Genomic DNA, 137,524 nt, shown 5'->3' on the forward strand with positions numbered 1-137,524 from the left:
AAAGGTTTATTTTGGCTCACAGTTCTGTAGGTTTCAGTACATGTTGGTTGGCCCCTTTGCTACTGATCCTGTGATGAGGCAGCCTATCATAGCAAGAGTAAGTGACCAGAGCCAGGAAGCTCTGGAACCAAACTGGCAACAATTGTTGCTATAGTTGAATCTCAGATTGGATGTTGCTATTCAGTTTTGGAGGTTTTAATCCATCACTGATTGGCCCCTGCTTTGGGCCTACAGCAGCACAGAATTCCACCGCCAGAGCTTGTGATGGAGGAGATTGTTCTCTTCATGGTGACCAGGAAAGTGAAAGAAAGAAGGAGGAAAAGGCTGAGGGCCCAGTGTCCCCCAGTGACCTAACTTCCTCCCGCTAAACCCACCTGGTAAAAGTTCCACAGTCTGTCCAGTTCTACTCGGGTTCCCAATATTACCACAGATGGCCACCAAACCTCTCATACATGGGCCTCAGGGGGGGCACTTACCCAAACCATAGCACTTATTAAGTGGGAAATGTTTATTTTACTTTGTGGTCATATGCATTTATTTAGGGTTGAGTAAGGTAAATGTCTTTGGTGTGTGTTGATTATTATTATCTTGTTTTTGGTCTCTTGCCTATTTCATGCTCTCATGTTCTAAAGTCTCTGAATCAAAAGGTTAGCAACGATTTCTCTCCTTAAACATTTTTGAACATGCTAATTCCATTATGTAAGACATAAAATAAAAATTAAGAAAAAAAAACAGTATTAGTTCTTCATTAAGTGCCAGTTTGATTCTAAGGTCTTCACATGGGTTATCTCATTTAACTTTCTTAATAATCCTTTGAAGTAAGAATAGTTGTCATTCCTATTTTATAGATAAGCAAAGAGACACAAAGTTCAAGTGAAAAGAGCCCCAGGAGATTGGCAGACTCTGGGATAACTAGTGATATCTTTTTGTGATCCTTACTCTTGGAGGCTCTCGATAGGCCCTCTGATTTCCAGATTCTTCTTCCAGATTACTTTGGTATGGATACGTGGGTGTAGGGACCTGCATTTGGATCTTTCAAAGCTGCCTGATCAGATATAACAGATAAAGAAACTGACCCAGAATTTAAGAAACTTCTCAGAGGCACAATGGCAAGCTCATCTTCTTTTTTTTGGTACTGGGGATTGAACCCAGGGGCCCATTACCACTGAGCCACATCCCCAGCCCTTTTTCTTTTTATATTTTGAGACAGGATCTCACTAAATTGCTTTTAGGGCCTGTCTAAATTGCTGAGGCTGGGCTGAACGTGTGATCCTATCTCAGCCTCCCAAATCACTGGGATTACAGGCCCAGCTGACAAGATCATGTTTTGAAACTAGATTTGTCTGCGGAGTGCAGTGGCACACACCTTAATCCCAGTGACTCAGGAGGTTAAGGAGGATCACAAGTTCAAGGCCATACTCAGCAACCTTGGGTTCAATCCCCAATATTGAAGAGAGAGAGAGAGAGAGAGAGAGAGAGAGAGAGAGAGAGGGAGGGAGGGAGGGAGGGAGGGAGGGAGGGAGAGAGAGAGAGAGAGAGAGAGAGAGAGAGAGAGAGAGAAAGAAAGAAAGAAAGAAAGAAAGAAAGAAAGAAAGAAAGAAAGAAAGAAAGAAAGAAAGAAAGAAAGAAAGAAAGAAAGAAAGAAACTAGATTCACCTGATTACAAAACCCTGGCTCTTCATCAAACATTTCAGCTCCCCAGGACAGTGCTGAGCCAAGGTATTTGCTCAAAACATACTTGTCAAATTGATTTTACCATTGCCAGGAGCAATAAGGACACACATCACCCATAATTAGGCCACTTTTCCATTGGATAGGAAGGAAAAAAACAGTGGCCATACTGCCCAGGAAGGACTTGACACTAAACCTGGACTAAAGTGACTTGATCCAATCTGCTTTAAGAAGCTCTGACCTGAGTGACATTTGGTGAGAAACCAACTGTAATCAGGCTCTCCATGAAATGGCAGTACCTACCTCAAAATCTTATATACAAGAGAAATCCAGTAAATGGACAAATAGCAGGGAACAAACCTGAGAAGAGTAACATAGCTGAGATTTCAGATTGTAATTATGAAAACAATAGGCTTCAAAAGAAATTTTCCTGCCAGGCACCGTGGCCCATGACTATTCTCCCAGAAAAATGTCAAGTTTAAAGCCAGCCACAGCGACTTAATAAGGCCCTAAGCAACTTAGAGAGATCCTGCCTCAAAAAAATAAAAAATAATAAAAAAAGCTGGAGATATATCTCAGTGCTGAAGCACCCTGGGTTCAATTACCAGTACTGAAAAAAAAAAAAAAAAAGAGAGAAAATAATATCAACTTATCATATAGGTTACAAAGATATCCCTCCACCCTAGTTTTCCTGTTACTTATATTTACAATAGGATTGGTCATCTAAATTTTTATTTTAAAATTTTACATGGTCAAAATTAATAGTTTTTTTTCAGTCAGGCACACTGGTATCCTACAATCCAGTTACTCAGGAGGCTGAGGCAAGAGGATCAATTGAGCCCAAGAGGATCACTGGAGGCCAAGCTGTGCAACATACCAAAAACTTGTTGCCGCATCCGGCCACAGGGACTCAGAACTTGTCTCAGGAAAAAAAAAAAAAAAAACAAGACAAAAAATTGTGGCTTTTTTTCTTCACAATTATATAAGATGTATAATACAATACATCTTTTCTTCCCACATTTTTTTTTACTGCTGCATTATAGTTGTTCATAATGATGGGATTTGTTGTTACTTATTTATAAATGCACACAATATAACAATATACTTTGGCCAATACATCTTATCTCCTTTTTTAAAAAAATGTTTCTTTTTGGTACTGGTGATTGAAATCAAGGGCACTCAGCCCCTGAGCCGCATCCCCAGCCCTTTTTATATTTTATTTAAAGAGAGTCACTTAGGGCCTCACTAAGTTGTGAGCCTGGCTTTGAATTTGTGATTCTCCTGCCTCAGCTTTCCAAAATGCTGTGCCCAGATTTTTTTTGTAAAATTTTGAGACAGGATTTTAATAAATTGCTTGTGATTCTCCTGCCTCAGTCTTCTAAGTTGCTGAATTATAATTCTTTGCTGCCACACTCACCTTATATTGTATTGCCTTAACAACAACTCCTAAAAGACAAGGACTGTGGCTTTCTTCTCTTGGCATATCAGTGGCAACTAGACTCAACAGTAGTAGGTGCTCAATAAATACTAAGGGTATAACTTGGAGAGCTTGCTATGTCATCTAGAACTTCATGTAAAGAATAAATGAAATGGGCTGGGGATGTGGCTCCAGCAGTAGCACGCTCGCCTGGCATGCGTGCGGCCCGGGTTCTATCCTCAGCACCACATACCAACAAAGATGTTGTGTCCACTGAAAACTAAAAATAAATAAATAAATATTAAAATTCTTTCTCTCTTTCCCTCTCTCTTTCTCTTAAAAAAAAAAAAGAATAAATGAAATAACACCTGTAAAAGTTCTCAGAATAGCACTAACACATATTGAGGTACTACTACTATTCTTTTGTTTAGCTTCTTTAAAAAAAAAAAAATGGCAGTGATGCATGCCTGTAATTCCAGCAACTGGAGGCTGCTGCAGGAGGATCACATGTTCAAGGCCAGTCTCAGCAATTTAGTAAAGCCCTAAACAATTTAGGGTGAGGCCTTGTTTCAAAATAAAAAAATAAAAAAGGGCTAGGGATGTGGCTCAGTGGTAAAGCCCCCCTGGGTTCAATACAAGTACCAAAACAAAAACAAAAGTCTAATGTTATTATATTTAGACAATGGCACCCAACAACATGAAATATTTAATATTAACGATATTAAGTGTCAAAGAGAAGAATGATCCCTGACTTTTTGGTCAAGAAATCCCTCCATTCCATCTGGTTTCCAGGCATTAGTCACTCTTTCCCCTCCCCACTGTCCATGTCTTTCAAAAGTCAAACAGTGGCCAACAAGTCACACAGTCTTTGCCACAGCTGACTTGGTATCCCCAGCTGAACTCGAGTTCTTTTTTTCAATTCACATGACTTACCATCAAGGTCTAGATATTCTAGGGAAGGAGAAATTAAACCATAATAAGTCAGACTTTTTTGCATTGTCTTCACTTTTTAAAAAAAAAAAAAAAACTCTAAAACTGAAGTTAAACTTTTTGTTTGTTACTTTCAGTGATAAGCATTGATCTCAGGGATGCTGTACACCCCCAGTCTTTCTTTAAAAATTTCTTATTTTGAGAGAAGTTCTGACTAAATTGCAGAGTATGGCCTCAAACTTTCCATCCTCCTGCCTCAGCTCTAGAGTCATTGGGATTACACGTGTGCGCCACTGGGCCTGACTGATTTTCAACAAGTATAAAATTAAAATGGTCTTAGTCCAGCAAATAGGAGATCCAGTGAGGAGTAGATGCAAAAATGTCTAACAATTATAGAAATCCAGCTTGAAACAACACTGGAAATTTTTTTTCACATGTAATGCATTAATAATTAGTATCTAGTGTTCAGTTATGCCAGGAGGCAATAGTCATCTTTGATGGGAATATAGATTGATAAAATCAATACTAGATAAGAAGGGCCTCCCTGTGCCTTACTTTTACTTTTTAAAAATAGGAATCAAACCCAGAGCCTTGTGCAGTGATCTCCCACTGAACTGTATCTCCAGCTCCTCCCTGTGCTTTAGCACAAAGCATTCTGGCCTCCTTTCACAATAATCCTCCCCATTTGGGAAGGTTTAACAGGACCACCGGGAGCCTTCCCTTCTAAGAACATCGTCCAGATGTCCTGGACCCTGTACTCTCTGCACAAGTGGCCCAATGCCCATGTCAGGAACTACACAGACCTCTTCCCTGCTCCATTTTCTCAAGGCTGGCCATGCTGCTGGTGTGCACCTCTGACCCAGACGGGCTGCAGATGGCAGAGCTGTGGATGGACCTTGGGCACGAGACCTGTGGTGTCCATATGGGAGCCTGAGCTGCTCTTTGCCTTGTGGAATGACGCCAGGGATGGAAAGATGAGGAAAGATCATCCCACATGGTGTGTCTCAGTCTGGACTTCAAAGTGTTCAAGAATTCCAAATCTGAAACTGGCTTTCCAGCCAGACACAGGGGCACACCCCTATAATCCCAGTATCTCTGGAGACTGAGGCAGAAGGATTAAAAATTCAAGGCCGGGCTGGGGATGTGGCTCCAGCGGTAGTGCACTCGCCTAGCATGCTTGTGGCCCGGGTTCGATCCTCAGCACCACATACAAAGATGTTGTGTCCGCCAAAAAAAAACCCTAAAAAATAAATATTAAAAAATTCAAAAAAAAAAAAAATTCAAGGTCAGTTGGGCCCAGTGGCCCATAACTGGAATTCCAGCGGCTCTGAAGGCTGAGGCAGGAAGACTGCAAATTCAACTTCAGCAATTTAGCGATCCCTAAGCAATTCAGTGAGACCCTGTCTCTAAATAAAATATTTAAAAAGGGCTGGGGATGTGGCTCAGTGGTTAAGCCCCCCTGGATTTGATCCCTGGTTTTTAAAAAAAAAAAAAAAAGTTGGGCTGGGGATGTGGCTCAAGTGGTAGTGCACTCGCCTGTGCAGGGTGCTGGGTTCGATCCTCAGCACCACATAAAAATAAAATAAGATGTTGTGTCCACCGAAAACTAAAAAATAAATATTAAAAAAATTCTCTCTCTCTCTCTTAAAAAAAAAATGTTCAAGGCCAGCCTCAGCAATTTCAGGAGACCCTCAGAAACTTAGTGACCCTGTCTCAGAATAATAAAGACTTAGCAGTAAAGCACCCCCTGGGTTCAATCCCCAGTACCAAGGGGGTAAAAAAAAAAAAAGGAAAGAATCTGACCTTCCAGGTAATTTTGAAGGTCTGCTTGGCAGGGTAGAAAGACAAAACATATTAGACGGATCTGTTTACAGCTTGAGTCAGGGCACATAGGGCTGTGGCTTGTGTTAGTGGATTTGGGGGAGAGTTCAAGGAAACAGGGTTTTGCTCTGGATTGGGTCCTGTCAAAAAGCAGGAGTAATTTTATGGTTATCTTAACTAGAAGCAAGGGAAACAATGCAGACAAAGGGAATGTTGGTCGGGTCTGTGGTTTGCACAATGTTCTTGTTTTTGTCTGTTTTTAGGATTAGAGGGCGACCCTGTCTTCTGGCATTCTGTGAAATGGTCTGTGTTCAACAGGAGAGCCCCGTGGTCTGGTCCTTGGAGTCAGGCCAGCTCAGCTGCCAGCAGTGAGGGGCTGCTTTTTTTTTCTTTTTTTAACTTTTCATGATATTCAGTTTTTATACTTCATTTATCTCTCTTAATCTGATATATTCTTCCCACTTAAAAAAAATTGCAATTTGGAAATTAGGTTAGTTGCCTTATAGAAAATTTCATGTTCTGGATTAATCTGATTATTTCTTTGTGATAGCGTTTAGCTTGTTTCAGTAAACTGGAAAATAGGTCTAAGGGCTTAGTAAGATTTAAATCCATTTTTTTTTGCAAGAATACTTTATAAATGCCAAGTATAGTGGCATGTGCCTGTAATCCCAGCTAGCCAGGAAACTGAGGTGGGATCTCTTGAGCTCAGGAGTCTGGGACCAGTCTGGGCAACATAGTAAGACACCTATGTCAAAAATTTACAAAAAGAATACAGGTGATGACGAGGAAGTGGGGGAAAAGGCACACTAATCCATTGCTGGTGGGGCTGCAAAATGGTGCAGCCAATATGGAAAACAGTATGGAGATTCCTTGGAAAACTGAGAATAGAACCACCATTTGACCCAGCTATCCCTCTTCTCGGTCTATACCCAAAGGACTTAAAAACAGCATACTCCAGGGACACACCCACATCAATGTTTATAGCAACACAATTCACAATAGCTAAACTGTGGAGCCAACCTAGATGCCCTTCAGTAGATGAATGGATAGGGAAACTTTGGTATATATACACAATGGAATACTACTCAGCATTAAAAGAGAATAAAATCATGGCATTTGCAGGTAAATGGGTGAAGTTGGAGAATATAATGAATGCTAAGTGAAGCAAGCCAATCCCAAAAACAAAACAAAGGCCAAATGTTTTCTTTGATATGAGGATGCAAATGCATCCTCATATGATGAGGGGGAAGAAGAGAAAAGAGGGAGTAAGAGGGTAGAAATGATGGTGGAATGAGTTAGACATCACTACTCTAAGTACATGTATGAAGACATGAATGGTGTGAAAATACCCTGTGTACAATCAGTGTCTTGAAAAATTGTGCTCTATATGTATAATATGAAATGAATTACATTCTGCCATCATGTATAACAAATCAGAATTTTACAAAAAGAATACTAGTGAGAAATAATGAGGTTAATATACCAGTCAGAAGATATATTAAATATTAAATAGATCACCTCACTATTAGTCTTGTTAAATTTGAGAAGCTAAGCAGGTATTATTTCATATAAGAATGAATAAAACTCAATGCTATTGGAAAAAATTTTTTTTTAAATTTTGAGAAGGTGGTTAAAGTGTAGACAGAAAATGTCTCCATTATAAGGATCATGGAGCCAGGTTTGTTAGTGCACACCTGTAGTCCCACCTACTTGGGATAGCTTGAGTTCAGAAGGTCTAGACCAGCTGGAACTCTATTTCTAAAAATATAAGATAAAACAAAAAATTAAAAAACTAGAAGAGTGTGGATGAGCCAGTCATTCATCTGTGGGATGCTTCACATATGGTACAAATGTCCTCTCCCCAGGGTTCTCATCCAGCAGCTTTGGGTCATTCATACCTGAGTCAGTCACTCCCCAGGGCTACAAAATGGCTGCTTTCTAGTTCTAGGTCCCTTTTTTTTTTTTTTTTTTTTTTTTTTTTTTGGTGGTGGTGCTGGGGATTGAACCCAGGGCCTTGTGCATGCAAGGTTAACAATCTATCAACTGAGCTGTCTCTCTAGTCCTCTAAGAATTTCTTTTATCTGGAGTTCAATTGCTGTTTCTCCTAAAAAAACAAAGGGCTGGCTGGCTTCATCTTCATCATTTCCCCAGTGAATTTCAAGGCAAGAATCTGCCATATTAGTCAACTTATGACAAGTGAATATTGTTTCCTCCCATTTCTAGGATCAGTGAGGATTCATGGACTTCTTTTTTGCAACGTCTTACAACCTCTTTTTATTCTTGATGCTCAAACTGTCACAAATTTGGCTACTGGGAGCTCCTTTAAGTTGGCTACTATGGCTGAGTGTGGTGGTGCACAACTGTAATCCCAGCAACTTGGGAGGCTGAGGCAGGAGGATTGCCAGATTCAAAATCACCCTCAGCAATTTAGGAAGACACTGTCTTAAAATAAAAATTTTAAAAAGGACTAGGGATATAGTTCGGTGATATAGGGCCCCTGGATTCAATTACCAGTACTGCAAAAACCAACCAACAAGAAAGGAAGAAAGAAAAAAAGAAAATTACTAGACAATATTTAAGTATTTCATTTTAGTACTTTTTATCCTAGAATATATTTACTAAAATGACTGTTTCTAAGAATATTTAAGATTGTCCTTTATGTGATCAAAAAAAAAAATTGTTTAAGTACTAAGGGTTGAACCCAGGGCACATTACAGCTGAGTTGCAGAACTGTCACCCCCCCACACCTTTTTTTTTTTAATCATTTGAGAATGTGTCTCACTAAATTGCTGAGGCTGCTCTTGAATCCTCCTGCCTCAGCCACCAGCACTCCAGGATGACAGTCCAGCTGTAATTATGACAAATTTTGGTATGTATCAGGTTTAGCCGGGTACAGTACTGTGCACCTGAAATGTCTGGGCTTGATCCCCAGCACTTTAGAAATCAAAAATCTATCAAACAAACACACTTCCCTATTCCATCTTCTCCTTAATCTCAATGATCTATATTGTCTCCTGTTCAAGAATAATCCCTTCATCTTCTTATGATTATGAGTTGATAGGTTCAAAGGGCAAATGCTACAGCCAAGGTCTTGACTGTAACCTGAAAGGCATTAAGTGGTGCCTTAACTGCAGATGCCCAACACCTTTAGTTATCCGTCTCAGGTGAGAGTCCCAGGTGCATCCTGAGAGCCAGGTGCTTTCTGTTCTGCTCATCAGGAAACATTCCTCAACCCGCCCCTGCAAGCAGCCAACAGAAGGCTCCTTGTTGTTCCCACCAGCCAGCCTGACACTTTCTCCCTCCACAAGTGGAGGCCTGGTAGAGGCTTTGCCTGTACATTTGTACTCAGTGCTGTGACTTCAGTTCTGTTGTCTTCAGGTCAAGTGCCTGGCGTCCACCATTGAATAGACTCTACTTCCTCCTCTACCATTGTCAACTCATGATTAATTGGTAGCCCCAACTCTTTTAACACTCCCTTAACACTATATTTAAAATCTCTCCAACCTCCTTCCTCTTAGCTTATAAAAATTCTCAAGGTGGTCCTTGCTTCAAAATTCCTATGCTTCATTTATGTCCTTCTCCCAGTGGTCAAAAGTCTCCAAAGAATTGTCACATTCACACTCTTAACCCTGTTTCACTTTTCTATCTACTGCCAGTTAAATCTTATTAGAAAATTCTTATTAGACGCAGTGAAAAAAACTCCTAATTTTTTTGGACGTTCTGTAATCTTTCTCTTTTCCCTTTTCACATCTTAATGCTCTAGGTAATCAGTACCTGACATTCCATTCACAGTTCCTCTAGGGCTGCTGGTGTTTTGTGTTGGGAGAGTCTCTGGAAGTACAGGCATGAGTCACCACCTAGGACTAGTATTTTGTTATCCTGGGGCTTGAACCCACAGCCTTGTAGGTGCTAGACAAATGCTGTACCACTGAGTTCCCTCCCCAGGTCTTTAAAATGGATTGTTATTTTGAGACAGGCTCTCACTAAGTTGCTGAGTTTGGTCTTGAACTTTTGATCCTCCTGCTGCAGCCTTGAATAATAGTCTGTTCTCTATACTTTATGTTGCTTCTATTATGACCTTTCTAAAACTGCAAGCTTGGGGCTTCTCATGATTTGTCTGGCCACGGCCACGGCCACGGTGGTAGATGTGGGGTTTCAACGGCTCCCCACTGACTACAGATTAAAACCCCTTGACATGGTATTGATGCCACTCCAAAACAGAGCTCTTTCCTGCATCTCCACCCTTGTCTCCCTCAGTAATAACTTTCTTCCTTGCAGCACATTGAGTTCCACACCTGCTCCTGGCGGTCCACCTGTTCTACTGCTTCTTCACTTCATTCTAGATGTTTTCTGTTAAGAATGAAGATTCTGATTCCATGAGTCTATGGTAGTCCTGAAGGAGTGCATTTCTTAACCTAGGTACTGCTGTGCAGCTATTGGGGATTTTACTTTATATAACAAAACCTAGAACTTCTCCTTAATTAAAACTAATTTATCCCCCCCCCCCTTTGGTCCCTTTTTTTTTTTAAGAGAGAGAGAGAGAATTTTTTTAAATATTTTTTTTTTTTTTTAGTTCTCGGCAGACACAACATCTTTGTTGGTATGTGGTGCTGAGGATCGAACCCAGGCCGCACGCATGCCAGGCGAGCGCGCTACCGCTTGAGCCACATCCCCAGCCCCTAATTTATTTTTTATTTTCTTATTTTTGGTATTGGGGCTAGAACACAGCAGGGCCTCCTGCATATTAGGTAAATACTCTACCACTGAGCTACACTCCCAGTTCCTAAAATGGATTCATCTTTTACTTTCAGGAACTAAAATCTGTTGGCCCAGAAGTTTCTACCACTTAAGTAATTTTGATGGAAAATGTGTGTCTTTGTGAGAAATTTTGGGATGGGGACAGAAGGTGGAGATGGATAGTCTCCAAATGAAACAGAATGATATAATAGGAAGTTAAATCAGTATGTCTCTTCACACCCTTTCATTTTTTTTATTATAAAACAAAATGCATGCCAGGTATGATGGTGCAGGCCTGTAATCCCAATTTGGGAGGCTGAAACAGGAGGATAACAAGTTTGAGGCTAGCCTCCGTAATTTGGCAAGGCCCTCAGCAGCATAGAGATACCCGGACTCAAAATAAAAAAAGGGTGGGAATATAGCTCTGTGATCAAGCGCCCCGGGTCCATGCATCAGTACTAAAAGATAAAACAAAAACTTTATACAAAATAGCAAATACAAGCTGGACATGGTGGCACAAGCCTGTAATCTCAGTGTTAGGTAATAGCTAGTAATGAGAAGTGAAATGCAGGCAAGGTCACAGGTGTTCTTTAAATTATTTTAGGGTTTTCTTTAAACTACTTCTAAAGTAAACAAGAAAGCAAAATGTGATAATTTATAGAAAAGAAACAGAAGCAAAAGGAGCTAATTGGGAAATATGTCAAAAGAAAAGGATTAATGGGACTAACTCTTGATAGTCTATTAATGATAATATGAAGCTAGGAATTATGGATACAAGTATCTCCATTTATCTGGGGAGGAAGATTTCTTTAGTAGTGTAGGTGCACTAAGGTAACTTCTGACCAGCAATTGACCCCATTGACCACATGAACATGGAACTGATTTGAAGATGAAGCCCCCCGCCCCAAAATAGATGGCCATCATGACAGTTCCGGAGAGGATCAACTAAGGTCAAAAACTCGTCTGCTCGACAGGAAGGAGGAATTAAACATCTGATTGGTGAAAGTTGCTGAAGAAGGACTTCAATTTTCAAATTAACCATAGAACAATCGGGGGCAGCATTGTTTCCTTTATTGTTTTCTGATGGAGTCAGCCCACTCTCTCCCTTGAGAGTGCTTTTTGCTTAAACCTACTTTATTTTCACCTCACTGTCACTTCTAATAAAGTCGTCTTGCATGACATTTGGTGTCTCACTTGAAATCTTCCACTGGAACACAAGAGCCAAGGTTTGGAGTTTTAGCTCCCTGCTTTCCTGTGACACCAGCAGCTCAGGAGGCTGAGGCAAGAGGATCACGAGTTCAAAGCCAGCCTCAGCAGAAGCAAGGCACTAAGCAACTCAGTGAGACCCCCATCTCCAAATAAAATACAAAATAGGGCTGGGGATGTGACTCAGTGGTCGAGAGCCCTTGAGTTCAATCCCTAATACCAAAAAAAAAAAAAAAAAGTCAAATACATGTATACTAGAGAATAATTGTTTACCGTGGTGACATGCCTGTAATCCCAGCAACTCCGGAAGCAAAGGTAGGAGGATCACAAGTTCAAGACTAGCCTCAGCAATTCAGTGAGATCCTCAGTAATATATCAAGATATGTCTCAAAATAAAATTTAGAAAAATAAATAAACAAAAATAACCCAGGGATTCCATCCCCAGTACCAAAATAAAATAAAATAAAATAAAATAAACAAATGAAATAAACCACAAAGGAGAAAATAAAATTTCCCCATAATCCCATCACTCAGTATAGTGGTTTCTTCATTCGTCCATTCATTGTGCAGTCACTATGTAGCAGGCATTGCACAGTCTGGGGCACCACTGCAAACAAGATAGACATAGCCTATGATTTGGTAGGGCCTATTTTGTAGAGCAGGGGTCAAAGAAAATTATGGCCCAAGGACCAAGCACAGCTCGAGGCCTGTTCAGTACATGGAGAACGTCATGTTCATTTACATCTTTTCTCTGCTTTTTACACTATAACAACATAATTGAGGAGTTGGAACAGAGACCCATGATCCCCAAATCCTAAAATATTTATTTACTGTTTGGCCTTTTACAGAAAAAGTTTGTCAATCTCTGGTTTAGAAAGAATTGATAACACAATTACCTGTGCAAAAGACTGCATCAAATTAATTTTCTGTGCAAGAGCTTTGTGTCAGTTTACTCAGTTACTCCAAAGTTACTCCAATAGCTCATGATTTAAGTTATTTTAAGATTTTTTTTTTCTAATGGTTGCTTAGAAAGGAATTTGTATTGATCTAAAAATAGCCAACAAATTTCTTTTTTTATTTTTATTTTTACTTATTGGTACTGGGGACTAAATCCAGGAGTATTTTACCACTGAACTACATCCCTAGGCATTTTTCTTTTCTTTCTTTCGTTTTTGAGACAGGGTCTCACTAATTTGCTTAGGGTCTCAATAAATTGCTGAGGCTGGCCTCAAACTTGAGATCCCCCTGCCTCAGCTTCCTGAGTCTCTGGGATTACAGCTGTGTACCACCACACCTGGACCAACTATTAAGTCCTTAAAGATAATTTAACTTTGTAGTTCAGATAGTGCCCAGAACAACCCCTATATACTAAGTGGTTGTGAAAAAATAAGGAAAAAAAAAAAAAGGTGGTTAACTTGTCATAGGCTTGGGAGTTAGCAGAAAACTCCAGCAGGAGATTGGTTAAACACAGTCTAAGCACGTGATGGAATACCCTAGTAGGTATGTAGATGTTTTAGAAGAATAGTATAATATTTCATAACAATTCTTATATTTAGTAAAAAGATTAGGTTACAAAACATACAACATGAAAACAGGTACAGTGGTGCCTGCCTATAATCCCAAAGTCTTGGGAGGCTGAAGTAGGAGGATTGTAAATTCAAGGCCAGTCTCAGGTATCTATCTATTTGTTTGTTTATTTATTTATACCAGAGATTGAACCCAGAAGTGCTTAACCACAGTGCAGTCCTCTTGCCTTAGCCTCCTGAGCCACTGGGAGATTGCAGGCATGCACCCCACCCCACCCCCAACCTCAGCAATTTAGCAGTAGAGACATATCTCAGTGGTGAAGTACCCTGGGTGCAATCCCCCGCCCCTGCCCCCGTACAAAAAAAAGATAGTAGAAGAAGGAGAAGGAGAAGAAGATGGCCCTGGGTTCAACCCCCAGCACTGAAACATATATTCCTTGAATTCCTTGATCACATGATCAAAGGTATTATTCCAGAAAACATTTTCTCTCCCATCAGCGAACAGGGGCAGGTCAGCACAGTCACCCGTTAAAGACTTCAAATAGGAATGGTTTCCGCAGGCCAAAGTTTTTTTTCCTTGATTTTTTTCTCTTTATCTTCTTAAAAAATTTTACTTATTTATTTATTTATCTATCTATCTATCTATTTATTTATTTATTTAGTGCTAGTGATAAAACCCAGGGCCTTGTGCATGTTAAATACCTGCACCCAAACTAAAAATTTTGTATTTCCAAAAAGTTTTCCCTTTAAGATTAAGAAAGAAAGGCTACTGCCGGGCGTGGTAGCACATGCCTATAATCTCAGTTACTCAGGAGGCTGGGGCAGGAGGATCACAGGTTTGAGGTCAGCATCAGCTATTTAGTCACGCCCTAAGCAACTCAGTGAGACCCTGTTTCAAAATAAAAGGGCTGGGGATGTGTCTCAGTGGTTAAGTACCCCTGGATCCAATCCCTAGTACCCCCCCCCAAAAAAAAATAACTTTATAGATTGGTTAGAAGACATTCGTGCACAGGGAAGAGCCTAGACAGAGAAGAAGTACACTGGGCATGTTTTGGAAGAGAAAAGAGCTGGAGAGAACTATATTATGTGCCTGGAGCAGCAGGCAGCGCAGGTCACCAAGGGCTGAAGGCCATGGTATGCATTTGGGGTTTTATTCTGAGAGTAAGAGAAGCAGAACCGTGCCATGATACGAGTTTGCATTTAAAAAATTCCTCTGGATGTGAGCCTGGCACCGTGGCACATGCCTGTAATCCTAGCGGCTTGGGAGGCTGAGGCAGGAGGATCAAGTTCAAAGTCAGCCTCAGCAATGGTGAGGCGCCAAACTACTCAGTGAGATCCCGTCTCTAAATAAAATACAGAATAGGGCTGAGGATAAAATACAAAATAGGGCTCAGTGGTCCAGTGCCCCAAGTTCAATTCTGGTACCTCCACCCCCAAATTCCTCTGGATGGCACATGCCTATAATCCCAGCTACTTGGGAGAACTATTTGAGCCCAGGAGTTTAAGACCAGCCTGGACTATATGTTGAGACCCCCACCCCCCCATCCCCGCTCCCATCTAAAAAATAAATGAGAAAAAAAAAAAATCAAGAATTCTGATTCACTCCTTTTCAGTCTTTATCTTTCTGCAAGGCTTTGCCTCACAACCCTTTAATTGATTTAAGATAATCCCAACAAAATGACCCAGCCCAATAAGACAGACTTCTTTAAATCATGAAAGAAAACATAATAATTTATTGAATGTTTCTTAGGGAGTAAAGGGGGAAAATTAACACTCTACATCACAACAAAAACTCAAAAAAAAAAAAAAAAGATTTGAATATCTCCCTGACCCCCAAAGTTCCACTACATACAGTTGTCCAGTGTTCATCAAAAAATTGAAATCCTCAGCCATGGCATGTACCTGTAATCCCAGCCCCTTGGGAGGCTGAGGCAGAAAGATTGCCAAGATGGAGGCCAGGCTCAGCAACTGAGCAAGACCCTGTGCCCAAGTAAAAAGGGCTGGAGACGTGGCTCAGTGGTAGAGTGCCCCTGGGTGCCATCTTCCATATCAAAAAAATATATATAGAAAGAGAAAGAAAGCTGTTCCCTTTCCCTTACCATCCCCCCCTTCCCTCATTGCCCCCTCCCCTCTCTCATCGCCAGTCTCAATGACTTGGTTTGCTCTGGCCAATATTAAATTAATACTAGGTTTAGCCTTTTGAATTCAACACGTTGTGCTCTTTCACTTTACATTTTGACGATATTTTCACAATAATTTAGAAAGAGAGTTGATTTTGATGGTACCTCGAGGAAACCCAAGAAAGACTTCTCTTCAAATTGAGAAGCATTAACTTGAGTGCCTTTGTCCACTGCTCCTCTGTGTTCAGATGAGTCCTGACAGAATACCATTCCCCGCTGCCTGTGGGGTCCTCTATCAGGCCTTCCTCCAGGAGGATCCTGTAGGGCAGGCAGAGATCCCCCGCCTGTTTCTCAGCCTCTTCCTCGAACTGCTGCAGGCAGTCCAGGAAAGCCAAGATGGCCTGGTCAAAGGTATTATTCCAGAAAACATTTTCTCTCCCATCAGCAAACAGGGGCAGGTCAGCACAGTCACCGGTTAAAGACTTCAAATAGGAATGGTTTCCACAGGCCATGAGTTGATACCTCTGAAACTGCAGCCCGATTGCTTTGGACAGGGTCAGGAGCAGCAAAGCTGCCTGTCCCCAGGCAGCGTTAATCTCATTCCAGCCCACGGGGACGCTGGGGAGGCGGCCCAATCTGAAGTTATTGATGATACCCAAAGTTCCCTCCTCCCTGATCTCAAATGTGGCATCGAAGATGTTGGTCTTCTTCAGCCGGTCCAGCTGGACACTCGCGTACCACAGCTGGTTCTCCACACTTGTCAGCTGGTCGGACAGTTCCTGCTGCTGCCACTTCAGATGACTGAAGTCCCTCAGATGCTGTCTCTCCTGCAGTTGCAGCTCCACCGTCTCTGCCTGGGCTGCCCTGAGATCCGCTGCTATTCTTGCATGGTTCTCATCCACATCCTTCAGCTCCTGGGCCAGCTTGGCCTCCTCCAGCTCCAGGGCCTGCAACTCCATCTGTAGTGTCTCTCTTTGGTCCTCATCCTTCAGCACCTTGGTTTCCAGATAGCGTCTATAGATCTGTTCATCCAGTTCTGTGAGGGCAATTTGGGAATCCAGCTGCTTTAGAAAATTGTCAGTACATTCCTCGCACAGTGGAAGATCCATCTCTTTTTGACCAGAGAGGATGTCAAACATTTCTGCGGTGGTCTTCTGGATGCTACTCAAAGTTCTCAAGGAGGTGATCTTACCAAGCAAGATGAAATTGCTGCTGCTTTGCTCCGACATCCCCACATCATCAGGAAGGGTTCTGGAGGCACTGACTTGTGGCTCCCCACCGTCTGTCTTCTCCATGGAACGGGCACCATCCTCTTGCGCTTCTCCTGGCTCCCCCTGCCCAGAGCTGGGCATCTCCATGGATTCATCACCTTTCAGCGGCCGGTTGCATCGCTGGCACACAAAGCGGAAGGAAGACATCCTGGACATCTTGACTCTACCTCGGGTCGAAGTTTTCCCTGGCTTTCCAGATGTTTACGATTCAGCACCTTTTTAAGCTCTTCCTTGAAGGGTGAGTCTTTATAAATGCATATCTCATTATGTCACTCGGCAACCTCCGGGTGTTACCTGTAGATTTCCTAATAGATAAGTGATCCTCTCTCCCCCACCCCTTTTCCACTCCTGAGTCTTTCTACAAGGAAAATCTGATCATCTCACTGCCCTCTTTAAACATTTTTAAGGCACACCTTAAATCTTTCTAAAACTAAAATCTGATTATGGCTCTTCCCTTCTTAAAATGTTTAATACTCTTATCTCACCTTAAGATAAAGTGTAATCCTTTTTTTTTTTCCTTACTGGGGATTGAACCCAGAGGCACTTTACCATTGAGTCACATCCCAGCCCTTTCTTGTTTTTATTTTGAGTATGGGGTCTCACTTGTTAAGACTAGCCTTATACTTGAGATCTTCCTGCCTCAGCCTCCTGAGCTGCTAGGATTACCGGCATGAGTCACCATTCCTGGCAAGTCCAATCATCTTAATTAATCACACCAAGGCCCCAGCCCATCTTGCCAGCTGCTTCTCTGGATATAGGCTTCTCTGGGTTCCTGCATACTCCCTGCCTTTTATTTCTTCCAATGTATCATATTGTGCTCTCTACCTGAAACACTTCCTTCCCTTCCTTCCCGGCCAATTTCTACTCATCCTTTAGGACTAGGTTAGATGTCATTTCTACCAGAAAGCCTTCCCTTGACCTCCAAATGTAGGTTCTTTACTCTGATGAAATATTTACCAATGTATTTATCACACAGAAATACAATGTGCATATATGGAAATGATGAATCAAAATAGTTTGGGGTTAGCATGTACAAGGCTCTGGGTACCATCCCAGCACTATTAAAAAAAAAATGTTTGGAGGTATGTATTTTGCCATCACCTCAGTCAGAGACTAAAGATATGCTGTTTTATAATTCACAAGATTAACACACTAGTCAAAATAGAAAACAAACACAAATGTTGACAAGTACGTCGAGATTTTCTTCAGTTAACCACCCAGTGAGGCCACGGATGTTAGCCAGAAATACTTGCTCTAAAAACCGTATGAGCTTCTAATCTGCAGTTATTCTATCTGACCCTCAAAACCACTGGAAGGTGGGAAGACAGGGAGTACATTTCTACTTTACAATAAAGAAACTGAAGTGCAGTTGGCAGTGCTGGCCCAGGCCTAGAAATCCCAATTACTTCAGAAGGGGGGCAGGAAATCATAAGTTCCAGGCGAAACTGGACAGCTTAGTGAGATCCTGTCTCAAAATAAAAAGGGCTGAGAGTACAACTCAGTGACAGAGTACTTGCCTAACATGTGGGGCCCTAGGTTTAATCCCTAGTACTTAAATTAAAAAATAAAAAAAGAAAGAAAGAAAAAGAAACGAAACGAAGGTGTAGAGAGATTCCATAATTAGTCAAAAAGACTTCAGCCCTCATGACCTCTCTGAAATCTCCCTGAACCAATCAGTAACATGAGCATTCTTTACAAGTTGAGTGCAGAGCCTCTTACTTGAGTCATTCAGTATTACCCAGAACAAGTGGGTCAAACATGAAAGTCAATCCTGAAATTGATTAGGAGACAGATCAATTATTTAAAATGCTTAGAACAGAGGTTCATTGTTTGCTAGGAGTCTAAGGCCTAGGGTCACAGATGGGTGGGATCTCTACAAAATCTGCATTTCTTCACCCTGACCTTCTCCCAATAGGGTTGGGCAACAGCAGAATGAGATTGGAACTAGTTTCAATGGCCTGGTCAGTTCTAAATCCTGATTCATCCCTGAGGGTAGAATGAAGTAAACTCATTTGTAATAGTTGAGCCTATTTAAATACCCTTTTATTAAAATTAAATGGAAATCCAAGCCAGGCTTGACTTTGAGGTTGAGTTAACCCAGAGAGATGGTGCCTGAAACAGAGGAAGGAAGGTGTGGGAATTCAGACTCAGGGTAATCCAGCTCTATAATGCCTCCAGGGTAGTCCAGAATCCATTTGTGAGCCCTTCTTCTGTGAAGGAGTGGGTGGAGAGATGGAGTGCTGCTCTCTAGGGGGAAGGAAATCCCTTCTCATTTGCAGAGATTTCCCCTCTATTTCCTACCTCCTCATAAGATCTCATTCCTAAGTGTCGGGGAAGGAACAACTGTGAGGGTTCTGTAGATTGAAGGATATTTCAGAACAGAGTTTTGTTTATTACTGTATTGCCAGCACCTAGATTAATGACCTTAAACCTTGCTGTTTCCCTTGGGCTCTTTTGCTGCAAAGCTCTGGAGAAAATTGTCTGAAGCTGTCTCTGTTGTTTCCAACTCTTTTCTTTCTCTTTTTTCTTTTTGTTTTTGAAAGGAAAATTGGAAAGCAGGAGACCAGTGTGTGAGTGAGAAATGAAAGATGGAGAGAGACCAGGACAGAGATACATTCTCGAGTTTATTTGTCAGAGCTGACAAATAAAGGTCATCTCTCCATGGAGGGAGAAAGGCAGGACAGGCTTGGATTGGAGGGCTTTTATGGGCCAGGCTCAGGGATTCCAGCCAGGCAGATCCAATGCTGGCCTTTTAAGGGTGGGGTTGATATAAGGGAGTGGTAATACGCCCTTGGGCAGGAAAGAATGGTTGGGTTGGGGGTGGTGGTGGGCTGTCACTTAAGATGGCAGCCCAAATGCTAAGCAAGGACCTTACAATTGTTTTTGTTGTTACTAGGGATTGAGCCCAGGGGCGCTTTACTGCTGAACTACATCCCCAGTCTTTTTATTTTTTTTACTTTTTGTTTTTGAGATAGGATCTTGTTAAGTTGCTTAGGGCCTTGCTAAATTGCTGAGACCAGCTGTGAACCTGGAATCCTCCTACCCACAGCCTCCCATGTTGCTGGGATTGGCTCCTTTCTCTCTTAAAACCCACCCGTCTTTATTCTCACCACTCCATAAAAACTCCTATTATCAAGGTCACAAATGCTTACCATGTCACTAAATTTAATCCCCATGGAATAGAAAGCTAAATGTGAGGATGGGAACAACATATTATGTGACAGTCCTCTGAGTAGAGTGAGGTGATCCAAGAAGGAGAAGCGGGATGCTTGTTGGTCAGTTCATGGGCAACTGAGAGGTTCATGTGCAATTTTCTGCCAGCGGTGGGTGTCCATCAGTCACCAGCCATAGTCACCTGCGTGTGGTCAAGCAAGCAAGAGTAAATCAGGGAGACAAGGGGGATGTGACAAGTAGAGAAGGTCAGGAGGTGGACAGAAATGCTTGCTGGGAGGAAAGGACAACGTTTGGCAGAGACAGCAGTGAATGTAATGAAAAGGCAGTCCAGTCAATGGACTCCAGTTCTGGTGGGGTCAAAGGAATGTTAAGCACCACGGCATCCAACAGGTAGTGGAGGAAGCCAGATGAGGATGATGGAGGACTTGCTCCCCACAACCTGTAACCTTTCTTCTCCTCCACCCTAAAGCAGCTGCCCTGTGGCTCCTCCAGACATGGGATATAGTATTTTGGAGTCAGACAGTGTTGGGTTCTGATCTGGATAATTAACAGGTTACTTAACCTCTTTGATGCTCAAACTCTTCCTTGAAGAATGAATGAAGCAGCGTGGGTGCCCTGGTGCACATCTGTAATCCCAGTGGTTTAGGAGCCTGAGGTAGGAAGATTGCAAGTTCAAAGCCAGCCTCAGCAATTTAGCAAGACCCTGTCTCAAGATAGAAAGGGCAAAAAAAAAAAAAAAAAAAAAAAAAGGAGGAGGAGAAGGAAAGGAAGCCGACGCCATCTTGGAGAATAGAGGATTAAACAAGAATAAAATATCTTTTCAGTCCTCATCTGCGTTTTCATTTTTTACATTTTACATGTCTTCATTAAAAGGGGGGGAAAAAAAGTCTTCTGGAACCCATAGAAGAGTGGCTTCTGATTCCTAGATCTCTGACCTACCTTTTTAACACCACAGGATCTTCCTCCTTAGCCTTCCAAGAGTCTCCAAAGTCTGTGTTTTCTATAGATAATTGACCTTTTGTAAAACTTGTAAATGTGAATAAAAGCTTCCTTTAAAAATTTTAAAGATCTGTACATCCTTATTCATAGCAGAATTATTCAACATTGTCTAAAGTATGGAGCGAGGCACATGGGTGCATGCCTGAAATCTCAGTGGCTCTGGAGGCTGAGGCAGAAGGATCACAAGTTCAAAGCCAGCCTCAGCAACTTAGCAAGGTCCTAAGCAATTTAGTGAGACACTGTCTCAAAATAAAAAAGGGCTTGATATGTACCTCAGTTATTAAGCACTCCTGGGTTCAATACTTGGTATGTGTGTATACACACACACACACACACACACACACACACACACACACACACAGAAACAACCAAGTATCCATTAATGGATAAATAGATAAACAAAACATGGTCTATACATACAATAGAATATTATTCAGCAGAAAGAAGGAAGGAAATGCTGATACATACTACATCTTGAAGGAACCTGAAGAGCATTTGCTAAGTGAAATGAGCCAGTCAGAAAAACACAGATATTGTATGATTCCACTAATCTGAGGTACCCAGTCAAATTCACAGGGACACAAAGCAGAAGTTTCCAGGGACTGGGGCAAGGAAGAAATGGGGAGTTACTATTTAAAGGGTATGAAGTTTCAGTTTAGGAAGTTAAAAAAGTTATGGGAGATAGATGTTGGTGATGGTAGCAAAAATGATATGATTTTTTTGGGGGGGGGGTACTGAAGATTGAACCTGAGAAACTGATGTGACTCCATTTTTGAGAAACCAGCCTTTACCTCAGAGCAAAGCCTGTCCAAGGAAGGGGGCATGACCCTTGTCCTTGGAAAAACCCACAGAGCACTCCTAAGCACATACCCACCCTGCTGAGTTGTTTGTCTGTAAATAACAAGAGAGGTCTACAATGCCAGGTGTCCCTGACTCAGTTAGGCTAGGTGAGGACCCATAGCAACCCCCTAGCAACCACCAATCAGCATGAGACAGGGAAAATACCTGGAAAGCCAGATGACCCTCCAGTAGTTTATGGTGGTTGATAACATGTTGGGAAACCATGTAGTTTAGCATGTACACCCCTCACGGCTTAAACCAATCAGTTCAAAGGAATCCCCCTCTTGTACTAACCAATCACCCCTACCCAACTTGTTCCCGCCAGTGAATGTGCTATCAATGTTAAGAGTTGTTGTTTGACTTTCCCGCAGTGTGAAATGATTTGCTGTGTGATGTTGTGACACATAGAGTATCCCCCCAAACCTATAAAATCTCACTGGACAAAGGACCGGGACTCATTCCCTGGGATTGATGCATCGGGAACGGTTGTGAGTCCAGGCTCCAGCTTGCAATAAAGACTCTTGTGTGATTGCAACAGATTCGGCTCCTGGAGGTCTATTGGGGTCCCACGAATCTGGCATTACAAACCCAGGGATCTATCACTGAGCTACACATCCAGATATTTTTATTTTTTTATTTTAAGCCAGGTTCTCTGATCTGGCCTTGAACTCAAATCCTCCTGCCTCAGCCTCTGGAGTTGCTGGGAATCCAGGCGTGCACCACCGCGCCTGGCTAGTATGAATGTTTTAAGGTCACAGAACTGTATACTTACAAGTGGTTAAAATGGTCATTTTCATGCTAGATATATCTTATGATAACTGAAAAGCATGAAAAACAAAACCTAACAAAAAATTTTTCCAGGCTGAATTGCCTTATGGGCCTCAGAATGTTCTAGACTCTGACTTCATAGAATCCAGCTTGTGAGGAAGGGCTGCTGCAGTGAAGGCCAGAAACCTTCAGCCTAGATGTGAGTCCCAGAGAGTGGGAAGGCGGTACTCAAGAGGACAGGAGAGCCCAGCTGATGGTTCACATATGCAAATTTAAAAAGGAATTTTGAGCTTGATTTCATTGGGTTTTGCTTCAGGCTAACCAGGTGTCCTCTCAAATTCTCCTTGCCAGCAAGATAGCAGATGAGTTAATTGGATCAATCTGGAACAAGAATTTTTTTTTAAAGACTCAAATTATCAAAAGAGCCAAGATTATGACTTTCTGCTCCAGTTCAACTGCCAGTTTGGGAAGTCGTTTAAACATAGTCTGTTTAATTACTCTCTGTGAAATGGGTTTAGTGCTGGCAATTGCTCACAGTAATAATTATGGGCAATGACATACACACAGTGCCTTCTCTGTGTTCAGTCAGTGTTTACTATGAAGTAACAGTTCAATAAAGGATTGATTGGTTCCACATTTTTTAAGAATACCTTTATTTTGTTTATTTTTTTTATGTGGTGCTGGGGATCGAACCCAGTGCCTCACACCTGCTAGGCAAGCACTCTACCTCTAAGCCACAACCCCAACCCTTGGTTCCATACTTCTAATTTGAGGAAATATTCATCCTAAAAGTCAGGAGCTTCCATTTCCCACCACAGAGGCTTCTAGCTACTAACATGCCATAAAAATAAAGTATAAATTTATAACAAAGCTACACATATAAAACAAGTAGTTTTTATTTGCAAAAGGATTCATAGAATTTCTATGAATGGAAAAATTCACATTGACTAGCATGAGTCACAGATTATTAACTGTTTATAATCAACACTAAGGGTTGGGGGGCCAGCTCAATGATAGAGAACTTGTCTAGAATGCTCAAGGCCATGGGTTTGATCCTCAACACTGTAAAAGGAAAAATAAAATAAAATAAATTTTTTTTGGGGGGGTCATGCTAATTGGAGGACAAAATGTTCTTCCAATAGAACTTACCTGTGAGAGTTGATACTACCTACACCAATGTATTACATATGCATCAATTTAATGTTAGAAGATGGCATTTGATAGATGTATCCATCTGCTGGACTGTGCACCTCTTGGGACATTACTGAAATCTGTCTCAGCATCTATTTTATTCCTTTATTTATTTTTTTCTTCATCCTATGAGAGGATTCCTAGATGCTATGATAACACTTAAATAATTCCACATGGGTATATCTTGCTCCACTAAAAGATACTGGTGATTCTCTTTCCAGGAAAGTTCTCCAATAATAGTTACTCAAATATATATGTATTTAAACTGGAGATTGAATCCAGGACATTTAAGCACTAAACCACATCTCCAGCCCTTTTTATTTTTTATTTTGGGACAAAGTCTTGCTAAATTGGTGCAGTAGGCCTTGAATTTTTGATTCTCCTGCCTCAGCCTCCCATGTGGCTGAGATTACAGGCATGTGCTATTGCGTCCAGTAATAAAACTTTGGACTGATGACGTAGGAGCCACTTTTTAATGCCTGTTTTGGATTGTGATCTCTTGTTGCAAGGAATGCCTTTAGATATTCCTAAAAGATGACATTTTCATTCACTCACTTGGGTATGTGAGAATTATCCGCACCCCAAGCCCTGGGCTATCTGAGCATGGGTAGCAGCAGCATCAATACTCAAGCTCAGGCCTTTATGCTCACCATCCTAACAATCATCAGCAGGGAGAGAAAAGTCTCTGGGAGGCGGCTCAAGTCTCGAGGCCCTGAAATTGTCCCTGTTAAGATGGTTCATGCTCACAGACAGGATTCTATTTATACCTATTTACATTTATTCTATTTATACCTAAGCCACACTGACCCTGAGGACCCTACACAACCTACACACTACCTCCAAACATTTCCCCTCAACCCTCCTCTTTCACGCAGTGGGCTCTGTTTAAGAGGTTCTTCTCCTTTCTCCAAGATGTTAGTTTCACCGCCCTATTGCCTCCTGCTTTTGGAGATCAGGACATTTGATGGCCACTCTGTGCTGATGTGGCAGAAGAGCTCGGACCAGGCTTCAGTAGATGTGGTTTCTGTTCAGAATCAGCTGCAGACAATTTCTGTGGATCTCGGTTTTCACATTATAAAATAGGGACCTTGAAGCCAGTAATATTCAAAGTCCTCTCATCTTCAATTGTTACTTTTCCTGCCTCTTTCAGCCAGGGTTGCCAACTAATTCTTGTGTCTCACCCCAAACTCCTTCCTTCCCACTGTCATAATAACAAAGCTGAGAAATCACTTGAGAATCTTTTTCATTAAAATGAACAGATTTTCCAGGTGCAGTGTTCCATCCCTGTAATCCCAGACTCAGGAGGCTAAGGAAGGAGCATCACAAGTTCAAGGCCAGTGTGAGCAATCTAGGGAGGCCCCAAGCAACTCCGAGAGATCCCGTCTCAAAATAAAAAGGGCTGGGAATGTGGCTCAGTGGTAAAGCACTGAGTTCAATCCCCAGCACAAATGAAATAAAATTAAAAACAGACTTGAATCCAAAGATAACATGTGATGTGACTGTGGACTATGTTTTCAACTATTTTGGTTGGTTGGAATAAGCCATCACATTTGATGTGCTTTTTCAGTGGCAAAAGAGGTGATGTGTTTCTCTGATCTGCAAAGTCTCTGGTCTTAGTAAAATACTGACTGAATATTGCACAGAGATCAGGATGAATCCCAATGACAGGAAGTCTGTGGTCCTGGGGCTTACTGGAGTCAAGGCAAGTGTAGAAAGTGAGGGAATTCCTCTAGGTGTCAGGGCACCTGGCCAAGTAAGGTGCTTCAGAGGGAAGTCAGGCCAACCTCAGGAGCAGTGTTCAGGAATGGAACTGAAAATGGCAAGGAAACTTGGGGGAAAGGAAACAGTATGCAGCAGTAAGACTGTAATGAAGGTCGAGGTGTTGGCCAATGGAGATTGGCCAGCTGGTGGTATTCAAAGTTAGTGTTGGCAACAGAATTGGCTTATTGTACCAGAAAGGATGGAGGCTGACATCTGTTAAGTACCTAAAATGACCCCAGCTTAGTGTGGTGACTAAGCATATATGCATATATCATTAAGCATATATGCACCCTTCCCTCCCTCCACATGGGGGCTTTTTGGACAGTGGACTGGGATGGAGTGACTATATGCTAGTTCCAGCCCAAGTTTCAGCTAGACTTCTTGTAAACTTCATGAGACCAGCATACCCTAGGTAGGAGCTGCTGAAGCCTTGTACCCCAAGTGAGAAGACACCTAGAACTCCCCCTCCCCATTACCCTCTCCCCCCATTGCCAACCTACTAAATTCTGCATGAGAAATAAATGTTTGGATTGAAAGTCATTAAATTAGGGTTATTGCCACATCAAAATCTGATTAACAGTTAACTTCCACGTGTATTCTCTCTCTCTCTCTCTCTCTCTCTCTCTCTCTCTCTCTCTCTCTCTCTCTCTCTCTCTCACTGGGGATTGAACCCAGGAGCATTTTACCACTGCATCCCCAGCCCTTTTTTATTTTTTATTTTGAGGCAAGTTCTCACTAAGTCGCTTAAAGCCTCATTAATTTGCTGATGCTGATTTTGAACTTGTGATCCTCCTACCTCAGCCTCCTGAGTCACAGGGATTACAGGCATGTGCCACCTCACCCAGCTCACTGTCTCTCTTTTCTTCTCCCCACCCCTTCCTTTTCCTCTTCTGTGATAGAGATGGAACTCAAGCCCTCACATATTCCACCTAAATCCTCTACTACTGATCTACAATCTCAGTCCTCATTTTAATCCTTCTAAATAGGCCAATGGATTTTAGAAAGGTGAACCTCAGGATCCATCAGGCCCTGGGATTTGAATCTATGTGTGTGTGTGTGGTGTGTGTGTGTGTGTGTGTGTGTGTGTGTGTGTGTGTGTGGAGAGAGAGAGAGAGAGAGAGAGAGAGAGAGAGAGAGAGATTGATTTTTCAGGCGATTAAACTAGGGACACTTAACCTCTAAGTCATATCCCAGCCCTTTTTATTTTTTTATTTTGTGATAAGGTCTCTCTAAGTTGTTGAGGCTAACCTCAAACTTATGAATTTCCTGCCTCAGCTTCATGAGTCTCTGGGATTATAAGCATGTTTTACCACACTCCACAACAAGCATAACTTTTGATGTCACAGATACTAGGGTCAAGACAGGCATGGTGGCACATGGCTATAATCCCAGAAATTTGGGATGCTAAGACAGGAGGATCACAAGTATGAGGCCAGTCTCTCTCTGCAACTTAGTGAGACCCTGTCTCAAAAAAAAAAAAAAAAAAAAAAAAAAAAAAAAAAGCTTTCCATTAATATATGAAGACTTTTTTTTTTTTAAACGAGTAATGCAAAAGTTTACTTAGAACTCTGGTCTTTGTAAAATACTGAATATTGCTTCAGTAGCCCCAGCTACAAACCCTCCACTCCCCCGCACCATACACACACACTGGAGTACCTAAAACAAGTTCTACATGAACAAAGCAGCTTCGGATGCCCCCAGGATGCTAATGGCCAGCTGCTGACAGCCCCCTGTCTCCCTACATATCTATTTAGTTAGAAATAGACCAGCATCTCAGAGTGAGGATGATCAGGCTGCTTCCAAGAGCTTTAGAGAAAGTAAAACCATTATGACCTTGTCTCCCATTCCCACACCCCTCTGCCAGAAAGCCCTGGCTCCTCTCCTTTCATGAGTCAACCTTGCAGGTGTTTGAGTGTGTCCCTTGGGATGAAAAATGATGCTCTGGCATGCAGAAGCATCACAGAACTTACTAATCCCTTAACACTGGAAAGTGGGAAAGGGAAAAACATCTAACATGGGATGGAAAGGCAGTTTGGAAATTGGCTTGGGAAGAAGAGCAGGGCCTTCATAGAATCAGCCAGAAAATACATATATTTCAAATATATTTTTCAAAGATCCTGAATAATTTTTTTTTTCAAATTTACTACATGAGTGTGAATGTGGGCCTGCAAACAATGGGAACAGCTGAATATTACCCTGGGGCATCATCCTAGTGTTTTTAGTGTTGGTGGAAAATTCGACCTCTGTGAATGCCACGCTACCCTGGTGCATTGAGAATTCATCCAGCCTGACCCAGTCACACAGGATCTGTTTGTTCTTAGTTATGCAAAATGGGGAATTTCTTCTTTTTAGAGAGCTTCTTGAACGGTGTCTGTTTTTTCCTTTTTCTAGAAAGATCTTCAAGCACAGTTGGCTCTTTCTCATCCTTCAGGACTGAACTTAAACTTCATTTGGGCAGGCCTTAACAGGACATTCTGGTATGTTCGTCCTGAGTAACTCTCCATTGTAGCATCTTTACCAAATTTACCACTGTCTGTCCTCAGTTGTTAGCAGTTTATTATGCCTTTTCATTAGGATGCAGCTCCGTCAAGCTCTGTCTTTTCATGGTGGAGGCCCTCATCAACTGCTATGATTCAAAACGGTGTGAGTGCATTTTCCAGGATTTAATGTGTTGAAATTTAACCCACATTTTGAGATGTTAAGAAGGTAGAAACTTCATCCAAACTATGTTTAAGCTGGGCAAAGTGGCACACTCCAGTATCCCAGATACTCAGGAACTTGAGGCAGGAGGATCTGAAGTCAAGGCCAGCCTAAGCAACTGACTCAAAATAAAAGATCAAGGAAGGGCTGGGGGTGTAGTTCAACAGTGGGGTGCTCCTGAATTGAGTCTTCAGTATTATGAAAAGACAAAGTCAAAAACAAACAAAAAAAATAGGGAGTTTGAATGTCATCAGAGTGGTACCCCCGATTGAATCCTGGTGGCTTTATGAAAAGTGGCAGGTGTGGTGGCACATACCTGTAATCCCAGCAACTTGGGGAGCTGAGGCAGGAGAATCACAAGTTTGAGGCCAGCCTGGACTGCTTAGCAAAACCCTGTCTCAAAGTAAAATAATAATAATAATAATAATAATAATAATAATAATAATAATAGTCTGGGGATATGGCTCAGTGGTAGAGCATCCCTGGATTCAGTCCCCAATACCAAGAGAGTGAAGAGACCAGCACTCCTTGTTTCCTGCCATGTGATAATGCTCTATGTTGCCCTGGAATTCTGCCAGCAAGCAGGCCATCTCTAAACCTGGGCCTTTCACCTTGGACCTCTTTTCCTTATAACTTATCCAGTCTGTAATAATGTGCTATTGTTAGCAGAAAATGCAACCAATTATAATGTGATAATAGTGACTTGAATGAATATGAGTGAATAAATATGTGCATCCTTGTATCAACTCTGAAAGGCAAGTATCATTTTGCTATTAATTCTGCTGAACTCTGTGCAGACTTTTAACAGTGTTCTTAATTTTAAGTAACATATGAAGACTTTTCACTGCAGACAATTCTAAAGAAAAAAGCAATAGTCCCCCAGAGGCAACCACTTGCAATATTTCTTGCTCTTTTCTCTAAGCTTTTTATTTTCTCTGCATTTAAACATCTGTGTACATAGAGGTATCCTTTAATGTAAAATTTGGTTTTCCTTAAGAATGACTGGAATCTTAGTCTTACACTGTGCTCATTGCAGATGAAGCATAATTTGTCCCACAGTCCTCTACAGATGGAAAACTAACACAGGAAACTTCCCAGGGTTGGCTTATCTTGTTTTGATCTTTTGCAATTAGTTCTTTCTTTCATCCTAAAATAGAATTTACCAAGAAATTGCTTGGTTCATTAAATAGTGTGGAATGTAAGCTAGTTTGAACTGTTGGGAAACAAGTTAGTTTTATTCTACAAATTATTATTTTGTAAATTATTTTCATTGGAAATTCAATGTGGGTATTGACAAGTATTTAATTATTTTTTAAATATTTATTTATTAGTTGTACACAATATCTTTATTTATTTTTATGTGGTGCTGAGGATCAAACCCAGGGCCTTGCACGTGCTAGGCGATCGTTCTACTGCTGAGCCACAACCCCAGCCCAAGTATTTAATTCTTAAGATGAAGAAAACTCATACTACCCCAAAGTTCACCTTAGGACTTCTATAGTTCTTGTGATTTATAAATGCATCAAACAGTAGTTTCAGGGCTGGGGTCCTTGATCTACTACCAGTGTTTACACAGGTAGAATTGGATTTGAAACACTCAGGTCCTAAGGTTTGTAGAAAACCTTTAATTTTTTTGTACCAGAGATTGAACCTAGAGGTGCTTAACCACCAAGCCCCATCCCAGCCCCCCCCTTTTTTTTTTTTTTTTGAGACAGGCTCTCACTGAGTTGCTTAGGGCCTCACTAAGTTGCTGAGACTGGCTTTGAGTTTGCAATCCTCCTGCTTCAGCCTCCCTAGCAGCTAGGATTATAGTACAGGTATGTGCCACTGCACCTGGCTTCTGGTAGAGATCTTGAGCAGACTCATTACCTGTGCTTTGGGTAACTATAGCTGGACTTGCCAAATCCGACACAAGCCCTTAGAAAAAATGCCCAGAAATGGATGTCAGATCTTTTTCCTTCCTCTGACATATCTTTTTTTTGGAGGGGGTGGGTGGGGAGTACTAGAAATTTAACCTAGGGATTAAATCACTGAGTTACATCCTTAACCATTTTTGAGGCAGAGCCTCACTAAATTGATTAAGGCCTTGCTAAATTGCTGAGGCTGGTCTTGAACTTTCGATCCTCTTGCCTCAGCCTCCTGAGTACCTGGAATTACAGGTGTACACCACCACCTCCTGCACTTCCTCTGCCATTTCTAAATGTATCTTTTGATTCAAATGTATTGTGAAAAGCTGTTCATCTAGTGGTTCTTCCTCTACTCTGAAATCTTGACCAGTTCCAATCTTGGATCCCTTCTAATAAATGTGCCAGGAAGATTTCTATGAGGGACATTAACAAAAATATCTTTTGCATCTCCCATCTAGTCATGGTTACAAGAATTTGGCCACTCCAAAAAGACCACATACAGTGTACTTTTTCCTTTCTCATGAAAAAAAAAAAGTTAACTTTTTTTAAAAAGGAAGTTTTTATTTAATAAACATTTATTGTAGTTTTTATGTCAAAGACCTGATGCTTTGTCAAAAGGAGTTCACTCTGGTACTCTGATATTGCTACATAATTTTACTATTGTAGTGATTTATGCTTTTTTGAGTGTGGGTGTGTGATTTTGGAGATCAAACACAGGGACTTCTGCATGCCAGGCAAGCACTCTACCACTGGCCCACACCCTTGCCCTGTAATGATATTCTTCAATTTAATAAGTATATGATATTTTACATGTTATACTGTTATTAATTTTTAAAATATATTTAGGTATGTATTTGTGTGTTTTTGTGTGTATGTGTGTGTGTTGTGTGTGTGTATATATATATATATATATAATATATATATAACATATATATTACATCTATATATATTTTTATAGGGAAAGTATCCATCCAGAGAGGTTGGATTGAAGTCTATAAATTTTTGGTGGAATGCTTTGTGTTTATAGCTGCTCCCAAAAGTTTATCTAAGTATGACAACAGCAGTACAGGATATACTTAAAATATATAACAATTCAATATTAGTATTAGAATATATGATGAATTTTTATAAATCAAGTAGAAAAGTAAATAATCCAATAGAAAAAAAGAGAAAAAATCATGACTAGTCATTTTCAACTCTGGCTGCACGTTATAATCACTGAGGACTTTCAAAAAATACACGTCCCATTCCCCTACACCACCTCAGCCCAGAGTAGTCTAGCCTAGCTATACTCCTTTAGTTTTATTATTATTATTATTATTATTATTATTATTATTATTATTATTATTATCTTATTTGTTCTTTTTAGAGATATATGACAGTAGAGTATATTTTGACAAAGCTGCTTTAGTTTGAAATGCCAAAACTGCATTTTCTTAAGCTCCTTATGTAATCCAGAGTACATTTAGAGTTGAGAATCACAAAATAGATGTACTTGCATTGGATCTTAATATCAGTAGCATCACAAAAGAAAAAAAGAAGTAACCAATTAAAACAAATAAAAATTTAAAAAAAAAAAGAAGAAAGTGTTCTGGATGGACATGGAAAAAAATATGTTCAAGAGTGATATAACTAAGCAGGTAGAGATGGGAAGTACTCATGCAGAGGCATGAGTATTAACATTACAAGTACAAATACAATCTTGTAATGTTAGAATGGGAAGGAGCCATTGAGACTATCGAGTCTCTCTGCTCACATCTTGATTCCTTTGTTCATCACTCTGCTACTACTAACAAAGTTGTTCATATATATATATAAATATATAATTTATGTTATAATGATGTGTATGAAGATAAATAGAATTTGCACTTTGTAGTTTGTTGAGAACTCTCATCTGTGTTATCATAAATGCCATAATAAGTCTATAAGGTAGAGAAAATCATTAGCCCCACCTTCTAGTTGACAAAATTGAAGGCACTGAACCTGAGTGATTTTGGCAGCTTCTGGTATTAAGATGAACCAGGACACAAAAAAGTGGGAGACAGATCCTGTGAGGGACTTCCACTTCAGGCAAAAGGGGGCCTAGTTTATTCAGATAAGTACTCCTCCTGAGAATAGGTAAAAACACTGTAAAGAGTATGAAAAATGACTTTCAGAATAGAAGAACTAAAATGGAATGAGGAGGAAGTCTAGGAGAAAGCAGGAACACACAGCTTCCTTTCACTTTGTGAGCTTTGCTGATCTGACTCAAAGCTAAACTCAGGTGTGGGGAGAGGCCAATGGGGGTGAGAGGCAACTTACACAGAGAAAAGACTACACATGCCTCCATCAGAACCCAGGAGAACCAGGAGTAAACCATTCTCCTTTATCCATCTTTCTAGAATAGAAGGAAGAATGGTCTTTTTTGCTGAGAGGTGGAGGAGATTTGGAAGAAAAAATGTATCTCTTTAAGTTTATAAACCCAATGCCCACCTCGGCAAGGAATCGTATCCCATTCATATTATCAGAACCAAATGTGAATGTAAAGTGGTGGCAGGGTTAACTGCCCCACAAATTTAGTAAATGAAAATGCAAGACCTTAGTAGAAGAATGATCTACCCTATGCTTCTGGGAACCCCAGCAATTAATTGTTCAAGGGCCATGAGAAACGCACCAAGATGCACACATTTTGAATGAGACCAAAACAGATGACATAAGCTGACATCCAATGACTTTGAAAACTGGGTTATCAGACAGATTATTCCAAAGGATGATTATTATACTTAAAAACAGGACACTCAGAAATATCTGTGAGAAATAGATAATTATACATTGAAATTTTACAAAGAAAAATATTCATAACTGAAATTAAGAATTCAATGTTAATAAGTGAGTTAGGAAACCAATCTAACATGGCTAAAGAGAAAGTCACAGATTTAAAAGAGAGGGTTAAAGGAATTATCTACAATAGTACACAGGCAAAAACACAGGAAATACAGTAGCAAAGATGAGAGATGTAAATGATAAAATAGAATGGTCTAACATGCATGTAATCAAAGTCCCAGCTGTAAAGAAGAAAGAGGCCAGAAGAAAGATATGAAGAAATAATGGCCATAAGTTCTTTAGAGCTACTGAGAGATTCAAGAGGCTTAATCCATAGATTCAAGAGGCTTAATAAATCCCTACTTGAATAAATTTTTAAGAGCTAACTGGGTGTGGTGGTGTATGCCTGTCATTCCAAGAGTCTGGGAGGCAAAAGGCAGGAGGATTACAAATTCAAGGCCAGTCTCAGCAGTTTAGCAAGGCTCTAAGCAACTTAGTGAGAACTTGTCTCAAAATGAAAAAAAAAAAAAAAAAGGTTTGGAGATGTGACTCAGTGGCTAAGCGCCTCTAAGTTCAATCCACAAAATAAAATAAAATAAAATAATAAATTGCTGTAATTTTCAAGAATGAGAGCATGTCAGGTGTGGTGACGCATGCCTGTAATCCCAGCAAGTAAGTAGGCTGAGGCAGAAAGGTTGCAAGTTTGAGGACAGCCTCAGCAATTTAACCAGACCATATCTCAAAATAAAGGAGGGGTGGGGAGACAGAGAGAACAATAAAGCAAAATATATTTTCAGAACAAATTAAAACTAAAAGAATTCTAAAGTAAGTAATCATATATATATATATATATATGATTCAATGATGGATACTTTTTTATTTTTACTTAAACTATTAGAATTGTTTTAAACAGCTTTTTTCACAGCTGTCTCTCTCTCTCACACACACACACACACACACACACACATATATATGATATCTGAACATTTTAATGTCTTCAGACAAAAAAAAGAATGACACATGGAATTTTATATAAAAGGCTTAAACTAAAATACATGAAATGAAAAAATAATAAAGGTGATAAATGCAGTTAAAGTACTCTTAAATTTCTTGTATTATCCAAAGTGAGGGTAAATAAATAAGTTTAGACATTGATAATTAAGATGATGCGTTGTAATTTCTAGAATACTACAGAAGAATAGAAATGGAATACATAACTTTTAAATTAGAAAAGTGAGGAATAGGAATTTGACAAAATATAGAAACAAAAGAAGCTTTTTATTACAAATCATTTATACTAAGTGTAAATGGACTATAACTCAAGGATAACTTATTGAAATTTCCATTTTTATCAAATAGTAAGAAACATTAGGCTGAGAATTAACTATAAGATGTCATATGAATATCAACCTCCCTCATGTCCATATTGCTATATTAATATCTAATGAAATTGGCCTGAAGGCAAGCAGTATTAAAAGACACAAAGGAAGATACACCATTTTGATAAAATAGTCCAAACCACTAGGAGATAGAGCAACATCAGTCTATGAACAAAAGCAAGGCAGAGTGTACAATAATGAATCCTTCCCCACACTCCTTATGAAAACTAATTGCCTTCTCAGTGTCCACCAGGAGCACATCTGTAGTTAAAGTTGGGTTTATTAACTCCTTCTGAGAAACTGATGTGACTCCATTTTTGAGAAACCAGCTTCTACCTCAAGGCCTGTCCGAAGAAGGGGGCGTGACCCTTGTTCTGGGAAAAACCCACAGAGAACTCCTAATCACATACCCACCCTGATGAGTTGTTTGTCTGTAAATAACAGGAGAGGGGGCTGGGGTTGTGGCTCAGTGGTAGAGCCCTTGGCTAGCATGTGCATGAGGCCCTGGGTTTGATCCTCAGCACCACATATAATTGGAGGTATTGTGTGCAACTACAACTAAAAATAAATATATATTTAAAAAAAATAACAGGAGAGATCTGAAGCACCAGGTGTCCCTGACTCAGTCAGGCTAGGTGAGGACCCATAGCAACCCCCTAGCAACCGCCAATCAGCATGAGACAGGGAAAATACCTGGGATGCCAGATGACCCTCCCAGTAGTTTATGGTGGTGGATAACATGTTGGGAAACCATGTAGTTCAGCAGTACTCCCCTCGTGGCTTAAACCAATAGTTCAAAGGAATCCCCCTATTGTACTAACCAGTCACCCCTACCCAACTTGTTCCCGCCAGTGAAAGTGCTAATCAATGTTAAGAGTTGTTGTTTGATTTTCCCGCGGTATGGAATGATTTGCTGTGTGATGCTGTGACGCATAGAGTATCCCCCAAAACCTATAAAATCTCACTGAACAAAGAACTGGGACTCAATCTCTGGGATTGAGCTGAGTTGGGAATGGTTGTGAGTCCAGGCTGGAACTTGCAATAAAGAAGTGTGATTGCATCGGATTAGGCTCCTGGAGGTCTACTGGGGTCCCACAAATCTGGAATTACACTTCCAGCACCTATGCCAATGGGGAACTGTGGGGTGGCCCAGTAAGAGGGGTTAGAAAAGACTTATAGGATCTGAAGAGGATTTAAACAATAGGGTTTTGCCCTGGATTGGCTGCTGTCAGGAAATAGGGAGTGATTCTATGATGGATAACTTTTTATTTTTACTTAAACTATTAGAACTATTTTAGTCAACTTTTTTCACAGCTGTGACCTATGGGTTACCTTATCATCATGATTCTTAGAATACCAAAAGAACAGATTGTAGCTAACTCTATAACTAGTCAAAAGCAGCAGCCACCCATTATCCAGGATAAGAAGATATTTGATCTTTTCTGTGGTTTTGGTGGTATTCTTGCTGTTGTGTGTCCTCAAACATGCTTACACAGTGGTCTTGGTTTGTCTTGATGGTCTCTGGTCACAGTATCATTTCTTTTTTCTTTTTTGGTATTCAGGATGGAACTCAGGGCGCTTTACCACTGACCTACATTCCCAGCTCTTTTTTTTTTAATTTGAAACAAGGTCTCACTAAATTGTGGAGCCTGGCCTTGAACTTGCAATCTTCCTGCCTCAGTCTCCTGAGTTGCTGGGATGACAGGCATATGCCACTTTGCCTGGTGGGTCTCAGAGAGGTCTTGACTGATGTCCATGTTCAATGGATCTGTTTATGTTGGACAGGAGAACACAGACTGGCTGCAGGTCAGCCTCTGGCTCACTGGAGTTGTTTTTCTCACCCTCAGGCCAGAAGCTCTCAAGGACAGTGGTTTGCCTTTGAGGAAACAGAGTTGTTGTCGGGAAAGCAATTTGAGTTATTTGTGGGTTTTCCATGGAACCACGTGACTTCAGCAGCAGGGTGTTTGTGACATGCCTGCTCTACTTGTTCCTGTTTTTGTCCCTCTAGTTAACCATCCCTTAGTAAAACTCCTTAGTTTTACTTCTTTGGTTTTGCTCAACCATGTACTTTTTGAGAGATAATGTTCCTTTTACCTTATTTTATTTTTTTTTTTAATGAGGTTAGAAACAAGTTTGGTAAAATAGGAGGTTTGATTCTGGGGTCTCAAATGAGTGTGCAATTATTTAGTCCCAGGGCCAATTCCCAGCAAATGTCTTTATTCATACATTCCATGTTCCCCATCAGCATGAATCACTGACGTGACAGCCATAAAATGAAGGCAACAAGGTGCTTGGTGTGAGCGAAGTGTTTTAATATCCTTTGATGAAAGACATATGCAAGAACGAAATAAATTTAGTGTCTTTTCCCTTCTTTTTAAGCCAAAAGGTCTGTTCAGAATTTTGTGGCTGTAACTTAACAGCTGTGACTAATTTTATTCTGTTACCAGACATTCCCTCCTTTTCTCTGCCCTGATTTCCATTTCCCTCCTGGTGGTTTGAGTCCTCTCACTCCTGGCCCCTGCTCCCCATAGTTCACCTGGGCCACTCACCACCTTTTGGGTGACCTCATGTGGTCCTTCAGTTGCCATGGCAACACAGGAGTTTGGAGGACTGGGCTTCCTTTCTGCTGTTTTGCTCTTTCCAAGGTCTTGACAATCCTTTCCTCTAAAGTGATTGATTCAGGAACCTTTGGGTTAGTCTTGCATCAAAGAGGCTCATTAACTTTTCCTTGCTATATTCCCCCTACTTCTATACTTACCCCCCATTTTTATGCAAACTTTTCAGAAGATTCAGATACATTAATTAAGAGATTTATAATTGGGCTGAAGATGTAGCTCAATGATAGAGCACTTGCCTAGTGCAAGGCCCTGGTTTTATCCCAGAACCACCAAAAAAAAAAAAATGCTCAAAATTGTTAGGCCTCAAATGTTTATTAGCTAACAATCTATCACTGATCCATTACTAGACCTTCAAAGGCTAGATTGGCGCCACCTGGTGGTAGTGATTCACTCTGGTTTACTATACAGAGAAAAGTCTGGGATCCTGTCTGAAACTTTCCTACTAGTTGCAACTTCAAAAAGAATGCATCTGGAAAACTCTGAGGCCTCTGGGGGCCACCTGCATCTTATTTCTAAGACTGGATGCCTATTCTTTTCCCAATCTGCCATCCCTGTATGTTCTCCTACAGCATGACTGAGATAAGATTTTTTTTTCTATTTTTTGCAATGTAGGAGATGAACCCAGGGCCTCATACATAGTAGACAACTCTACCACTGAGTTACACCAATGTCTTCTTCCATTTCTTGGATTTTTTTTTTTTTTTTTGTTGTTGTTGTTCCAGGGTTATAACCCAGGGCACTTAACTACTAAGCCACATTCCCAGTCTTTCTTTCTTTCTTTCTTTTTTTTTTTTTTTTTTTTTAGACAGGATCTTGCTAAATTGCTCAGGGGCTCCCTAAATTACTGAGGGTGGCTTTGAACTTGAAATCCTCCTGCCTCAGCCTCTCAGACTGCTTCGATTACAGGTATGCACCACTGCACCTGGCTAATTTGGATTTTTATGCTAGCATTTGGCTACAATCCCCACTTGTCCCTGAATTCCAAAAATAACTTAGGCCACACTGTGGCCTGTTTGGGAGGGAGTTACGTGCTTGGGAAGTGTGGGGAGGATGCTTCAAGAGGCAGCCTCAGTGCATAAGGCAATTGAGTTCCATGGTTGATTGCAGTGTGTGTATTTGGGTGATGATGAAGGTGAAGTGAAGGCTCAGTTTCTGGAGGAAGATGCTTCTTCCAAGACTAAATGGAATGAAGAGTTCTCCCTGAGTTCCTCACTCTTAAATCCAGCTGCTTATGTGGCAGGCCCACTTGGATATTACACAGACATTTTATTTGTTTTGTTTATTTTTTTGGTGTTGGGGATGGAGCCCAGGGCCTCGTGCATGCTAAGCAAATGCTCTACCCTGAGTTATACCCCCAGCCCTGAACTGACATTTTAAACATAGGAAATCCAAAAATAGAAACTGTTCCCTTTGAAATTCAGTCTTCACACCATCTGCCCCTGCCGGTCTTTCTGGCTAAGAAAATGGCAGTAGCATCCATTATAGGGGTGTGTGAGCCTGACAATAGGCTTCACCTTGGCTTTCTCTATTCTTCAAATTTATATCTAGTCCCCAGCGAGCCCTGACAGCTTCACCTCCAAATTGAACCCTGACTCTCTCTCTCTCTCTCTCTCTCTCTCTCTCTCTCTCTCTCCCCTACCACTTACCCAAGACACTCACCTCCCTATCTAGCTGGACTTCCTCCTTCCCCTCCTGCCTTCAGTTCTGTTGCTCATTGCACCCCAAGGCTTGCAACTCTAATGGATTGTTGCATTTAGAACAAAATCTGAGCACCATAAAGGCCCTGCCTGACCTCTCAACCACTTTACCTTCCTTCCATGTGCTCCAACCTCCTGGACTTCATGTCATTTCTCTGAACAAGGGCAGCAAATTCAAATATCTGCAGAGTTTGGCAGGGAGGATAATGAGGGGACAGGGAATGTCTCCCTCCCGCAAACCATTGCCATATAAGACAGTGAAATGACGGGTTTTATCACATTTTATAACTTTTTTTTTTTTAAAGAGAGAGAGAGAGAGAATTTTAATATTTATTTTTTAGTTTTCGGCGGACACAACATCTTTGTTGGTATGTGGTGCTGAGGATCGAACCCGGGCCGCACGCGTGCCAGGCGAGCGCGCTACCGCTTGGGCCACATTCCCAGCCCCACATTTTGTAACTCTTAAGGAAGATTTAAGAGAAGTAATTGCAATGTTTCAGTTGCTAAGACAGATTCAAAAATCCTATTCATCTTCCTTTAAAATGGCCTCATAAAGCAGAACCAAATTGTAAAATGTTAATGTGATTACATTAGCTCTCATAAAAGCAGAAAAGGAAGAAGAAAATTCTAGATAATTTTGGAGATAATGGGACAGAGAAATCAAATCTAATCCAGGAAAAGTGGAAGTTAGGACCTGAATCAGTCAGATAATCCCTTCAACTCTTGGAGACCCTTTCGGCTACCCATAAAATCCTGCAAAACTTGTATATAATTCTCTGGTTTCCATGACTGTATTCTTTTTTCTCAGAGTGCATTATAATCCCATTGTGGAAGTGCTAGAACTGGAAAAAAATATGTGGGTTAGTATAGACGACTACTTTTTCCTCTTAGTTTCTTTAAAATACATATAGGCCTTTAAGGCAGAGACTTACAGCTCTGTTTTATAGGGAACAGGATATGTGCCGATATATATGTATTACAACCATATAGTAAAGGAGGGGGTGGGAAATGGCCCTATACAGTTGCAATTTTGTATTTTATATGAAGTCTAAGTTGACTGTGGAAAGTTGAGGATGTATAGTGGGGTACCTTTGGCAACTGCTAAATAATAATAATAATAATAATAATAATAGATGCAAAAGAAATAGCTAAAATAAAAAAAATCAAAAAGTAAGTTAAAATGGAATTCTCACTGGTGTTAAGAAAGGATAAATGGGAGAATAAAAAATCAACCATCTCTAAGTGGGCAGAAGCCTTTGAAGTACAAGAAAGGCAGGGTGAATTCCACCTGGTACACTATCAGCCCCTAGTGTTCTCAAGGTTCCTTGTGGTGCTTTGCAGGTGGTCCTTTATCTCATCACCCATCACTCATTGATGAACTTTTGCCTTTGGAGCTCAAAACTGGCCAATGTCAAAACCCCAACATAACATCACATGTGAATTATAAGCAAGCAATCATCAAGTGTGATCCGAACATTCTCTCCCTACATTTATACATGGAAAAACTCTTACCAAAAATTTACTTGCAAATTATGCAATCAGCACACTTGAGTGACACTCTGGAGAGATCCAGAGTACTTCCTTTACTCTCTGAAATCCTGTGAATAACACTGGAAATCCACTGACCTGTTGCATTCTCCTTTCCCTTTGGGGACCACTATCTGGCTTTCTACCCACCCGCTACCGTGACCCCACCTAACACTTGGTTGTGTATCCCCAGATTTTTCCAAATGGATCTACAAAAAGACATGTACGCATTTCTAGACTTGTTTATTATAGAAATGGGAATATTAATGAACTCTTACACAATCTTACCTCCACTTATTGTATGAGGCGTACATCCCAATATGTACATGTAGATCTCACTTTTTTTGCACCTCCCTAGTATTCCAGGGTACAGGTGGTAACAAGAAAGGGCTCCTGTTCCTTTGTTAATGTTTTTGTTTGTTTCTCTGTCCTTCTTGCTATAGGGCTTCTTTTCACATTTGTTGTCCAGAGGACCCTCCATATGTGGGAGCATTTTCCTCCTTTGGGTCTCTGCTGCAGCACGGCTATGACATTCGTCTTTATCATCTTTTAATTTAATTCATTAATTCTAAATCCATGTCTACCTTATCATCCTTCACTCAAGAGCTGACTTTGTCTTTATATTACAGTAATGTACTGTGTAATAGCATTTGGGCCAGCAGTGGACCATATACCCAACAGTTGTTCCATAGATTATAATGGAGCTGAAATGTTCCTGTTGCCATGTGACATCAGAGCCATTGTGATGTAATAGCTCAATGCATGACTCAGGTTTGTGACAATGCTGAGGTAAATAAACCCTGTGTGCTTATACCATTGTATACTGTATATGATATTTGAGAGTAATAATAAATAACTTATCAGTTTATGTATTTATTATACTTTTGCTTTACTTCCTTTTTTTGGTACTGAGGATTAAAGCCAGGGGTGTTTTACCACTAAGCTACATCCCCAGCCATTTTTAAAATTTTTATTTATTTATTTATTCACTTAGTAGTTAAGTGAACCCTGAGCACTTAACTACTAAGCCACATCCCCATCCTTTTTTTTTCACATTTTATTTTGAGACAAGGTCTCACTAAATTGCTTAGGGGCTTGCTAAATTCCTGAGGCTGGCTTTAAACTTGCAATCCTCCTGTCTCAGCCTCCAGAGTTACTGGGTTTATAGGTGTGTACCATTGTGCCCAGTTACTTATTCTTTTGTTTTTGAAACAGGATCTTCCTGAATTCCTGAGGCTGGCCTCAAACTTGTAATCCTCCTGCCCCAGCTTCCTAAATTGCCTGAATCAGACTGAACTTTTTATAAATAGAAATAGTACAGCCTAAAATAATGATTAAAGGCATAACAAATACAAACCAGGTGTGGGGGGTCACACACATATAATCCCAGCAACTTGGGAGACTGAGGCAGGATCACAAATTCAAGGCCAGCCTAGGGAACTTAGGGTGTCCCTGTCTCAATACAAAAAATAGATAAATGAAGGACTAAGGATATATCTCAGTGGTAGAGGGACCCTAGGTTCAATACCCAGTACTAAAAAAAAAAAAAGAAGAAGAAGAAGAAGAGTTTCAAGATAACAATAAAAGATCATTAGATAAGTGCCGGGCCAGGTATGCCTGCCCAGGTCACATGTTATGAAGCCAGACTTAGACTTTGAGCATTGGGACATGACCCACAGTTCTGAAAGATAAATCAATACAGAGAGGTTAACTCCACCAAGGGCATTGAGACAGGGCCTGTCTTTAAATTCACATCTGTCTGGTGATAAAGTGTGGGTGGGTTCTTTGCAAAACACCACACCATTTCTCACTGTGCTCAATTCATACTTCTGTAATTGATTTTAATTTGTGCCGCAAGCAGGATTGAAAGGAGTGAAGTATACATAGGATACTTTCCCAGGAGATTGGAAAAGCAGCAGAGTAACTCAACTGCCCAGGACTCTGGATACCAGACCTGACATAACTTGGGCCCATCTTCTGTAAGAAAGACTTGGGCCCTCCAACTCTGGGGTTTTTTTTTGGGGGGGGGGGGAATATTAAGAAACAGGCACGTTGTTTTTGTGGAAGAATGTAGGGCACACACTTAGAAACAACATTCCCAACTTAGAGGCCAGTCAGGGAGAGGAGGCAGGGACAGGCTTGAGAAAGGTGAAAGGTTAAGGAGCCCTGATAAGGGAGCCCTGTGACTGGGAAAACCAGGTCAGTGTACCTGGAAACTCCCTCAGTTGGGCACTTGGCAACAGGCTGTGAACACACTTTTCCTTTCATATAAGACAGTATCAAGTCTTAATGATTAGGATTCTCCCCACCCCAATTCCTGCAAAGTATCTTTTATTTACTTATTGATTTTTCTTCCCATTTTTTATTAGTGCATTACAGTAATACACATTGATTCCTGCAAAATATCTTGTGATCGGCTCATATGAGTTCAACATTCAATGAGACAACGCTACTGGGGAAACTTAGTTGAGCTGTGACGAAACCACTGTCTTTGGTTATCCACATGTTGAGACTTAGGATACAGAAGGAAGGGATGACAAATGTAAGGAAGGGAACTCAGAGAAAAGCTGATTTCCCTCCATGATGTAGTTTCCATAAAAACCCCCAGACTCCTACCCAGCATAGCCGTGTTCTCTTGCTGTGAGTTGCAAGCAATCTCTCAATCTATCATCTTGTCCAGTGAGCAGCTGTTAGGTGCCCAGCATGTTGCAAGGTGCCCAGCATGCTGCCCCGAGAAAAATAAAACCTCTGTCTCACCCTTGAAGAGGTCAAGCTGGGACTCCTGCATACAGCAACCAGAGCAGATTCTAGTCAAGTTGCAGCAGGGATCAAAGATGAATTCTTTAATACATAGCTTTGGAAACATGGTTGCTTAAACATTTGGAAGATGCAGCCTTTCTTCCCTCATAATACTAAAATAAATACTAGGTACATCAAAGATTTAAATGTAAAATAAACAAGCTCATAACAGAATTAGCAAACAACAAAATGTTAGTGAATAACACTTTATAATCAAGGTGTGGAACTTTTTTAAAACAGGACATGAATCCCAGAAACCCCACAGGAAAAAAACTGAAAAACTTGATCTCATAAAAATTTTAAAACTTCTGTAAGAAAAGAAAAAGCTAACCATAAACAAGAAAATATAAATTTGCAGCACTCAGAGCAGGCAATTTTCTCTAATAAACAAAGACTCTTGCAAATCAATAGAAAATCAATGAATGTCCTCCCACCTGGAAAGAAGCAGAATTGACTAAAGACAAAGTGAAAATTGTCAATAAACACTGGATCAGACTCTGGAAGACAAAAAGCATAGAGAATAAAATGGTATTAGACAAGTTTCCACCTTGTAAATATTTTTTTTAGAGAGAGAAAGAGAGAGAGAGAGAGAGAGAGAAATTTTTTTTAATATTTATTTTTTAGTTATCGGCAGACACATCTTTGTTTGTATGTGGTGCTGAGGATCGAACCCGGGCCGCATGCATGCCAGGAGAGTGCGCTGCCGCTTGAGCCACATCCCTTGTAAATATTTTTAAAGGTTTCTTTTTCCAGGGTAGATGATGAAGTGGAGGGATGACACTTTTAGAGTGAGCATAATCTAGAACAATTTGTAGAGAGGAAGTCAGTAATATTTATCATACTTTAATAAAATGTTCATACCCTTTACCCAGCAATTCCACTTTAGAGAATTATTCCACAGCAGTACCAACACAAATACATAAAGACAGAGGCACAAAGATGGCATTCATATTAAATATTGCTCTTATGAGTTGAGGTCTACTACATGCCAGGTTCTATCTGCATTCTTTATCATAATTGATATCTCACAACCACCAAATCAATGTACTGGTGTTAATGACCAGCATACAAGTGATTAAAAACAAGACTCAGGGGGAAAAATGCTTAAGGTGATGAGAAAATCCAGATGAGTGCTTTCTTCAAAGCATGTGCTGGTGACCTGTCCCACATGTCATTGCAATTGTCCTTCAGTATACCTGGGATATTGGTGCCAGAACCATCTAAGGACAATAAAACGTGCATGTGTTAGTCAGCTTTGCATCACACTGGCCAAAATATGTGGTAAGAACAGCTTAGAGGAGAGAAAGTTTATTTGGGGTTCACAGTTTCTAAAGGTTCAGTCCATGATCAGCCAAATCCATTGCTTTGGACCCAAGGTGAGGCAGAACATGGTGGCACAAGGGCAGGTCAGAGGGAAAATGCTCATCTCATGGCAGTCAGGAAGAAGAGAGAGAGAGAAAGGAAGGGGGGCAGAGAAGACGCATCCTTCCAGGGCATGCCCCCAGTGACCCACATCCTCCTGCCTGCCATACCCCACCTGTCTTCAGTTACACCTGGTTAGTCCTTCTAAACGAGAATGGACTGATTAGGTTACAGCTCTCAATTCAATAATTTTTCCTCTGAATATTCCTACATTAAAACAGGAGCTTTTGGGGGAGACCTCATATACAAACCTTAACAGTACAGATGCTCAAGTCTCTTATATCAATGACTCAGCATTTGTTATAGCCTATGTACATCCTCCCAGGTATGAAAAATATTTAAATTATTTATAATACCTAATATAATACATCAATATGATGTAAATAATTATATACCATATTATTTAGGGAATACTGACAAGAAAAAAAATGTCAGTACATATTTAGTACAGACAACTTGTTTTCAAATATGTTTAGTCTTTGGTTGGTTGAATAAGCAGAAGGAGCCTATAGATACAACTATTTTCTATTTTCACTAGCAGAAACTTATAGACAGATCCAAGTTCATTAATAAGAGGTAGATGAAGTAAATTATGGTAATATGGGCAAAGCAATGTTATTCAGCTGTGGAATAGAATGAGATGGATTTTTATCAATTGGAAGAACCAATAAGATGCATAAAGCAAAAAAAAGTGAGATTTTCAAAATATTAAAGTTACTTAAGAATAATAATAGTAACCTGATGAATGTGACTACCTCTGAATGTCTCATTTATTTCCCATTATTAGGAAATAAAACTTTCAAAAAAGTGGCAAGAGATAAAGTCATTCTTGGTCCTGTCTCCATGGCTCTATTTTATTTTATTTTTTATCTTATATTTTTGGGATAACAGGGATTGAACCTGGAAAGTTTAACCAATGAGCCACATCCCCAGTCTTTTTAATTTTTTTATTTTGAGACAGCGTCTCACTAAGTCGCTTGGGCCCTCACTAAGTCATTAAGGTTGGCTTCAAACTTGCAATCCTCCTACTTCAGCCTCCTGAGTTGCTAGGATTACACTCATGAACCACTATGTCCAGCCCCAGGTCTCTAAACTAGCACCTTTCTCTACCTTCTCACTAGTCCCAGAGGAGGAAGTGTCTTTCTGTCTGTTCAGGAATAATCCCTTATCTTTTCTTCTTCTTTCCTGGATCAGGTGATTGAACCCAGGGTCACTTGCATGCTGAGCACACACTCTACCACTGAGCTACACCCCCAGCTTCCTTACTTTTCATCTAATTCAGACGCCCTCTTTGTCCTCTGGCTCCATCATTAGTCATGCCTATTTGATCCATACCCCACCTCTGCTGTTATTGAATCTTCCTGCTCCTACATTAACTCCTTTCTCTCAAAGTCAACAATTTTCAAGCTCTTCACTACTTCAAAAACTTACCTTCTAGTTACATCCTTCCACTAAATTCTTAAAACTGAACTCTACCATCACTGGCTACATATTCCCACTCCCTACCTGGAGCTCTGATTACTGCTGGGGTTCTTCTCCATCGTTTGGTGAAAATTCTTTGACAAGATTCACCTTGATCTTCCAATTGCCAGCATCTTCTTCTCTTGAACTTTCATAGCTACCCCAGTGTTAGAGCAATTGTTTTGACAGACTCTTTCCTTTCCCAGACCTTCTGGAGCCTGGTCCTGTTGTCCAGGCTCCCCAAAGACTGACTAACTCTGGCAGGTACCACTCATTTCCCATCCTAAGGTCCTCCGTGGCCTTTTCTCCCAGTTCATCCTCTGTACTGCTTCTACTGTGCATTTTATTTTTTTTATAATCCAATTTCGCAGATCTTTTCCCATAGCCAAATCTCTTGCTTTGTTTTAATTTGCAATCATAAACCTGCCTTGTAATAATGAAGAAGAAAACCTGCAAAACATAAGTTTCATAGTTCAGGAATTTTACAGGAAATATGGCTATTATTTTTGGTGTGGCACAATAATTTCCTAAAATGTGTTTCAATCTAAACAGAAATATGTTGGGGGAAGGGGTGGCTGGGATTGTGGCTCAGTGGTAGAGAATTTGCCTAACATGTGTGAGGCACTGGGTTTGATTCTCAGCACTGCATATAAAAATGAATAAAATAAGGATAAGTCTAACCTAAAGCTCTTTTCCACCATCTCTATCACTCTCTGCTCTCTGTACCGCCACCACACAAGTGGAGTCCTACCCTAGCTAACCCACTCTTCTCTTTACAGTTCACACTGCCCCTTTATTCGCCATTTGTTCTCTCTACCAAGAATTCATTTCTAGACCCTTCAACATCTTCAGTTATCTCCTCACCTTGGAAGATTCTGCTCAAGCATCATGTTCTACATGAAAACTCAGCTGCCTCTCTACCCAACTCCAAGCCCAGGTCACACTGGCTGCTTTTTTCTTGGAGTCCCCCTCCCAGTCCCCTATCATCCTACTTCGAACACTACTGCAGTGAGCTGATGCCATGCTTGTTTTCTCCACCAAATACAGGAACCCAGCACAGATACTTAGGCTGTTTTTTGCTACCTTAGCCTATAGTAAATGCTTAAAAAATGGATCTTTCGGCAAATGAATCAATGAGCATCATTCAGCCAGTAATCTAATAATAGCACCTTTTGTGTGTTTCCTTGCATATCAGCTAGCCTGCTTTCCCAATGCTGATCCACCTCCTCCTGGCTGTCAGCCCCTTTGTCTGTTGACTTCTAGTTGAGTCAGAAGCTCCAGAGGAGGATCAGAGACTGGCTGTGGGGCTGCCAATCTCCTTCTTCTGCCCAATATATAAACTACTGGATTTCCCCATTCCATTCCCCAACCCTCCCCAATACAGTAGTGACTCTCTTCCAGAATAAATTTAGGTCTGTGAGCCTTCACTCAGTTTGGTAGAGGACAAAGTTCACAGATTCTGTTAGTTAACCAAAGCCAGGAGGGATGTACATTGTGGGCTTAGTCTATAAACAATAAGAGACTTCAGGCAAATGTCCTCACACCCATCGCACACAGTTCTGTAAGTGGTGTGTGTCCCTAGTGACTAGCTGGATCCAGCTGTCCCACTCAGCCTGTGCCAGCATACATGTTTTCTCAGGTGCCCATGTTATGATTCTCATCCAGTGTACACTCATGAAAATAAAAACCAGACTTGGCTGGATCTCTGAGTGTGACAAGGCCCTGGTCTGAGTTAAGAGTCCCAGAATCACTTCATTTGCAGGAGTTATCAGGTAAGACCTGGGTGTGCCTGGTCCCCATTGCCATCCTGCTGTAGAAAGACCGCCAAGGACTCCCAAGGCTGCTTGAGAGCTGGAAAGGCCATGGGGTATTTTATTCAAGAAAACATCACATTTTACTTGGATTATATAGAATCCAAAGAAAATGCATGTTAAAGATTTCATAGAAGATGCGTGTTAAAGGTAAAGAGCAGAAAAGTGAGAGGTTTTCGTTGTAGGAAGATGAAGTTGACTTTATCTCCAAAGGCTGATTCTTCCTGAGCTAATCTCTCTCTGACCCTTTGCTCTTTCTAAAACTCAAATGACTTCTTCAGAATGTGCTTTTGGAGTGTGATGTGGGGAGATGAACATATAAGAGAGTTAAACCTGCAGTGTTCACAACAGAATGAGGCAGAGACTGCAAAGCTGCTTTGCAGCTCTAATGGGACTCAGCCTCTTGAGTCATTGCCATAAAGAAACATGGAAGTTCAAGATTGGTTACATCATTATAAATTTTAAAATTCATTGTAAAATGGTTGAATTTTGCTATAAAATATCCCACTGTATAACACAATGGGATTTTGACTCTGGATTTTGTGGGCTCTGATCACAATGACTTATTTGTCTTTGTCCAGCAAAATTATCTTCGAGAATACAAATTTACTTTGATCTCAGAATGTTAACTGTGTTCACGTGTGCTTTTAGAACTCTTTCAAATAATACAGGTGATAGATAAGGGGTACCTCTGGTGTGTGTGAGCCCTAGCAAATATTTGGGAGGACTCCTATATATGTAAACAATGTTATGAAAAAAATTCAGAACATAGATAGGTAAGAATTAGTGCGCAAGGTTCATGGGGACTCAATGTAAGGCCCAGGAGTCAAATCCTGAACTTACCCTTTGCCCTGTGTCCAATTCGAGATTTACCCCAAACCAGGCATTAGCAGCTTCTGGTGACCTAGTGTTGCACAATTTCACAAAAGCAATGATGCACCAGGCAATGGGAATCCTTTGTTTGCAAGTTACTCTTTTGGAACCAGGGCTCAGGCCAGTGTAACCTCAAAGACACAAATCATGGAACTTCTGTGCCATCCCTTGAGGAGGAAGGTTGCAGAAGACTGAAGAATACCTTGAGATCTAGTCTGTATCTAAGACATCTTGCAACAATGATACTGCTAGCACTGGCTCGTTCCAGCTAACAGAAGGGTCTTAGTCTGCTTTTGCAGAACGGAGGATTAAACCTAGGCGTGTTCTACCACTGAGTTACATCTCCAGCCTTTTTCTTTTTCTATTTTGAGACAGGAACTAATTTGTTAAGGATGGTTCACACCAATCTCAAACCTGAGATCCTCCTGCCTTAGCCTCTCTAATTGCTGGGGTTATAGGTATGAGCCAATGCATCTGGCGGTCTTAGAAAGATTCCAGAAAGCCTGGAGCTTCCTGAAATGCAAAGCCAACCTGGGGCAGAGGCTTCACTTGCTGGATCTAAGGGGTCTATTGCATCTGAATCTTTTCCTTCCACTTAAAAATTGTATTTCTGATTATAAAAATTTATAGCAGTACATGAAAGAATATTTTTTAAATTACAAAATAATTTCTTGATTCTGTTGCAGATATTGTACTGGAGGCTGTGGGCAAAACACAATGCCTTACCTCTAAGAAGCTTATGTTCTAGCAGTTTTGTAATATTATTATTACTTATATTTATTTATGTATTTATTTTGGTACTGGAAGTTGAACTCAGAGCGCTTTACCACTGGGCTGCATTTCAAATCCTGTTTTCTCTTTATTTTGGGACATGGTTTTGCTAAGTTACTGAGGGTGTCATTAAATTGCTGAGGCTGGCCTCGAACTTGCGATCTTTCTGCCTCAGCCTCCTGAGTTGATGGGATACATTTTTTTTTCATTTTTTTTAAATTATAAATTTTACTTACATGGTTCAAATTTAAGAAGTACAAAAGAGTACATAATGCAAATATTCCCTGTTCCCACCCATTTTCTCATCTTAAGACAAGCACATTTATATATATGCTAAAACACATAGAAAGCATGCATATTCATTCACCCCTCTTATTTAAAGCAAATAGCCTAGAAAATGCAATTTAATCCATATCCATCTGTTTTTCCGTTTGAATTTTGGAGATTATTCCATGAGTTTCTGAGAGAGAGAGAGAGAGAGAGAGAGAGAGAGAGAGAGAGAGAGATCCTCTTTTTGCTTGTATTCGGTCAATTATTTAAAAAGTTCCTACTGACAGATGTTTTATTTTCAAACTTTTTCATACTGTACTGTATTAGTAAGTTTGCATGTATATTGTCTTTAAAATGTGTGAGCATGTCAAAAAATATGAAATGGTTTTGCTGCCTCAAAGGATGTGAATTTATAATTTGGATAGGGTATTGCCAAATTGTTTAATGATGTTTGTATCAAATGATGCTTCAGTCAGCAATGCATGAGAGTCCTGATGGTTGGTGGCAATGATGTATTCCCTTCCTAGTCTTAGGATCATGTGCTATCTGTTATTTTATTTTGTTCTTTTATATAACCATTTTATTCTCCAAGTAGAAAAAAAGTGATCATCTCTTTCCATAGATGTTGAAACCTGTATTAAATCCACCCCAGGTTATAAAAAGCTAAGCTGTGTTAAAGCTTCCTTTTATATTCCATTTTCATGCATTGGCACTACTGAGTCCAAATATTTAGTAACCAGGACTTCACCAGCTAACCAATCACATTCACACTCATAGCCTTCAGACCATGGCTCTAGCCCTGGCCATTTATCTCTGCATTAGACCAAAGGAAAGAGCAGATGTCAGCAGCAGGTCAACAGTGAGAGTGAGAGAGTGTCTATGCTGTCCTGGACACATCATTTACTGTCATTAGAATGATCCAGGATGGAAACTTGGAAAGAAGGAAGATTTTGTGTGAACTATAGAGACAAGTACCTTACCTAACTTTGCTCAGATTTATACATACAGACTTCTACAGCCCCCAGAAAAGGAGGCTGCCTTCATTTTTGTTTTGTCATCTAAATTAAAAATGTTCAGGAACATCATTGCTCCATAAATACTTTCCTGAATTCCTTATATTGCATATTTAAAAAAATACATTAGTACAAATTACTAATTAGTACAAATTAGTACAAGCTGGGGACACCTGTTATGTGTGTGTGTGTGTGTGTGTGTGTGTGTGTGTGTATGTGTGTATGTTGCTAGGGATTATACCCAGGGCTTCAAGCATGCTAGGCAAGTACCTTGCCTCTGAGCTATACCACCCACCCAAGAATATATACTTTTAGAGCAGTGCCAGGTTCACGAGAAAATTGAGTGGAAGGTACAAAGTTTCCACATACCCTCTAACCTTACATAGAATCAGCCTGTGATCAGCATCTTCCTCCCGAATGGTACATTTGTTACAATTGATAAGATGACATTGACACTTCATTATCACGCTGTCCATAGATTACGTCAGGATTCACTCCTGGTGATGTACATTCGATGGGTTTGAGGAAATGTACCATTGCATGTATAGCACACAAACTATTTAATAACTTACTTTTTCTCATTTAATGCATCAAAATCATATTACCATGTCATTAAAAAGTATCCATCAACATTTTTAGTGGCTGAAATTTATTCCATTGGATGGTTAACACATAACTTATTTAAGCAATCCATCATTGTTTTGGAGGGCTTTTAAATTTTTTTTTAAGTAACTGTGACAGTAATGTATTACCTAGGAATAAAAGATAATTTTTCACATCCCCCATAATAATCACATGTGAAAATAAATTTAGGTTTCTTATTATTTTCAAGGGTCAGTTCTATGTACAATATGGAAAGCAAAGCTAAATTATCCATAAAATAATTTATATTATGTTTACAAATATGGGGTATTTATAAATTTCAAGAACTGATTGACACACAAAGCACTAAATGATTGACTCAAGAAGAGACAGGATTCTGGTAGAGATTGCTGTGCCTCACTGTGTCATGAAAGTCTTTTTTTTCCTTTTCATTGTGAAATTCCTTATGAACCGAGATCCTCAACTCAGCTGCTTGGAAGGATGGAGAGTCTGCACCTCATCCCCCAGAGATCCTGATTAAATGGTTATGGGCAAGGATCACACATCTACATGTTTGTAGTCATCATGAGGGCCCCTTATGTAGATGTACCTGCATAAATTGTGAAGGATATGTAGATTCATTTAAAAAATGTTGAATATGTGAATAGCAGAATATAATGTGAACACTCACATAAATGTTGGTCAGAGATGAAAAATATTCATGCCAAAATACAGACTTTGGGAATTTTAGAAGTGGAAGAAACAAACACAGCCTAATTTCTCAGCTCACATCTCTCCTCTAGGTGATATCTGATAAGTTTATGGAAACTTTTACCTACAATATCTATGACTTGTACACTGACAATGAAGGATACTAGAAATGATTAACTCTGTATTAGAGTTGAGTAAACCCAAATGATTTCTTGGCCTTTGACTAGCACTGAATTGTGCTGACACTTGAGAGAAATTAGGGGAAAAAAGTAGAAATATAATAAGGGGGACTTCCAGTTTTCTTGATTTTCTTTTCTTTTTTAAAATCCCTTTGGGGGAGACTGGGGTTGTGGCTCAGTGGTTAAGTGTTCGTCTAGCTTATGCGAGGCCGTAAGTTTGATTCTCAATACCACTATATATATATATAAAATAAATAAAATAATGGTATTGTGTCCAACAACTAAAAAATAAATGGATATTTGTAAAAAGAAATCCTTTTTGGGACTTCCATTTCTGATGATAGCAGGTTTTATTATTTGAACCACATTCCTATTGAAGACAACTTCAAACAACAGAAAGTGGAAAATGTCTTAAAAGTCTCTCAGAAAGACAGTTCAAACTTTGAAAGTTGTGTTGGTCAGCTTTTAGTTATCATAAAAGAAAAAATAAACCCTGAGATGATCCACTTAATAAAAGAAAAGGTTTATTTTGGCTCATGATTTCAGAGGTTTCAGTCTGTGGTTGGTTGACCACGTTGCTTTGGGGCCTGTGGAGAAGCAGCGTGTCATGGCAGGAGGGAGAAGTAGAGCAAAGCTCTCACATCGTGGCTGGGAAGGAAAAGAGAGGAAGAGGAAGGAGTTGAGGTCCCAACCTTTCCAGTAGGTCCCACCTCTTAAAGCTTCAACCACCTTCCAATAGTGCTATGAATTGGGACCATGGGCCTTTGGGAGACATTCCAGATTCAAACTACAGAAGAAGTCAAGAAATAAGAGGATACCGGCACACCACAGCCTACTCTTTCCCCAAGGTATTTGCAAATCTGTCCGGAGACAGGTGGGAAACTCAACTGAGGCTTAAGGGTGGGCTGGACCAGAAGGGCATCACCCCGCTTTTCCTGTTCTCTTTGAGTGGGAAGAGTTTGGAGTCTAGTGATGAAAGAGATGTTTCCTTGTAGTCATCATGAGGACCCCTTGAAAAGCTAATGCTGATCCTGGTGAGCACTTGCCCCTCAAATTCAGTGTCAGGTACAAGAGATGGTTAAAAATCTAAATGGTTAGATTTCTAGTGTTCAGGTGCTTGGCAGCTTCAAATGCAAAATCTCTCGGAATGAAGGCACTTTCATTCCAGGCCTCTGGAAAATCTCACAAGTACATTCTTAAAAGCAAAAAGTCACATGAAATCAAAGTCAAATTAGTACAAGCTGGGCACACCTGTAATTGCAGCTACTTGGGATGCTGAGGCAGAAGAATTGCAAGTTCGAGGCCAAATGGTATTTCAAGTTTTGACTCTTATATTCTGTGATAGAGAGGAGTGTCCAGGCATTCTAAAAGGGTCACGGTGTTCTCCTCATACAGAGATTGATTCAGGTCTTTTTGGACGGGGAAGACGTAGAAGATGTCCCCAGTGACCTGAAGCCTCCCCGAAAGAAATATCTTCCATCAGGTTAGAACTGTCAGGTCATTCTGTAGGCAGTATCCCAAACTTTGAGAAGAGGCCACAGAGACCCCATCCTATAGCCATTTATCACTTTGTCTTCCTCTTGAACTTCACCTGAGCTTCATAGGACAATGGAACAATGAATGTGTCCTGCATGTTATCAGTGTCCAGTTTCTGCATGACTTGTCCAGTTTTAGAGTGGGGCTAGCTAAAGCTCTTTTGCTCAAGGAAGCTCCCAGAGGACACAGAGCTCCTGATGCCTGGATTTTCATCTCTATCCCAAACCTGCTCCAGCTGCTAATGTTCTGTTAAGCTTCTTTTAGAACATTATAACTCCAGAATACACATTTAATTTTTTTTTCTGTCTTCCTCATGACCTTTCAAAGACACATTGAAATAACATCCTTGGTAACTTGCAGACAGTGGGCTTTCTAAAAAGGAAATTGAAACTTCCAATGGCTTCCTTTCTTATGTGGAGTGAGCTTTCTGAAATGGAAACTGGACCACTGGTAGCACTCCCAGTCCCAGAAGCATAGCCATCCTGTTTAGCCTTCTCAGGATGGAGTTCGCTCTTCTCCATCAAAGCCTTGGCGTCCTCTCCAGCCTCATCTCATAGTTCTTACTTGCTCCACTCACTTCTCAAATTCCAGCCACACCAAAATTTTAGCTCTTCCAATATTCCATCTTGTTTTCTTTGCCTGGAATGCTTTTCCTTGTCTTGGTCTGGCTAATTCTTCTCATTATATATTTGCTTAGATGTTGCTTCATTCAGGAATTATTCCTGGAATCCAAATCTGAGCTTGATGCTGTAGGTGCTACCAAGAACACTGCCTCCCTTACCACATCTTCTTTGTAATATAAGCATATAATAATCATTGTATGCCCATTTGTGAGCATATAATAAAAAATTTATTAAATAAATAAAATAAAGTTTGAGATGTATATATTTACTATGAGACTATGTTAAGCCACTTTCTAAAACCTACTTGAATTGGTAGAGGAGACAGAGAGGAGAGAGAGAGAATATGAATATGTAGTTAGGCACTATATTGGAGTATATGAAGATATTCCAAAGCAGAACCCATCTCAGTTTTGGTATTTGAGGATGTTGGGGTGGATCACAAAGGTAAGGGCTAAACCTCCGTGTACTTCATAAGAAAGAATATAATTAGTTCTTTCTAAACAGGCATACTCACCAAGAAAGCACAATCAGGGTGGTAATCACAGGGCATTCTCCCTAGAATCCATCAGGAGTCAGTGAAGCTGGGAGGCTGGCGCTTCAAGTTACTAAGGATGTTATTTGAAAATATGGGAAAAAAATCACGGGAAGGTCTTAAAGAATGTAGTGACAAAATTAGATGTGTATTCTGAAATTATGATGTTCTAGAAGAACCCACCCCTTGAATCTGGCCTTGACCAAAGAATGTGGCAGAAATTATACTGTGCAATTCCTAGGGTCAAAGTAATAGGAGAACTTGCATCTTTCACTTTTGTCCCCTTAGAATAAAGCCCTGAAACTACCGTGTAAGGAGCGAGTGTAGCCTACTGAGAGACGGCCATGTACAGGACTCCTGACTACACTCATGGTGAAATCAAACCCCTCAAACGCCTTCCCATGTACCCTGCAAGAGACACTTAAAAGATATTTCCAGCTCATCACACAATTTGTATTAGTTGTAGTAGTTCCATTATTGTGACAAAACATCTGAGATAATCAAATTAATAGGAGGAAAGATTAACTTGGCTCCTGGTTTCAGAGGTTTCAGTCCACGGTCAGTTGGCTTCACCGCTTTGGGGCCTATGGTGAGGCAGACAGCATCATGGAGGGGAGAGTGTGATAGAACAAAGCTACTCTCCTCATAGTGGCAGAGGAGCAAAGAAAGAGAGAAGGGTTATCCCCTCAAGGGCATGCCTGCAATGACCTAACTTCCTTCCAGGACCCACTTTCCACCACCTCCTGGCAACCAAGCCTTCCACACATGGTCTTTGGGGAACATTTAAAATTAAAGCTATAACACCATTTCTTATGCAAAGCACAATTATGCCCTATAAAATTTCCAAGAACAGTTTAAACCCAAAGAAAGAACATGAGAGGGGAAAGTGAACAAGAAATGATCCATGACTTCAGTGCCATTTCATAAGACTGTCCATCCAAGCCATCTTTGCTACCCCGGAACCCCTCAAAAAGTTTCACTGAAGAGCCGTCTATTCTGCTAGTTTCTTGCATAGGTCAAATTAAAGGTTTTTCTGGACATGGGCTAGTGAGGATTGAAGATATGTTCCCCAGGCTGCTCCCATTACGGGATCACTGAGGTCTGCCGACCCTAAGGAACCAAATGTCTCCTGGGAGGCGTAGGCCATGTACGCGAAGCAATCCTCATCCTTGTAGTCCCTGTAGATCTCCGCCATGGTCACATTCATGCTGACCAGGCTCTTGTTGTTCACCAGCAGGTAAAAGACTTCAGTGGCCCTCAGGACCATGCAGCTGAGGAGGGTGGTAATGGAGAGGAGGGTGGAGAGGAGGGAACAAGGATAAGGCTCTGGACCACAGCTTTACCTTTGTTTGGCCAATAAAAAAAAAAAATTTTCCCATTAGATGAGATGTCCCATGTTCCCAACCCTAAAGACTCAGTTTTTCAGACTTCATGGTGCAGTCAGATTTCCCAAAAAAGGAATTATTGAAAATACAAATTTCTAGATGTTACTTCTCAGTGTTTGAGTTAATGGATCCAAGGGAAGCAACCTGGTAATCTACATGATTGTGAAGCAATCATGAACATTGCTTTAGAAGCACTGGCAGCCTGGTTTCCACTTGTTTTTATTCAAAAGTCTCATTCAAATCTATCTGGCTACCTACACCAGTTACTGGGGAAGTAGTAATTTTTTTTCATTTTTTTTTTCTGAGCTGGAGCTCAAACTAAGGGCCTCGTATATACTAACCAAGTACTCTACCACTGAACTACATCCCCAGCCTAGAATTAACAATTTATATCTGACCACTACTTAACTTTCTATACAAAACCACAGCCCATATTCCATATGGTTCCCTACTGACAATTAAACCAAGGCACAGAGTTAAAGGATCTGGTGGAAACAACCCAAGTATCCATGGACAAATGAATGGATCAACAATATGAGGCATATCCATACAATGAAATATTATTCAGACTTAAAAAGGAAGGAAAGTCTGATACATGCTAGACCATAGTTGAGCCTTGACGACATAATGCCGCATGAAATAAACTCCTGACCACACTCTGTGGGGAGGCAGATGAATGCGAGCTATCCAGTGAAATTCACAGGCACAGAAACAAACTAGAATAGAAGTTTCCAGGTGTTGAAAGAAAGGAGGAATGGGGAGTTGTCATTTAATGAGTACAGTTTCACTTTGGAAAGATTAAAATGTTCTGGAGATGGATGGTGGTGATGGTTGCACAACAGTATAAATGCACTTAGTGCCACCCAACTGCACGCTTGAAACTGATTAATGTGCTAAATTTTATGTTAGTGCTATTTTATCATAATTAAAATAATAAAAATAAAAGATGTTAAAAGACCCAAGTGGCTCTTTGCAGTATCCCTGTGGCAATGATATAGAAACCGACTATACGATTCCAAACACCTTCCTAAAGATTTAAAATGCTCGAGGATTCTCAGTTGGGTTCAAAGTACAAGGCCTTCCTATCATTAACTAGAAAATGTACTCATAGCTCAAAAATGCTAAGCAAATATGTCTGTTTGCTATTAATTAAAAGTTAAGAATTCCCTACATGATGCAAAAGGAATGCATAATGTCCTATGTTCTAACACATTGCTTAAACAGCTTGGGAGTCTAAAATCCTTCCCCATGGGTTACAATACCACGGCAGCAACTGCAATTGGCTGGACATTGTAGAGATTCTGGATCATTTTAATAGCATGGCAAATCAAATCCCTTAGTAACAGCTGATCCTCAACTGTAGCACCTCCCACCTGAACAACCAATACCCCTCAAGCTGTCAGTGTCAGGAGCATGTCCTGGTTCTCTGCCAGCCTCCAGGGACTGGAGGGGTTAAGTTTACATGGTGGGTAGGAGAAGCAATCATTTTAGAATCATTAACTAACTCTAGAGAATCCAAAGATCAAGCCCTGACCCTTGCTCTGTTTTTGTGTTTAAGCCAATGCTAGTTCCACATTGGAAAGTTGGGGCTGAAGATAGACTGCTTCATAATTGGCTCTTGTGTCCAGAAAATCCACCTCTGTTTGCTCTCCTCTTCTACCAGAATCTCTTTGTATCAAGGCTGTTGAGACCCCCCAATACTGAAAACTGTATGTTGGATGCTATCTATGTGCACAGCCTAGCATGTCTGGTAGCATGTAAATATTTATATGGGTACTTAATATAAACACGTCTAAATATATTAATGTAGAAATGTATATTGCAGGGATGGAGAATGGGAGGTGCATGAAATCTGGATGCATATGATATGGAAAAAAGGAGGAAATTGTGTCAAAATTCACTTTTTGGTGAAGCCACTGGAATCCTCACATTATCCTGGAGCCTGATAGAAATTGAAATGTAATTTTGGTTTCTTTTAGTTGGTCCTACTTCCCACTGGATTAACCTAACTTAGATGATCTGAAGAGACTGCAGAGTGTTCTAGAAGAGCTCATTAAAAAACCCTAATGAATGCTCTGAAGAAGCTGTCTGCATCCGCCAAAAACCTTCAAGAGGTTGCTTCCAGCTCAGGGAGACTTACCAGTCACCTGCACTTACTGAGTCCTATCAGTTATTTTTAGTTTCATAATATTTTTTATTGAGTCCAGCTGGCAGGTGACAGTCTTAATCCCTTAAGCTTTATTTGTAAATAGTCAGCAGCATTTGCTTAGCTTTGCGTGGCCTTGTCCTGAGTGGTTACAGGGACGGCCTGGTTCCTCTGCTTAGGGATTTCAGAAGGTCAGCTGAGCATTTCCCTTTCCACCTTGCCATCAGAAAGTAAAAGAAATAGTAGGAGAAAAATGCTCTTACTGGACTTTAAAAATACCTGAAATTAGAGGGCTCTTTGGGATTGTTACCAAATATTCCTTTGGAAACTTCTTAGAGAAGTTCAATAAATTAAAATACCAGTTAAATGTTGAAATTCAATAGAAAACTGTTGTTAGGTCAATATTGGGAGCTCTCATGTATTTTTAGGGGTGCTAGCAAGGAACTTCCCACCTTTTCAAAACAGGCTCTTTGAAGGGTTGGGGATGTAGCTCAGTGGTAGAGTATTTGCCTAGCCATTGGTGAGGCCCTGGGTTCAAACACCAGCATCAGGCCCAGCCCCCCACAGTTATTCATCTTTTTTAAAGGTGCATTTGAAGAGAAATGATAGAATGTAAATTATTCCTGTTATCCCTCTGCCAAACATGCACATGCATTACCACCTACTGAATGAGGCTGAGGAACTGGGTCATGGTCAGCTCCTATGGGACCTATAATTTGGTTTTGTCCATCAAGGACAGGACTTGTTCTCTGCTCCTCGTATCACCTGTCAAGAGTTTCAGTCCTGGGGCTGGGATGTGGCTCCGCGGTAGAACGCTTGCCTAGCACGTGCGGGGGCCCTAGGTTCAATACTCAGCACCACAATAGGTTGCTTATAGCCTCACTACTTTGTGGAGCCTGGCTTCGAACATGGGATCCTCTTGCCTCAGCCGATTACAGGGGTGTACCACTGTGCCCAGCTATGTCTATCTTTTAAAATAATAATATAATAAAAAAATCCCACACTGGACCTGACTCACTCCTCCACCTACTTCCAAATTGCCTACAGGGCACATGCATGGATTAGGGCTTTGTGCCTTTTCTGTAAGTCTCTTGGGAAATATTTCTAAAAACAAAACAAAACAAAACAAAACAAATTGCCTGCAGAAGCCTAAAAGAGGACATTATGTCGGGCTGAGTGACATCAGGCTCTCCTCAGTTTCCCTTCTCCCCCCTCAAGCCTCCTGGGCAGCAAGAGGTCAGTTCTGAGGATGGAAATGAAATAGTCACCTGATCACTGGTCAAAGAAAGTCATTTTGTTCATGACCAGTCCAAGACATTGCTTTGCTAAAGATCTTCACTATCACAAAGGCCCTAGATAAGGAGCTATGAATAGAAGTAGCCCCAGGTGAGAATATTTTTAATACCACAGTAATGAAGCAGATACAGGATTGAGTCACCTGAACCTGAACTATGTTGCTATTTTCCACGGTAAGAAATAGAAAGGTTGAGTAATTTGCCCAGATAAAAAGAAGTGAAACTGGGGTTAAAATCCAGGCATGTATTAAAATGGTCTTATGCTCTGAAGTTTTCCAAGAAATTTTGTTATATTTATATATGTCCAGGACTGTGGGTAGAACAGTTATTATTAACACCAAGACTTTGCATTTAATAGATGATGAAACTGCGATCTATACAAAGTAATTCACCTACCCAGGGTCCTATGGAAGGCATATTTTATTTGAGAAAAATAATAATAATAATAGTTTTTACCATGTAATAATTCAGTCAGGATAGGCTATGCTACAATATCAAATACACCACACAATTCAACAGTGAAACATATTCTCACCCACACTGTGGTTCAATGCATGTTGGAAGGCTCTCTGATTTGGCTGTTTGTGACAAGAAATTCAGGTACACAAGTTGATTCCAACTTGCAATTTCGTCATTTCTGAGTCATTTGTTTCTAGAATTTCAGAAGAGAAAATAGATGGAAATAATGTGCTCTTGACTGCCTTAGACTTCAAGTGCTTAAAGTGGCACTTGATGAGACCCACTCACCTTCCACTGATAAACATGAATCATACCACCCTACCTACGATTGATTATTGGTGAGTACAGTTATTCTCCACTACAATGATTATTTTCCAGACACCACCTCCCCCCATCACCAAAAAAAAAAGAATCTGGGCTCTGGGGTTGGAGCACTTGAGTTTGAACTCCAGTTCTCTCACCTGTATGACCTTGGGCTAATTGATACACTCCATTTCAGTTATCTCATGGGTAAAATAATAATAATAATAATAATATCTACCTTGTAGGGCCATGAACATCAAATAAGTTAGTTACTGCATGTAAAAAAAAAAAGACTTAAAACAGTGCCTGACACATGCTACTCAGTAATTATTATTTTTACCATGTTGAGCCTGAAAATCAGAGATGTTCCCCAGAGTCTATAAACAAGACAAGGTCGGACCAGACAACCTGGCCCATTCCCAGCCTCATCATCATCACTGTTATCTTTCACAGGAATAAAGAGGAGGCATACTTTTTGTTTGATACTATGCTAATAACTACATACGTTTTCTCAATTATTTCTTCTGAAAACTAGAATTAAAACTCAGAGAAGCAAAATATTATGCTCTGGACTGTACAGCTGGTGAGATTTGACCATGCACATTCCATTTTGAAAGAATGTGTTCTGCTGAATTTTAAATAAAGAACTTGCTAGTAGAAAACCTTATGGTCTGAAGGAAAATATTTCCAGAGACATCCCTCTAAACAGTCTCTTACCCCTACAATTCTTAAATAACCAGACCCTCTGTTCCCTCCCCTGTGTGGGTCTTCAAAGTTCCGATCAAAATGGAGAATGCCCCTCTATCCCTCCATATATGGAGACTGCTTCTTCCCAGTTTCATAAATGCCATCACACAGATGGTCTATTTAGACATTAGACCACGTGGGAGCGGAGGAGCACACACTGCCTCCAGTTCCTTTGGGATGTCAGGGGAAAAGATTCAAGGCCCTTTCCCAGTTTCTGCAATCCACTGTCATAATCTCTCATCTCTGTCATAAGGCAATTTTGGTAGTATTTGTGCCCTATCCTTCGGGATGACAAAAGATGTTCTGACACACAGGCATTCCCAAGATGCAGGAAAGTAGGAAGAAAAAACATGGGTCTGAAAAATAATTTGGAAACTGAGGGTGGTTCCACAAAGGGAGTTTTAACCCCATTTTTCTAAGATCCTGAACAAATTTTTTCTTTCTGAATCTTTTGCATTTATTATCATGTACTCTGTTGTACATGATAACATTGGCCTATGGCCTCCTAATAAACCTCCTCTTTAAGTGTTCAAGGCTGGGAGGAGGATGCAGCACCTGTCAGCTTCAGGACCTGAAGGTCTAGTACCTTGGTTATTTTCCCAGTGTGACCCCAGCTATGTGGCATTATCCAGAGATGTTTATATCTTAGTTCAGGATGTTTAGGACCTATATCAGTTATCTCGTGGGTAAAATAATAATAATATCTACCTTGTAGGGCCGTGAGCATCAAATAAGTTAGTTATGCTGCGTAACAAATCATCCCACAACTTAGTGACTTAAAACAATAATAAATTTACTATCTCACATAGCTCATGTGGGTCCAGGCAGCAGCTTAGCTGAGAGGTTCTGAGTGGAATTTCTTGTAAGGTTGCAGTGAATATAGTATCTGGAACTGTAATCATCTAAATAATTGACTGGGGCTGGAGGATCTGCTTCCAAGATGGCTCACTCACATGGCCAGGAAGTCAGGGCTGGCTGTTGGTAGGAGACCTCCATTCTTTTCCTCTTGAACATCTTTATAAAGGCCGTTTCAAATGTCCTCATGACATGGCAGCTGGGTGCCTCTAGAGCAACTGATCCTAGAGAGAAAGAACAAGGTGGAAGACACAAAGTCTTTCATAACCTAGCCTCAGAAATCACACGGTAGTTACTATTATATCCTTTGGTTTAGACAAATGAGCCCTAGTCAATGTAGAAAAGCACTATGTAAAGACTTAAATACCAGTGGGAGGGATCATTGGGGACCATCTTGAAGTCTAACTACAATGGCAGTTATTTTCTCTTCTGTAAAAATGAAAAGAACTATTTTGACTTCACAGCAATGCCCTTTTCATTCATTCAATCACTCTCAAAAAATACCAAAGATTTATTAAATACCACTACTATAACAGGCACTGTGGTGGATGGTGAGGATTCAATGAAAAGCAAGAACCAGTACATTGTAGCTATTGTCTTTCTGTCCTCAGGGGCATTATAGCTTACTGAGTAGAAAGGCAACGATAAAATGAACATACAAGCACAAGTAAGATTGAAGGGCTGGGGGAGTAGTTCAGTAATAGAGCACTTGCCTAACATGCACAAAACCTTGGGTTCCATCCCCAGTGTGTGCACGCACATGCGTGTGTGCATACACACGTGCACACACACACACACACACAAAGATTAAAATTGCAACTATGTTCTAGCTATTAATTATTGGTCATACCCATCCCTACTGTTTTCTACTCACTTACATACAATAAAAGCTCAATGAAACTTCAAATTTTCAAAATTAAGACTGGCGATAGGAAGACAAATTAATCACTCAAAAACCTTTACTGACTCTCTCCATTCCAGAAGCGGAGTTGCACTCCATGGAAGACCTTTCAGTCTGATATCCTACCTGAATTTCCAACCCTTTTCTTACTCTCCATGAAGCAAGTTCTCTGATTGGGCTCAGTCAGTCTCCTCAGTTGCTGCAAACATATATTTTGTGCATCCCCTTCTCTAAGCTTAGAAAGCAGCCCTCCTCCTTGCCTTCTATCAATCTCAAATTCATGCATCCCATCAAGCCTGGTCAAGTTTCAAATACTAAAGGGTCCCCTTCAGGACTTCTCCTTTTCTTCAGGAACATTTGACACAAGTACAGCTAATTTTACATTAGGATTGTCAGACACAATTTGATTTAACTTTTCTTATATGCATGAGATAGGAGTGGCTCTGACTCATTCCCAGCAAATACTTCCTTAACACTGTGGTGGGTGCAAAGGTAACATTGCAGCCCCCACCTCCCTGGATCATTTCTTGTTTCTGCTGTCTTCATTACCTGCACCATTTGTTGCTTTGGTTCTAATCTGGTCTAAATGTACCTGGTAAATTGCCTTAACAGGAAGGGCATCCTGGCATGATTTATATCATGGAATGAATTAAACCTAAATGATTCCAAGGAAAGCTGCCAAGTATTTCCTCTTCTTCTAGTCTCTCTTCTGTAAATTGACTTTATGTATTTTTTGGCCTATAAAATTATTAAGACATTTTTACTTTTAAGTTTATTACTTTGGAATGTAATGAATTAGCTTTAAAATAATAATTATTATGAAATCTTGTGAGACTTCACATTTTTTTCAGAATGCAGTATTGAAATACTCAATACAGCACTGAGTACTAAGAAAAATAAAAATAAATCTTATTTTATTTTAGCTTATTTTTCATTTTTAATTAATTAATTAATTAATTAATTAATTAGATACTGAGGATTAAACCCAGGGCACTTAATCAACTAGGCCACATCCTCAATCCCTTCTATTTTATTTTTTATTTTGAGACAGGGTCTTGCTAAATTGTGTAGGGCCTTGCCAAGTTGCTGAGGCTGGCTTTGAACTTGCTATCCTCTTGCCTCATCCTTCCAAGTTGCTGGGATTACAGGTGTGTGCCCCTGTGCCCAGCTTATTTTAAAATAATTAAATAAATTATAACATGCATTTTAATTAGAGAAATTAAAACAAATTAATCTGTTTATTAAAAGAAAAATATTTAAATCATATATGTATTTTAAAGACTCATTGCAGAAGCGATGTTTCTAAAAAGTCACAGATAACAAAACTTCATGAAATATAAAATTCTAATCAACCTCATAATAGGGAATGGGATGAGGATTAAAGATATTGATCAAAAGAATGAAAATTGATTTATAATGTTGGAATTTTTATACATGGGAATGTGTTGTAACTTACCTAAATAAGTAAAAGAAATAAACCAGTATTGCTGGGCATGGTGACTCACACTTGTAATCCTGTGACTCGGGAATCTGAGACAGAAGGATTAGAAGTTCAAAGCTAGTCTCGACAATTTAGAGAGATCCAGTCTCAAATGAAAAATAAAAATTGCTGGGGATGTAGCTCAGTGGTAGAGCACCCCTGGACTGCAAAAACTGAACTAAAAAAAAGAAATGAAAAGAAAAGAAAAGAAAGAAAGAAAGAAAGAGAGAAAGAAAGAAAGAAAGAAAGGAAGAAAGAAAGAAAGAAAGAAAGAAAGAAAGAAAGAAAGAAAGAAAGAAAGAAAGAAAGAAAGAAAGAAAGAAAGAAAGGAACCAATATTGTATAAAAAGGTGATTTCATAATAAACTTGAAGGTACTCAGAATTGCTCTTCAGACATTGAACAGTGTGAAGGAGCTGCCCTCTTGTGGAGATTTTGGAATATTCTTTAAATGGTTATAAATCAAAGAACTTTTTGAACTTGGAGTGGCAATTTCAGAGTTCTTAGAGGTCAATACCTAACATTTGTCCTGTGAGTAAAAAGAAGGAAACAAATGTTCAGCTTGCAGTCCCTGAGAATAATCAGCAAGTCATAATTACAGACCATGTCTTCTGGTTCCTATGAAGAATCCTTTCACTTCCTTTTTAAATTTTTTATTGTAGTTGTAGATGGACAGAGTTCCTTTATTTTTGTATTTTTAAATTTATTTATTTATTTATTTTTAGGTGGTGCTGAGGATAAAACTAGTGCCTCATGCGTGCTAGGCTAGCAGCTCTACCACTGAGCTACAGCCCCAGCCCATCCCCTTCATTTCTTCTGTCTCCCCAAACCATGAATCAGCAAGTGTTGAGTAAGCAAGGAAATGTGTTTAGAAAGACTTGAGATGCTATTCAATATACAGAACTTGGTAGCTAATAGTCACTGAAAAGGAAAAATGTGAAATGCTGACAATGTCTCCAGGATCTTATTGGAAATTTGAGAAACAAAGAAAGATAATGCTTCTATCATTGATTATAAAGTTTAATTTAATCAGCATATTTAATGATGGTACCCTCAAGGCAATTAAGCAATATCTTAACATAAGATGTTGGGTATTGGTGGGAAATAGGTAATGGCTAAGATATTGGTGTTAGTTATTAAGTGCTAAGATATTATTAGATTAGGAAGTGACTAGGATTTGTTTCGGCCACAAGTAACTCATTTACCAGTTCCAAATATGTGATTGGAGGTGCCGGCATGTCAACTATTTTGCCCTACAAAACAAAAGCCTAAAACTGTGGTGGCAAGAGCAGCAAACCATGTTGTGCCAGGGCACAGATGAAGCCCAATTGCAGCTGAGAAAAAGAAAAAGAAAATAAATAAATAAATCTGTCCCTGGTAAGGGGAAGGGAATTGTTAAGCGTATTCCATTATAACTCTACCACTACAAAAGGAACAGAATCATTAAAAACCTACCACTGGGATCCAGAGACCTAGGAAGAAACAACAGAGAAATAATGCTCAAGGCAACAACAAAACCTAAACCCAATTAAACTCCTTACTAGACTTTCCAGTGCCTGCTCTACCTCCCTAGTAGCGGAAGAAGCATGCCTGCTTCCAGGGGTACATATTATTTATCTTAGTCACTGCTATCCTCCATCAAGGTATGGAACTCAATCAGAAACTCTATGACATAAAAAAGCAAGGACAAAGAAAACACTGTCAAGACACAAATTACAGAACCAGATTCAGAGATGATTCAGATGTTGGAAATATCAGGGAAGAAACTTAAAATAACCATGGTTATTATGTTAAAAGGTATGATGGAAAATATGAACACCATATAGAAGCAGATGGGGGAATGTCTGCAAGGGAGATGAAAATGATAGGGAACAGTCAAATAGAAATGCTAGAAATAGGGGCTGGGGCTGGGGCTCAGTGGTAGAGCACCCACCGTGTACTTGTGAGGCCTTGGGTTCGATCCTCAGCACCACATAAAAATAAAGATATTGTGTCCAACTACAACTAAAAAAAATATTAAAAAAAAAGAAATGCTAGAAATAAAGAACACAACAGAAATGAAAAATGCTTTTGGAGAACTTATCACTAGACTCATTATAAATAATGAATCACTAAACTTGAAGATGAGTCAATAGAAACACAAACTGAAAAACAGAAGAGCAGAAAGCAAACATAAAGGCATCTAAGAGCTGCAGGACAAATTTGAACAGTGTAACATTCCTGTAATTGGAATCCCAGAAAGTGAAAAGAGCTACCTGAGGGAACAGGCCTGGGAATCATACTGTTCAGTATTTTGTCATTTTCTCCACTCTTTTCAGGATAGTCCCTTACATTCATGTGGTTGTGTTTTATATATTTTTTAAGATTAGAGACAATCTGCTACTAGTTATGAATGGAAAACTTCAAGTCTCTGTTGGAGGAAAAGGTTGAGGCTTCTGTGCATGAGGGACAGAAACTGTGGTTGTAATTGCTGCATTTTCTCTATTCTAGGGTAGATATTTTAATATTTTTTAAAATAGCATCTGTGTTAAAGTAAGAGTACCTTTAATTTGGCTCTTAAATCTTTTTGAAATTACCTTATTGCCTTTGATGATGTCTGTTTTTTTTTTTTTTTTTTTTTTTTGTTTTAGGTGCTGGGGATCAAACTTGGAGCTACATGTATGGGTAGGCAAGCACTCTACCACTGAGCCATGTCCCTAGTTCCAATGTCTGTCTGTCTTAATAGGATACCCCAGGCTTATCTTTTATATTTCTTGACAGAGACTATTTGCCCCAAGAAGTCTTTGTTTCTGTTGGCAAGTATTCTAGAGATCATAGTAGTTAAGAACTTAAATTGGGCATAGAGGTAGAAATTTATGAATATGCGTACATGCACAGAAAATCAATATATATTCATAAATTTATATCAGTATGTTAATTCAAATTCATAACACCAAAAATTTTTTAAAATTCACCTAGTCATCTCATATTGTCTTCTTTCCCCCATGCTAAGAACCCTGGTTCTCAAAAAAAAAAAAAATAGGAGAAATTAAAATACAGGCATATCTTTTTTTGTTGTTGTTGTTCTGGGGATTGAAACCAGAGACAATTTACCACTAAGTCACATCCCCAGGCCTTTTTCAATTTTTCATTTTGAGATAGGGTCTCACTAAGTCTCGTTAAATTGCTGAGGCTGGCCTCTGACTTGGAATTCTCCTGCCTCGGCCTCCTAGGTTGCTGAGACTGCAGGTATGCATCACCACCACACCTTGTTATTTCAGGCTTATATCACTTTGCAATAAGCATTTTGTCCAGACTGAAGGTTTGTGGCAACCCTGCATCAAACAGATCTACCAGCACCATTTATCTAACAGTATATGTGTCTGTGCCACATTTTGGTAATTCTCACATTTCAAACTGTTTCATTTTGTTAAGTCTGCTGTGGTGATCTGCGATCAGTGATCTTTGATGTTATCGTTCTAATTGTCTTGGGACACCACAAACAATACCTGTATAAAATATCAAACTTCATCAGTGAATGTTGTCTGTATTCTGACTGCTTCACCAACCAGCTGCTGCCATGTCTCTCTCTGTCTACTGGGGCTTCCCTACTCAAGACACAACAATATCAAAATTAACCTACTAAAATGGCTTCTCAGAGTTCAAGTGAAAGGAGGACTTGCAGTTTCTCACTTTAAATCAAAAGCTAGCGAGGTGAAGCAGCAAGTGATGGGGTAGAAGCTGCAACAACTTACCCAGAAGATAGAGCAAAGGTAAAAGATGAATATGACTAAACTAATCAATGGTTTTCAATGTAAATGAAAGAGGCTTCTATTAGAAAATGCCATCTAGAACTCTTGTAACTAGATTTAGATTAGGGGATTGGGTTTTCTGGAGATTGAACTCAGGGACACTTTATCACTGAGCCACATCCTAGCCCTTTGTATTTATTCATTTTAAAAATTATGAGACAGGGTCTTTCTAAGTTGTGGAGGCTAGCCTCAAAGTTGTGATCCTCTTGACTCAGACTCCCAAGTTGCTGTGATTACAGGGATTTTCATAGCTAGAGAGAAGTCAATATTTAGCTTCAAAGCTTCAAAGGACAGGCTAACTCTTATTGAGAGCGTCTGAAGCTGGTAAATTGAAGTTGAATCCACTGTTCATTTACTATTCTGAAAATCCCAGGGCCCTAAAAAATTACATTAAATCTATTCTGCCTGTGCTCTGTAAGTAGAATAACTAAAATTGATTTATAGCACATCTGTTTGTAGCATGGTTTACTGAATAGTTTAAACTCACTGTTCAGAAAAACTATTCCTTTCAAAACATTCCTGCTCTTTAACAATGCACCTTGATGACCCCAGAACTCAGATGGAGATGTATAAGGTTAATGTTTTCAGGCCTGCCAACACAACATTCATCCTGCAGGCAGAGATCATGGAATGATTTTGACTTTTAAGTCTTATTATTTAAGAAATATATTTTGTGGCAAGCATGGTGGCACATGTCTTTAATTCCAGCAGCTGGGGAGGCTGAGGCAGGAAGATTGCAAGTTCGAAGCCAGCCTCAGCAATTTAGCAAGGTGCTAAGCCACTCATTGAGGCTCTGTCTCTAAATAATACAAAACAGGGCTGGGGATGTGACTCAGTAGTTCAATGCCCCTGAATTCAAGCCATGGTACCAAAATATATATATATAAAATAACTGCCATAGGAAAGAATTCTTCTGATGAATTCAGGCAAAGAAAATAGAAAATCCTCTGAAAAAGAGTCACCATACTAGATGCCACTAAAAACATTCTTGATTCACGAAAGGAGGCCAAAACATTTACATTAATGGCAGTTTGGAGGAAGTTGATTCCAACCCTCATAGATGTCCTTGAGTGGTTCAGGACTTTAGTAGAGGAAGTAACTACAGATGTGAGGGACATAGCAAGAGAACTAGAATTGGAAGTGGAGTTTTCAGATGTTACTGAATTGCTGCAATCTCAGGATAAAACTTGAATGAATGAGGAACTGCTTCCTATGAATGAGGGTGAATAAGTTTTTTGAGATGGAATCTATCCCTGGTGAAGATGCTGTGCACATTGTTAAAATGACAACAAAGAATTTAGAACATTACAAAAACTTAATTGATAAAGCAGAGGCAGGATTTGAGAGACTTAATTACAAATTTGAAAGAAGTTCTACTGTGTAGGTAAAGTGCCATTAAATAGCACTGCATGCTACAGAGAAATCTTTCATGAAAGAGTCAGTCAAGGCACCAAATCACGGGTATTTTTAGAAATTTCCATAGCCACCCCAACCTTCAGCAACCAACACCCTAATCAGTCAGTAGCCATCAACATGAGGCAAGCCCTTATGTGGCAAAAATTATAACTTGCTGAAGACTCAGATAAATATTAGATTCTTTTAGCAATATTTTTATACAGTTCATATATTCATTTTTTAGACATGCTCTTGCAAGATTATAGTAGCATAAACATAAATTTTATATACACTGGGAAGCCAACAATTTTATGACTTGTTTTGTTGCAATATTTGCTTTATCCAAGTGGTCTGGAAGGGAACTCAGTATCTCCAGTGTATGCCTGTATCCCATACTCAACCTCTTTCACTCCACATTATACACAAGACAGTGTCAAAACAACGCTATCAGACTACCAACTAAACCATTTTTTTTCCTTTTTTTTTTTTTTTGCATTTGCTTTTATCTACTATACTGCCTCCCTTGTTTGATTGCAGGTTACCATACTTAATGCTCACCACTTATTTTTTATTGGTACTGGGTATTGAACCTAGTTCTACCACTGAACTACATTCCCCAGCTCCCAACCCTTCACATTTTGACAGTCTTGCTAAGTTGCCAAGGCTGGCCTCTAACTCAGCATCTTTGCCTCAGCCTCTCAAGTAGCTGGGATTACAGGTACCTGCCACCACACCAGTTTCACCACCAGTCTTTATATCATTATATCTCGTTATTTTGGTTTTCTGGAGTTCATTTTTCTGGCACATTCCCGAGGAAGAGCTTAAGGGGATATTTCTCCAATTTTCTATGTTGGGTGAGTTGCTTCTGCCCTTTACACTTGAAAGTTTATTGTGTTGACTAGCAGCTTGGGTTGGGTGCTTACTCAGTGGTTGGGTGTTGGTCTAGTGTGCGTGAGACGCTGGGTTCCATCTGAGGCTTCACAAACAACTCGGCTTGTTTTCCCCAAAACTTTTGTCCCCCCCCAATAGGTTTTATTATCATTGGCATGCAATAAACAATTCAGATTTCGATTTAATACATACACCCATGAAGCTTTTAGTACAGTTTGGATCTTGAATGTCCCTCAAAGGTTCATGTGTTAAAGGCTGGGTCCCCACAGTGGTGTTCTTGAGAGACTGTAAAGCCTAATGAGACGTCTTCATATCCTTCAAGGGAATTGTGGGACCCAGGTCTCTTCCTCACTCTTTTGCTTCTTTTCTATGAGGTGAGTGGTTTTTCTCCCTCTTGTGCTCCCACCACAATATGCCATCTTGTCAGTTTCAGAAAGTGGAGCCAAGTGTGAGCCAAAACAAACCTTTTGTCTTTATAAGTTGATTTGCTCATCTATTTATTTTAGTAAAAGAAAGCTGACAAATAACAACAATCAAGGGAGTTAACATATCCATCACCTCCCAGTTTCTTTGTGCCTGGCTATGGTCCTTCCCTTACCCCCAAATCTTCATACCCAGATAACCACTGATATGCTTTCTGTTCCTAATTATGTTTATGGTTTCTAAACCTTTTTCATAAGTGGAATCCAGTAGGTACTCCTTTTTTTCCACCTAGCATAATTCTCTTTAAAAAAAATGTTTATTTTTTAGTTATAGGTAGAAACAATATCTGTTTATTTATGTGGTGCTGAGGATCAAACCCAGTGCCGCATGCATGCTAGGCGAGCACTCTACCGCTGAGCCACAACCTCAGCCCTATAATTCTCTTGAGATTCATCCATATTGTGCACAGTTTATTTCTTTTGTTGTTAGGTTGTCTTCCATTTTGTTCCCCAAGACTATTTTAAAAATGTTAATTTATTTTCTCCAGCATAGTGTGTAACTGAAAGACTCTTGATAATCATCTACATTTTTTCTTATATATTGTTTTTGCCTACCCAAAGGATTTTTCCCTCAAAGTATACTATTTATACTTGGTGTTAGTATTCTGGCTCAACAATCATAAGTACAAGACTGCACCTTTAAAAATATTTTCATATGTATTTTAAAAAGTTACACAATTACTTTTTTTCAGACTCCTATTTTCTGTATATTGATCCTTCTTTCTGTACTTTCAATTTTGTTACCAATTAAAAATATTTTTCCATTTATTATTTTACTACCAGGAATCGAACCTGGGGGTGTTCTACTACTGAGGTACATTCGCAGCACTTATTTTTTGGAATATGGTCTCATTAATTTGCCAAGTCTGGCCTCAAACTTGTAGTACTCCTGCCTCAGGTTCAAGTTGCTAGCATAACAGGTGTGTACCATCTTCTTTCAAATCACTATCTGCAATATTTGTATCCCATCTAGTTTAGGTTTCATTTCTGAAATGTTTTTTTTTTTTTTTAAAGAGAGAGAGACAGAAATTTTTTTTAATATTTATTTTTTAGTTATGGGTGGACACAACATCTTTGTATGTGGTGCTGAGGATCGAACCCGGCCGCACGCATGCCAGGCCAGCGCGCTACCGCTTGAGCCACATCCCCAGCCCCTCTGAAATGTTTTTATTAATGTTTCCTGAACCTTTTCAATGCTAAATTTTCTCAATGAACTAGTTTTGACCTGCTCTGAGAGCCTGATCTTCATTGTAAAAATGTTATTTCTGCTCATTTCCTTTTTAATGAAAATAGTTAACAAGACTGACCTACAGGGCTGGGGATGTGGCTCAAGCGGTAGCGCGCTCGCCTGGCATGCGTGCGGCCCGGGTTTGATCCTCAGCACCACATACAAAGATGTTGTGTCCGTCGAGAACTGAAAAATAAATATTAAAAAATTCTCTCTCCCCCCCTTTAAAAAAAAAAAAAAGACTGACCTAGAATATTTCCTATGGTTTCTTTTGTTTTGGTTACTGGGGGTTGAACCACTGAGCTGTATCCCCAGGCTTTTTTTTTTTTCAAAGTTTTGAGCAGGGTCTCACTATGTTGCTTAGGGCCTCACTAAATTTTTGAGGCTGGGCTTGAACCTGCAATCTTTCTGCCTCAGCCTCCTGAGTTGCTGGGATTACACGTATGTATACCATACCTGGCCTGTGGTTTCTGTTTAAGTAAACTTTGAGAGGTAAGCGTGGTTCATGGGAAATTTTCTACCTTTAAGTGTTCAAAACTAGGGTATCCTGTTTTGATTTTCTGGTTGGCTGCTATTCTTCTTGTATACTTAACTTTTCCTTATTTTGCTCAGTTTGACTTCTGAAGTACCCTAGCCTGGAAGAGTCTTGACAAACCTGGTGGAGGAGTCTCCATCTGTCATGGCTCACAGGGACTGGTTGGCTTCAGTCTTGACTACAGGTATCTTGCATTAATTCACCATTGATATAGACAGGGCCTCTTCCCATTTCAAATGCTGTCCTCACTTTGGCCTGCTGTGCACTTGGATGGTCATTCAGAATTTTCAGTTCATTATGTATCTTCTCCCCACACCTATTTCACCTGAATAAACGCCAATACCATCTAGTGCTACTGTAGCTTTTGGTGGCTTATCTTCACACACTTATACTTTGGGATGTAGTATGCCATGTCACCCAAATTTATTGTAAATGTTTATGAGCTTTTGATTTGCTTTCCAATCACTGTTAAATGAGAGTTTGGAAATTGAAAACTATGGGACTGCTGCCATCTTCCCTTTTCCCATGCTATTTTTCCCCCCACATTAAAAAAATTGGTGCATTACAGGTATATATACTGATTTTCCATGCTATTTTTAAAGGTTTTCAAAACCCATCCTGTTTTCAGTCTTACTTTGAACCTTTGGCTTCACAGGAACCACATGTCACTCCTTACGGAGCCCACCTAGAATTTTACCTCTTGTTGGCCTTTGGAACCAGAAAAAACAAAAAAACCCCCCACATTTCTTTGTAAATCATTTACCTCTATCCCCCAATCCAGTTTCCATACCTTATGTCTCTTCTTCCATTCTGTTAACCCTTGTGGATTTATAGTATATTATTCATTTTCTACCATTTAAGTTATCATTATGAATGAGATGTTTGTAGAAAATGTGTGATTCACATTTTAATTTGTTCTACAACAGGAAACATTCACAGGGAATTAAAATATTTTGCTCTTTGGATTAGGTCTTTTCCAGACTGGGTCTCTTTAATATTTTTTATTTAAAAATTAAAATACTCTGGGTCCCTCTCTTTTTTGCTTTATATCAAAAATACTTTAGTGATGTCTCTACTTCCTGTCATTGCAGATCTTCACTTGTGTGGGTGATTCTTTTTCTAGGCATCTGCCTATTTCTTTGCAGAATGTACCTTTCACAAATCTGCAGCTTTGGTATCTTATGTAGCATTTCAGGAACTAATTTTATTTATTTATTTGTTTCAGGAACTAATTTTAAATAAGTGTTTTTGGTGTTTTTTGGTCTACACTTAAAAAAAAAAAAGATATGTGAAAGAAAACAAGCTATTTTTAAGTTTAAGAATATTAACAATGTAAGTAGTTTCTTTTACCTGAGGCTGAAAATAATTTTCTTCCACTGTCAACCCATAACTCAACCAAATTTCAGGGATAATAGAACATCCTTCCATCTGTGTAATGACCGTTAACCCTTCCAACTACCCCTCCCATCCCAGTAACTTTATTTACAATTCAATGCTGAGGATAGACAAGAAAGGCAACTGGAAATATTTAAAGGCTTAAGAAAGTGATTTCTTCTATAACAAAAAGATTATATAGAATTGTGGCTTTCCATTTACTATCTTATACTGGACATTACAAAAGTCTGTAGATTTTTAGAAACTACAGTGGATTTTCCCAGTTAACATAAAAGCTTCAAAAAAAAAAAAAAAAAAAAAAAAAAAACAACTGTCAAAGACTAAATTACTCTTCTATTTAGCTTCTTATGAAAATATAAAAAGCTGAGCAATAGAAACAATTACGTAGTTAATATACAAAATGTATTGTATTTAAAAAGGGGCATTTAAGAACCAATCTTTCAGGCTGGTAACTCCCTCATCTTCAAATAGGGAGCTCAAATTGATCAGATTTTCCCAATAGTCTGAATTTACTGAAATATTGCTCTCTGAACATGTGAACATTCAGCTTTGTTGTATATATCATCTTCTGTTTCTGGAGTTAGTTGGATATTATCTCTGACTGGAGACAGGGGCTTCTTACAAGAAGGAAGCTTTTCAGAATCTCTGCAAAATACAATAAAATAAATTAGGTATTTTTATGGTAATGATTATTAGACAATAAAATACTTGGAAAAAATAAACGTTTAAGGAAAGGATAAAACCCTTTACTGGATAATCTCTCACTCATTGTGGATCACATTCAGATTCTCTTCTAAGTATTTTCAATAAATTTCGAGTTTTTCTTCTTAAAGTCCCTTCCTGCCTTTCAATATAGGTGCTAGGCCATTACTAGATATATAGTAGCTAAGGCAGAAAGATTCCAATAGAGAAATTTTAATTCATTTCTCTGTAGGACTCTTCTCAAGTCTGGCTAAGAATCAATATAGGTGAAGCATAACAAATGATTAAACCCAATTTTTTATCCCCTTTCTTGCTTTTAATGAAAGACAGCTATATGTCCTCATAAATTAATCTTATTATGAAGATTACATATTTCTATTTCCTGTTAACAAAATTAAACACCAGTAAGTCTTATTTTCTAAAGGCATGCAATACTGTTGTACCCTTCATTTCTCTCCACAGCAGTTCTCCAAATATGTTCCATGGGCCATGGAGATTCAAGACACTTTCCGGGAGTTTGTAAGATTGAAATTATTTTATAATAATTTTTAGACCTTATCTGTTTTTCCACTGTGCTGACATTTGCACTAATGCTAAAGCGGAATTGGGTACAGTGGCCAGCAACTTGGCATGAGTCAAAGCAGTGACATGAAATTTCTTAAGTAATGCTAATGCTCTTGTATTTTCCATTACTGTGCACTTGCAGTTAAAACAAACAAACAGGGCTGGGGATGTGGCTCAACTGGTTGCGCACTCGCCTGGAGTGCGTGCCGCCCGGGTTCAATCCTTAGCACCACATACCAACAAAAATGTTGTGTCCGCCAAGAACTAGAGAATAAATATTTAAAAAAATTCTCTCTCTCTCTCTCTCCCCTCTCTCACTCTCTTAAAAAAAAAAAAAAAAAAACCCAGAAAAAAGTTTCAAGAATATACTTGATGAAGCAGTAAAAAAAATCACTAATTTTTAAAAATCTCAATCCTTTGGTATACTTAATATTTTGTGACAAAATAGAAAGCATGTGTAAACCAATCACTGGTACCAAAAACCAACAAAAACACCCAACAATTTTTAGGTGTTTGGCAAAGGAACAAAGAGAGCATCGTCATGAAGGAAATAAGTAACAATACTTATTGCCCAGATAAATTTCAAACTTTTAAGAAAAATTTGAAATTCTGAAAAGCTTGTGTCCTCTGCTGGAAAGCTTCCAAATGTTTAAGACTACTAATTGTGATTTTGTTCCTTATATTATAAAATGAAATTAGTCAGTATTTGTAAGAAAAGTACAATTCAATGAACCAGTATTTCCCAAACAATCAATGGGTACAGATGCATTTAAAAAGTGGGTTATAATGTACCAGACAACACAAATAATCAGTGGATATTGAACTCACAGTCTGTTGTAAGTAACCTTAAAAAAACTACTGTTTATTGAAATTTGGTGGAATGGCAAAGAAAGCAGCTTACAATTATCTAATAAACACTTTCCTGGGACTGGGGTTGTGGCTCAGTGGTGGAGTGCTCACCTAGCATGTGCGAGGCACTGGGTTCAATCAACAGCACCACATAAAAACAAGTAAATAAAATACAGGTATTGTGTCCAACTACTAAAAAAAAAAAAAAAAAAAAATTACATATTTTTTTTAAAAAAACAATGCCACTCTTTTTAAATTTTTTTTGTTTTGAAAAATATAGCATTTTTTTTTCATAAAAAAATACGGCATGTTCACATGGCTTATTATTGTTATTTAAAAATTGAGTATTTTGTTAAATGTCTTTCCTAATTTCTAGGATAGTTAAGTGCTCCTGTATAAAGGTTTCCTGAAAATAAAGTTTGAGAATTGTTGCTGAGTTTAATATTAGACTTTACATACATATACACAAAATAAGAAACAATTGTCTAATACTTGGAAAGTATTTCTACTCATACCAGTTCATCTGACTATGACAATACTTCTATCAGGTAAAGTTTAATTCTATCATCCCCATGTTTGCTTCCCCGCTACACATATTTATTAAGCTTATTAGCACATTTGCTTTATTGAGAAAGTATAAGAAAATAATTATAAATTAATGCTACGTTGTGGCTTTATTCTGAAGTCTAACAGAAGGAAGAATATGTAGCAATTTTAAAGATCATTTATTTTAAAACAATGCTTACCACATACATTAGAAATCTGGCAAATTCATCAAGTAAACTCTGTGATTCTCCCCATTTTAGATATGATAATTTAGGGAAGTATAACACAGCACTCTCACCCTCTCTCTAAAAGTTTCTTCTCATTAAAATTCTAAGAAATAAGTAATAGGTGAAACAGAGACTCCAGAAGCCACACTGAAAACTGATGGTGTGAGAAACAGAAATCGATTCACATGAAACTAGAGAGAGTTGGGAGACAGGGATTGGAATTGTGGAAAACAACAATAGCTCATCTTATTTCAGAACAAGGAACAAGACAACTCACTTTTTAAATCCAAAATTTTTCCAGAGCTCGCTTATTTTTATCTGTAATCCCGGCTTGTTCTCAGCATTATGATGATTTCTCTTTTGGATGCTTGATGACTTCTTGCTTAGTCCACTGACTCTAGCAGGTACTAGAGGTTTGATCTTTGTTGTGGAAAGCGAGTCCACAGAACTGGATTTATACAGCCCAGGAACCTAAAGATTAAATGCTCATGTTATCATTACTCTATTAGGCAACTACCTTTAATTAATTTAAAAGTATTGTTTATTCATCAGTACCAAAAAATAATGCATAAACAAAGTATAAAAATGTGTTATTTACAAATGACTACTATAGATAATAATATTTTAATGGGTAATACCTGCACCTAGCATAAAATTTTAGAGTCATAAATGAACAGATAGGAATGTGTCTCATTCATTTCTACTTTACCTCTAGAGAGACAACTGCTGTTACCAGTTTTCTGTGCATCCACTAAATTATTTGCATACATGAGCATGTACACAAAACTGACAGCAGACTACACAATAATTACTTTGCTTTCTTTGATTCCACTTAATGAATGATATATGTTAGAGATTTTTCTTTTTCACATGTAGAACTGACTTTTATTTTGAATAAGTTGCCTGTTCTTCCATTGCACAAATGTGGCATTATGTATTTAAATTTCTATCAACATTTTTATTTCCATCGAAGAGTTAATTTTCATTCTGTGGACAATATGGAGCTATTGATGTTTTGTTGTTGATTCTCAGTATAGTTAAGAGCTATATAAAATAGAAGGTATATAATCTGGCAAAGAGTGTATAAAGAATGGAAAAGTTACAAAAAAAAAAAAACAAAAACCTAGCTTATCCTGGGTTCACAGATTTTAGAAGCATTTTGTAATACATGTCAAAGTATTAAAACATGCATGCATTGGGACCAATAATACCACTCCATGGAATTTATCCCTACAGATAATCAGGGTATGTACTCAACTATTTACCCAGAAGATCTTGGTTGTAATATTGTTTAACTATAGCAAAAAAATTTTAAGGGTAAATGACTACTATAATAGTACTTGGAAAAAGATCTCTACTACCTGTAAAAGAAGTTTCAACTTAACACCTTAAATACCTATCTTTAAGCACAGATACTATTCTAGGAAGTAAGAAAGTAAGAAAGTCGACTTTTTAAAATAAATCACAATTTAAGTATTTTAATTTACAAGTTTTGCTTATATTTTTCATTTTCTTGTTATAAGCATGTATAGTTTCTGAAATTAAAAATAAATAAAATTTTACCTTGTTCCTTAGAAGTGTGTCTTTCTTTGAGAAACGAGATAAACACTGCTTATAGTTCTGATTACCTTGATTATCAGGTGACTTCATATTACAATCAGATTCCTATATCCCCAGATCAGAAAGAAAATAAATTAGATTTTTACTAGTGGTATTTTCATGACAACTAACCAATACTCAACAGGAAGAAAAATAAGATGAGAAAATCAGTAATAATTTCACAGAAAAAGACTAAAAACATGGCATGGAATTAATATGGAAAGGATGATAGTTGCCAGTTTCATTGACGAAACTAGGCAATGTTTCACCTAGAGAAGTAAATTGTATAAAACATATATTTAAATTTTGAAGGCTTTTCCTTTTCTGAAACATTTGAACAGCTTGTCAAAATTCTGACTCAGATAAAACTAGAATCTTTTACTATAATACTATAGCTTTACCCATGCTAGACTAATGGTTTTCATAAATTATTAGCTATAAAAAGCTGAACCAATGTAGCTCCTCATCTCTTCTTTAAATTGTAACATGTTCAACATTATAAAATAAAAAAGGATGAGTAAACACTCAAAAAGCTTTATTTCTTCATTTTCCAAGATTTAAAAAAAAATATTGGAACTCTATGCTGTATTATACTCAAACAACCACCACAATCATAGTGAATAAGACTCCACTGACTTGTACCTTACAGAAACTCTAATATTTCTTCCTCATAGCTAACAGTAGCGGTGACTCTGGGCCAAATCATTTCTTTTTTATTTTTGTGACTGGGGATTGAACCCAAGGGTACTTTACACTGAACTACATCCTCATTTTTTAAATTTTTATTTCTACTTATTGAGACAAGGTCTTGCTAAGTTGCTGAAGCTGGCCTCAAATTTGTGATCCTTCTGCCTTAGCCTCCCAAGTACTGGGATTATAGGCATGTGCCACTGTGCCCAGTTGGGCTAAACCATTTCTTACAATAAAGACCATGAGAAAGATCCTAAGATTACATTGAACTATCAGCCCGAACATTCCCATTTCTCCCAGTCATAAGATCAAACTGACACATATTTTTTGTTTTTCCTGAGACAGGCTGTCACTATGTTGCCTATGATAGCCTTAAACTTGTGATCCTCTTTCCTCAGTCTCCCAAATAGCTGAGGTTATACACATATGCTATAATTAACAATCTATCCTAAGAGGAATTTATTATATCTGGCAGCAAAAGAGACAACTCAATAAATTATTCTTGGTTTGTTTACTTTTGGAGGATAAAGGTTCATATTTCTATAACAGGTCAATATAAAAAATGGTTAGCTCAGACAAGTGTGCAGAGTTCTGTCTGTGAGCTGATAAAGATGGCTACTCAGTAAGACATGGGTAAAACTTTACAAAGTGAAACAAAGATGCACACCATAAAAAGAAATAGAATGCCCCAAAGGTGCTCAGCAGACTTGCAAGTATCCTCCCTGACAGTAACGTTTTATTAAAACACATTCAAGTGATAGCAACTGTGGTGGTACTCAAAACACACCAAGAGGAAAAGTAGTATGCGTGAAAGATGAGAAAGATGGCATTAAAATGGAGACACACATTAAAAGAAACAGTCTTCTAGACTAGTAAGGACAGTACTCAATATGAAAAAATTAAGAGAAAAGAATATTGAAGTTTCAAAGACAGTCAAGGGTTTGGCTTAAAAAATGCTACAGATGAAAGACCGATGATTCAATTATATAAATTTTTGATTTCAGCTTTCTTCAAATGAAAACAATTTATTTCCACATTTTAACTTGGTATTTTCCTTCAACTAGAACCCAAACTCAAGTTTCCTTTGAGAACTTAAATATTTTCTTTTTAAAGAACATAAGCTGTACTGATTTATTAGATGTTATTTGACACTCAGGATTATCAGACATCAAATTTCAAATATTACTGTGTTTGTAATTGTTCTTAAATGTGGTAATTATTTGGGTAAAAATAAAACAGTATGTTATGTTGGTAAATTTGAGATAATGCCACCAGGTCATTTTAAACTATGTCACTTGGATTTTATGAGCAGCACTTATTAGGAGTTTTGATTTTAATCAAATCAAAGTCAGAAATAAAAAAATCAAAATCGGAATAAAAGATATTTTATACAGAAGAAAAAAGTGGTTAGGATGCTTAATAAAATCACTGATATTATTATTTTATTTTATTATAAAGTAAAGTTTAGGAAATAAAAATAAATGAAAGTATATATTTTCTGAAGTACTAAAACTTAACATAGACAATTTCACATTAATAGGGTCATTTCTTTATAAGGTCTCAAATGTTATTTGAATTTAAGCTTATATTAATTTAAGTATCAAATTTATAATAAATTTTTATTCTATAGATTATTCTGCTTAGGTGGTTTTTGTTTGTTTGTTTTTTGGGGATTGAACTCGGGGGCACTCAACCACTGAGCCACATCCCCAGCCCTATTTTGTATTTTAGAGACACAGTCTCACTGAGTTGCTGAGGCTGGCTTTGAACTCACCATCCTCCTGTCTCAGACTCCCAAGGGGCTGGAATTACAGGTGTGAGCCACTGTGCCTGGGGCCTCTGCCTAGGTATGAACCATGTCAAAACTTGAACACACAGTGTGTAGAAGTATAGAGTTGGTTTAAATGTACAGGAGTTGGAAAAAAGAAAGATACAGAGAGAAGTTCTTCAAATCACTGAAATGTTAATTTTCTAGACAGAATGAAAAATTAACATAACCAATAATTAAATAATGTAGGCACATTTTCCTCAATCGTATGATTAACACCTTTTTCTTTCTTACACATAAATTTACAAACAGGGGTCTCATGATATGACTTACCTCTGAATCAGAATCCTTACTGGAAGGCTGAGAAAGTTTTGAAGTATTTAAACTGTGTGATGATAACTCTTCACTTTCCTGAGACTGTGAAGACCGCTCCACGTTATGTAAGGGTGGAGACTCACCACCAGACTCATCACTCTTTGACTGAGATGCCTGGGGCACTGCATTGTTCTCAGGCATAGCAGCGAGGGAATCACTCATTCTGCGGAACTGCTGCAATGCTGTGCCTGGGGTGGGGCTTGGAGTTCTAGAAAAACCCCCAAGACTTCCAGACCAACTAAAACAACTTCTTAGAGTTCCCAGAGTTGGTGGTGAAACAGTCTTTGTGAATTTGCTGGTTCCAAGAGACTGAGACTCTTCATCAGCAAACACAGTCACAACCTTTGGAACCTGATCACTTGAATTATGTGCTATGTTTGTTGGTGGTGAAACAGTCTTTGTGAATTTGCTGGTTCCAAGAGACTGAGACTCTTCATCAGCAAACACAGTTACATCCTTTGGAACCTGATCACTTGAATTATGTGCTATGTTTGTATCGACCAGCTTCCTGCCTTCTAGGTCTCGACAATCTGACTCACTGAGATTGGTTACTTTATCTGTGACAGAAGCTTCATCTAGAGGCTGGCTGTTCTCTTTCTTTGATATGCAATCCACAGAATCCAGAGGACTGCAAAAAAACCTAACAACAACAACAACAAAAAAAAAAAACCAGGAAGAATAGATTATTAAGTATTTTAGAGTTTTCTCACAAAGATAATAAGATTCAAAATTTTATAAGTAAAGGCAATATACAGCTGGAATTTCAATCAAAGCTTAATTTTTATTATGCCAACATTCACATTTAGAATTTATTTATATAATGAATTTTAAACAGGCCTTCCTAAAAACAATCCTCTATATATGTATTTGAAATTTCTAGACCTAATATTTAATCTAGACCTAATCATTACATAAGTGTTTTCTCCCCTAACCTATCTATTTATTTATTGCACTGCTGGGAAAGGAACTAAGGGCCTAGCCTAGGCTAGGCAAGGTGACACTACTGAGCTGACTCCTCAGCCCTGCTTTAACTCTTTTAACTCCCAAAGAGAAAGTGAGCTGTTTGAGAGTAGGTATTGTCCATGTGTTTGCATCTTCATTGTACCTAAGAGAATAGCTAACACATGGTTGGCAGTCATACACATGAATAACACAAAGGACAATTTTCAACTCTTACCTCATATTTTATAGGAAAGAAAATAAATTAGCCATCTACCTATCATCTTTTACTCCTAGCATCAAATCACCTGGGAACTTGAAGTAGTATTCTAATCTACCAGCTTGTTTCATACCCTATCAACTTCTGCTATTTTAAATATAAAAACTTTCAAATTAATCACTAAATCTGTTATTACTAAAGCAATATTAGTTGTTCAGTGAAGCAGCTTTAAAAAATGCTTCAAGAAACTCCAATAAGGGCTAGAGACATAGTTCAGCGGTAGAATGCTTAACAAAGACCAAACACACACACACACACACACACACACACACACACACACACACACAAAAAAAAAAAAAGACTGTTTAAAATAAAATAAAAAGTGGTTTGGAATGCAACTCAGTGCATGTGAGATCCTGGGTTCAATCCCCAATACTGTAGAATGAAAAAGGGGGTGGGGTGAGAAAGAAAGAAGAGAGAGAAATAAAGAAAGGAGGGAAAGAAGAAGAAGGGAGGAAGGAAAGAGAAAGAAAAAAAGAGGGAGAGGAAGAAGGAAAGAGAGGGAAAGAGGAGGAGAAAGAACCTTTTAAAAAAGAGAATTTACCTCCTTTAGTAAGCATTGGTTGAAATCTAAGATAATGAACTAAATATAAGATAATGAGCTAAATAAACTTCTATTTTTTTTTATAAATTTCCCAGTCTATGGTATTCAGTTACAGCAACAGAATATGGACTAATACAGTACAACCATCTAAAGTCAATAAAATGTTATTTATTGTGTGTCTACCATCAGGTCCTGTCTTAGGCAATTTACTTAAAATAACTCATTAATTAATTAATTGTCAACAACACTGGGGTTGTTACAACTGTGTTAAAAATTTTTTTAAATTTTTATTTTTGTAGGCTGGGAGGTAAATGAATAGAATAACACTTTCTATCCAATAGTCTCTCCTGGCCTATTTCAATGTACCAAAGTTTAATTAACAGAACAGGGAAGTTGCCTGAACTGAACTCAACACTTTGGAAAGCTCTATTTCTTACAAAAGTAAAACACCCAGAAGTAAACTTGCCCAAATCAAACATCTCATGAACATGACAAGACTCAAATCCAAGAGGTCTGATGCAGGGGTTTAAATTCCTAACCCCCAAATTGTAATACTTTTCAAATTGAAATCTCATCATCCTTTACAGGGACTATGGGAACAGCCCAGCTGATCTTTGTGTTCCACATTTGGTCCTCTCAAACTTGTTTTCTCTGGGTGTTCACAGTAGTCTATCTAAAATGAGAATCAAATCACAACCCTCTCCTGATAAGAAACCCTCTAAATGTTTCCCATCACCTCTAAAGAAGACTAAAGGTTTTAGCTTGACATACAAGCCTTTCATGAGCTGGCACCCACCTACTACTGCTGCCTCTTCACTTCCCTCTTCCAAGCTTTCTTTCTGGTAGTAATAACAGCAACTATCCACAGTAAGTTAGTTGTGCCATGCCCCATGCTGCTTCCTATCCCCAAACCTCTGCTCAAGCTGTTTGGCTCTACTGGGAAGGTGTTTGGCTGCAGTCTTTGTCAGCTTCACCCTACCAGGAACATCCAACATTGATGCTTTCTAAACACTGCCCCTTTGATGCTCTCAGAACACTTTATATGTGTTTTAATGACCACACTGCCACACTAAATGAAAAATTTTGTTTATGTACTTATTTTTCCACCTGGACCACAAATGTCTCAAAAACAAAAAGTATGTCTATCTCATTTTTGGAATCACAACACACAGCATGGCATTGGATTTGCAGTTAATATTCAACTCTACAGTTATCTATATCTTAATATACTTCCAAAAAGACTCACAAAATTGCATAAAGCCCTCCGAAAAAAATCAAAGTACCATTTATACTGAATACATATCACTTTCACACTATCAAAGTCCCAAAATCCTAAGCTGAAGCCTCATGTGTTGGGAGATGTCCGTTCATGATAAAAATGGTAGACATACTAAGGCAGGTCCTACGCCTCCCCGGCTCTAAAGCCAATTTTAACTCAAGACAAAATAAACATGAACCCATTACATAATATATAGATAAACAACATTCTGAAAATATATCTTTACCTGCTTCTGGTCCCTGGAACCACAACTGCCCCACTTTCTTTGTTTTTTCTCTGTAAAAATGTTGCAAATTTATTTCTTGTCTGAGGTGTTGTGCTTAAGGTTTTTGTTTGAATAGTTCCACCTTCCAGGGCAGGCACAAACATTTCAGAAGATTTCAATGATTCATTATTTTCACAGCTATTTTTCTTGATCTTCTTTGTAAATGAGAGGGAATACTGATTCAATAGATCATCTTCTGACAGCTCTTCTAAATAAAAACAAAAGAATCTGTAAGTTCTAGAGATTTGGCTTTGACTTCATGGTCTGTATTCACTGTCCTAACAGTGAAGTCTTACTTTTTAAAAACTATGCTTCACAAAAGAAAACAGGAGAATGATTCAAAAACAATTACCTGAGCTGTGTTTTACAATTTCTAAATTGGTTAAGATTCAATGTCAATGATTTGTACGATTTAATATGAAAGTACCCTACTCAAAATTTCAGGACACATTTCTGTATGGTTATATGCTTATTATAATAAAGGCCTAATTTTGTATATAAATAAAATGAAAGGCAATTCACAGATAAATATATAAATAATAACTTATTTTTAAATGTTCCAATAAAACCAGCAGCTATTTATCCATACCATTTATGTTTTATAGTTTTTAAAGTATATGTGGCTCACACATTGTCAAAAGTATTTTTGCTTTAAACATCTGATTGTTATTACCTAGATAAGAGGCCCAAGAAGACTCCTGTCTATCAGGTGCATTCTGTGGTACTGTAATAAGTTGCAAGACTGAATGATTCTAATACATTTAATAAGTCTGAATAAGCTTAATAGATTGAAGCCTGAGAATTAGGATATAGAAATAGCACTAAGGTACTACTGAAATTTCAAAAGTTATAGATCAGTAAACTTTATCTTGATCCCTGGCTAAGTTTGCTCATTATGTGGGGGATTATGAGTCCTTCAGAAAAAGAAAAATCAAGTATTCTAGGATACCTAGCAAGGCTTCTTCAAGAAGAAACAGCAGTTTAGTCTGTTGACTAAACTCATTTTCTTGTTATGATGAGTCTGGTAGTCTAGTTGTTTAGGGAAATTCCAGAAGGTGTGCATATCTTGAATTCAGCAAGATACCTCAGTATCTCTCATACTATCCTAGGGGACAATGTAGAGCAGTACCTGTTATGTATTAGTTATGTGGATCTGCAGCAAGTTCTACAGCCAAAGAGACTACTGTCAATGCTTAGTCTGAAAAGAAGCTGGTCTCATATGTTCTAGATTCCTGTACTTTTTCCAATTCTGGTAGATATTATATAAACAAGTTTTAACACAAACTTTAAAACATAGGAGGCCATATATATTTTATTATTTTCAAATGACCCATATACTATATGGTAACACAAAGATTAAAAACTAACATGAATTGAAATTACCACAACAAGGGTAATGTAACCCACACTTGAGTTTAAAATATAACTGTACTTGTTTCAATAGCAACTCAACAAACTCAATTATAAACTTGGTAAATGCCAGGAAAATGTCAAGAATGCTAATAAAAACTAATGCAATCTCAGTTTGCATAGGAAAGCACAGTCTCTGGATGAAAGACTGAAGGAATGCTACAACTATAAGTAGACCGAATCTCAAGAATTGTACTCACTGTAGCAGTTATACAATTATTAAAAAACTATATTTCATCTAAAACACAATCTTGATAAAGAACTCTTAGCTTAGGAAATTTATAAAAGTCATAACTGTTATCAATAGTATCTGTAGGACTGTCATAAAAACAGGGATTAAACTTATTCCAGTATTTGTGGGCATGTGTGCCTGTGCACACCTAGGAGACAAAATCCATCGATAAATGGTAGTTATAAAGAAGCAGACTTAGTGCAACATAAAGAATTCACTGATAATGAGCCATTTACAGAAAATAAATAGCCTATCTGTATTGAAGTGGAAAAAAAAAGGGGGGAAAAAGTATGGTTTATTTGCTGTTTCACACGTATTTTTATGCTATATAACATATATCACAATTCCCATTTCATATGAATAAAAAAAGGTTCAGAAATATCATGAAAAAGACTTAGCTTCATAAGAAATCAAAATGTCTTGGCCAAATGCATATAATCTATACCGAGCTTAAAAATAAGTATGTACTAAAATTTTGCAAAGGTCATTGTTTTGTTTTTTTGTTAGTCTTCCATTCATCAATGTAGTTGAGAGAAGGAAGTAAGAAAGAAAAAAGAGATTATAATTATTTTTCCCACTTTTGTGGTGAAAAAAACTTCTGTGTTTCTCAATACCTAGTGCTCTACTTTTAGTCTTCCCTCCTGCCATCCTGATACTGGGGATTGAACCCTGGGGCCTGGTATATGCTAGGCAAACCTCTACCACTGAGATACATCCCCAGTCCTTCTTATTTGAAACAGGATCTTGCTAAATTGCCTTGAACTCAAGATCCTTTTGCCTCAGCCTCCAGGGTAGCTGGAGTTAGGCATGCCCTACCATGCCTGGCTCCCTCTTAGTACTTCTGTTCAACATCTTACTGGAGGTTCTAATATTCCAGAAAATATTGGGGCTGGGGTTGTGGCTCAGCGGTAGAGCGCTCACCTCAAATGTGCAAGGCCCTGGGTTTGATCCTCAACACCACATAAAAATAAATAAAAGTCACTGTGTACAACTACAAAAAATAAAAAATAAAAAATAAATTTTTTTTTAAAAAGGCACCTAAAATGCAAAAGGAAAAGCAAGACTGTCTTTATTCATAAGTGACATGACCATCTATGTAGAAATCCTAGAGTCTATAAGAAATACTAGAACTAATAGGCAATTTTAGCAAAGTTGGAAAACAGCAGATTAACATAAAAATCAACTATATTTCTATATACTAGCAATGAACTGGAAACAAATAAAAATATGATTAAAGCATTATTATTATTAATCATTTAATTAAGGATAATTAAAGATTATCCTTATAATCTGAAATATAAGGATAAATTTGACAATAGATGTGTAAGATCTCTATATTATAAATTAGTGAGTATTAAAGGCTTAAATGGATTAGAAAATTCAATATTGTTAAGACACTAACTCTCTCCATACAGATAGATCAATCCAATTAAACTCCCACAGCTTTTTTTTGTTTCTTAAAAAATTTAACAAGCTAGCTCTAAAATATACATGGAAATATGAAGAACACAAAATAACACGAGCAACTTTTCAACAGAAGGACAAACTTAGAATCAACTGATTTGGAGTAACTGTGGCAAGGCAATTAATTGAGGAAATGATAACTTTTTAACAAATGATACTGGAACTTGACTACCACATGCAAGGTAAGGAATACCTTACATAATATATATAAAAAAAAAAAAAGATCAAAATGGATCACAGGCTTAAATATAAGAGCCTAAACTATAAAATTTCTAGGAAAAAAAAGATTTTAGCAACCTTAGGTTTGACAAAAATTTCTTAAATATGACCAATACTCACTAGTATTCTATGAAAAACTAAATACATACCATTTCTTGGTCTTTTCACCATGGATGATTTCCTTGAAAGATTTAATCCTTTAGTACTAATCACTTGTTTAATGCCCACAGTACTTGGATTTTCCTTCAATTGTGTAGCACCTGAAACATTATCCAACTCAAGTCTAGGGCAATAATTCCTATGCCAGATGCTATTAACAGTAGAAGACTTTTGACAAGTTTTGTTGTTCCAACTATGACTTCTTGATAGGTCAGACTACAAAAGAAAAAGGTTACTTGAAGAAGAAAGATAATCAATTCTTTTCCCTCTGTAACGATATAGATTAGAATTAAATAAATTATCCTTAAAAAGATCAGCTTTGAAGTATCTGTCCCTTAACAACATTTTATACTTTTAGCTAGCCCTATATTTTCTATAAATGTGTCTTGTGTTCCCAGGTCTGTGTTTCTTCTAATGAGACTTAAGCCATTCTATTGACTCACTTGTAAGAAATAAAAAACAAAATTTCCTAAGATGAATAGTGTAAGAAATGAGATTGCAATTGACAAAGTGTGGTTAGGAAAAAAGTCACCTTTAAATTGGAACACTATTTCAATACACAATAGTAATTAGTTAAATAATTAATTGGCAATATGTCTACAAATAATCATATATGTAACCTTTAAAATGCACCTGATCATAAAATCATGTGCTTTAATGTAATCAAATATCCTACCTTAAGAACATGGCTGAGTTCAACCCAAAACATGTGAAGGTTATATAACATTAGTTTCTATTAGATCCACACCAGATGCCATCTTTAGTGGACAATGGTGAGAAATAAAAAGTTACTGTGGTCTACAATGAGAGTTTTAGAGAAAGGGCATGGCTTGATGCCAGTTGGTATTGGCAATCACTTTTAATGCCAATATGAATTCTTCCCAATTATGACACATTTTCAAAGACAATGATCTGCTAAAAGGATGTCAATGATAGTCTTATTTAAAAACGGACAGGTAAAGTGTGTGTGTGTGGGGGGGGAGTAGGAGATACAACAAAAAAATGTCAACTGGGAGGCATGAATCCCAGGTGATAAATTCCCATATAAACTAAAATCTAAATTTTGCACTTAAATAAAAAGGAAAATAAGTATAAATCAACCAAGATGACATTAATCAGGATATTGAGAATTAACAAGGAATATAACTTAATTAAGGGAATGAGTATTAAAAATTATTTTAGCAGTATTGTTCCAGGAATTATATCCCACTGATGGTTTTATTGAAAAAGTAGAAATAGGTGAGCAGAAAATCAGACAGGGAAGAATAAATTTGAAAAAAATGATGAAAATAATTAGTTTGGTGTATAATGAATTTCTCTATGAAAAAGGGAAGGATTAGACAGGGATTTGGGCTTATGAAGGATGGTTGTTTTAATAAGCCATAACCTTGCTGTTCAGAACTAGACATATTTAATACAATTACATTTGACTTTCTGAAATGAAACTTAAGAATAATTTCTGGTGAAATTATAGTATCACTAATTCACATGCTGAGCAGAGTGAACACTTTCAGACCCTTTCTTCCAATAATCACTTCACAAAATAGTAAGGACAAGAAATACAAGCACAAACTCTAGCTACAACAACATTTTGAGGTACTTTTGTCCATACTCTATTTTCTGTAGTAAAGACAATTCCATACTACATCAGATACTTCCACACTACAGAAGATAAAAGATAAATGTGTCAAAAGACTTAGCAGAAGAAATACCAAACCTAAATATCAACAGAAGAGAATACCAATGAAAAGCCAATTTCACCTGCAAAAACCTGAAGAAAAGCTCAGGAATTTAAGGCACAAGGGACTCTGAAGGCCAAAGATGGGGGAAGGTTGAAAAGGGGTTGTTATTTGCTGGGTCCCCATCACCAACCTGACCTTACAGTCAGCTAACACTACTGACTTCACAACCACATGATTGGACTTTTGAAACATAGAAACAAATATAAGACAGTAGGCATTTAGAAGATGAAGATATTCTTTTTTTTTCTAGAAACAACATGAAATGAGAAGCTAAATAATAAATGGTAAGGAATCACTCAGCTTGCCCCAATTCACTCTCAGTATCCTGTTCTCAAAATGCAGGGCCAGGTTTATATACTTTAAGTAGACACTAGAGGATTCCCTTTTGGAAAAATGTAACTGTGCAGAGAAAACATTCTCTGACACCAAAGAATTTACAAAGCAAAGCCAGCTTGTTACAAATGAGAGTAAAGTCTAAGACTATAAGCCTTTCCTCCACACACTAGTTTCCAAGGAGCTTTTCAATCTCTCTCAAACATGATTAGAAAAAAGAAAGTCTCTACCATAAAAAAGACCAAAATAAACAGAAAAATACCTTCAAAGCAAACAGAAATGATGCAAACAGCCAAAGAAAATGTCCTAGAAATTATATATTTAATATTCCTAGAGAGTGATTCTAGGTTATATTCTTAATACAAATCTTTTTTTAAAAAGTACAATTATAGGAATACTTAGATGTGGTAGAAATTTAAAAATTCAATAGAATTTTCAGCAATGATAGAAATGATAGCCACTACACACGAAAAGTAGCCAATGTAACTGAAAAATTAAAATAGGAAGTGATTGTTTTTCTTTTTCTTTTCTTTCTTTCTTTTGCTTTTTTTTTTTTTTTTTTTTGGTGCTGCTGGAGATCAAATTCAGGGCCTTACCTATGCTAGGCAAGTGCTTTATCACTGAGATATATTCTTAGCCAAACTTTTAATTTTAATTAATGTGAACTTCCACATGTAGTTAGTGCCTACCATGCTGGACAGCAGATTAGAAATCAGAGTATGAAGTTTACATAATTTGAGTTGATGAACATACAGCTCTTTTTGGATCATTATGATGAGGACTATGGTGCTCTCTTTCTCTCCTTTTTTAGTACTAGAGATTAATTCCAAAGGTACTTTAACACTGAGCTACATCCTTAGTCCTTTTTATTTTGTATTTTGAGACGCAGAGTCTTGCTAAGTTCCTGAGGCTGATCCTCCTAAGGATTTGCCCCTGCCTCTACCCCCTGAGTTGCTGGGTATAAGTGTGTGCCACCTCACCTGGCATGATTACTTTTAAATGCTCAACCTGTCACCAGTTTGTTAGTGAGCATTTTCTTCAGGTTCACTGCTTTCTCCTTTGCAAGGAGCTCTGATTCCTTTACAAGGTTAACTTTAAGTCATTCTTGGTCTGTCCATAATGAACAACACAAAAATTCCCTTACCATTTTATCTTCTACTACACATGCTGTTTTCTTTGGCCTGAAATCACTCACCCTTGAAAATCCTTGCTAATCCATGCAGACCAAGGACACACATTGTTTTCTCTGTGAGCAGACAGTGGAATGCCTGGTTTAGAATCACAGTTCTCCTATTTATTTAATGTGTGACTTGGGCAAGTTATCTAATTTTTCTCTAATTGTCTACAAAGTGAGAATAGTACTGATTTCAGAGGCTTGTTGAAATATAAATCAGTTACTATGTTGAAGGTGCTTAAAATACCATTTGAAATATAATATGTGGTCAAAAACTGTTATTATCAGGAAGCATTCTCTTCTCATGTGGAGTTAGGTCTATGCCTTTTGTTTTCACAGATCCTAGAAAACATCTCTATTATAGCACTCTCCACATTTCTCTCTATATAATCATATTCCTTTTTCTAGAAATGAGCACGTTATGGGCAAGGAGGGTATTTTACTTTTCTTTATATTCCAGAACCCTAGCTAACTTAACTATGTCATCACAGTACTTAATAAATGCTTAGTAAAGGACTGAATTAGTAAGTAAGGGGAAAAAGACCTATGCTAGACTGGAAGCTAGGAGAAAACAGAAAATATCACACACACACACAAAAAAAAAAAGGTAAAAGAAGCAAGAAGCTTTAGCAATCAAAAGAATGCTAAACTTTATTTCTAATTTTTCTGGTTTGAGAAAATAAGAGATCACATAAAAGACATTCGCTCATTCCAACAAAGAAATGTGGTAAACACAATACAGCAATGAAGATCACAAAACTACACCTTTATAAAGACTATAGTCTATTGGGGAAAAAGAGTAAATAAACAATAAAAGAGATGTATTGTTATGTGGAAATAAATATGCAAAAACAAAAACATAAGAAATGTTATTAAGAGAAACTGATAAACCATGCAGAGTTCAGTTTTGACTATGGGATACATTTTAAGTTAGTGGAAACTATTTATGTAGGGACCAAATCACAAAGGGAATTATGAGGCTGGTACATAGGCAAGCAATGGGGGTAAAGGTACAAACACATGTGAGCTCTCTGCATAAATGGCATAACTAAAAGAACTTAAATGGAATAAATATGAACAGAAAGGAGAACAGAATATGAACAGGAATATGAAGAGTAACAGGACTGCATCTAAAGGGATAAATACAATGAAAAAAACAGTAAAGGATTCAAAGACAGCAGGGGTACTCAATGACTTCACTCAATTACGAATGACTGAAAAAATAGTTTATATTCTCAAAAGCAACGTGACTAGATTTGGGTTTTCAACAATGCCAAATGCCACAGAGGGTGAATAGGGTGAGATGACAAAAATGGCACCAAATGTGATCATATGAGTACTAAAGTCTACATTTGGTAATACACAATGTAGTTACTAACTTAAGAAAAACAAAACAACAACAACAACAACAAACCTTGCCAATATACCTAGGTTCTTTATAACTTTTCTAGGATCAAGTTGATTCAATGAATACTCTGCATAGTGTCTTGATACAAAAATGCTTCAGAGATGTTTACTAAACAAAGATAAATCTTTAATCATGGTTTTTGAGATATAACTAAAATGTGCTTTTATGTAGCAGCCATTAAAATCTTACCATAGCAGTGTCTGGATTGTAGTTGTCGATCTGTTCAAAAGTATTTATATCTTTATTTCCAAGTGCTATTTGAAGAGCTACAGAGTCATCAACATACCTAGGTTGATAAGATTAAGGAAATATGTCTACATTAACAACTAATCAAATGAAACTGAACTATGATAGGAAAATGTTTTTGATTGTCATTGAAAATATTGAAGATTTATGATTTAAATGGATCCTTCTTTCTATACCAGCATTACTGCAATCACAGGCATAGTGTGCTGGTCTCAATCTGTCTCAGTAGGAGTAGAACATCTTCAATAGCAAAGGCCCGGGTCAGCAGTTGCCCCCTTTTTAGGGAGATATGGGGGAAAATTCAGGGAATCACCTAAAGACTCAGGGATCCGCATCAGCCTGAGTGCCAGTGGCTATACGAGGACATCCTCTCCTGGTGCACTCATATGTCCAGATAAATTGTTTGCAATGAGGGGTTCTCATTGTGGAATGAGTGCCATAAGTGACTGACCCAGTGCCTAGCCCTGTCAAGTCAATCTAAACAATCAATATACTATGGCAGGTGAGCATCAGATTTATAAAGAAAAGTTTTCACCAGCATAGTAATAAACAAAATACTGATATTTTCATTATTAAAAAAAGCAAAAAACAATACACAATTTTCTTTTTTTTACTGAATGTCTCACTAAAAAAAATTATCATTGTCATAATAATGAAAAAAGAAATGTAAAATTCTATCATTGTGATTCAGAAAGGATACTGTCCAGCATAACTTAGTGTTTCAGGATCAATGTCATCTTCGTAGGCATTCAGAGGGACAAGTTTCCTTTTGATGGGATCAAAAACTAGTTGATAAAGGAAAGTATTGTTGGCTCGAATAAATCCTTTGATGTAATCCTCTGGCACTGTTATATTCATCTTGAGATAATGTCCAATTTTCTTGATAACCTAACAATGGAAACAAAATTATTTTATCTGTGACTAAAGAACAGACAGCATGTAATCCCCAAGACTGACTGATTTACATCAGAGAAGCATGAGCGGAGACCAAAAAACCAATTGCTTTCATCTACATTAAAAAACCAACGGCAAACACAACCATGTCTTATCACTTAAAATTTGGTCTCATAACTAGCATTTTCTTTGGTTTTTCTATTGTTAACCTGAATGACTGAAGATTCAGTTATATATCATGTTTATGTTTCCAAATTGAAACAAAAACATGAATTGTAATTCATCTTCAAAGCCCCTTTCTTTTAGAAAACAAAATACAAACAATACATGAAACTTTAGAATAAAAACCACTCAAGAAGGGCTGGAGCAGTGGTTTAGTGGTAGAGTACTTGCCTAGCGTGTGTGAGGCACTGGGTTTGATTCTCAGCACAGCATATAAATAAATAAAATAAAGGTCCATTGTCAACTTAAAAGTATTATAAAAACACTAAAATATTCTTAGATTTTTAAGATCGTATTTTAAAAACTAAGGTGACATTTAACTTCTATTGGTCATGGATGCTTTAGGATGGGAGGGATCTTAAATATTATAGTCATACACTGCACAATGATGTTTCTTTTTTTAAAAAATATTTTTAATTTATTTTTTAGTTGTAGATGGACACAATATCTTTATTTTATTTAGTTATTTTTATGTAGTGCAGAGGATCGAACCCAGGGCCTCGCCCGCACTAGGCAAGCACTCTACCACTGAGCCACAACGCCAGCCCAAATATTTTTAATTGTAGATGTTCACAATACCTTTATGTTATTTATGTATTTTATTTTTTTAATGTGGTGCTGGAGATTGAATTCAGTGCCTTACGCATGCTAGGCAAGCACTGTACCACTGAGTCAAAACCCCAGCCCCCCAATGATGTTTCAATAAGAGACCACATATATGTTATCCCACAAGATTATATCATCTAGTATATCATCTAGTGACATCAAAGACATCTTAGTTTGTGTAATACTCCATCATGTTTGCATAATGACAAAATTGACTAAGACATTTCTTAGAATGTATCCGTTGTTAAGAGGTGCACATCAAGCTCAGAGATAAAGAAAAGACCCAGAGAACCAAAGATCCTAGAGTCACAGGCTAGCTGAGGTATGTTTCTCTATTCCCAGTTAGGCCATTATCTCCCAACCCAAAGATCTTTCCATTGTGCTATATCACCCTTTGCCCTGAGGACTCATGCTTGTACTCTTGAAAATAGAACATGAGATTTCTAAGGGAGGGAGAAGGGAAATTGCTTGGAAGATAGAAGGAGACTCTCATCATTATACAGAATACATGTATGATGAAGTTAGGAAAAAGAAAAAAAAAGAAGTGTGTCACATTAGATTGGGTAGAAAGAAGTGATGGGAGGGAAGGGGAGGGGAAGGGAAAGGAAGGACAGCAGAAGAAAATAGACTTTATTATTGCTGTATGTATGTATGTGACTGCATGACCAATGTGATTCTGCAACCTGTACACTCAGAAAAATGAAAAATTATACTCCATCTGATTCAAATGTATGCTATGTCAAGATCATTGTACTGTCATGTGTAACTAATTAAAACTAAATAAATAAATAAATCATATGCATTACCACCCCCCCCACACACACACAAAATGAGATTTCTCCTCTTTAAACTCTAAGGGTTTTAGAAAACTATCCAAGTGAGCCTCCTTTAACGGAGGGTTATTTGTTTATTCATTTTATTTTTGAGGTACTGGGGATGCTAGGCAAGTTCTCCCTGAATTACACCATCTAGCCCAAATACCAGTTTATTTTTTAAGATAAAGGTATCAGAGAATCTATATAGTGGTGATGTCCACTGTTTTAATTTCTCAGAAGATACCTACCACCTGATATCAAATGAGATTAAATATAAAGATGCAGATGAGAATTCAGCTTTTTTTAAGCCATGTTACAGAGATTTGATAAATGTATAATTCCTCTTTCTTAACTTTTGTCTTAAAAAATATGATTATTTTTCATAAAGACATGTGATTTATGTTAACCTTTAATGAGTTTATTATTGAGTTTAAGTTTGAAAACCACTACTATAGGACAATAGAACAGAGGTCAAAAAATTATGAGTCTTGCACTGGGGTTATGGCTTAGTGGTAGAGCACCTGCCTGCCATGTGTGAGGCACTGGGTTCAATCCTCAGCATCACAAAATAAATAAATAAAGCTATTGTGTCCATCTACAACTACCAAAAAAATAAAAAAAAAATGTGAGTCTAGCATTAATCTCACATTTTTTTTTTATTTTTTAGGTAGTTGTAGATGGACACAATAGCTTTATTTATATATTTTGTGATGCTGAGGATCCTACCTCAGATGTTAGCATGTAGTCTTCATGCTAAAAATCACTAATTTTTGAATTGCTAAAAACATGGGTCTTCCAATGTTAATTAATTGCTAAAAGCAAAGTTTTAATGTTTTATTCAGTTGTTCCTTTCAATAACATTTACAGGACACTGACAGAATAGAATACTTAAAATTCATATACGGAGTAGTTCATTCTATTATTTTAAAAATGCTTCAAAAATTGAATAGGGAACTTGGTGAATCACTCTTACCTTTACAATATCAGGGTTGTTGGCCAGTCTTAGTACTTTGCATGCCTTTGCTAAACCAATTCCACGCAATGATGAGAGATAGTCACAGCCTGAAAGAATGCACATGTAACGGAACTTCTCTTCTGTGAATACATCCCCAAGCTGTTTGCACATGCCTAGCCGAGCCTGATCAATTTCTAGTCCATTTCCAAACTGGTCCATTTTTAAAATCACCTTCAAATGAAAGTGAAATGTTAATACCGAGAAGGGTCATTTTGATTTATTAGTATCTAATTTATTGCAATAATTCTAAGAAATCTTTCTTATCCCTCCCTTTAACACTGAAAAATAGAAGCTGGGTAGAATAAGACAGGTATATAGCCAGGACTTGATTATCTCAACTCTGGCAAAAATAAAACCCTCTCTCCACCTCTTTATCACAGATCATAATGATGACCAAATAGTAATGCCTTTTAAAAAAAAAAAAAAAAAAGCATTTTCTCCTTTTATATTTTAAAGTAATCAACCTTTTCTTATTATTAAAGTAATACATGTTGGGGCTGCCGTTGTAGCTCAGTGGTAGAGTGCTTGCCTAGCATGTGTGAGGCACTGGGTTCTATAAATAAATAAAATAATGGTATAAAAAATATTAAAAAAATAAAGTAATACATGTTTATTTAGAAAAGAGATACATAGAAATTGCCCATAATTTCTTATTTACCAGTTACCAAACATTAGCATTGTGATATGGATCCTTCTAGTCATCCACAAATAATATATCTGGATGAAGTTTTCCATTAAACAGTTTTATGCATAGTTACAAATAATTGTATAATATGTCATTAGTAGATAAGTTACTTAATTTACCTAACCAATTGAAAAAACATACAGCTTGTTCTATTAGAAAGCAAAACTGGTAAGTTTACATTCTACTAAGGACTTTATAGGCTGGGGATATAGTTCAATGGCAGAGTGCTTGCCTAGTATATGCAAGGGCCTGGATTCCATTCCCAGCACTGAAAGAATAAACAAATAAACAAATAACTTGGACAAAAGAACAACCGTTTCCAATTTTAAGTACATACTCTGAAAAAGTGTCCTGACTATCTGAACTCTTAAATCATCTTAAATAACTATGAATATTATATAAACAGATGTGAATTGCAAATTTTAGATAAACCAATTATTCCTGGAGAGAAAAAACTTCAGCTTCTTAATTTATACTACTCCTATAACATAGAAAAGTAACATGTAGCATTGCAGTTAAGTACCTTCTTACAGCCAAAGGCTAGGAGATCAGAGTCTTCTGTTATTATAGCTTGTACAATACCAGCTTTGTTAAGATATGCCAACTGTGCATCAGCTTCATATGGAGCCACGAGGCAATCCACCCCTTGAGAGCGAGCAGCCTGTATGAAAGAGAACTCAGTGAATCTCCAACAAGGCATCTAGAAAGCACTAAATGACTTCCACTTCAATTTTACTACTAGCTTCAATATGCCCATGCTAATATTATTTTCAGAAACCATTTCATTGAAATATTTCACTACTTTTAGCTCTAGCATATTTTATACTAAACACCCAGTCACTAAGAAATTTGTAAAACAACAATTTACAAATTTGTAGAAAAGAAATATTTTTTGGGGGGAGGGGAGTGCCTGCAAACTACAAAATTATTTCAAATTATAAAAAGCTTTCATCTTAAAAATGTTATATGTATGTTCTAAAAGTATTTATGTTTGGGGATTTGCAAATTTTTTCCCCAAAAGTGATAGGTTGCTCTGTCAGGCTACAAAAGTTTGCCTAATAATATACTGATAAAACTCTAAACATTAATCATTATATTTAAAACAAATTAATGAGGGGGAGACTACTTTTTAAATGACATTGCCAGGAAAAACAGTCCCCCATCACAAACAGCTGGAACACAACCTTTCTTGTTCCAAATCAAAGGCACAGCTCCCAAGGCCCAAGGAGAAGCTTTGGGAAGTTAAGAAAGGTAGAAAGATGCATCAACATCCTGGTACTATTAATTTCAGCAACTCTGCAAATTGTTTTGTTGTTTTCCTCCTTTCTTTTTCTTGTCTATTAGGTGTCCTGCTCTTACCCTTTGGTACTATTATGTGTATTCAATCAGGCTTCTTCTCTACTAAGCACAAAAGAAGTCCTCTCTTCTTTGCCATCCCATTCATGAATAACTTATAACTAGCATGTGCTTCACATCTTTTCCTGCAGCCCATCTTTACTTTCCACTTGAACCCATGAAGACAAAATAAATGGCCACAAGACTTTAGTGTTTATTTTACTTCAGAAACTGGATAGTAGACCTATATCCTAAAAAATGTTGATACCACCTTTACCAAGTAGTTTGAACAGCAGTAACTTAGAGAGGTCCTAAGGACTCAGGGAGACTGTCTCTAAAGAAAAATCCCCAGTACAGGGGAAAAAAAAAAAAAAAGGGAAAGGTTTGGGGGCCTGAGGGCTGGGACTGAGCAGCTGACACAAACATTCAGGAAATAAGGAAATAAGCTTCTAAGCAGATTAAGGATAATAGGAGTTGGCATAGTGCCTGAGGCACTGAGACAGGTTTGAGTGTAGTCATTGAAAGTAGAACAGTGATTAATAGGAACAGAGCTGGGTGTGGAAAGGGGAGTGGGCCTAGACATGATCAATGCATGCTGTATGCATGCATGAAAATATCATAGCGAATCCTATAAATTTGTACAATTATGATGTGTTAATTTAAAAAAAGTGCAAGTTATAATAAGTGAAGATTTTATGAGTCGGGTGAAAATGAAAACCTGCAGGAATTCGTCCCTTCCATTCCTACCAAACAACACACCAAGATGTTTATATACCCAAGTCACTTACCTCAAGAGGAAAGGCCTTACTCATTCCTTGGGATTTCTCTTAGAAACAGCTGGACTCCTCTCCTCTGATAGTACCATTCATCTTTTCCTCTAACCTCTTTACTTGATGCTACGACTAGAGTAATTTTTCTCCTGTGATTTTCTTGCCGTTCCATTAATGAGCAACTTAGAAGTAGCTTAGATGAGCTTTAGCCATTTGTTCTTTTAGCTTTATTTTTCTATTCACTTACCTTAATTACTTTGTGGGCCATGGCATGTGTAATATTGATGCAACGGGTAAAACATTCTCGGGCTTCTGAGACTTTCCCTTCGCGGAGAAGCTGCTTTCCCTTAAGAAGATTTGCTTGTCGTCTTCTGCAAGGTAATAATATATTTTTAATATTAAAAAATATATATATTTAAGAGGCTTCCTTGAAAAACTGTAATAAGAGTATAATTCAGGAAATTTTGCTACAATTAAAAAAGTTTGACTCATTTGAAAATGCATAACCAGATGCTCAAGAATATTAACCCAGATCCTTTGGGCTTCTAAGCAAAAACAAGTGATTTAAAATATAGACACATGTGCATGAACACACATACAATTACTGTCAAACCTTTTCACAGTGATGTTTTATATCAAATGAAAACACAGTAACTGAGATATTTATTTAAAAACTAAGAATGATCTAATACAGAACATTTTAGGAAATCTGTTCATGTGCTAGATTATAAAACAAGCTTCAACAAGTTAAGATTTAAAAAAATATGGTATACAGCCTACAACATCTAACTTTAGCACAGTTAAGTTAGATATTAAGTATAGAATCAACTTACTCTCTTCTAGACCTCTCTACCTCCTTTTTAGAAGGTAAAGTACACCCATCAAATACAAGAATAGGTGTGACTCCATGAGATAGCAGCATATTTACAAATTTCATACAAAATCCTACATACCTATGGGGAAAAAGAAAAACACATTTAAAATGCTTGCAGCTCTTAAAGTAATACTTTTATTCTATTTAAGACCAAATTAGACAATTTTGATTTTACCTTATTTTTTAAAACAAGTGTTTTTATATGAAAGAAACTTGAACTCATACTTGGGTTCAAATCTTGCCTTAGACATTAAAGCCTTAGTTTCCATCATCTTTTACCTTTCTGATTCAGACATTTTGTTGATTCAATCTCACACTTTTTCTCTCATTTAAAAAAATTTTTTTGAATCATTTTAAATCTAAAAAAGTTCTAAGAACAATATAAGAACACTTGATTTTTCCAACAACAGCATACCACACCCAAGAAATTTAGCAGTGATACAAAATACTATCTAATATATAGTCTACATTAAAATTTATCCAACAGTTCCAATAAGGCTTCCTCATACCAGTGATGTCCTGGTAAATGTTTAACAACCAGTTCTGGGGAGTTGGGGTGCCTGTTTCCCCTAAAGTGAATATTCACAACAGTGGGAAAGCTACCAATATAGAGTCAGTCAATGCTGAGTTGGGAAGAGATTATGTATAGCTTGTATGTGTTGGATCCAGCATACCATTGCTACTAGTTTTCTAAACCCAGGATCCAATCAAGGATTATGTATTGTATTCAGCTTTTTATTCTGACAACGCAATTAACAACAAACTTCTACCCTTCATAAAGAAAAAGACATTTTAGCTCAAATATAGTAGAAAAACATATAGCCTTTGAAGTTGAATCTTACTGAAAGACTCATTACATTATCCTTATTTTCAATTTGTTGTAGACCAATGATAATCGACTTACATTGGTAGAGAACAATGATTGGCACCTGCTGATTAAAATATTAAGCAAAAATTAGGAGAAAGCAAATACAAAACGATAATTAACTTTAAAGAACACTTTTTTTTGGTTTGTTTTTTGTTACCAAAGGTTGAATTCAGTGTCTCTCAACCACTGAGACACATTCTGAGCCCTATTTTTTGTATTTTTATTTACAGACAGGGTCTCCCTGAGTTGCTTTAGGGCCTCACTGTTGCTGAGGCTGGCACTGAACTTGCGATCCTCCTGCTTCAGCCTCCCCAGCTGCTGATTATAGGCATGAGCCACTGCATCTGGTCACTTTTTTTTTTCTTTTTACTAAACAGAATATAAGCCATTCTGTTTTAAATATTTCACACACATCTTTCCAAGTTAGTGCACACTGATCTACCTCAACCTTTATCATAATGATAAAGGTTTATTTCAGGCTTATCCCAATTTTCTGAAGTGGTAATCTTTTTGGCTAATACCTCTCTCCATTCAAAGGTGGAAAAGAAAGATCAATTATACCAAATGTAACATTTTTTCCCCCCTGGTACTGGAGACAGAACCCAGGAGAACTCTATCACTAAGCTACAACTCTATCCCTTTTTATTTTGAGATTGGGTCTCATTAAGTTGTGGAGGCCAGCTTTGAACTTGCAATCCTCCTGCCTTATCTTCCCAACTTGATGAGATTACAGGTATGTTCCACTGTGCCCAGTTCTAAATGTGACTTCTTAGTTGCTAGGGAAAATTAAAACACACAGTGTGTACTGTATTGAAAATCCAAAAACTTTTTACTTCAATTAATATTCACCAAGCACCAACTACAGGGCAGGTCCTGTGGATTTCATCTCTCATCTTTATTAATAAAAGATATTGCCTGTATTTTCAACACCTCTTCTAATTAGTAATCAAAACTTACAAAAAAATAGATATAAAGCTTTTTTTCCCCATGAAGAAAGATTCAAAGAAACATTGAAAGTAGTAATAAAACACTTGTAGACATTCACTATTGTAATAGTTTAAATTCAGGGTAAAAATAGAATTGCTTTCAAAAAATTATCTTGGGGCCAAGTACAGTGATTCATTCCTATAATCCCAGAAACTCAGGAGGCTGAGGCAGAGCATTCCAAGTTTAAGACCAGCCTTAGCAACTCAGCGAAGGCCTAAGCAAGTCAGTGAGACCCTATCTTAAAATAAAAAATAAAAAGGGGTAGGATGTAGTTCAGTGATAAAGCAGCCCTTGGATTCAATCCCTAGTACAAAAAAAAAAAAAAAAAAGTTATCTTGGAGCTGAGGGTGCATGGTCAATGGTTAGAGTACATGTCTAGCATGCATAATGCCCTTATGTTTAATCCCCAGCATGAAAAAGGTCATTTTAGCAATTAGAGTGGTAGAAGTACCTTGGCTTATTCAGATCCCTCAGACACTGTTGTTAGGGGTTACTGTCGGTTGCATTAACCTGACAGGCCTGAAAGTCCCAAACACTCATCATTCAACAATGATTATCTCCCCCACCTTTCTTCAATGGAAACTAACAGGATTAACATAATTTACCTACTATACATTATGCTTAATTAATTAGTATTAAGATCCATGAGTTTTTCATCCAGGAGATAAATTATATACTTAAAAGAAAGGAAAAAAAAAACCCTCATAATATTGGCCAAATCCCTGTGGAAAATCTCTATTCAAAAATTATACTTGCTTGATTTTCTAATATTTCTATTTAAAAAACAGAGGGCATTAGTACTTTGAACCTGCTTCAAATGAGATCACAGAACTGGGACTGGATGTGTACATGGCCCCCAATTTTTGGCCATAAGTGAAATAAAAAGGAAGTCAGAATATTCTGTCCCTTTGCCTTGTTTTGCTGCCAGAGATTAGCAGTGTGTTGTCTGTACTCTTTAAGAGTACAAAGTCTGAACATCATGGATTTTCAAAACATTGTTAAAAAGTTTGTCTTAGGTAAAGAATAAAGGAGACAATCTCTTATCTGTCAATTGGAGTCCTGATACTCTCTGGCTTATTACAAAGAACTAAAACTAGATCTATGTCACAGAAAGAAGTCATCCCTGGTTTTGCAATATTTTCAAACACACACTCTTGTTTCTTAATAACTACTAGCACTGAATAAAAATCCATTCCTGGAAGGAATGGGTGTAAGTTCTTTAAGTCTGATTCCAAATTCTCAAAGAATTAATATAAGGTCCAAACTTACCTATCAGTAGGTTCCCCTTTGGCTAGCTTTTCAGCACAAGCAATAGCTCCTTTGTGAAGCCAACAATAGGTATCCACAGCCACTACCTGCCCTTTATATTTCCTCACATTGATGGGTTCAGAAGCTTCTTTGATAAATTGTAGCAGTCCTTGTATTCCCATAGTGCCAAATTAACTACATGATATGAAAGGAAAAAGAGCAATATTTAAAGCAAAATGCTTACCAAAAGTCTTCTGAAAAATGAAGAAAAGGAACTTGCAAAACAACACAGAATTTGTTATTATTTAGCTAATAACTGGCCTGTTCCCTGTCAAATTCCATAGGTTAGAATTTACCTTAATCAACAATACTACCTCTAATGCCACTTGATAGTTGCTTAATATTTATTCTTTTCAAAGTGCTTTTATATTAAGAATCATAACTTGTGTTCCAAGATACTAACAGTCCTAAGCACACAGAACGTACTCAAAAATGGATAAACCTCTGCTTTTATCAAAAAAAGGCATTGTTAAAAATCTACAAAATATGTCTGCTGTGGTTTTATATTGCCTCCACAGAAGGCATTAAAAGGCCAACATGCAAAGTCACATAAGAGTAGAAACAGTTTGTAGGAAGGTAGGGATTTAAAAAAATAAAATACATAAATAATCAAACAGAATTACAGAAAGAGATCTGCACTTTTTTAGGATTAAAATTTACTACCACCAAACATTCTGATAATAAGCAGTGGTGATGCCTAGGGACAAGTCATTAGACTATTAAAAAAGTTACTCCCCAAAGAAATCTAAAACTAGGCTTGCTGTACAAATATAGCTCTAATGACTAATGATTTAACTTCCCATTCCCTCTCATGACGTTACAGTTTACTAAGACCTACATGGAAATTCCAGAGCTGCCAGTCCTTTCCAAAGCAACTACTCCCTCTCATTCCAACACCTCAGGATAAAGACAAGATAGCAATGGGCACCAAGCATTTGCTTGATATTTCTTAAGACAAGTGTCTACTATGAAACATCAAGTTTGGAAGGAAGAAAAGAAAGTACAGGATCAGAAGTCATCCTTACCCTCTTGCCACCCTGTTAGAGCTGATTCTCTAGTCCAGCAGTTTTCAAATTTCAGATGTAGGCAATTTTCAACTCCACTCCAGTGACTGACTCACTACTTTTGGAGTGTGATGGGATAGCCTGAATTTGAACCCAGGTGATCTGGATGCAGGCGGTCAAGTCAGTTTCTGACCATTAGTCTCCCACCTCTCAGAAATGTCTCTAACACGAGTTGTTGCTCATGCTGAGGAAATTGGAGATGACATACATTTCGTGAAACAGGTAAGTTTCTTCTAAGCAAGGTAAATACCCTCCAGTAAACATTTCCTCTTCGACATAGTAAGACTGCGTGCCATATGGCGCGTATCAACTCATAGAGATCACCAGTGGCACAGGAGAAACAGCAGAAACGACTTCACTACTTCATCCTTTTCTCTCCGGGATGTGCAGTCGTGGCCACAAGCCCATTCCAGATACCGCGTTTCCTTTGGCCTGTAATTAAGGGAAAAAATTACTTGTCACAATTAGAAGTGGGAACAGTGCAGGTAAACCTGGACTGCCGGCCCCTGCTGAGGACGTGAGATATGGTACAACCCTGGCGCCTGTTCCCCTGGACCCGCCTGCAGGGAGCGCGGGCTCTCCCTGCATCCACCAAAAGCATCCCTCCCTGGCCTCCCTGGGTCTAAGGGTTTTGCAACACAGGAAGAAAGACCGCTCCAGACGCTTGCCACAACCCACCTCCAGCCCCAAATCTTGAATCCGGAGCAGGGAATCGGCGTGACGTGTAGATCGAGCCCCGCGGGGACCATCAGCCTCCGCACAGCCAGCTCCCCTAACTTTCGGAGAAAGGCTCTCCACGCTCGCCTGTGGGCAGTAGAGCCAGATGGCTTCTCCGAAGCCCGCCCGCTATGCCCCTCGCTTACTTGGGCCAGGGACGCAGAAGACCGGCAGCCCGGCTCCGGTCGCACGTTGAGAGCCGGCCTTTTCAATTTGCGCGGGATCGCTGCAGCCCCACCCAGCGGACGTGACCTCAGCGCACATCCTGCGACGTGGCTCCGCCTCCCGCGGCCTCCTGTTTATCCAGGTCCTGAGACGGGAGCTCTGCAGGCCTCTGTGGGGCTGGCAACTCCTCGGCCAGGGCCGCTGCTGCCTTATCTGGCCTTGTTTCCCTTCTTAGCGGCACGAGCTAAGCTAACGCTGCAGGCTGACGGAGAACGGCGCCTTGGAAATTGGAAGTTTCGCCCTCGCTGGGGCTGCTGGGAGTTGTAGTTCTCCCGCCGTCTGCAGAGTCAGTTTCCAGAGGATGAAACCCTGGGAGCCTTGCGTGTTTATCTTGAGGTTCTTAAAACAAGGAAAAAGAACCCAGTTGAAATTAGTCCTTTGGTTTCACACGCTTGCTCACCCCCAGTTCCTTAATTCTTTCTTGAACTTCTGTTCTAATTGAAATTAACTTCAGCTTATGCCCGATTCCGTATTGCAGTAGTATTATTGATTAAAGTTTGTTTTTACCACTTTACCTAGAGTTCAGCTTCAAAGACATAAATTGGGGAGAACTTTACCTTTATAATCAGGCAGTAAAGTGGGCCTTATGGTGTACAGGCTTTTATAAGGGTATTTGAACTTCTGGTGGCCACTTGGGGCTAGATTTCAGTACTCCTAATACCTGAGAACTTATTACTCTTCCCTTTTCTTTGACGTGTGTGTGTGTGTGTGTGTGTGTGTGTGTGTTTGTGTGTGTGTGTGTGTGTGTGTGTGTGTGTGTGTGTGTGTGTGGTGTTGGGGATCAAACTGTTAGAGCTGGGGCCTTCTGGAAAACTGAGGCAGTGCAAAGATACTGAGACCCCTTTTCAACCACAAGTCTTGCAATCAAGTTAGAAAGATTTCTGATATGTTCCTCAGAGTAACAGAAGTGAGTTTATTGAATGGATAGGAAAGGGGAAAAGGTCACTCCAGGGAGAGAATGGGTCCTTTCAGGAGAGGGACAGTGTACCTCCTGCACTCCAATTTTATTGGGGATCCCAGAGAAATGACTAGAGAATCCTGCTCAGGTCCACCTCTTGACTTAGAGCAGAATGACATTAGACTCGACTTTCCAGGCTATAACAACTGTAGGTCACTTTGGCCCATGCTGACTGGTTTTAATCATAAAGAGATTCTTAACCATGCATTCTTACGGATTTTATGGTCAGAAGGAATTACCCTTATCTCCACCAAGTTTCTGGGTCTGGTCACAAAAGTCTCCCCACTCAGGTTAACTTGGGCTCCTCTCATCAACATTTTTTTTGGGGGTCTGCATTTCTCCTGCAGAGAACAGGAATTTTGCTGAGGAATATGACAGCCTGTCCACTTAGGCCAGGCAGAGCTTCAGACAAATTGCTTCCTGGAAAATAAAGGATATGGGGGTGTGAAGATGGCCTTAGGCCTGAGCCTAAGCAACTCCATTTTAAAAACTCCATTTTAAAACCTGCAGTCTCACCAGGCACACCCACAGAGCTCTCTAGTATGGCCTCAAACAAGTTACTTCCCCTCACCCTGATAAACAGAGTGAAGCCCCTGGCAGGCTATTTTCACCGGATAAGAGGGAAAGGTGAAAAGATCAGGATGGATGATTCTGACCCCAGGTAAATGATGTCACTGAGAAATCCTGGTGGTAGCTGATAAGAATTAAAAGGGGGGTCAAAAGCCCCCAAATTTTATAATAAATAATAGAGCAAATGAACGGGGGATTCAGCCAGCCGAAACAAGGATGGAGAGCCTGATGAGGACCTGACATGCCATCACTTGTCATCAATCTTTCCTGATCCTCTGCATGAGCCTCACTACTCTAAAGCTCTACCACCTCGTCTGGACCTTGGTGAGAACTGCAACTTCTCTCTACAACCCTCTCCTCAACAGGTTGTCCACTCCACACCAGGAAAAGCCTGCCTTGGTTCCGGACCTGATCACCGTGGTCTGAGTGAGTGTGCATCTGCTGGACATAAAACCTAAGGCTAAAGACTTTTGAACTTAGCATGCAGAGGGAATATCTGTCATTAGCCTATCATGATTAAGTGTGTTTTGCAGTGCTTAGAATTAATCTAGAATTGTTTTCTATGAATTGATTATGTGTATTGCAGTGCCTAGCATTAACGATTGTTGTTTTCTTGATTAAGAACCTATAGAGTGAAACTGTATTGAGTCATTTGAGTGAATAAAGCATTGAAAGGGGCAGAAGCTCATGGACATACTTCATTCCTCCCCTCGACTGCATACTTCGCAATTTTGCCGCCTCAAGACAGGGAGTCAGCTTAGTTGGCCCATTTTATAGAATTATTCTCTTGTAAGGATGGCCTTAGGCCTGAGCCTAAGTAAGTCCATTTTAAAACTCCAGTTTGAAACCTGCAGTCTCACAAGGGACACCTATGGAGTATTTCATTTCGCCCTCAGGCACAAACAAGTCACTTCTCCCCACCCTGACAAACTCAAAATGAAGTCTCTGGCCTGTTGCCCACATCCTGATAAGCAGGAGAAGCAAGAAAATCAGGGTGGGGACCACCAGACCAGATGCTTTAACCCCAGGACGAATGGCGTCACTGAGAAATTCTGTAGCTGCTGATAGGGATTAAAGGGATGGTCAGAAGCCCCAAAATTTAGTATAAATGATGGAGCAAATGAACAAACATTCAGCCAGCTGACACTGATGCACATCAGCCTGAGAGCCTGATGAGCACCTGTACTGACATCCCAACTCTTCTCATCTGCCTGATCCTCTGCGTTATTCTCACAGCTCTTGATTCTGGTGAGACAAGGACTTCTCCCTATAATCGCCTCCTCAGCCAGCTGTCAGCTCCACCCCAGGAGAAGCCTGCCTTTGTTCCTGATCTGATCACCATGGTCTGAGTGAGTGTGCATCTGCTGGACTTAGAACCTAAGGCTTGAGACTTTTGATCTGACACTTGAGCTGAGCATGCAGAGGAAATGTCTGTCATGAGCCTATCATGATTAAGTGTGTTTGCAGTGCTTAAAATTAATCTAGAATTTTTACTATGATTTTTTATGTCTATTGCAGTGACTAGCATTAATGATTATCATTTTCTTGATTAAGATCCTATAGACTGGTAGACCAATGGTATAGAATAGAGGCCACAGAGACTAACCCATAAAATTACAATGATTTTATATTAGACAAGGTGCCAAAAACATGCATTGGAGAAAAGATAGCCTCTTCAACAAATGGTGCTAGGAAAACTGGAAATCCATATGCAACAAAATCAAATTAAACCCCTATCTCTCACCATGCACAAAACTCAACTCAAAGTGGATTAAGGACCTAGGAATAAAACCAGAGACCCTGCATCTAATAGAAGAAAAAGTAGACCCTAATCTCCATCATGTGGGATTAGGCTTCAACTTCCTTAATAAGAAACCTTTAGTGCAAAAATTAAAATCAAGAATCAATAAATGGGATGGACTGAAACTAAAAAGTTTCTTCTCAGCAAAAGAAACAATCTGTGAGGTGAACAGAGAGCCTGCATCTTGGGAGCAAATTTTTACCCCTCAGATAGAGCACTAATATTTAGGGTATATAAAAAACTCAAAAAGCTAAGCACGGAAAAAACAAATAACTCAGTCAATAAATGGGCCAAGGACCTGAACAGATACTTCCAAAAAGATGACATACAGTGAGTCAACAAATATATGAAAAAATGTTCATCATCACTAGCAATTAGAGAAATGCAAATCAAAACTACTCTAAGATATCATCTCACTCCAGTCAGAATGGCAGCTATTATGAAGACAAACAACAATAAGTGTTGGCAAGGATTCGGGAAAAGGTACACTCATACACTGCTGATGGGGATGTAAATTGGTGCAGCCAATATGGAAAACAGTGTGGAGATTTCTTGGAATTTGGGAATGGAACCACCATTTGACCAGCTGTCCCTCTCCTTGATCTATACCCAAAGGACTTAAAAGAGCAGACTACAGGGACACAGCCTCATCAATGTTTATACCAGCAAAATTCACAATAGCTAAACTGTGGAACCAACTTAAATGCCCTTAAATAGATGAATGGATAAAAGAAAATGTGGCATATATACACAATGGAATATTACTCAGCAATAAAAGAGAATAAAATCTTGCCATTTGCAGGTAAATGGATGGAATTAGAGAAGATGCTAAGTAATGCTAAGTGAAGTTAGCGAATCTCAAGAAAACCAAATGCTGAATGTTTTCTCTGATATAAGGAGGGTGATTCATAGTGGTGTAGGGAAGGGGAGCATTGGAGGAATAGATGAACTCAGGGCAGAAGGGTGAGAAGGAAAGGAAGTGGGCATGGGGTTAGAAATGATGGTGGAATGTGATGGACATTATTATCCAAAGTACATGTATGAACACATGAATTGGTGTGAATATACTTTATATACAACCAGAGGTATGAAAAATTATGCTCTATATGTGTAATAAGAATTGTAATGCATTCTGCTGTCATATAAATAAAAAAATTAATTTAAAAAAGAATCTATAGAGTGAAATTTTATTGAGTGATTTGAGTGAATAAAGCATTGAAAAGGGAAGAAGCATATGGATATTCTTTCTTTATTTATTTATTTTAGTTTTCGATGGACACAGTATCTTTATTTTTTTATTTTTATGTGGTGCTGAGGATCCAACCCAGCGCCCTGCAATGCCAGGCGAGCGCATTACAGCTTGAGCCACATCCCCAGCCCCTGGATATTCTTTATTTCTCCCCCTTGACTGCATAAGTTGCATTTTTGCACATCGCCACATCTCTTAACATCATGTTCCCATCATTTGCATTTGTCTGTCCCTTAACAAAACCCAGGGCCTTAACCATGACTCAAATGTCTCACCACCTCCACACTGCAATAATGAGGACCAAGCTTCCAACACATGAAACTTTAGGGGATATAATCAAACCACATCTAAACCAGAGTACCTGGTGTTTGTCAGTAGTGTTAATTTTATTTTAAAAATCTAAATTTGTGTACTAACGAATGTCCTAGGTATGCCACGATAATTTTGAGTTTGGGTTTAGCTCCTACTTTAAATTATCTATCTGGTTGTATGAATAGATGTCCTGATTTTTAATTTGGAAAATATTGACTCCATTCTTATAAAACAGTATTTTCTACTATGTGAAACAGCATGTGATTTGGGACTCTGGGTGACTGTTTTTGAGGCTTTGGATAACATCCCTCAGTTGTTGCTAGAATCAGAGCTGAGCAGCATTTGCCCCCACATGTACACTGATACACACCAGATACTTTCCAAGAAATATGTGGGAGTATATTCTTTTCGGTCAGATGTATGGGTAGTTAGCAGTATGGGAAAGCTTTTTCTCAAGGCTGATTTACCTCCAAACCTGAAAGACTTGGAATTAGGGATTCAAGTGCTGGCCAGCTTGGCATCCTTTAATCATTTTGGGACTGCTTTATTTTGTTCTTCTGTTAAACTCAATATAAGTGTTTTTTGTTTGTTTGTTTTTTTTAAGGATTCTTAGGTTGGGCATGGTGGCACATACCTGTAATCCCAGCAGGTCTGGTGGCTGAGACTGGAAGATTTCAAGTTCAAAGCCAGCTTCAGAACTTAGTGAGGCCCTAAGCAACTCAGCAAAACCCTGTATCTAAATAAAGTATATATTTTAAAAAGGGCTAGGGATGGGACTCAATGGTTAAATACCCCTGGGTTCAATTCCCAGTATAAAAAAAATGCTTAAAATACTAAGGAGAAGATAAAGAAAAATGTGAGCATCGATGGTGATTATTACACAGATATGGAACAGGTTACCTATTTTCTGACTGATCCTTAAGAGCTCCAGTTTTCTTTTTCTCTCTATTTTTTTTTCTTTTCAAACTAAGAATGTGATTTTTTTCATCTTTTGTGTTCCATATGGTAGTAGTTAACAAAAAATGTTTAATAAATGGACAAAATACATGAGTTAAGTGTGATCATTATAATTCATAAAAGAGGAAAGAAAGTAACCAATACATTTTATAGCAATAGTTAAAGAAAAAAAATCTGAATATTATAAAAAATAATCACTTTCAGAATAATCACTTTCTAAACAGAATCTGATGCACCCTAAATATCCATATATTACACATAACTTCTTCCCATCCTGACTTTGCCTATCAAGTGCCTGAATAGCATAAATCCTTCTAATTTATTCCCTGACTTACTCTGAATCTTAATAATTTTCAGAAATTGCTTACAACAGCTCCAGTTTTCTGATCAAGGAATTTATTTTTAGATGCTCATCTTTGTAGCTAAATTACACTGATTCTTATTTGCATCCAATTGTTTTTCCATTTTTAAATTGTTTTAATTGAATGACTTTTGTATTATATTTTTACAGTATGGCAAGTCGTATTTATAATGTCAATATGAATTTTTTAAAAAATAAATTTAAGTTGAAACTGAGTTGATTTAAAAAACATATTAATTAAAAAATAGGATAGATTTTTCTCATTAATGGCAAACATAAGAAAGCAAAGTTTCCAAAACATTTTTTTTTCCATCTTTAAAATGACCCTTCAACTATCACCCCATTTCTTTGCTCCCCTTAAAGTAAAACTTTTGCAAGAATTATCTGAATACTTGCTATTATAAGTTTTTCACCTACAATTACACATTTTTAAAAAATTGAGGTAAAACATACCTACAGAAAGATACACAAATTCTAAGAAAATTATCATAAAACAAGCTATGATTCCTTTCATATCCTTTCAGTCCCCCTCCCCATAAAACCCCCTTTTCTTCCTTTCTGAGCACACATCTTTGCCTTTCCGTAACTAGTACTCTGCCTTGTTATTGCATATGTTAATATTTCCTTGTTTGTAAAAAAAATTACACAAACGGAATTATTTATTTTGGCCTCTTTTCTCAAAAGTGGGTTTGTGAAATTCGTCTGTATTATTGAGAGAACACATAATTTTTTTTCTTGTTCATTCCTCTAGAATAACATAATATAATTACATTGTTATGTATTTGTTCTACCACGTATAGATATCTGAGTTGTTTCCAGATTTGGGCTATTATTAATAACACCCCTGAACATTCTTGTGATTGTGAGCATGTGACTTCAGCTGCTATTACTCTTACTCTTGCCTGCTCTACTTTAGTTGGTCTAGCCTCCTTGCCATTCTTCGAACAATTCAAGTGCACTTCCATCTCTGGTCTTCTGAATATTCTGTGCCCTTCCACCACATATCCACTATGGCTCCAACCTCTACTTCTCTCATGCCTTTGCTGATATCTATGCTATGATACCTTCTATTACTCCATGAATAAATATATTTAGTGGTCATATAAAAGCAGCAGTTAAAATCAGACTTTATATCCAAATAGATTCAAATTCTTTTGTACTTCAATTGTCTCATTTGTAAAATGGGAATAATAAGTATACCCATCTTATAATAATGATGTACTAAATAAACTAAGTACATAGAATATATACAAAAAACATATTAATGGAGGCATTCTCTAACCATGCCATTTGAATTCCAAATTCTATTTTTGTCTTACAATGTCCAATTTTCCATTATCTGATTTATCTTTCTCTGTGATACATGCCATAATTGATATATTACAAATGTTAGTTACCTGTTCATTGACCATCTGCCAACCCACTATAATAAAAGCTCTATAAGGGCAACGAATTTTAATCCATCATCTATAACAGTGCCTTTCACACAGCAGACACCCAGTAAATATGGTTGAATGAATTAATTAATGAATATTGAAATTAGTTAATATCCTATATCTGAATACTCAATGTCATTTTTAGAAGTTGGCATATGGATAATATAATATTTTACTATTCTATAGTAAAATTAAGCAATCCCAAAAGTAATCAATGTGAGTAATATTTAAACAATGTAAGATATAATGTACACAAAATAATATAGGTTCTTATTCCTACTGTGAAGGAAAAGAGATTTTTAAATAGCATTTCTTTTTTTTCCTATTGGAAAAATGTTATGTATGTATTTATCCAGAATGACACTTATAAAAAATAATATAGCATCCATCAAAATATACATTTTACAGAAACTGGCATAGGTATACAGCAAACCTTTCTTAAGTAATTGAAATACTAGATTCAATGTTATCTTTCTATCTTCTGAATAATAAATTTTACTATTAATGTCATTAATTATAACACTTAGGAAGCAATTAGTATATTTCTTGAATATATTGTATGTACTTAGCTTATTTAGTACATCATTATTATAAGATTGGTACACTTATTATACCCATTTTACAAATGAGGCAACTGAAGTACAAAAGAATTTGAATCTATTTGGATATAAAGTCTATGATTTTAGCCACTACCTTTATATGACCACTAAATATATTTATTCATGCAGTGATAGAGGAATATATCATAGCAGCCTTTTCAAATTTATCAGTTTGCTGATCCATTCATAATGATTTAAATTTCTTTTTAAGATTATTTGGGAAGAAGAAAGAAACAACTTTTATTTATAAACTACTGTGTTTGGCCTGTGTTACTTCATGGCATCCTCAAAATAGCCCTGGAAAATTAACTACTATTTCCCCATTTACAGAAGAAAAGGCTGAAGCAGAGAGAAATAGATAATATTGTTATGGTCCTAAAGCTACTATGAGACGTAATTTTAATAAGATTTAGACTAGAACTGTCTGACTTGAAAATTCTATATCCTTCACTAAGACACCTAGGGTTTGGTATTACCTAGGTAATAGTGAGCTTCCAGAAAGAAGAAGTGTGGGGAGCCATCCATGAAATGTGCATGAACCAAATCAACATGGAAGCCATTGGGTAGGAAAGTCTGGTATCTGGAAACTCCCAGCAGCAATCCTGCTGGCTTGAGGCTGCCCATTACATGTGGCTTTCTACTCAGCTTTGTCAGGTTCAGCACTGCCCTGGAAATGGGATAACCTGCTCCAGCTAAACAGCCCCACAGAGTCTCAGAGATGGGTGTGGCTTGCCAAGATGCCAATCAACCTGTTTGCAGTAAGATTCCTCCCACGGAAATCTTATCCCTGCCTTTGATGTACTCTCCCTTAAATAAGGAGCCAATTTCTAGTTGTTCAGTTCCAGCTCTTATGTGGACTGGATCTACTTTCTTTAAATCTAATTTCTGGCTCTGACTCTTATTTCTTTACTAATTCTTTCAGACTTTCTTTTTCTCAGTTGTCTCACAATCTTCTGAGTGGGAAACTACCCTGGTGGGGTACTGGCCACCCTGCAAAAGAGGAGTAGTCCACAATTCCAGTTGGTGGCAGGCTATAATTGGGTATGGAATTAGAACAGTAGTAGACATAATCCCAATTGAGAAGTTCTGGGTATCTCTTTCTATCTCTGGCCTTCAAAGCTCACTCTCAAGTACACTTCTTATAAATGAATGGGATGGGTCCTTGAGATCATGGCAAGCATATTAATCTATTTTCCATTGCTATAAGAAATTATCTGAGACTGAGTAACTTTTAGAGAAAAAAAGATTTATTTAGTTTGCAATGTTGGAGATCCAAGAGCATGCACCAGCATGTATTCTTCTCTAGAAAGAGCCTATGGCTGCATCACAACATGACAGATGGCACCATGACTGGGATACATGCAAGAGGGAGAGATCACAGGGTAAGACAGAAAGCCAGAAAGTGTGGAGGAGTCTTGCTCTTTTGTAACAACTCTTTCGGGAACTGAAGTCCTGTAAGAACTACATTATTTCTAATTACCTTCGATTAAACTCACCTCTTGAGGGTTCAATTGCTTCTTAATATGTTATGGGCCAGGCTATATGGGCAATAACCAAACAGACTCCATTTTACCCTGAGACTCCATATCATGTAAGAAATGCTTCTTCCATGGGAAAGCCCTGCCTCTGTACCCATTAATAGTTACTGAGCATAACATACTTGGCAACAAGAAATAACAATTCTTATACAAGGTAAAATTGTTCTCGTTGGCTTCCATTTTTCTTGGGCAATGTACCTTGTCAGAGATTGATTAAGTTAGTAACCATTCTCTAACTTGTACTGGACCAGGGTCATTTTAGTCCAGTTCTCTTCTGCTTGCTTGCTGCTATACCAACCTGGAAAGTCCAGTGGGAAATACCAATGTACCCATTGCATTGTCTTGCTGACTGCCCAGTTCAACTTCTGTACCTGCTTGTTTGAAGCTATGTCAACCCAGATGTGATTTTTGCCTTTAAATATCCTAAAATACTCAGGCTCAGGGCTGTTCCTTGCAGAGATAGTTATGGTTCCTGCAGGGGTTAGTCGCTGGCTGGACGTCTAAATAAAGACTCTTCAATTTGGACAATACTTGGACTTGGTGTGTTTTCTGAGCAACTCTTCCCACAACAAATACAGCCACGTTGGAGACAAAGTTTCCAATACATGAACTCTTGGGGGACGAACCTTATAGAAATCATAACTTCAAGCTTCATTATTAAATGAGATTATAATAAATTGTACATTTAATAAACTGTCCATTGGAATCTCCTCTTTCAATTGTTGAAGCAGAAATTACATCTCTAATGATTTTTAGTGGTATCATAACTTATTGGGGCCCAAAGAATTTACTCATCTCAACACAAATTTTTGGTTTGGTTAGGTTTTTACATTTTTAAAAATTAAAAAACACAAGAAGTTTAGAGAATGCAATTCATAATCCTTGTGAACTTTTGACTCAGTCACAGGCACAAAATAGATATTACTGGTTGGCCTTTAATGGAAAAGTGTAACTTGCAATAAGATATCAGAATAATAGTTCCAAGGTGGTAAACCGATAAAGGACATTCATTCACTAGATAGCTAAAAGAGACACTTCTACTGAAAACTCAGTGAAATATAACCTGAAAAAATGAAGCCAGCATCAATACATCAACAGAGTGAGAAAAACAACCAGCAACAGAATGCTTAGTGAGTAGAAATACAAGATGGAGAAGCTCAGCTACACAAAGGAGTCACATCGATTGCAAGGCAAAGAGTGGTGCTTGAGTGGTAAGTGCCAGATTCTGCATGCAGCAGCTGCCCTCGGAATGACAGAGTAATGGATTTCTGTCCACTTATTGGTATTTCAGCCTCCAGGGGACTGACTCAGCCAGCAGTTCTATTTTCAGAAGCAGAGGATAAACACAAGCCTTAATCCTACCATTTAAAATCTAATAAGTTATTTTCACCAAAACATCTGTGGCCAGTTTTTCCACTGTTCTTTTGCAAATTTATATGCATATCTATATCTCTGAGATAACTTCTGTTATGTTTTACGTACTACCCTATGTGGTTAAGTGCTTCACCTCTGGATAAACATGACTTGGATTCAAATCTGAGCTATGTTACTTATTAGCTATTTATTTAATGATTTTAGAAATAGTATTTTATCTCTTCATTATTCATTTTCTTTATCTGAAATCTTGGATAAAAATAGACCTAAGGCAACATTTCCACAGGATTGTGAATATTAAATGAGACAATGCATCCAAAATTTATAGTACAGTATCTGGATTGTTACACTCAATATTTTTAAAGTGTCTGTGATTATTTTAGTTGCATATAGTGATTTATGGTTTGCCAAGAGCTTTCAACACATTTTTCATCTGCCCTTCACAATGACATAATGAGATAGGCCAAGTTTGCTACAAATGAGGAAGATGAGCTTATGGCAACACCCTATGGCTCACCCAATATCATACAGCAAATATTAAAGTCAAGATCTTTCATCCAAAGAGATATTTTCATATTTAGATTATAGTCCTTTTCATAATCTCATGCTTACCTTTAAAATGAAATTCATATTCTTTTAGCAGTGATTAGGCCAACTTCATTTGTAATGGAAGAATTAAAATTAGAACCAAGATCTTGTCCTTCAGTACCTGATCCTGGGGCTTTCTTCAAGCATGACTCAGAAGGAATGGAACTGATTAAACTATGTGTGTTATCATCCATTCCTGGAAACTTGCTGGAGCTTGAAAGAATTAGTTACCTAAGGAAATAAAATTAATTAAATTTTATTGATCAGAAGAGCCCTTAGTTGTAAAATGACAAAAAAAAATCAAATTGACTTTTGTAAAAAGAAAATTCATTCTCAGCATTATGGGTTGAATTGTGTCTCCCTCTCAAAAATTTATGAGTGGCTGGGTACAGTGGCGAATGCCTGTAATCCCAGCTCATCGGGAGGCTGAGACAGGAGGATCAAGAGTTCAAAGCCAGACTCAGCAATGGCGGGGCACTAAGCAACTCAGTAAGACCCTGTCTCTAAAATACAAAATAGGGCTGAGGCTGTAGCTCAGTGGTTGAGTGCCCCTGAGTTCAATCCCCATTACCCCCACTCCCTGCAAATTTATGAGCGTACCGAACCCAGTACATCAGAATGTGACTTTATTTGGTATTTGGAGACAGAGTCTTTACAGCAGTATTCCAATACAAATGAGGTCATTAATAAATGAGGTCCTTAATCCTATATGACTGATACCCTCATAAGAAGGGGATATTTGAATACAGGTGCACATAAACAAAAGATGATATGGAGAGACAGGTATGGAAGAGGGCCATCTGCAAGCAAAGGGGTCTGGAAAGAACTGATCCTGACTACACCTTGATTTTGGACTTCTAGCCTCTAAAATTGAGAAAAGAATTTTTTTTTCTTAAAACCAATCAGTTTATGATCCCTTGTTATGGCAGCCCTAATTAAACACACCTTCTTATTCTTGAGAATTTCAGGAATAGTTCAAGGATTTAGGCATAGATGGATGTAAAGGAGCAAACAGTGTCATCAAGATGTGGTATGTCTCTCATTTCTTTTTCATCTCTGCTGGTACATCAATTCTGAAATGCATGTATTCCCTTTCTTTTGCACATGCCTGAAATTCAGATGTAACTTAAAATTTTTTCTTACATTTCTTTATTCTTAGTGGTACATAAAATAATGGTCTGACTTACAATTGAGAGAATTTTAGGAAATCTTAGAAATTGAGTGTTCACAGGCACGCTACTCATGTGGGCAAACCTTCCAGCTCAAAGCTTAATAGTTAAGTCATTTTGTGACACCACTGAAACAAGACAGGCTTTTACTAATTATTACAGCAAAAGATCTTGAGCAAAAACTGGCTCTGGGCATATCTAACCTTAGGAAGCCGGTTTGAGGGCAGGGGAAAGTAGACTTTGTATCACTAAGTCACACATAAAAAGGTGATTTCCCAAAAGAAAATAAAGTGCTATCACCAGGGTAAGGAGGTTGGATGCTTGAAAGGCCTGTGTCAACTTAAGTACCTGCTTGTACCAAGCACTGACACATGATTCTTGCTTGATTCCCATTACAAATCTGTGAAGCAGGATACTCAGAGAGTCAGAGATCTGTGGGCAGAACTGAATATTACCAAATAGTACAGAGTGCTTACAAAGAGCATAATACTCCCTAGGGACGACAAATACAAGAACGATTATTGTCCTTGTGCCTAAAATCCTGAGAGACCAAAGAGAAGGTAGACCCAAAGCAACAAACAGCTTATTATGAAACAAAATGGTAACAAAATAGAATTTCATAGTATTATGAAAATAATTAAATTTGCTTTGACAAGAGGGAGACTTAGTGTGGAACAGGAATTAGAAAAGGTTCTTTACACATTTTGTTAAGAAAGCCATACTTAAAGTTTTGGCAAGGGACAATATCAGAGCACTGGGAAATAATATTGCTAAACCTTGCAAAGAGCCAGGTGCATGGGAATTATTTACTAAACAGTTACAAAGTTAGCAAGTGAAAGGGTGGAGTTTTATTCCAAGAAGCTACCTGTCCTTGGGATCTTGTCTTGCCTTACAGGCCCTGGGCCCCTCCCGGAGCTCTGTGTTCATTTCCAGGGTCAGTCATGACATCCAGGAGTTCCATCTCATCTACTTCCATCACATTTTCAAATAGGTGCATTGTCTTTTCCTCTGAACATCAAACAACATTCTTCCAGTCTTTTTAGTTGGTTCATTATGAAGCAATTCCACAAATTAGTAAAAATTTGTTTGCAAAGCGTTTAATTTAGCTCTTGAAAAATTTTACTGAGTCTTGATATACCTCATTACTGCTCTATTTTATTAACTTTCAGAAATAAAAATAGTGATTTTATAAACTACCTAGGATTTCATAAATTGATTATTTTTTCTCTTCATCTCCATTGGAGATTATATCATTAGCCATTGAGACTTGGGTGTAGAAGTATTTCTTTAGGTGATATATTTGTCATTAGGTGATATATTTTTGTCATTTCTGCTCTACTTATTTTTGATGATCAAGTTTTCATACATGACAAGGGTAGCTGACTTGTTTTTACACCGGTGCCCTCTCATGCTTCCTTATTCTTTTTTTTCCTGTCCTTTCTAGAGTTTCTCTTTTCCACCTACAAGCTACACACCTTCAGTTGTACCTTTCTGATGTCCTGTATCCATCTTGGTAGCATCCTTGTCCACCATCGTGGATTATAAACCCAAGTCCTTTTCCAGAATTAAAATTTGAGTTCATTAACTATCTGAGTTATTTAGTAGCTATATACATTTTCTAAACACATCATCAATTCTCTCTCTCTTTCTCTCTCTCTCTCTCTCTCTCTCTCTCTCTCTCTCTCTCTCTCTCTCAGCTGTTATCCTCCTATACCTATTTCATGGCAATTTTACTGTATATAATATATTACTGTATATTATATATGTCATATTATGTATTCCTTCATAATGCATGTATTGTAATGATTTAACATTTTGCCTACTACTGGCTTAGTTTATTTCTATTTTTTATTGTAAACAGTGAACATATTTACATTTTCTTATCCAATGACATACTTAGGATAAATTGCTTGAAGAAGAATTGTGTAGTTAAATTGATTATCTTTTTCTTTATGTTCCTTGGAGATAAGATTATCAGCTATAGAGAGTTTCTATAAGGCAATATAGAGTCTGTAAAAGGCATAGCATTTCAAGGGTTATATAACCTAGTATAAGTACCTTAGTCTCCATGTCCTTTATATTTATAAGTCTGTCTTTAATAACTCTTCAAATGGTGGAATGAGTTTTTCTGAATCTGGATGTCCAGGTGTACCTGTAATTGATACTGGGGAAATGAAGGTACATAGATTCCTAGAAATTATCAGAACTACCTTGAATTATTTTTTGAGGTGGAAACTATAGTTCTATAATGCTCCCTTATGCTTGAAAAGGGAACTGGATGTATTCATCAAAAAACCCTTGTGTTGTGATGACATTTTGTGATAGAAAAGGAGCAGAATACAGACTATCTCTGGCTTTCATTTTGCTTGCACATCATAGCTCCTCTAAGTGATCTGGCAGTAACAATGGGAATCCTGCCCACATTTCTTTCCTCTTGTGTATTTCATAAAGGTCTGGCTTCTAAAGAACAGTAGCTACAAAAAATGTATCAAGCATTTGTCATCCTTAGGTAGTATTTCTACATAGATCTTTTTTCTCAGGTTACCCATTCATTACAAGTCAAGATATTCCCATACCTCCTAAATCAATGTGTATTTTCTAAATCATAATAGAAACACATGTTTTTTCCATGACCTTAGACAATACAGAAATGTACAGAGAAGGAATTTTAAAAACTTAGTAATATTGCTATTCAGCAGTAACTATTATTAATATCTTATGTATTTTCTGGCACCACTTTTAATGAGTGTGTATACATAAATTTATTTAATAAACTTGACTTTCTAGTCTATATAAATAAAAGTTTGTATTTTCTCCTATATCCCTATTTCTTGAGCATTTTACTGGGCATTAAATATTCTTCGAACATGTCATATTTCATATTCTTTCATTATGGATGCATATCATAATGGTTTAACATTTTACCCACCATTGGGTGTTTAGTTCATTTTACTTTTATTGTAAATTGTGGACATACTTACATCTTTTTCCTCTTATTCGGTGGTCAATTTTTTAAAAAGATCCTTGAAAAGGAATTTTAGAGTTAAACAGTTTGATTATCTTTTAAAATTATTGATATATACTGCCAGATTGCCTTCAGGAAAGGATTCTCAATTTAAAACCACCAGCACTTTATGAGGGCCTCTTCCAACAAAGGCAAGATACTTTCACTAACACATTTTTATTGTATGATAGTTGAAACTATCATCATACTCTTATTTCTATGGATACTGAGAAGCTGAATATTGTGTCTCATATTTTTTTTCCTTATTTGCACAGTCACTCTTTATGTTCTTTCCCCTTTTTTTTTCTATTAGGCTATTAAGGTTTTCATTTTTTTAATTGAACATGTATTGTAAATGGTTGAGTTAATGACACTCCTCCTTTTATGGACATCATCAGTGTTATTCACTTTTATCTGGATTCTTGATTCCCATTTTTCTCCCCTTCCCACATACATATATGCAAGTTTCCTAGTTTGTTCAATTCATATCCTTTTACTTATACTGAGTTGTAAAATGGGTATTAGTGCAAGCATGCATCTTCAGATAATTTAAATCAAATCATATTAGGTATTATATTTAATTCTGGTTCTTCTTTTTCTCTTAGAATTATTCTAAAGATTCAAATATGCAGCTACTTCTAATTGCTGCAAAGGGCTCCATACTGGGGTCATTCTGATTCCCCCCTGAATTTCTCCCTCCTCTGCCATTACAAATGATGCTACAATTGCTACAATAAATATCCCCCCCACCTTTGTTGAACTTCTGTGAGAAGTTTTTTGAAGACACACACACACACACACACACACACACACACACACAGAGAGAGAGAGAGAGAGAGAGAGAGAGAGAGAGAGAGAGAGAGAGAGAGAGATTAGGTCATACCTAATTTTACTTTAAACTTGTCAATTGTTCTTTAGATAGCTATTCCAGTCTTAATTTCCAAGAGCAATGAATGAGATTTCCTAAGTCCACATATCCCTTTCATACTTACCTGTCCAAGTGATCATTTATTTTTATTTTTGTTTTAATTTGCATCTCATGATTGCTAAGGCATTTGAGCATCTTTGCTTGGATATTCTCTTGTGTATATTGTTCTAATGTGGCTTTTATAAATCTTCTTCTGTAGTACCTGATTTTTTTCTTGTAGATTTCTAAGTCTCCTGTATAGTCTGCTCTATTCAGTGGTTAACTACCATTATAAGGATTATTTAAATTGAAATTTATTAAACTTGAATAAAATTAAAAATCCACTTCTTCAATTGCACTGGTAATATTCCAAGTGCTTGATAGCCATATGTGGCGAGGGCTACTTTATTGGATAGTGTAGATTTAGAACATTTTTATATTGCAGAAAGTTCCATTGTAAACAATTGCTCAAGATAGTAGATGCAGATCAATTTTACAGTTTGTTAATGTCTTCTATTCTTGTCATCTATCTGCTAAATTATTTCTTTATTGTATAGAAATCTCCAATTTTGATGCAAACACATTTATAAACTTTTCCCTTTTGATTTGTGCTTTTGAAATTTTGTTTTTTTCTCATCCTACATCATTAGTATATGTTATATTGCCTTCTATTATGTTTAAAATCCTTTTCTTTCCCGGTTAAATGTAGCTGTTTAGTCTGAGTAGGTTACCTTCAGTAGTTGGTGTTAAGCAGAAATTAAGTTTTATTTTTTGCTATATGTACACAAATTTCTATAATGCAATTTTTAAAAAATTGTTCTTCCATTAATTTGTATTGTTACTTTTATTGTATATAAATTCGAAAAATGTGTGCATCTATTTCTAGACTCTCTTTTTCTGTTCCGTTGGTTCATTTATTTGTTCTTTATAATCCATACTTTTTTTTTATTACTATGACTTTGTACTATGCTTTAGTATCTAACAGAACAAGTCCTTTCATTTTACTTTTCTTTCTTAAAGGCAAACTCAACTAATTTTATAATGTTTATTTAGTTTCTCTGAAAGAAAGTTGAAAGTTTAAATGGAATTACATTGGATTTGGGTACATTTAATTTAACTTTGAGAAATTTGATGTCTTTGTAAAATTAAATCAACCTATTTAAAATAATTTACTCATATAATTATCTATGTCTCTTATTAAAATTTAAAAGCATTCCCTTAGAGATCTTGTGTATCCTGGTTAGGTCCCAGGTATTTATTGCTTCACTCCTATATCTCCTTTTAATTTTTTTTCTAGTTGGTTATTGCTGTATATTGGTTATTGAGAAATGCTATTATTTTTGTAAGTTTATCTTATATCTGTGGGAAACTGAAAATTTATTAGTTCTTATAGTGCCTATTTTTTTTAAAAGTTCTTTATATATTGAGAATGTTCACAATTTGAATGTCATATTTGTTTTTCCCAGTTTGTCATTGGACTTTAGTTTTTATTTTTTTATTTTTATTTTTTTTTATTGTTGATCGTTCAAAACATTACATAGTTCTTGATATATATATTTCACAGTTTGATTCAAGTGGGTATGAACTCCCAATTTTACCCCGTATACAGATTGCTGTATCACATCAGTTACCCTTCCATTGATTTACATATTGCCGTTCTAGTGACTGATGTATTCTGCTGTCTATCCTATTCTCTACTATCCCCCCTCCCCTCCCCTCCCCTCCCCTCCCCTTTTCTCTCTCTACCCCCTCTACTTTAAATCATTTCTTCCACTTGTATTATCTTGTCTTACCCCTCCTTTCCTCTTATATGTAATTTTGTATAACCCTGAGGATCACCTTCCATTTCCATGCGATTTCCCTTCTCACTCCCTTTCCCTCCCACCTCTCATCCCTGTTTAATGTTAATCTTCTTCTCAAGCTCTTCATCCCTACCCTGTCCTTGGTTACTCCCCTTATATCAAAGGAGTCATTTGGCATTTGTTTTTTAAAGATTGGCTAGCTTCATTTAGCATAATCTGCTATAATGCCATCCATTTCCCCCCAAATTCTATGATTTTGTCATTTTTTAATGCAGAGTAATACTCCATTGTGTATAAATGCCACATTTTTTAAAATCCATTAATCTATTGAAGGGCATCTAGGTTGGTTCCACAATCTTCCTATCAAGAATTGTGCTGCTATGAACATCGATGTAGCAGTGTCCCTGTAGCATGCTCTTATTAGGTCTTTAGGGAATAGACCCAGAAGGGGAATAGCTGGGTCAAATGGTGGTTCCATTCCTAGCTTTCCAAGAAATCTCCATACTGCTTTCCAAATTGGCTGCACCAATTTGCAGTCCCACCAACAATGAACAAGTGTACCCTTTTCCCCACATCCTCGCCAGCACTTGTTGTTGTTGGACTTCATGATGGCTGCCAATCTTACTGGAGTGAGATGGTATCTTAGGGTGGTTTTGATTTGCATTTCTCTGACTGCTAGTGATGGTGAGCATTTTTTCATGTACTTATTGATTGATTGTATGTCCTCCTCTGAGGAGTGTCTGTTCAGGTCCTTGGTCCATTTATTGATTGGGTTATTTGTTATCTTATTGTCTAATTTTTTGAGTTCTTTGTATACTCTGGATATTAGGGCTCTATCTGAAGTGTGTGGAGTAAAGATTTGTTCCCAGGATGTAGGCTCCCTGTTTATCTCTCTTATTGTTTCTTTTGCTGAGAAAAAGCTTTTCAGTTTGAGTAAGTCCCATTTGTTGATTCTAGTTGTTAACTCTTGCGCTATGGGTGTCCTATGAGGAGTTTGGAGCCCGATCCCACAGTATGTAGATCATAGCCAACTTTTTCTTCTATCAGACGCCGTGTCTCTGATTTAATATCAAGCTCCTTGATCCATTTTGAGTTAACTTTTGTGCATGGCGAGAGAAAGGGATTCAGATTCATTTTGATGCAAATGGATTTCCAGTTTTCCCAACACCATTTGTTGAAGATGCTATCCTTCCTCCATTGCATGCTTTAAGCCCCTTTATCAAATATAAGATAGTTGTAATTTTGTGGATTGGTTACTGTGTCCTCTATTCTGTACCATTGGTCCACCTGCCTGTTTTGGTACCAGTACCATGCTATTTTTGTAACTATTGCTCTGTAGTATAGTTTGAAGTCTGGTATCGCTATACCGCCTGATTCACACTTCCTGCTTAGCATTGTTTTTGCTATTCTGGGTCTTTTATTATTCCATATGAATTTCATGATTGTTTTATCTATTTCTACAAGAAATGCTGTTGGGATTTTGATTGGCATTGCATTGAACTTATAGAGGACTTTTGGTAATATCGTCATTTTGATGATGTTAGTTCTGCCTATCCATGAACAGGGTATATTTTTCCATCTTCTAAGGTCTTCTTCAATATCTCTCTTTAGGGTTCTGTAGTTTTCATTGTATAGATCTTTCACCTCTTTTGTTAGGTTGATTCCCAAGTATTTTATTTTTTGGGGGGATATTGTGAATGGAGTAGTTGTCCTCATTTCCGTTTCAGAGGATTTGTCGCTGATATACAGGAATGCATTTGATTTATGCGTGTTGATCTTATATCCTGCCACTTTGCTGAATTCATTTATTAGCTCTAATAGTTTCTTTGTAGACCCTTTTGGGTCTGCTAGGTATAGAATCATGTCACCTGCAAATAGTGATAATTTAAGTTCTTCTTTTCCTATTTTTATGCCTTTAATTTCTTTCGTCTGTCTAATTGCTCTGGCCAGTGTTTCGAGGACTATGTTGAACAGAAGTGGTGAGAGAGGGCATCCCTGTCTTGTACCAGATCTTAGAGGGAATGCCTTCAATTTTTCTCCATTCAGAATGATGCTGGCCTGTGGTTTATCGTAGATTGCTTTTACAATGTTGAGGTATGATCCTGTTATCCCTAATTTTTCTAGAGTTTTAAACATAAAGGGATGCTGTACTTTGTCGAATGCTTTTTCTGCATCTATCGAGATGATCATATGGTTCTTATTTTTAAGTCTATTGATGTGGTGAATAACATTTATTGATTTCTGTATATTGAACCAGCCTTGCATCCCAGGGATGAATCCTACTTGATCATGGTGTATAATTTTTTTGATATGTTTTTGAATCCGATTCGCCAGAATTTTATTGAGGATTTTTGCATCTAGGTTCATTAGAGATATTGGTCTGTAGTTTTCTTTCTTTGAAGTATCTTTGTCTGGTTTAGGCATCAGGGTGATGTTGGCCTCGTAGAATGTATTTGGAAGTTCTCCCTCTTTTTCTATTTCCTGAAATAGCTTGAAAAGTATTGGTGTTAGTTTCTCTTTAAAGGTTTTGTAAAACTCTGCTGTATACCCATCCGGTCCTGGGCTTTGCTTAGTTGGTAATCTTTTGATGGTTTCTTCTATTTCCTCTATTGTTATTGGTCTGTTTAGGTTGTCTATATCCTCCTGACTCAATCTGGGCAGATCATAAGACTTAAGAAATTTATCTATGCCTTCACTATCTTCTATTTTATTGGAGTATAAGGATTCAAAATAATTTCTGATTATCTTCTGTATTTCTGAAGTGTCTGTTGTGATATTGCCTTTTTCATCCTGTATGCTAGTAATTTGGGTTCTCTCTCTTGTCTTCGTTAGCATGGCTAAGGGTCTGTCGATCTTATTTATTTTTTCAAAGAACCAACTTTTAGTTTTGTCAATTTTTTCAATTGTTTCTTTTGTTTCGATTTCATTAATTTCAGCTCTGATTTTAATTATTTCTTGCCTTCTACTTCTTTTGCTGTTGTTTTTCTCTTCTTTTTCTAGGATTTTGAGATGAAGTATGAGATCATTTATTTGTTGGTTTTTTCTTTTTTTAAGGAATGAACTCCAAACAATGAATTTTCCTCTTAGAACTGCTTTCAATGTGTCCCATAGATTCCGATATGTTGTGTCTGTGTTTTCATTTAACTCTAAGAAGTTTTTAATTTCCTCCTTGATGTCTTCTAAAACCCATTGATCATTCAGTAACCTATTGTTCATTCTCCAAGTGACGCATGATTTTTCCTTCCTTCTTTTATCATTGATTTTCAGTTTCATTCCATTATGATCAGATAAGATGCATGGTATTATCTCTACTCCTTTATATTGTCTAAGAGTTGCCCTGTGACATAATATATGATCTATTTTTGAGAAGGTTCCATGTGCTGCTGAGAAAAAAGTGTAGCTACTTGATGTTGAGTGGTATAGTCTATATATGTCAATTAAGTCTAGGTTGTTAATTGTGTTATTGAGTTCTATAGTTTCCTTATTTAACTTTTGTTTGGAAGATCTGTCCAGTGGTGAGAGAGGTGTGTTGAAGTCTCCCATGATTATTGTATGGTGGTCTATTAGACTCTTGAACTTGAGAAGAGTTTGCTTGACGAACATAGCTGCACCATTATTTGGGGCATATATATTTATGATTGTTATGTCTTGTTGGTGTATGGTTCCCTTGAGCAGTATGAAGTGTCCTTCTTTATCCCTTTTGATTAACTTTGGCTTGAAATCTATTTTATTAGATATGAGTATGGACACTCCTGCTTGTTTCCACAGTCCATATGAATGGTATGATTTTTCCCAACCTTTCACCTTCAGTCTATGTATATCTTTTCCTATCAGATTCGTCTCCTGTAGGCAGCATATTGTTGGGTCTTGTTTTGTGATCCATTCAACTAGCCTGTGTCTCTTAATTGGTGAGTTTAAGCCATTCACATTTAGGGTTATTATTGAGATATGGTTTGTTCTTCCAGCCATAATTGTTTATTAATGTTACTAAACCTGATTTGTTTTCCTCTTTGATTACTTTCCCCCCTTTACTGTCCTACCTCCCACTGTTGGTTTTCAATGTTATTTTCCATTTCCTCTTCCTGTAATGTTTTGCCAAGGATTTTTTGAAGAGATGGTTTTCTAGCTGCAAATTCTTTTAACTTTTGTTTATCGTGGAAGGTTTTAATTTCATCTTCCATCCTGAAGCTTAATTTCGTTGGAAACACGATTCATGGTTGGAACCCATTTTCTTTCAGTGTTTGAAATACATTATTCCAGGATCTTCTAGCTTTCAGTCTGTGTTGAGAGATCAGCTGTTATCCTGATTGGTTTACCCCTAAATGTAATCTGCTTCCTTTCTCTTGTAGCTTTTAAAATTCTCTCCTTATTCTGTATTTTGGACATCTTCATTATAATGTGTCTAGGCATGGATCTCTTATGATTTTGCACAGTCGGCATCCTGTAGGCTTCTAGGATTTGGGATTCTGTCTGATTCTTCAAGTCTGGGAAGTTTTCTCGTATTATTTCACTGAATAGATTGTTTATTCCTTTGGTTTGGAGCTCTGTGCCTTACTGTATCCCAATGACTCTTAAGTTTGGTCTTTTAATATTATCCCATAATTCTTGGATGTTCTGCTCATGGTTTCTTAGCAGACTTGCTGAGCTGTCTATGTTCTTTTCAAGTTGAAATACTTTGTCTTCATTGTCTGATGTTCTATCTTCTAAGTGATCTACTCTGCTGGTAGTATTCTCAATTGAATTTTTAAGTTGGTTTATTGCTTCCTGCATTTCTAGGATTTCTATTTGTTTGTTTTTTATTACCTCTATCTCCCTGTGAAATTGATCTTTTACTTCCTGGATTTGTTTATGTAGTTCCTTGTCAATGTGATCTTTCATTGTCTGATTTTGCTGTCTCATGTCTTCCTTGAGACTCCAGATCATCTGAAGCATGTATATCCTGAACTCTTTATCTGACATTCCATCTGTTGTAGCTATTACCTCTTCTAAAGTTGAGTTGACCTGCATTGCTTGTGGTCCTTTCTTTCCTTGTCTTTTCATACTGCTCGCGTTTCTTTCTGCTTGGTGAAACTGTTGGGTTTTTGAAATTTACCCCCTATTTATTTATATTGCTCTTGTATAGTTGGGAAGTCTCCCTTGCAGGGCAAGTAGTGGCTGTGCTCCTCCTCTAATTAGGGTGGTCTGTCTACCACGCTGGTTGGTCGCAGGTCTGCCCCCCCCTGCAGGCTCGGTCGGCAGTTCTGCACAGCCCCCACTCCCAATGGAGGGTATCTGACTGCCTCTCCAACGGGTCACTGAGCCCCCTCCGGACACGGGCGGCAGCCTTGCTCCACCTCCACTGCAACCAGTGTGACGTGCCTGCCTCGGTGCTACGTGTCCCCCACGCTGGCAGGCTACCGGGCCTGTCCTGCCAGTGGGTCGCAGGTCTGCCTACCTTGCAGGCTCAGATGGCAGCTCTGCACAGCCCCTACTCCAAGTGGAGTTACTTGGCTACTGCGCCGTCGGGTCGCTGGTCCTATTCTAGGCGTAGGCGGCTACTTTCTTCGGCCCCAGCTGCAGTTGGGGTGTGGTGATACCACGCCGGTGGGTCACTTGGCCTGCTCTGGGTGCAGGCGGCAGCTCCACTCTGCCCCCCCCCCCGCCCCCACAGCACCCAGCAGGACCCTGACCGAGAAGCAGTCACCGCAGGTTCCCCAGCCCTAGGCCAAAGGAGCTTCGGGAGCCAGAACCCAGCCTCTCCGATCCCAATGCACGCTCCACTGGGGGCTGGCTCTAAGGAGGCCCCCCCATGGGTTCCCCAGCCCCAGGCCAAAGCAGCTCCGGGAGCCAGAGCCGGCTGCTCCAAGCTCTCCAAACTCGGTGCACGCTCTGCTGGGCGCAGGCTCAAAGACGCAGTCCCTGCAGGCTCCCAGCCCCGGTCCAAAACTGTTCCAGGAGTCAGAACCCAGCTGCCCCGAGCTCAGTGCACGCTCCATTTGGAGCTGGCCTCCACACGCAGTCTCCGCAGGTTTCCCAACCCTGGGCCAAGGAAGTCCCGGGGACCAGAATCTGGCCGCTCAGAACCTGGCACACGCCTTGCCAGGAATCAGCCCCCAGGAGTATTCTCCACAGGTTCTCCAGCCCCGAGCCTGAGCGATCTGTCTGTGAGACGCAGGCAAATACCAGCCTGAAATCACCTGTTCCATTGCTGAATGCGCTGAGATGAGTAAAAAACAGGGATGATTACATCACCTCTCCAAGATGGCGGCTGCTGTCCTCCTCCGTGGTCCAACCGGTGTCGGGAACCGAACTGGACCGCTTCTCTCCTCTGTCTCAAAGCTGGAACTCAGCACTAAGCGCGGCCATTGTACCACTGGCGGGAGGCCCCAGAATCCGCATCGCTGCACCCCTGCTCCGGCACCTCGCCGCTTCCCCGTGCACGCCACAGACTCCAGCTGCAGAGCGTTCCCCCGATCAGGCAATGCGACCGACCCTCCGTGCTGAGAAATCTCGGAGAAATTGCCCTCGACTGGGCTCCCGCAGCCGAACCTCCCGCAATGGAAATCCGTCCACTAGATTCTGGAGCACCTCAATTTCACTGGAAATTCCCAACAAGATAGCCTTCAGCCGTTTCACCTCGTCTTTCTCCCATTCAGTGATGCGGCGCACTGGGGTGATGCACTCCCTTCACCGCCATCTTCCTTCCTCCGATTCTAGTTTTTATTTTTCTAGTTTTTTATATAGATAAGTTTTACATTGATCAAGGAGTCAATTCTGCTAATATTAATTTGTGACTTCATCCAAACACACTTATGTGATTTGGAAAAATGATTTGTTTTCCTTTGTTTCTTCTAGATTAGCAATCTGCTTTCCCAAAACATAGTGACACAGCCAACCAGTGGTCAAAAAGTGTGTTGTCACTTTTGATCCACTAGGGGCCAACACTTGCTTGAAGGAAACTTATATGCCTTCCTAAAACCCATCTTTTCTCCGCTGAAAGGAAGGGAATTGACTACAAGAAACCGTACAGAAAATAAGTAGTTTCCACCATAATTATGTGACCAGAAATTATATATAAGAGTGCCTGCACAAGAGACTATTTTTTTAAAATAACTTTAAGTTATATAAGGAAGATTCCCTGGGTGCAGTGGTGCACACCTATAATCCCAGCGATTTGGGGACTGAGACAGGAATATTGCAAGTTTGAGGCCAACATGGGAAGTTCAAGGAGACCCTGTCTCAAAAATAAATAAATAAATAAAAGAGCTGGGTATATAGTTTACTGGTATGACAGCCCTGGGTTCAATATCCAGTAAAAAATAAATAAGAAAATGATAAAAGAATTAAGAGGGTTCAAAAGGTTAAAGCAGAAAACACAAACAAAATAGTTTAAATTTTTTGTTAAAATTCAACTTAGAAGAATACAGAAATTAAAAAGATCCAGTGTCTACTCAAAATCCAAACCAAACATTAATAAATAAGAAGTAGATAACAAAAAACAGCCAATAGTGGTTTTTTTTTTCTTCCTTTCCCCTTTATGACTCTTGAAAGGCCAGGAGGTGAGGGAAAACAACCTTTCCTATTCTGCAGAGTGGAAAACAATTCTCAAAGTAAAAAGGAATAGTTGCTTTAGTTCAAATAAGGAGATCTGCAGGAAAAGGCCATCCTGAAGGATTATGCTGACCCAAGCAGTCATTGGAAGGTCATTCCTCTTGGAATCCCATTAATATTCTTAGGATCACATTTATCTCACAAAAACACGCAAATCCACAAAGGAAGGAAAGGAAGAAAAGAAAGAGAGAAGAAGAAAGGAAGAGAGAGGGGGAGGGTGGAAGGTAGGTCAGGCCAATGAGCAAGGCTACAAAAATCTTATCTATGAAAACACAAAAGGATGGCTAAAAACAGTTTCTTACATATAGATGGTTTCTTATATTTAGGTCTGGGGAAAAAAACAATCAAATAACCCACATGCAAACTACTATAAAAAGCAAGGTACTATTATATTACAAAGGTACATAAGCCAGTTGGGACTTGGCTTCTGGGTGTCCTTCCATAAGTAGGACAGCTACGTCATATCAAATGTGAGAGGTCATGCTATAAAAAGAATTTATTTTTACATCAATTGCAATAAGCGCATGAAAGATTTTTGTTTGCATATAAGGCACAATTTTTAAAAATCAACCAAAGTGTTTCTTAAATATGATGAATTACAAAATGGTTTCAAGTTAATATATTTTCTATTGCATTTGTTTTAGTACCTATAAAAACTGTGTATGTATAGCAGAAGAAATACATTTATAAGTACTAAAAATATCAGAATATTTCATAACGTTTATTTAATTTTCAATTGATTAATTTTTTTGTTATGTGTAAATAATAAGTGCATAAGGTAGAATATAAAAATACAATAAGAGTTTTCCCTGGAAATCATACAGCTTGGCCCTCCCATGCTCATCCCCTGGTCCCATAGTTTCACCATCCAGAGGTAACTGATATTGCGTCTCTTGCCATCAATACGAATGAGGAGGTCCTGTTTAGGTTTTTTGTTTGTTTGCTTGTTTACAGAAATGGTAGTATGACCCACCAATTATACCTTCACTCAAAACACCATCACCAAAAATTACCCTTAAATTAACATGGCTTGCCCTTCATTTCAAGTCAGCTGGAACAACATGAAATTTACTTTTTAAAAATATTTTTTAGCTGTAGATGGACAAAATACCTTTATTTAATTAATTTATTTATTTATATGTAGTGCTGAGGATTGAACCCAGGGCCTCACATGTGCAAGGCAAGACTGTACCACTGAGCCACAACCTCAGTCCCAGCCTTTTTCTTCTCAATAGTTGTCAAGTATTCCATTTGCTGGGTATACCATAGTTGATTTGTCTAGTCTCTAATTGAAAGGTATTTGACCTATTTTTACTTATTGACTCTAAAAAACAATGTAGTGATTTTCTGTATACCTGTGTTTCTTTTCTGGGAATATGATTTAGGGTTGTAAGATAAAAGGTGAGTTGTTGGGTCAAAGGATATGGACATTTTAATGGGGGCAGGTGTTGCACAATTGCCCTATAGTGATTGTTACTGATTTATATTCCCACTAAAGGTGGTGCTTTTACCACTCCATAATTGCTTTTTATCAAATATTTTGTTCTTTTCAAATCTGTTGGGTGAAAAACAAGAAATTGTATTGTAATTTTTAGTTTGTGTTTCTCCTATTATGAGTAATTTAAATGATTAATTAAACAAGTAATTAAATAATTAATTAAATTTAAACAGTTAATTAAATTTAAAATTTTTGATCCAACTAAAATTTATTTTGATGTAAGAAGTGAGGTTGACATCTAGTGTTATTTTTCCCATATACTTCGTTTCCAAGCTCTTTAATGAAAGTTCATCTTTCCTGGTTGATTTGAAGAAGCCATTTTGAACTTGCCTTCCAAAATGCATTTATGCCTATTTCTAGACTCTTCTGTTATTGATATATCTCTCTACATGCATATACTAGGTTATTTTTTATTACTTTTGCATTATACTATGTTCTAATATCTGCAGGTCTAATCTTTCTCTTTTATATATTTTTTTCTGAAACATACAGATAACACATTTCCTTCTATGAACATTTTTTACTAAAATAAAATATTTTATTTATTTTTTAAAATCAGTTATACATAACAGTAGAATGAATTTTGACATATTGTACACAATGGAGCACAACTACTTATTCCTCTTGCTGTACATGGTGCAGAGTCACACAAGTAGTGTAATCATACATGTATACAGGTAATAATGTCTGTTTCATTCCACTGTCCCATCCCTATAGCCCCACCCCTCTCCTCACTCCTCTGTGCACAATCCAAAATTCCTTCATTCTTACTTACATCCCCTCTCACCCACTCTGGATCAATACATTTGTTCTTTGGTTTTTTTGAGATTGGCTTATTTACTTAGCATATTGTTGAGTCTTTTCTAAAATTCCAATCTGCCAGTCTATGTCTTTTGATTGATGAGTTTAGGCCATTAACATTCAGGGTTGTTATTGAGATATAATTTTTATTTCTGGTCATTTTTGGTTTATTTTTGTTTTTTAACTTGACTTAATTTCTCCTTTGATTGACATTTCCTTTAGTGTAGCTCTTCTCTTTACTGGTTTTTATTGTTTTGTTTGTTTATTTATTTTCATTTCCTCCCTATGTAATGTTTTGCTGAGAAGGTTCTGGAGTGCAGGCTTTCTAGTTAGGAATTCTTTAAACTTTTGTTTATCATGGAAGGTTTTTATTTCATCTTCAAATCTGAAACTTTATTTTGCTGGCTATAAAATTCTCAGTTGGCATTCATTTCTTTTAAAGCTTGATATATATTATTCCAGGACCTCCTGGAGCTGAGTGTCTGGGTTGAGAAATCAGTTGAAATGGGCTGGGGATGTGGCTCAAGCGGTAGCGCGCTCTCCTGGCATCTGTGTGGCCTGGGTTCAATCCTCAGCCCCCCATCAACAAACAAAGATGTTGTGTCCACCGAGAACTAAAATATAAATATTAAAAAAATTCTCTCTCTCTCACTATCCTTAAAAAAAGAAAAAAAAAATCAGTTGAAATATGAATTGGTTTTCCCCTGTATGTAATTTGTATTTTTTTCTCTTGCAGCCTTTAAAATTCTAATTTGTATTTTTTTCTCTCACAGCCTTTAAAATTCTATTCTTAGTCATATTCATTATAATGTGCCTTGGTGTGTGTCTGATGTAATTTTGTACATTTGGGATCCTATAAGCCTCTTGTAGTTGATTTTCCATTTCATTCTTTAGATTTGGGAAATTTTCTGATATAATTCCTTTGGTTTGTATCTCCATGTCTTTGTCTATTCTGATAAATCTTAAATTTGGTCTTTTGATGCTATCCCATATTTCATGGAAGTCCTGTTCATGGTTTCTTACCATCTTCTCTGTGCAGTCAACTTTATTTTCAAGAGTATATATTTTGTCTTCATGGTCTGAGGTTCTGTCTTCCAAGTGGTCTAGTCTGTTGGTGATGTTTCTATTGAATTTATAATTTGGTTTATTGATTCCTTCATTTTGAAGATTTCTGCTTGTTTTTCCCCCCACAATTTCTAACTGTTTATTGAAGTGATAGTTCACTTCCTATATTTCCTCTTTGATTTCACTCCTTATAACTGTCCTTTTCTTCACAGATCCGCTTACCTATGTACATTCTAAATTCCTTCTGTGAAATTTCTTCTACTATATTGTCTACAGATTCTATCATTGGAACATCTTGGTTTGTTTGAGGTGCTTTATTCCCTTGTTTTTTTCATGTTGTTTGTGTACTTTCCCATCTAGTAGTATGGATCTGAGGCATTACAGTTTCTACCCTGTGGTCTCATAGTGTCCCTGAAGGCTTCCAGTACCTCACCTTAAGGGGAAGACCAATATTAACAGAACTCAATGTAAACAATGCATACCTTTAAACAAATTAGCTTCTATTAAGGCATCTACAGTTTACTCACAATAAACAGTGACAATGTATTCATTTATTTTCTATAATATAAACAGTAAGTTTACTAAAAGAGTTTACTGTTTCTAATGATCGACAATGAGGGAATAGAAGTAGTATTATAAGGGACCACCAAGAGACTGCCTCATGTAACAGCAAAAGGGTTTATTTGGGGGCCAGCATGCTGGGGCTCAGAGCTCACTAGAGAAAAGAGAGATAGAGCAAAGAGCCCTGAGAACAGCTTAAGCAGAGCTTATATACTTTCCTTGGAGAGGGCAGGGAGGGAAGTTCATTGACGGGTCAGGGCGAGTGGGCGGTTTGCCTGCAACCAGGTGAGGGAATACATTCTGCAGTTTGGCAGTTGGGGACAGCACATTCTGGGAACAAGATTAGCAAACAGTTCTCAAGATTATTAACCTTTCAGTATGAGATGTGATGTTTATGAGGGAGAAGAGAATACAGAGGTAAAAATTTAAAAGTAAGAACAAAGAAGGAATTAATAGAGGCTGATTATTAGTATGAGAGAAGTGAGAAAGAGAATCCAGGGAGACAGATAGGTGAGAGAAAAAAAATATATGCAATTTTTTAAAGAAAGTATAGGATACCCAACAAAATTCTAATATACTATTCAGACATCCCATTTCTCAATAAATTGATGCTTGAAAAATATTTGGATTCAAAGATAGTAGAGATGTGAGAGAGGGGGGAAAAGGAAAATTGAACAATTAGCTTCTGTTGGATTTCAAAATTCTTCTCAGCTTCCCTTCTCTGCTGATAGGTGGGGTTGTCTGAAGTTTGATGGTAGCTCCAGTGCAGTGAGTGCCAAACTGGTTGAGTGGGTGAACTGATAGCAAAATGCTCTCACACCCTCTCCCAGTCTTCCTACCCTTTGTAGTTGGCCCCTTCTGTCCCTATGCACTTTAGGACTCACTGAACTAGAGAGCCTGGTTTTCTCAAGTTCCTCCAACCTGAACTCTCCCTAGGGAACTGCCCCTAGTCTCTGGCTTTCCACAGGCTTGCTAGACCCAGGCTGGCCCACACAAACCCAGCTGCAATCTGATGGACCTAGACTTCAGGTTCCCCAGGCTCTTTCTTGCTGCAATGCCAAGACCTCAATGCCTTTTCAACTTGCAGAGAGACCACCAGGGACCCTGCAGCCACTCAGAAGAAAGACCTTAGGTGCAACCAGTCCTGCAGGTATCCTGACAATATAGCTCCAGGCCCTGGCTGGTGTCCCCAGACTGTTGAGATGGCAGCAGTGGCAGTGGCAAACCTGATGGCCTTGGCAGGTGTTTCCAGGTGGTGGCGGGCTGCGTGTAAAGAAACCTGCGGGTACTATGACAATGGACTTTCAGGCAGCAAGGGCAGCCAATGGTGGGTGATCTACTAGCGGTCTGGTCTGTGGGCAGTCTGCAGGTTAAGGGCAGGTGATCTACAGGTGGAAATCAGGTGGTGGGTCTTCTATGAACTTTAAAACAGCTTGTTTAAATTTTGCTATTGCTTTTATCGATCATTAAAATTTATATATTAGTTTAGGAAGGAATTTTGACATTATAATAATGAGAATGTTTTCTATTTATCTTGTATATACCTTAGTGTAAATTTTTAAATTAAATATTTTTCTTATAGATTTAAAAATTTTAGCTGTAAGATTAAAATTGTTTACTAAAATTTTGCATGTTTATTGTTAATTTTTTTTCTTATTACCACAATCACTATTTTATATATTTTTCTTCCTTTATACCTATTATTTAATTGTTGTTTGTTTTTTTTCTAGTACTGGGGATTGAACCCAGGGGCACTTTACTACTGAGCAACACCCCCAGCCTGAGATAGGATCTCACTAAGTTGCCCAGGCTGACCTTGAATATGCCATCCTTTTATCAGCCTCTGTAGGACTATAGGGAGGTAGCACTGTGCTCAGCAGAAAAGCTACTAATTTTTAAAAATGTTTATTTTATATGTAGCCCATTTACTGAATTTTTTTCTCTACTTTGTAATAGCTTTTGAGTTAATTTTCTTGGTATTTTTCCAAGTGTACAGTTACATAATTGAGAATAACATCATTTAGAATGTTAGATTGTTTGGGTTTTTTTTGTT

General features: G+C 38.1%; 2 protein-coding genes and 1 non-coding gene across 5 annotated transcripts; all 3 read right to left on the minus strand.

Annotated features, from left to right (window-relative positions):
* Positions 1 to 15,565: 15,565 nt before the first annotated feature.
* On the minus strand, positions 15,566 to 16,846 carry Becn2 (beclin 2). Its single transcript, XM_005326597.2, has one exon. It carries the CDS (start codon positions 16,844 to 16,846, stop codon positions 15,566 to 15,568), a length of 1,281 nt encoding a protein of 426 aa, XP_005326654.1.
* Positions 16,847 to 73,431: 56,585 nt separating this feature from the next.
* Exo1 (exonuclease 1) lies at positions 73,432 to 105,402 on the minus strand. 3 transcript variants are annotated; one of them, XM_078022990.1, is made up of 15 exons: positions 105,253 to 105,402; positions 104,351 to 104,821; positions 103,287 to 103,460; positions 100,122 to 100,241; positions 99,536 to 99,659; positions 97,707 to 97,844; positions 96,457 to 96,669; positions 93,647 to 93,834; positions 92,890 to 92,986; positions 88,034 to 88,259; positions 84,521 to 84,767; positions 81,211 to 81,892; positions 78,384 to 78,485; positions 77,098 to 77,291; positions 73,432 to 74,577 (listed from the first exon to the last, which is right to left on the minus strand). In XM_078022990.1, the coding sequence occupies exons 3-15, from the start codon at positions 103,445 to 103,447 to the stop codon at positions 74,442 to 74,444; spliced, it is 2,628 nt and encodes an 875-aa protein (XP_077879116.1). In that variant the 5' UTR covers positions 103,448 to 103,460; positions 104,351 to 104,821; positions 105,253 to 105,402; the 3' UTR covers positions 73,432 to 74,441. The 3 variants fall into 3 exon arrangements, with proteins under 3 accessions (XP_077879116.1, XP_077879115.1, XP_077879117.1); XM_078022989.1 differs by lacking the exon at positions 105,253 to 105,402 and adding an exon at positions 105,068 to 105,193; XM_078022991.1 differs by lacking the exons at positions 73,432 to 74,577; positions 105,253 to 105,402 and adding an exon at positions 105,068 to 105,193 and having other exon boundaries at positions 77,094 to 77,291.
* Positions 83,307 to 83,437, minus strand: LOC120887718 (small nucleolar RNA SNORA36 family). The gene has a single exon (XR_005731052.1). It is a non-coding gene; the product is annotated as a small nucleolar RNA SNORA36 family (small nucleolar RNA).
* Positions 105,403 to 137,524: the final 32,122 nt, after the last annotated feature.

This window comes from Ictidomys tridecemlineatus, chromosome 10 (assembly GCF_052094955.1).
Source record: "Ictidomys tridecemlineatus isolate mIctTri1 chromosome 10, mIctTri1.hap1, whole genome shotgun sequence".
Lineage (NCBI taxonomy): Eukaryota > Metazoa > Chordata > Mammalia > Rodentia > Sciuridae > Ictidomys > Ictidomys tridecemlineatus.

Coding starts and splice junctions, on each gene's coding strand:
- Becn2 (XM_005326597.2), bottom strand. CDS start 16,846: ATGTCTTCCTTCCGCTTTGTGTGCCAGCGATGCAACCGGCCGCTGAAA.
- Exo1 (XM_078022990.1), bottom strand. CDS start 103,447: ATGGGAATACAAGGACTGCTACAATTTATCAAAGAAGCTTCTGAACCC. Junction 97,845..99,535: donor TGGCCCACAAAGTAATTAAG/GTAAGTGAATAG, acceptor TCTTTCATACAG/GCTGCTCGCTCTCAAGGGGT. Junction 93,835..96,456: donor ACAACCCTGATATTGTAAAG/GTAAGAGTGATT, acceptor TTCCATTGTTAG/GTTATCAAGAAAATTGGACA.